General features: G+C 40.2%; 1 protein-coding gene, 2 long non-coding RNA genes and 1 pseudogene across 4 annotated transcripts; 3 read left to right on the forward strand and 1 right to left on the reverse strand.

Annotated features, from left to right (window-relative positions):
- Positions 1-1,552: 1,552 nt before the first annotated feature.
- On the forward strand, positions 1,553-40,516 carry LOC309632883. Its single transcript, XR_014247108.1, has 3 exons — positions 1,553-2,648; positions 36,902-36,941; positions 40,472-40,516. It is a non-coding gene; the product is annotated as an uncharacterized lncRNA (long non-coding RNA).
- A 9-nt stretch (positions 40,517-40,525) lies between these two features.
- On the reverse strand, positions 40,526-98,101 carry LOC309632882. Its single transcript, XR_014247107.1, has 5 exons — positions 98,060-98,101; positions 97,469-97,553; positions 97,286-97,336; positions 42,964-43,033; positions 40,526-42,822 (listed from the first exon to the last, which is right to left on the reverse strand). It is a non-coding gene; the product is annotated as an uncharacterized lncRNA (long non-coding RNA).
- Positions 98,102-98,150: 49 nt separating this feature from the next.
- LOC309633822 (NUT family member 2G-like) lies at positions 98,151-107,100 on the forward strand (the record flags this gene model as incomplete). The annotated part of the gene is made up of 4 exons (XM_082403065.1): positions 98,151-98,379; positions 103,939-104,653; positions 105,607-105,735; positions 106,782-107,100. 4 exons carry the CDS (start codon positions 98,151-98,153, stop codon positions 107,098-107,100), a joined length of 1,392 nt encoding a protein of 463 aa, XP_082259191.1.
- A 321-nt stretch (positions 107,101-107,421) lies between these two features.
- LOC309633823 (NUT family member 2F pseudogene) lies at positions 107,422-109,529 on the forward strand (annotated as a pseudogene). The gene is made up of 3 exons: positions 107,422-107,703; positions 108,101-108,217; positions 108,739-109,529. The product of its transcript is annotated as an NUT family member 2F pseudogene (transcript).
- The last annotated feature ends 12,452 nt before the right edge of the window (positions 109,530-121,981 follow it).

The following is a 121,981-nucleotide window of genomic DNA, read 5'->3' on the forward strand; positions in this document are numbered from 1 at the left end:
TATATAATACCATAAATAAATGATCATATTCACCACTTTTTGAAATTACGATGGCTATCCTCAAGGGGAAATTGGAAGAGGTGGATTTCGAATTGCCAAAATATCTTGGCCTGTTTTTAGTTTCCTGAACAAGGTGCTGAGCTAGAGGAGCTCTGAAGTCCATTGCATCTCAAGGTTTTTAGTCTCCCTGACCAGAGAGCACAAGGGAAGCCAGCAGCCATTTCGGGGCTGATGGAGGTGTGCTGGGTTTACAGATGCCAAGCTGGCAAGCCCCAAGCTGGCTCCATGGGGTGAGCCTCTGCTCTCAGTTCATGCTGGAAGCCACCCCCAATTAGGACATAACCTGCACTGAGGTTAATTACTGAGGATATGGGTACCCTGTGGGTATTTTCAGAAATGCCGAAGTTCACACACTGTGGTTGTTTGACTGTAATGGCTAATAAACTTTAACAATGTTTTTGCAAGGAACTTTATGACGAACACCATACTAGGCTGATTGTATGGCATTGTTAATGGTGTCTTCATGAAATTTATTACATATATTTATTTACTCATGAACTATTAATAATTTATGGGACATCATATTTGCTTTCTAATCCTAGTGATATTGTTTCCTACCAGAACAAAAAATTAATTCTGTGTCAAAGAAGCCTTGGTTTGATTAGATTCTTATGGAAATACTCAATACTGATAATCCTCTAACAGATGTATTCTCACCAATTTTTCTTCTATTATGAAAAATTGTGTCACATGTTATATTTATATACAAAGTGTGTGTGTGTATAGAGACAGAGAGGTTGGATTTCAACTTTCAGAAGTGACCTAAATTTGTTTTTATTCTCATTTTGTATTATACAACTCTAAGCCATTATTAATATTTTACTTCATTTTAAAGTAAAAATAAAATGATGGTGTTGGTTTTGAGGCTTCAAGTTGTCTCAGGGATTGAGGCAGGAGGTAGATGGGTCCCAGGCTGAACAGTTTCTCCCCTGTGGACAGGAACTCCATAATAGCAGGAACCCCATAAAAGCAGGATGATGGAGGAGGTTGGGCCCTGCTCAGATAAGAGATAAAAGACCACATGTTCCTCATTCTTGAAGTCAAGGAGACCTTCTCGACTATACATGCACAGAAAGGCTCCATGGAGGTCAAAAAGGGAGGGGGGGGGCCACCCCATAGTAAGTGATGTCAACTACCTATAGGCCTCTTCACCAGAATCCAACTTGGCTAAGAGATGCGCACGCACACGTGGGAGGACCCTGAGATAAACCAAATACAGACTCAGAACCAGGCAAAGCAAGATGATTGGTCTAAGGAAACCCAGAAGAAATGCCCCATAAAAGTGATACAAACTACCACGAGGGTGCGACTCTCTCTCTGAGCCCACCTGTGTGTCCATCCACATGTACTGTACTCTTTTCCTCCTAATAAACACTTTACTTGTTTCACTACTTTCCGTCTCTATGTGGAAATTCATTTCCACACAGCTGATGGGCCAGGGACTTGTCCCTGGCCACTGGTCCCTGGCAGTTTGGTGGCTAGGATTCAGCGCTCTCACTGCCATTGCCCGACCTCAGTCTCTGCCTGGAAACCGAAATCCTGCTTCAAGCCGCTACAGGCCAAGGCCACCTGCGATCAGGATGATGCTGTTTTACCAAACAAACATTCTTTTCACGTTAACAGGTTTAAAAATTGCTCAATATCAAAGTATTTCTTCAAGTCATCCTTTAAGAAATTAGATTTCCCCACAAATGCAGAGCTTTGAATTCCAGCATATAATTTATTAAATTCTTTTTTCATACTTGAAATAATCACAAGAGTTGGTGGATGCCACATTTCTGAAGCCCTGACATTAAGGAACTAAGCTGAAAGGATATTTCCCAGGCTTAGGGTTTCAGGAAATTGCAGGTGGAGTAATGTCAACAATTCACAGGACTCTGATATAGATCACTAGTTTTCATTCTCCCAAATAGAAAAACTCGCCATGTGACCCTTCATTGGCTGCTCTAGTAAAGCAATTTGAATTTTGCTGACCTAAAGTAAGTGAACAGTTTATACAAGCTTTAAGTATTGGTCATTTGAAAGAATTCTCTTGTTTCTGAGTATCGTGCCTTTTATGTTTCTAATGATACTTGCTTGGAATTCCTAAAAAGTATAATTATTTTTACTTTGGAAAGTGCTGAAGTATAGAGTACAGTATAGGATAGATATGTGGTATGAGGTTTGTTATTTAATTTCCTTAATTTAGGGTTGTTAATAATTTTCCTGAATCAAACCATTTCATTTGTATACTGCCTTTGTCATGATTTTGGAAATGTACTCTATGTCTTATTGTCATTATTATTCATGAAATTCTTTAGGAATTTACATTCTTTCTTCGGTTGGGCTGTGCAAATGGGAAGCCACTTTTCTTCCTGCCATATACAAATTTATCCAGCCCACCATAGATATGTAAAACTGCATGAGATTTTTTCAAAGAGAAAAGTTAATACACATCTTTCTTTTTTTATTTCCACAATTACCTGAACCATAACCATTTTATTTTGAGGGATGATTAGTGTACTGAAGGAGAGTGATGATGACAACTGCTTTTCTTGCTGAACTTGAGAAGATAAAAAAAATAAAGAGGTGAAGAACAGGTTAGTGAGGTGAGATTATATTTTTATTTGTTATTTCCATGCTACTGAACCTCAGTATTAAAAATACTTCAGATTAAATATTATCTTCCTTATGATAGCAATTATACTGCCTTTGTGAATGTTTTACTATACCTTTAGAGCTATGAATCTGAGATTGTAAGTCTCCATGTCATGATAGGAGTTACTCATCTGTACTTTTGTCCAACTCTCCCATTTTTCTGCCATGTTGCCTATTTTTCAATAATTTGCAAGAGTTTTTTATATATTCTTTCAATGAGCTGTTTGATACTTACAGTGTAAACTGCTGATCACTTTTTTTGTGGTGGTTTATGATAAACAAAGTATTCCATTTTAAGTTCCTAAACATCAATATTCTCTTTAAAGCTTAGGGCTATTTATTCATTTTTTTGGTGACACATTACAATTTTATTTCATTTTCTTACTTTTAAAGTTGAGGTAAAATTCATACAACATTACATAAAATTCACACAAAACAAACCATTTTAAAGCAAACAATTCAGGGGCATTTAGTATTTTCACAATGTTGTGCAAACACTGTCTCTATCAAAACATTCATCACATATTCATCGCCCCAAAAGAAAACCCCATACTCACTGAGGAGTTACTCCCCACCTCCCTTATTGTTAGGGCTGAATAATATTCCATTGTACGTATACACCACAATTTGTTTATCCATTCATGTGTTGATGGACATTTGGGTTAACTTTCTGATTATTGTGAATAGTGCTGCTATGAACATTCAATAAGTTTTTGTGTAGACAGATGTTTTAAATAATCTTGGGTATACACATAAGAGTGGAATTGCAGGGTCATGTGGTAACTTCATGCTTTCCAAGTTGGCTGCACTATTCTACATTTCCACTACCAACGAATGAGGATTCCAATTTCTCCACATTTTTGCCAACACTCGATACTGTCTGCCTTTTTAATATATCCACCCATATAGGTGTAAAGTGCTATCACATTGGGTTTTTTTTTTAAACATCTTTATTGGAGTATAATTGCTTCAGAATGCTGTGTTAGTTTCTGCTTTATAACAAAGTGAATCAGCTATACATAAACATATATCCCCATATCTCCTCCCTCTTGCGTCTGCCTCCCACACTCCCTCTCCCACCCCTCTAGGTGGTCACAAAGCACTGAGCTGATCTCCCTGTGCTGTGCGGCTGCTTCCCACTAGCTATCTATTTTACATTTGGTAGTATATATAAGTCCATGCCACTCTCTGACTTCGTCCCAGCTTACCCTTCCCCCTCCCCTTGTCCTGAAGTCCATTCTCTACGTCTGCGTCTTTATGCCTGTCCTGCCTCTAGGTTCTTCAGAACCTTTTTTTTTTTTTTTTAGATTCCATATATATGTGTTAGCATACAGTATTTGTTTTTCTCTTTCTGACTTACTTCACTCTGTATGACAGACTCTAGGTACATCCACCTCACTACAAATAACTCAGTTTTGTCTCTTTTTATGGCTGAGTACTATTCCATTGTATATATGTGCCACATCTTTATCCATTCATCTGTCGATGAACACTTAGGTTGCTTCCATGTCCTGGCTATTGTAAATGGAGCTGCAATTAACATTGTGGTACATGACTCTTTTTGAATTATAGTTTTCTCAGGGTATATGCCCAGTAGTGGGATTGCTGAGTCATATGGTAGTTCTATTTTTAGTTTTTTAAGGAACCTCCATATTGTTTTCCATAGTGGCTGTATCAATTTACATTCCCACCAATAGTGCAAGAGGGTTCCTTTGTCTCCACACCCTCTCCAGCATTTATTGTTTGTAGATATTTTGATGATGGCCATTCTGACCAGTGTGAGGTGATACCTCATTGTAGTTTTGATTTGCATTTCTCTAATGATTAGTGATGTTGAGCATCCTTTCATGGCAATCTGTATATCTTCTTTGGAGAAATGTCTATTTAGGTCTTCTGCCCATTTTTGGATTGGGTTGTTTGTTTTTTTGTTATTGAGCTGCATGAGCTGCTTGTGTATTTTGGAGATTAATCCTTTGTCAGTTGCTTCATTTGCAAATATTTTCTCCCATTCTGAGGGTTGTCTTTTCGTCTTCTTTATGGTCTCCTTTGCTGTGCAAAAGTTTTTAAGTTTCATTAGGTCCCATTTGTTTATTTTGGTTTTTATTTCCATTTCTCTAGGAGGTGGGTCAAAAAGGATCTTGCTGTGATTTATGTCATAGAGTGTTCTGCCTATGTTTTCCTCTAAGAGTTTGATAGTGTCTGGCCTTACATTTAGGTCTTTAATCCATTTTGAGTTTATTTTTGTGTGTGGTGTTAGGGAGTGTTCTAATTTCATTCTTTTCCATGTAGCTGTCCATTTTTCCCAGCACCACTTATTGAAGAGGCTGTCTTTTCTCCATTGTATATTCTTGCCTCCTTTATCAAAAATAAGGTGACCATAGGTGTGTGGGTTTATCTCTGGGCTTTTTATCCTATTCCAATGATCTATATTTCTGTTTTTGTTCCAGTACCATACTGTCTTGATTACTGTAGCTTTGTAGTATAGTCTGAAGTCCAGGAGCCTGATTCCTCCAGCTCCGTTTTTCTTTCTCAAGATTGCTTTGGCTATTTGGGGTATTTTGTGTTTTTATACAAATTGTGAAATTTTTTGTTCTAGTTCTGTGAAAAATGCCATTGGTAGTTTGATAGGGATTGCTTTGCATCTGTAGATTGCTTTGGTTATTATAGTCATTTTCACAATGTTGATTCTTCCATTTCAAGAACATGGTATATCTCTCCATCTGTTTGTATCATCTTTAATCAGTGTCTTATAGTTTTCTGCATACAGGTCTTTTGTCTCCTTAGGTAGGTTTATTACTAGGTATTTTATTCTTTTTGTTGCAATGGTAAATGGGGATGTTTCCTTAATTTGTCTTTCAGATTTTTCATCATTAGTGTATAGGAATGCAAGAGATTTCTGTGCATTAATTTTGTATCCTGCTACTTTACCAAATTCATTGATTAGCTCTAGTAGTTTTCCGGTAGCATCTTTAGGGTTCTCTATGTATAGTATCATGTCATCTGCAAACAGTGACAGCTTTACTTCTTTTCCGATTTGGATTCTTTTGATTTCTTTTTCGTATCTGATTGCTGTGGCTAAATCTTCCAAAACTATGTTGAATAATAGTGGTGAGAGTGGACAACCTTGTCTTGTTCCTGATCTTAGAGGAAATGCTTTCAGTTTTTCACCATTGAGAATGATGTTGGCTGTGGGTTTGTCATATATGGCCTTTATTATGTTGAAGTCAGTTCCCTGTATGCCTACTTTCTGGAGGGTTTTTATCATAAATGGGTGTTGAATTTTGTCGAAAGCTTTTTCTGCATCTATTGAGGTGATCACATGGTTTTTCTCCTTCAATTTGTTAATATGGTTTATCACATTGATTGATTTGCATATACTGAAGAATCCTTGCATTCCTGGGATAAACCCCTCTTGATCATGCTGTATGATCCTTTTAATGTGCTGTTGGATTCTGTTTGCTAGTATTTTTTTTAAATAAATTTATTTATTTATTTTTGGATGCGTTGTCTTTGTTGCTGTGCTCAGGCTTTTCTCTAGTTGTGGCGAGGGGGTCGACTTTTCGCTGCGGTGCGCGGGCTTCTCAGTGTGGTGGCTTCTCTTGTTGTGGAGCACAGGCTGTAGGTGTGCAGGCTTCAGTAGTTGTGGCTCGCGGGCTCTAGAGTGCAGGCTCACTAGTTGTGGCACATGGGCTTAGTTGCTGTCCATCATGTGGGATCTTCCCGGACCAGGGCTCGAACCCACGTCTCCTGCACTGGCAGGCAGATTCTCAACCACTGTGCCACCATGGAAGCCCTGTTTGCTAGTATTTTGTTGAGGATTTTTGCATCTATGTTCATCAGTGTCATATTGGTTTTTAACTTTTTTATTTCCTTGGGACTTCCCTGGTGGCAGAGTGGTTAAGAATCTGCCTGCCAATGCAGGGGACACGGGTTCGAGCCCTGGTCTGGGAAGATCCCACATGCCACAGAGCAACTAAGCCTGTGCACCACAACTACTAAACCTGCACTCTGGAGCCTGGAAGCCACAACTACTGAGCCTGCGTGCCACAACTACTGAAGCCTGCGTGCCTAGAGCCTGTGCTCTGCAACGAGAAGCCACCACAATGAGAAGCCCGTGCACCTCAACGAAGTGTAGCCCCCGCTCGCCGCAACTAGAGAAAGCCTGCACACAGCAACAAAGACCCAATGCAGCCAAAAATAAATAAAGAAATAAATAAATAATATGTGAATAAAATTTGTATTTCCGTAATGTCTGCTGTTGTTGAGAATCTTTCCATGTGCTTATTCGCCATTTATATACCTTCTTTGGAGAAATGTCTACTCAGATCCTTAGCCCATTTTAAATTGGATTATTTATTTGTTATTGATTTGTAAGAGAGTTCTTTATATATTCCAGATACACATCTCTAAGATACAGGATTTGAAAAAAATTCCTATTGTGTGCATTTCCTTTTATCTTTCTTGATAGTGTCTTTTGAAACCCAAAGCTTTTACTTTTGTTTGATGAAGTACAATTTATCAATTTTTTTCTTTGGTTGCTTGTGCTTTAGTTGGCATATTTAAGAAAACATTGCCCAATCTGAAGATTTACATCTGTTTTCTCAAAGCTTTATAGTTTTACTTCTTACATTTATGCCTATGATCTATTAATTTGTGTGTATGCTGTGAGATAAGGGTCCAACTTCATTCTTTTGCATGTGGCTATTCAATTGTTCTTAGCACTATTTGCCCATTGAATTTTCTTGGCACCCTTGTTGAAAACCAATTGACCATAAATGTATGAATTTTTTCTGGACACTTAATTCTATTTCATTTATCTCTATGTCTATTCTTAGGCCAGTACCACAGAATCTTCATTACTGTAGCTTTATGGTATATTTTGAAATGTGGTAATGTGGAGTCCTCCAACTTTTTGGGTCCTTGAGACTGGCCCTTCCCCACTGAATGGTCTCAGCACTCTTGTCAAAAATCATTTGATCCTATATGTGAGGGTTTATTTCTGGGTTGTCTATTCTGTTCCATATATATATATATATATATATATATATATCTTTATGCCAGTACCACACTGGTTTTTTTTGTTTGTTTGTTTTTTAATTAATTAATTTATTTATGGCTGTGTTGGGTCTTCGTTACTGTGCAAGGGCTTTCTTCTAGTTGTGGCAAGCGGGGGCCACTCTTCATCGTGGTGTGCGGGCCTCTCACTATCGCGGCCTCTCTTGTTGCAGAGCACAGGCTCCAGACGCGCAGGCTCAGTAATCGTGGCTCACAGGCCCAGTTGCTCCGCGGCATGTGGGATCTTCCCAGACCAGGGCTCGAACCCGTGTCCCCTGCATTGGCAGGCAGATTCTCAACCACTGCGCCACCAGGGAAGCCCCACACTGTTTTGATTATTGTAACTTTTTAGTATATTTTGAAATCAGGGATGGTGATTTCTCTAGTTTTGGTCTTCTTTTTTCAAGATTTTTTTGGCTATTTGGGGTCCCTTGAGATTTCATATGAATTTTATTTCTGCAAAAACCTCTGTTGGGTTTTTGACAGGGATTGCATAAAATCTATAGATCTCTTTGGCAAGCATTTACCTATTACCAACATTAAATTTTTCAATTCATGAACATAGCATGTCTTTCCATTTATTTGTGTCTTCTTTAATTTCCTTCATCAATATTTTATAGTTTTCAGTGTACTAGTCCTTCACCTCCTTAATTAGGTTTATTTCTAAATATTTTACTATTTTTGGTGCTATTTATTGTAAGTGGAATTGTTTCTCAATTATCTTTCAAATTGTTCATTGTTAGTGTAGAGAAATCTGATTTTTGTGTTGATTTTTTATCCTGCAACTTCACTGAACTTATTTAATGGTTTCCTTTGCTGTGCAAAACTTTTAAGGTTAATTAGGTCCCATTTATTTCTTTTTGCTTTTATTTCCATTCCTCTAGGAGAGGGATCTAAAAAATTATTGCTGTGATTTATGTCAAAGAGTGTTCTGCCTATGTTTTCCTCTAGGACTTTTATAGTATCCAGTCTTATGTTTAGGTTTTTGATCTGTTTTGAGCTTATTTTTGTATATGGTGTTAGAGAATGTTCTAATTTCATTCTTTTACATGTAGCTGTCCAGTTTTCCCAGCACCTCTTGTTGAACAGACTGCCTTTTCTCCACTGTATATTCTTGCCTCCCATGTCATAGATTAATTGATCATAAGTGCATGGGTTTATTTCCGGGCTTTCTATCCTGTTCCATTGATCTATATGTCTGTTTTTTGTGCCAGTACCATACTGTTTTGATTGCTGTAGCTTTTCTGAAGTCAGGTAGTGTCATTCCTCCAGCTCTGTTCTTCTTTCTCAAGATTGCTTTGGCTATTCAGGATCTTTTGTGTTTCCATAGAAGTTAAAAATTTTTTTGTTCTCGTTGTGTGAAAAATGCCATTGGTAATGTGATAGGGATTGCATTGAGCCTGTAGATTTCCTTGGGTATTATGGTCATTTTAACAATATTGATTCTTCCAATCCAAGAACAGTAGATCTTTCCATTTGTTTGTGTCATCTTCAATTTCTTTCATCAGCATCTTATAGTTTTTGGAGTACAGGTCTTTTGCCTCCTTAGGTAGGTTTATTCCTAGGTATTTTATTCCTTTTTATGCAATAGTAAATGGGATTGTTTCCTTAATTTCTCTTTCTGGTATTTTATTGTTAGTGTATAGGAATGCAACAGATTTTTGTATATTAATTTTGTATCCAGCACTTTATCGCTGAGGTCTAGGAGTTTTCTGGCAGCATCTTTAGGATTTTTTATGTATAGCATCATGTCATCTGCAAACAGTGACAGTTTTACTTTTTCTTTTCCAATTTGGATTCCTTTTATTTCTTTTTCTTCTCTGATTGCTGCGACTAGGACTTCCAATACTATATTGAATAAAATTGGCGAGAGTGGGCATCCTTGTCTTGTTCCTGAACTTAGAGGGAATGCTTTCAGTTTTTCACTGTGAGTATGATGTTAGCTGTGGGTTTGTCATATATGACCTTTATTATGTTGAGGTATATTCCCTCTATGCCCACTTTCTGAAGAGTTTTTTTATCATAAATGGTTGTTGAATTTTGTCAATTTTTTTTCTGCATCTTTTGAGATGATCATATGGGTTTTATTCTTGAATTTGTTAATGTGGTGTATCACATTGATTGATTTGTGGATACTGAAAAATCTTTGAATCTCTGGGATAAATCCCACTTGATCATGATGTATCATTTTAATGTATTGCTGGAGTTGGTTTGCTAGTATTCCATTGAGGATTTTTGCATCTATGTTCATCAGTGATATGGGCTTGTAATTTTCTTTTTTTGTGATATCGTTGTCTGGTTTTGCAATCAGGGTGATGGTAGCCTCATAGAATGAGTTGGGAAGTGTTTCTTCCTCTGCAATTTTTTGGAATAGTTTCAGAAGGATATCTGTGAAGTCTTCTCTAAATGTTTGGTAGAATTCACCTGTGAAGCCATCTAGTCCTGAACTTTTGCTTGGTGGGAGTTTTTTAAATTACTGATTTAATTTTATTACTGGTGATTGCTCTGTTCATATTTTCTATTTCTTCCTGGTTCCGTCTTGGGAGATTGTACCTTTCTAAGAATGTGTCCATTTCTTCTAGGTTGTCCATTTTATTGGCATATATTGAATAGTTGCCTGTAGTAGTGTCTTATGGTCCTTTGTACTTCTGTGTGTTTTTCATTTCTAATTTTAAGGATTTGGGCCCTCTCCCTTTTTTGTCCTGATAGGTCTGGCTAAAGATTTGTCAGTTTGTTTAACTCTTCAAAGAACCAGTTTTAGTTTTATTAATCTTTTCTATTGTTTTTTAAGTCTCATTTATATCTGCTCTGACCTTTATGATTTCTTTCTTTGTACTAACTTTGGGTTTTGTTTGTTCTTTCTCTAGTTGCTTTAGTTGTAACATAAGGTTGTTTATTTGACATTTTTCTTGTTTCCTGTGGTAAGTTTGTATCACTATAAGCTTCCCTCTTAGAACTGCTTTTTTGTGTCCCGTAGGTTTTGGATCATCATGTTTTCATTTTCATTTGTCTCTAGGTATTTTTTGACTTCCTCTTTGATTTCTTCAGTGATCCATTGGTTGTTTATTAGCATGTCATTTAGCCTTCACATGTTTGTGTTTTTTGCAGTTTTTTTGCTTATAGTTGATTTCTAGCCTCATAGTGTTGTGGTCAGTAAAGATGCTTGATATGATTTCAGTTTTCTTAAATTTACCAAGGCTTGCTCGGTGGCCCAGCATGTGATCTATCCTGGAAAATGTTTCATGTGCACTTGAAAAAGGCTGCTGCTTTTGGATGGAATGCTCTATAAATATCAGTTAAGTCTATGTGGTCTCATGTGTCAGTTTCCTTTAGTACATTCACAATATTGTGCAACCAGTACCTATAAGTTCCAAAACATTTTCATCACCTCAAAAAACACCACATACCCACTGCACAGTCACTTCCATTCTCCCCTATTCTAACTCCTCATAACCATCCGTCTTCTGTGTCTATATGTTTACCTATGGCTATTTCATATAAATGGAATTGTAAACTACATCATCTTTTGTGTATGACTTCTTTCATTTAGCATAGCTTTTATTTTTATATATTTATTTATTTTGTTTATTTTTATTTTTGGCTGCATTGGGTCTTTGTTGTTGTGCATGGGCTTTTCTCTAGTTGTGGCGAGTGGGGGCTACTCTTCGTTGCAATGCACGGGCTTCTCATTGTGGTGGCTTCTCTTGTTGTGGAGCATGGGCTCTAGGCATGCGGGCTTCAGTAGTTGTGGTGCACAGGCTTAGTTGCATCCATGGCATGTGGGATCTTCCTGCACCAGGGCTCAAACCCGTGTCCCTGCATCGGCAGGTGGATTCTTAACCACTGCACCACCAGGGAAGGCCCTAGCTACCTTTTAAATATTCACCCACATTGTAGCATTTATGAGTACTTCATTCCTTTTTGTGGCTGAATAACATTTCATTGTATGTATATATTACAATTTGTTTATCCACTTATCTGTTGATGGACATTTGGGTTGTTTCCATCTTTTGGCTATTATAAATAATACTGCTGTAAAGATCTGTGCTCAGGTTTTGGTTTGAACCCCTGTCTACAATTAGTTTGAGTCTATAGTTAGGAATGGAATTGCTGGGTTGTATGGAGTTCTGTTTTTAACTTTTCAAGGAACTGTCAAACTGTTTTTACGCAATGACTGAACCATTTTATACTGCCTACAGCAATGTACAAAGGTTCCAATTTCTGCACATCCTTACCAACACTTGTTATTTTTTTCTTTCTTTTTTTAAAAATTTTAGCCATCCTAGTGGGTGTGAAGTGGTATCTCATTGTGGTTTTGATTTTCATTTTCCTAATGACTAATGATGTTGAACAGTTTAAATGTTGGAGAAATGTCTATTCAAGTCTTTTGCCCATTTTTTAATAGAGTTGCTTTTTGTTGTTGAGTTATGAAAGTTATTTATATATTCCGGATACCAAACATTTATCAGGTATGTGATTGGCAAATATTTTCTTCTATTCTATAAGGTTATCTTTTCACCTTTTGATAATCTCATTTGGTGCACAAAAGTTTTTAATTTTGATGAAGTTCAATTTTTTCATCCTCAATAATATTAACAGCTAATTTCTCATCAGAAACCATGGAGGCCAGATGCAGTAGTATTGCAGGAAAATGGGGCATAAGAGGATGGTCATGTCTCAGGTCTCAGGTGAGTTCCTGGGATGGACTGCCAAGAAAGGGTCCCTGGCTTCACGCAGGAAACAATTCAAGAGCAAGCCATAGTAAAGTGAAAGTGAGTTTATCTAAAGTGATACACCTTCAACAGACAGAACGCAGGCCATCTAAGAAAGTGAGAGTGGCCCCGAGGTATGGGGTTGTTAGTTTTATGGGCTGGGTAATTTCATAGACTAACAAGTGGGAGGATTATTCCAACTGTTTTGGGGAAGAGGCAGGGATTTCCATGACATGGGCCACTGCCCACTTTTTGGCCTTTTATGGTCAGCCTTGGAACTGTCATGGCACCTGTGGGTGTGTCACTTAGCATGCTAATGTATTACAATGAGCATATAATGAGGCTCAAGGTCTACTGGAAGTTGAACCTTCTGCCATCTTGGACCTAATCAGTTCTAACCATGTTTTGTCGTATCCCATTCTTCTCAAGGGCTATGTCATTCTTTTAATGGTTGTGCCCTGCCTCCTTCCATCTTGTCTCAGTATGAGGATATATTCAAGTGCTGAGAGGAAAAAAAGCTTGTCAAATGAAGTATTCTATATCCAACAAAACTATTCTTCAAAAATGAAGAAAAATTAACATATTTTGAGCTATACAAAAACAAAGAATTCATTGGTAACAGACCTACCTCACTAAAGGGGTGACATTAGCAAAAATGTCAGAGTAGATAGTTCCAGGGGCCTACCCCTCAATAGAAACACTGAAAAATCGAGTAAAAATGATAAGAATCAACTTAGTTAGAATTGTTGAAAACAGAGGTTCATAGCAACCAAGAGAAGGCTGAATCAAGAAAAGGTCACCTTTAAAATGGTAGGAAAGCATTGCAACCTTTTTACTTGTACTTGACCTACACCCTTCATCAGCTTGGCAGTGGTCTTGAGAAAAGAAGCTTTCATTTCCAGCATGGGACCCTGGTCCCTGGTTCTAGAGGGAGCAGAGAAGCCCTTATTTGCAAAGAATAGTGTTTGTCTGCTTTGACCTGTCTTGTATACTACCTGAAAGACTGATAGAAGGTGCCTGTCTGTTTCATCTAATTTGGAATTCTCTCAGGCCAAAAAATTGGCTACACAGATGGCATTCCTCAGAAACATTGTAAGGCAAATGAACAAACTTCTTCAGCCCAGGGCAAAGGATTACAGTTGAGGAAAATAATAAATATGCAAAAGCCTGGGAAGAAAAGCTAGGGAAAGACTTCCTTTGGGAAATTAGGGCTTTCAAAAGTGCCTGTGTATAGTGGGTAATTTGGAAAGACATGCATATAACCTAGGCATGACACATGCTCAGAAAAGACCTGAGAAGATTCTGAGCTTTCATCTCTGGCTGATCTCTAGGCTCAGCACAAACAGGAAGTGAAGGTGAAGGCAGAGTTGTAATTGGCCTGGCTATGCAATAAAGGAGTGCCTAAACACAGAATCAATCTGAGAAAACTGGGAGAAGTTTTTATTTTCCTTTTTTTATTCTTAGGCATTAGGGGACTTTTAGCTTCCTAGCAACTTTTCAAACCCTTATGAACATCTCATTACCCAGTTTTTCCTTTTACACTATTTGGCTGGTCTATTGTTTGCCCCCACTATTATTCACTGCCTCAGGTCACTGCAAATGTAAACAATTGCCTGTAGTTGTTCTTGACAAACACCCCCAAAGAAGGCTTTTCACACTGAGCTCTAAGGTCAAATAAAGTTAGTCCTCAAAGCAGGGTTTCCAGGGAACCACTGGTCAGATCAAGTCATGATAATTCTCTGGTAATGGAGCTTTGAAAAATCTCCAAACTTGTTCTGATCCTTCCAGTGGCTGGCAGGCTGCTGGTTTTCACTGTGATTGGGGGCTGTTAGTTTTCAAAGCTACCATGGATCTGGAGAGTGGAGGATGGAACTCGTGCAAGTTAAAACACAACAAAACAAACTTGAAAGTTTTTGCACAGCAAAGGAAAACATAAAGGGAACAAAAAGACAAGCTATGGACTGGGAGAAAATATTTGCAAATGATGAGACTGACAAGGGCTTAATTTCCAAAATACACAAACAGCTCCTACAAGTCAATAACAAAAAAACAAGCAACCCAATCAAAAACTGGGCAGAAGATCTAACTAGATATTTCTCCAAAGAAGACATACAGATGGCCAACAGGCACATGAAAAGATGCTCAACATCATTAATTATTAGAGCAATGCAAATCAAAACTACAATCACGTCACACCAGTCAGAATACCCATCATTAAAAAGTCTACCAATATAAATGCTGGAAAGGTTTTGAAGAAAAGGGAAACCTCCTACACTGCTGGTGGGAATGTAAATTGGTACAGCCACTATGTAAAACAATATGGAGGTTCCTTAAAATACTAAAAATAGAGTTACCATATGATCCAGCAATCCCATTCTTGGGCATATATACAGAGAAAACTGTAATTCAAAAAGATGCATGCACCTCAATGTTCATACCAGTACTATTTACAGTAGCCGAGACATGGGAGCGACCTAAATGTCCATCGACAGATGAATGGATAAAGATGTGGTATGTATGTATATGTACGTGTGTATATATATATATATATATATATATATATATATATATATATATATATATATATATATATGTATATATATATATATACATACATACATATACATACCTATAATGGAATATCACTCAGCCATAAAAAAGAGTGAAATAATACCATTTGCATCAACATGGATGGGCCTAGAGATGATCATACTAAGTGAAATAAGTCAGACAAGAGAAAGACAAATATCATATGCAATCACTTATATGTGTAGTCTAAAACATGATACAAATGAACTTATTTACAAAACAGAAATAGACTCACAGACATAGAAAACAAACTTATGGTTACCAAAGGTGAAAGTGGGGGGTGGGGAGGGATAAATTAGGAGTTTGGGATTAGCAGATACAAACTACTATATGTAAAATAGATAAATAACAAGGTCCTACTGTATAGCACAGGGAACTATATGCAATATCTTGTAATAAACTATAATGGAAAAGAAAAAAAATAAACTGTTGGAATGAAAAAAAGATAACAAAGTATTTTTACTGAGATTCAGTAATCTTCCTTGAATAGACAGTCCTTGGCTTTCTGCAGATCTTTGCTTAATTTCCAGAGTTCTGAGAAAACATGATTGTGACAAATTTGGGGGCCAGTTTTCTCTGTTATTTTATAGAAAAGGGAGTTTTCTGACATTCTTACTCTGCCATTTTCATTGATATCACTCATTCTCCTGTGTCCTTTCACTATGTTCCCATCAATAATCATTTCATTACTTTCTGGCACTATGGGATGTTCCAGCTCATTTTTTACTTGAACTCCCCCAGTATGGAATCAGCCACTATTCCAAGGAGGCTTTGTTCCTATTATTAAAACACACACACACAAAATATAAATTAGCTAAAGATACCCCTGTATATTGGTCCTTCAATAGTCTTTTTCAACATAGCAGGCTGACTTTTAGCTGAAAGTCCAGCAGCACCAAACTCAAATTTTTCCATATACAATTGCCTTAAATATAGCCAAAATAAGTTTACTTTCACCTTTTAGAGACTGCCTGCTTTGCATGCCCCATGAAACTGCACCCAACATTAGCTAGCCATAGATAAGCTGAATCCTGGGATATAAAAAGCCCCAAGCTGCTGCTGCTCTTTGGAGCTCTCGGAACCAGAGACTCTCCATCTTGCTGCTAAGCAACATCGCCTAAACACCTCTCTAATTTCTCTCTCCCCCACGAGTTTCCTTGCCCTCTTCCCCTTCTGGGTGCTGGTGGTGCTGTCTCTGGAAGGTCTCCTGTTGCGAGGGACTTTCTCTCTCGGGCAACCTCTCAAAGTAATGCCCAAGTAAAGCTTGCCATGTGCTACTGCCATCCCATGGTTTTGTCTTTTCCTTGATCACCACTCCCCCCACCAAACTTCGAACTCATAACAAGTGGCACTGAATACAAAAATTTGGTTATGATCAAGGAATTGGTATGGGGTCTACCCAGTCAGTAGGACAATCAATTGGCAATTTGATCCTGAATAGTCTTAAGTGGTTGGGACTCAAAATTTGGAATGCCTCTGCAACAATTTGGTTGGAATCACTCCTGTGTACTGCTCTCTACATTTTTCACAGTCTCCTCCTCTGTCTCATTAGCCTGGCCAAGAGGTAGCACCAGTATCTGAGTGCACCCACACTATTAGAACTGACTTTTGGGGTTAGAAACACTGAGTCATCCAGAGACAGATGGTTAGCCCATCTGCCTGGGTCCCCCACTGGGCAGGCAGGGGACACTGTAAGACCTATAGGCTTGGATAGAAAAAAGGGGAGGGATGCACCCCTCTGGACTGAGGGTGGGCTCCCCTAACCCTGGCCCCATCACAGTAGAAGCTTCCCATAGTGGGTTGGTAGTTTGGAGTACTCTGAGATAAGAGAATGTCTTCATCCCTGGTGACTGCTATGGCAGGTAAAGAAACTGATAAGGCAGAGGTGGAGGCTGGATGTCAGGTGGGGAGACACCTTTGCAAGCAGCTAGCATGCCTCTTCTCTTGTGATAATCTATCATGCTGTTATGGATGTTGTCATTCTAGCCCCTCCCCAGTGCTTGGGCTGAGCTGGCTAAAGCATTACTCAAAGAAGGACCAAAGTCAAGGAAGTTTATAGCCCAGCCCTTCCCAGGACCCTGAAGGAGATGGACACCTTGCTGAGCAGATGATCCAAACCACAAGATATGTGTTAGGGCTTGCTCACCGCTGCTTCTCACCCAGGCACTGCCTGGAGAGGAGGCAAGATCCCAAAGTCCCAGGGCAGACCCAATGGAGGGGAGGACCCTGGGGAGACTGACTGGAGCCCTGGAGAGGAAGATGCAGCACAGTGTCCTCCTGATAGTGACTGGGATAATTTACCCTCTGCTTTGTTGGTAATCACCTGCAAAGTAATACAGATAGAGAAGACAAAAGGGAAGGGCCAAGGGGGGGCCCTTCCCTTGTTTGAAGGAGGAGACACATTCACTCCCTTGTCCTGAGGCCCAGTCTCTCCTTTGAAAGACCCTGCCCAGGAACCAAATGAAAAAGGGCTTCCTGGCTGTCTAGAATGTATCTGGCGGGGAGCAAGATTCACCTAACAGGGGCTGCCATAGTATGGGATGTAAAATGGTATCCCAGTAAAGGATCCCACACAATTAGTGTGGAAGGTGGGAATGACCCCCAGAGGTGGCTTTGGACCCTGGTCCATATGTATTTTGTGGGTGTGGAGTTTCATGGCTTGTAAGGCCACCTGCCCTACGTTAGGCCTCATAACAGCCTGGCAGATTGTCAATGGAAAATGTTAGCTGAGGCCAAAGATCGCCTCTGCCAGTTGGGGACATTGGAGTGGGCCTGTCAGGCAACAGATGATGTGCATCATGATGACTTGGCAAGTTGACGGAGGCTGAATTGAGTCCTGAGTCCACCCAGTTGTTTCTCAGGGGTGCCCCCTCACAAATAAAAGTCCTCTTTACTGACAATGACGGTGAATGCTGAAACAATTCAAGAGGCCGTACCAGCCCTACACTTAATAGAAGCTCTTGAGAGACAAACTCAGAGTCAAGTTCCTGTTAATTCTACAGCAATATCCTGCCCGGCCTAAAACTTACACCAACAGTGAGGCTGCCCCCATTCTAGGCCAAACAAGCCACCTACAACCATACCTAAATATGAACCCCAAGATGACAAGAGATATTGTGTTGGAACCTAAGGGACAGGGGGTGCCAGTTTGGATGGTCTCTAGAAAATCAGTAAGCAGTTACAATACTAAGGTTAAGTTACAGTTGATGACAGGCATCACCTTTGGGGTCATCCCCACCTTCTGTGCCTAACCCTGATCTCTACCAGTGGCAGGGACCTACCCCACATAGGGATCCCACCATCATGGAAGCAGTCCCCTTCTGGCAAACAACCACCTACATTAACCGTGGTTTGGGCTCAGAAATGAACAATGCTGGTGGCTCTGTTGGACACAGATGCCCAAATCTCCCTAATCCCAGGAAGCACTCTTTCCCTAAAGGGACACCTCGAGGAGGTGACAGCCTTGGGAGGAGGATTGATAATGGTTAATTACCAACTTTATTAAAATTGGCCCAGTTTTGCTAAAAAGATGTTTCTATTCTTGTTTCCTCCAAGACGCCCTATTTTTCCATTATTAGAATACACCTCCCTCATGCTGACTTAAAAAAATGCACAACGTGAGAGTTGCGAGTTAAGTTTTATTTGGGGGAAAATGAGGACTGCAGCTCGGGAGACAGTGTTTCAGATAACTCTGAGAAACTGCTCCAAGGAGGCGAGGGGAGGAGCCAGGATAAATAGGAGTTTGGCAACAAAGGGCAGGTAGTCAGGAACATCAAAAGATTATTGTTAATTAAAGAAAACCAGATATCTCAAGTTAAGGAACTTAGCGCTTTTCTACATATGGGAAGATGCAAGAATCTGGGCTCACTGAAATCATTCCTTTGACATGCACCTCAGCTATCTGGGGCCAGTATCCTGTATTTTCACATCCTGAGTTTCCTCAGGGCTCATCGCAGGGAGTGGCTGCAGTCTGATGGCTGCTAGATGGCAGGTATTCTTTTCAGCCCTGAGTTTCCTCAGGGCTCACCGGCTCACATTGGAGGGTTGCAGTCTTTGATCACTGTGACATCCTTTGTTTATTGATATGGCAGGAAATATTCCGTTTATAAATATTCCATTCCATTTATAAATATTCCATTTATCACTCAGCAGCAGGTAACCTCAGGAAACAAGCCTAAGGCTTTTATGCTATTGGTTGGTATCATTCAGTGGGAACAAATTAATCTTCCCTACCAGTACAGGTGATAAATATGTCACAGTACTAGCTAGCTAAGGTAAGGCACTGAAGGATAAGGGGCTATCAGAGCTGACCTAGGTAAGAAGGGATATTGATTCCCACCATCTCACTTTTCAGTTACCTTGTATTTCCAGTGCTTAAAGCCACTACTGATGACTGGAGGTGAAGTATAGATTATAGAAAGTTGAACAAGGCTATTTTCTTTATTAGGGTACCTCTACCATCCTTGCCTTGATGGATGACATTCATAACAACATGGGTAAATTGTTTGGAATTATAGACTTGGGTAACATGATCTATTCAGTAAAAATTTTGCAGTCAACCACAGTTCACCTTCTCCTTTGAGGCTCAAGAATATACCTTTACCTGATTACCTATTGAGTTCTTAAATAGCCCTGCAATTACACAAGGGCTTTGCAGCCAGGGCTTGGATGCCTGCCCGACACTTCCATCAGAAACTCAGCTTTGGCGTTATATGGATGACATCCTCCTCATTGGACTTGCCCAAGACTATGTCTCATAGGCCAGTACAGCCATGAGTGAACAACTCACTGACGGGATGGACAAGTATCCCCCTAAAGTACAAGGCCCCTCCTAGTCTATTAAAATGTTAGGTTACATTTACAATTCAGAAGAGTGAACTATCCCCAATCCAGTAAGAGACAAGCTCCTAGCACTTTAATTTCTCACATTGCTAAAGGGATCCAACTAACATTTGGTAGGAACGTTCATTCTGGCACCAACGCATTATTTCCCCCAGTAGTCACTGTCCCCTGTCTTATCAAGTTACCTGTAAGTTTTTCACTTTTCAGTGATCAAAGCTGAAGTTCTTACTGGGGCAGAGAAAATTACCCTATGAACCAAGATTTCTGTTATGACCTGGGTAATGGTAAAAGCTCCCTGTAGAAGTGGATCTGAATCAGAAGTCTCCTTGTTAAAATGGAAATGGTATCTACAGCATTGGGCAGAACTCATACCTACTGTAGTGTTATGCTCTACGAGGAAACAGCCACATATCCTGCCACTCAGGTTAACTTGATGAAACTGCAGAAATGCCTCCACCCTTTGCCCAAGGGGGGCTAAAGGGAAGATGGTCAGCACTCTTAAAACAAGAAAACCAATAGTCATTCTTTACCAGTGGAGTGAACAGTGGGTTTAAGGGAGCCACACAATGGCAGCTGCAGCCTGTCTCCCCTATTCAAATACTCCGATTTCCATATATGCAATACTCCTAGCAATGGAGTATTCCCTTGATAAAAACTTTCTTAAGGTTTGTATTTTCACAGATATGTTCCTGGTTGGTGGCTAACAGGCTAAGTACTTGATTGGGACTTTGACAAAATCAGGGCTGGAAAATACAAGGCCAAGACATTTGGGGTAAAGAGATATGAGGGAAAAATAGCTACACTGGTTCCCATTCTACCAAGCTGGGTGCACCATATCCTGGCTCATACTAAGCAAGACATGTAAGAGGCATAATACAACAACAAAGCTGACAAACTAACCAATCCACCAAAACAGGAAGGAAAGTCCCAGAATTTTGTCCCTTCTACCAGTGGGCACGTGAGAGATCAGGGAATTTGGGCATCTGGGCATCATGGAGTGACAAAAATGGATTGTTAATAGATGAGCTGACCCAAAAGAGAGGCATCTACAAAAAGCCACTGGGTATTGTACCATATGCCAGAAATTTAGATACTGGGCCTACCACATCAGAGGAAAAGTTTGCAGAGAAGGGCCACATCAGAACTTGCAAATCAATTTCATTGTGCCTCTCTCAGCAGCAGCAGGGGCCACTGAATTTGCCTTAACAATGGTAGTTACCTACACAGGCCTTCTATTGCCTTACCCATGCAAGGCATCAACCTCTGCTAATGTCACTGAGGTGTAAACAAAGCAGCTTTTACAACCTTTCGGAGTGCCACAAGCTAAAAAGTCAGATCAAGCCTCCCACTTCACCATGAAGCAAATGCAATAATGAGCATTATGAAATGACATTACAAAATAACAGTGGTAGGTATCACATAAATACATAAAGGGCTTTTAAAACAAGGGCTGTTGAGAGAACTTGGAGGACAACTGTCTCCCAAGTGGTCAAAAAAGCTACCCATTCTCCTGATTACATTAAATCCACACTCCCTGATTACATTAAATTCATGGAATCTATAGCATAACTATACCATATTTAAATTCACAGCAACTGAGGGAACCACCAACAGAGACGCTGCAGCCTCTAATGGTGTATACACCTGCATCAGAAACAACACAATGACCAGTTTTCACAGATATGGTAGCTCTAACGTTGCTGCCCACAGCAAAGGAACATCCCGCTCAGTACCTGCACCGTTCCCTTCTCCCTCATAGAAAATACAGAGCCTGACCACTTCCCCCTTGATCCTGATAAGAGCCTGATGTGGACCACTGGCTCTGGGGCCATTCTCAGCCTGAGTTTGCTCATCGTCAGCGAGAGCCAAGCAAACTACCCACACCACTTGGATAGGCTGCCCACATACTTTGTGGAACCAACATGGACCTGATCCTGACACCCAGGAGGTGTAACTAATCACCCTCAGACTGGGTACTAGCACTTGGATGACACTCAGGGGACCATCACTATCCTATAGCTGGCTGCAGACAACCTCAGGCTTTAATCTCTACTCGATTGCTGTGTCCCTTCCTTACCTGAGAAGTTCCTATCCACACCCACTCCATGTCCTTGGCATTCACATCACAGAAAGAAACACAATATGGGTTAGACTGGGGGAACCACACCATTGGCTCTTTGGGTTGGTCAATCAGCACTGAGGCTGGCACTCCTCCTCCTATCTCTACTACCGCTGGCAATAGTCCTCTGGATAAGCTAGACTCTGTGATACCACTTGTGACTTATAGGTGCCTTCTAAGCCCTATAGACCAACTTTAACTTCAAATCAGATGAAACCCACTATTATTAACTAGTGCCATTAAAAAATAGATCAATGGCCATTACCTATCGAGTCTCATCTAAAAAATGCCCAGATATAGTGTGCACTCAAATTACAACCAGGATGCTCGGGATTGGTACAATCAAATGAAAAACTCTGTAATTCAGAGACTATACCAACGAACCTTATGGGATTATGGAGATAAAAGTATACCTCCTGCTAATCCCTGAGATGATGATGAATATAAACCCTGACAACAATGTATACCCTTACAGTTATTGGCCTCTCTTTCTTTTATTTTTTTCTTTGAAAGTGATAATTGCAAGGAGTGGTAAGATCAATAGACAGGTTTTTTTCAGGTGTTTTTTTAAAAAATTATTTATTTTTGGCTGTGTTGGGTCTTCGTTTCTGTGCGAGGGCCTTCTCCAGTTGCGGCAAGCGGGGGCCACTCCTCATCGTGGTGCGCGGGCCTCTCACTATCGTGGCCTCTCTTGTTGCGGAGCACAGGCTCCAGACACGCAGGCTCAGTAGTTGTGGCTCACGGGCCCAGTTGCTCCACGGCATGTGGGATCCTCCCAGACCAGGGCTCGAACCCGTGTTCCCTGCATTAGCAGGCAGAGTCTCAACCACTGCGTCACCAGGGAAGCCCTGGCCTCTCTTTCTATTCTTTACAATGATCTCTCTCCTTCGCCAGTATGAGCCTCATTTATTGAGGTGGAAAGAAATTGCGCTAACCAAGTGGCCATGGGCACGTTACCATGGACCTCTTCCCTGGATACTGATCAATATATTCAAGGAAGGCAATGTGTACAATATAATGTTACCTAAGCTAAGGCATGTCTAGGAAATTAGAAACTGGCTTGAGAATGCTCCATAACCTAACCTCCTCACATACCAACTGCAAATTTTATGTACCACTCAGTAGGGGTGGGCTCTACAATAATTGCAATACTGGCTGCCCACAGTGAATAATCATATCTCTTGGGTATTATAGCAGACAATTCTCATGAAAAGCATATTTGATCATATTGATAGAGAAATCTAACTGCTCTCTGCATGGGAGTTTCTCTAACCAACAATTTTCTATCCAACTACTTGCTTCAGCTATTACAGAATTTTCTAGACCTATCAAAACCACCATTAATAAGTACTTGGGAAATATTTGAGGGTAATTTCTGCCCAATGTTATTGTTCTGGGACCTTATTTTAGAAACCTACATAAAGGCATCCAATCAGAAGAGAAGAAGTAAAACTGTCTCTATTTGCAGATGACATGATATTATATTTAGAAAACCTTAAAGACTCCACCAAAACACTGTTAGAATAAACAAATTCAATAAAGTTGCAGGATACAAAATCATTATACAAAAATCATTGCATTTCCATACACTAATAATTAGCTATCAGAAAGAGAAATTAAGCGCTTCCCTGGTGGCGCAGTGGTTGAGAATCTGCCTGCCAATGCAGGGGACACGGGTTCAAGCCCTGGTCTGGGAAGATCCCATATGCCGTGGAGCAACTAGGCCCGTGAGCCACAACTACTGAGCCTGTGCGTCTGGAGCTTGTGCTCCGCAACAGGAGAGGCCGCGACAGTGAGAGGCCCGCGCACCACGATGAAGAGTGGCCCCCGCTCACTGCAACTAGAGAAAGTCTTCGCACAGAAACGAAGACTCAACACAGCCAAAAATAAATAAATAAATAAATAAATAAATAAATAAATAAATAAATAAATAAATAAATTTAAAAAAAAAAGAAAGAGAAATTAAGAAAACAATCCCATTTACAATTGCATCAAAAAGAATAAAATACCTAGGAATAAATTTATCCAAGAAGATGAAAGATCTGTACACTGAAAACTATAAGAAATTGATGAAAGACATTAAAGAAGACACAAATAAATGGGAGTGTATATCATACTCATGGATTGGAAGAATTAATATTGTTAAAATGTCCCTACTACCCAAAGAAATCTATAGATTCAGTGCAACACAATCAAAATCCAATGGTTTATTTTTTCACAGAAATAGAACAAACAATCCTAAAATTTATATGAAACCAAAAAGACTCTGAGTATCCAAAGCAATCTTGAGAAAAGAACAAAGGTAGAGGCTTTTCTGATTTCAAACTATAGTACAAAGCTCTAATAATCAAGACTGTATGATACTGGCAAAAAAATAGACACATGCACCAACTGAACAGAATAGAGAGCCTAGAAATAAACCCACACGTATATTGTCAGTTAACTGATGATAGAGGAATCAAGAATATACAATGGGATAATATAGTCTCTTCAGTAATGGTGTCAGGAAAACTGGACAGCCACAGGCAAAAGAATGAAGCTCGACCACACTATCTTACACCATACACAAAAATTAACTCAAAATGGATTAAAGACTTGACTATCAGACCTGAAACCATAAAAATCCTAGAAAAAAGCGTAGATGGGAGGTAACTTCCTTCACATAGCTCTTAGCAATGTTTTTGTGGATCTGAGTACAAAGGCAAGGGAACTAAAAGTAAAAATAAACAAATGGGACTACATCAAACTAAAAAGCTTCTGCACAGTAAAGGAAACCATCAACAAAATCAAAAGGCAACCTAAAAGATGGGAGAAAATACTTGCAAATCATATCTAAAAAGGGATTAATATTCAAAATACATAAAGAATACATACAACACTATGAAGTAATATGAAACAAGAACAAAATAAAAAATAATCTGATTTTTAAAATGGGCAGAGGACCTGAATACAGTTTTCCAAAGATTACATACAACTGTCCAACAGATATATGAAAAGGTGCTCAACATCATTAATCATCAGGAGAATGCAAATAAAAACCACAAAGAGATAGCACCTGACACCTGTTAGAATGGCTCTTCTCAAAAAGACAAGAAATAACAAATGTTGGTGAGGATGTGAAGAAAAAGGAAAACTTGTATACTGTTGATGGAAATGTAAATTGGTACAGCCTCTGTGGAAAAAAAGTATGAAGGTTCCTCAAAAAATTAAAAATAGAACTACCATATGATCCAGCAATCTCACTTCAGGGTATTTATCTGAAGGAAATGAAATCACTATATCAAAGAGATACCTGCATCCCCACGTTCATTGCAGCATTATTCACAATAGCCAGGACATGAAAACAACCTAAGTGTCTATTCATGGATGAATGGATAAAGAAAATGTGATATATATGTATATGTATGTATATGTGTGTATATATATATATATACACACACATACATACATACACACATACATACATATATATGAAGTATAATATAATATAAATATATGTATAATGGAATATTATTCAGCCATAAAAAAGAAGGAAATTCTGCTATTTGCGACAACATGGATGGACCTCAAGGGCATTATGCTAAATGAAATAAGTCAGAGAAAGACAAATGCTATATAATCTCAATTATATGTGGAATCTAAAACAAAATCAAAAATCAAAAAAACCCCAGAACTCATAGATAACAGGAAACAGATTCGTGGTTGCCTGAGGTGGGGGGTTGGGGTGGGAGTGGGGGAATTGGGTGAAGGTGGTCAAAAAGTACAAACTGGAAAGTTATAAGATAAATAAGCCCTAGAAATGTAATTTACTGCATGATGACTTAGCTAACAATATTGTATATTTGAAAGTTGTAAAGACAGTAGATCTTAGAAGTTCTCATCACAAGAAAAAGAATTGTAAACTATGTGTGGTGATGGATGTTAACTAAACTTATTGCGGTTATCATTTTGTAATATATACATATATCAAATCATTATGCTGTACACCTAAAGTGAATACAATATTATATGTCAATTATATCTCAATTTTTAAAAAACCTAAAAATCCCACCTTACAGAATATAGAAACAATAATGAAAAGACAAGTAGCAAAGCTAACCTGGGAGGAAATTTATTGGTGTAGTCACAACACCACCTCCCAAGGGGCCACTATGAAAGCTGTTCTAACGTCTGCCCTAGGAAGGTTTGGATACCATGGGGCAGAGGGTCCCACAGTGAAACACAGCAAACTTGTAATAAATAGGGATAGAATTGGGACAAATGTATAATACAATTGATGTCTGCTTTTAGAAATAATTTGGCCCACTTGGGAGGATCCCATATGTGAGTGCCCCATGGTTCAGGAACTAATTTGGTGCATGTCTAAATTAACTTTTTATCAGACTGCTGAGAGTATCTGTGAAACCTATCCCATGTCCATGGGCACACACTGATGCTACTTATTATGGCAGTCAGCAGGAAACTCAATCACTAATGCTCACCAATCTGAACGAGAAGGAATATACAATTGCCCACCAAACCAAATCTGCATACAGCCTTAGCCACGGCAATACATATGTATGCAGATCTAACTGCATGCTGGGTTAGATTCCTACAACCTGATTTGAGTACACAGCATAACGGCCAAACTCTCCTATAAACCTCACCCATCAAGATGAGCCTCTTCCCTTCACCATTAACATCCAACAACAGCATCAACATCCAACGAATTTATGTGAGGCTTGCCACATAAATGTGTAGACAGTGGTGGGCTAAGCACATAACCCATTAGTTGACCCAGGTGCTGAGTGTGAGGTAGAGAACATTCAAGTCTGTTCGACCATGACATTGTATGCTCCTATTCACACCACTTGGAATTGCACTAAGCTGTGCAAATATACCTTTCCTACAAACACAGAGCATATAGGCAGCAGAGGGAGGCTGGAGGACCTGAAAGAGAATCAAATAGTCTCCCCTATCACAAGCTTCCTCCCACCCAACACTGCAAAGTTTTCCCTGCACTTGAATTTGGCTGAAAATTCCAGTAGATTTTTACTCAGCAGCAGAACATCCCAAGTCCTTGTTTTCACAAGCCACACTAGCCACAGCTCTCCAATGACACAAACGAGCTCTGCTAATAGTCCCCCTGGCACTAATCACTCTAGGTTCACTAACTCTGGAAATAGAACAGCATATGTGTGGGACACTTCACAAAGAAACACAGATAGCCATGTCCAAGGAATTATCCACGGAAATGAAACAAATGGCCCAGGGATTAGAACTCTTGGCTGAATCTCAGTGTACTTTAGGGACCATGGCATTAGACAACTGCATAGCCCTAGATTATTTATTAGCTGTTAAAATGGGAGTGTGTTTGTGTCTGTGCACTTCCTCACATATCTTGCTGCATGTGAGTCATAACACTTACCACGTTTTAAAGATAGCCAGGGACATGTATCAAAGGAGTCATAATGTCACTCTATTAACTAAATTGATTGAACAAGTCAAAATCTTCTCCTTTTCTGATCTATTCTCCTGACTTCCGCCCACGAAGTGGGTCAACTGGCTGAAAATGGGCTTTGAAATGGGCTTTATGCCCTTGTAGGATTTGGGGCATTTAGAATGCTTTATTGCTGGCTGCAGACTCAGACATTACAAAGTTATACACAACTTAGATTATAAAACAACATGGAGCCAGGGGATATATTATTGTATAAATGAGCCAAAGATGTCCCTGTATATTGGTCCCTATGCTGTTTACTTTTTTTTTCTTTCTTTTTATTTATGTATTTATTTATTAATATTTTCTTTTTATCTATTTATTTATTTGGCTGCGTTGGGTCTTGAGTTGTTGCTGTGCGTGGGCTTTCTCTAGTTGCGGTGAGCGGGAGGCTACTCTTCGTTGCAGAGCACAGGCTCTAGGTGCTCAGGCTTCAGTAGTTGGGGCTCTTGGGCTCAGTAGTTGTGGCTCACAGGCTTAGTTGCTCCGCGGCATGTGGGATCTTCCCGGACCAGAGCTCGAAACCGTGTCCCCTGCATTGGCAGGCGGATTCTTAACCACTGTGCCACCAGGGAAGTCCCATGCTGTTTACTTCTTAACAGCAGGCTGAGACCTCTAGCTCAAAGAGTGATGGTATCAAACTCAAATTTTTACAAATTGAATTCCTTTTTTTTTTTGGCCGCGCCACCATGCATCTTGCGGTATCTTAGTTTCCCTACCAGGGATCTAACCTGGGCCCTCAGCAGTGAAAGTGCTGAGTCCTAACCAGGGAATGCCCCCAATTGCTTTAAATATAGTCCAAATAAGCTCATTCTTAGCTACTTATAGCCTGTCTTCTTCATAAAACCTGTGAAACTATACCCAACATGTGCTAGCCATAGATAAGACTAGTCTTGGGGCTGTAAAAGACCCCAAACTGCTGCTGTTCTTCAGAGCTCTTTGATCCAGAAACTCCCTGTTATGAGTTCAGTCGTGTCCCCCCAGATTTATATGTTGAAGTCCTAACCCTCAGCACCTCAGAATGTAACTATATTTGGAGATATGGTCTTCAGTGAGGTTATTAAAGTAAAATGAGCTCATTAGGGTAGACCTAATCCAATCTGACTGGTATCCTTACAAGAAGAGGAGATAAGGACACAAACACAGACCTGCACAGAGGAAAGCCCATGCGAGGACACAGGGAGATATCCATCTGCAAGCCAAGGAGAGAGGCCTCAGGAGAAACCAGCCTGCTGACACACCTGAACCTCCCACTCTCTAAAACTGAGAGAATGAACGTCTGTTGTTCGAGCCACCCGGCCTGTAGTGTTTTGCCACAGTAGCCCAAGCAAACGAGTACACGCCCATCTTGCTGCTGAGCAACATCACCTAGACACTTAAGCCCCCTCTCCAGTTCCCCTCTCACGCAGGAGTTCCTTTGCCCTGTTTCTCTTCTGGGTGGGGGTCCCATGCCACAGCCTCCAGCAGGCCTCCTGCTGTGAGGGACGTCCCTTCTCATGCAACCCATCAAGCACTGCCGCCCAGATAAAGCTCATTGTGTGCTACTGCTATCTTGTGGTCATGTCTTTTATCAGCCTCTAAATCTTTGAGTTTATCTCTATCTCTATCTATCTCTATCTCTGTATCAGCTTTTTTGGATACACGTGTATACATTTCTACTGCAGGTGGTTTAAATCTAGCTAAGCAGATCATTATACCTGAGATCCAAGAGTAATGACTCACTCTATGAGTGTTGAGATCGTCCATAAAGTCATTTCTCAGCCCAGAAGCTCCACTTGTTGCCTATTCCCAGTAATAGTAACCACAGCAATTGCATGTAATGAATGCTTACAATATATTAGATATTGTGCTAACAGATTTATATGTGATATCACAAGAAGACATCACAACAGTCTTCTGAGTCAAGTACTATTATTTCCACTGTACAATTAAAAAATCTAAGCAACTTAAGGTATACATGAAGGTATACATATATTAGCTAACTTGCCTAGTATTAAACAGCAATATCTGGCAGAACCCATGTCTGTTTGACTGCAGAGCCTAAACAAGTAATAAAGACATGGAACTTAATCCAAGGACTTTCAAGAAGTGAGTCGCATTTGGTCTGCAGTCACCCAGCAAATATATCATGAGAGACTGCTAAGAATATATATTTGAATAGCATGTATCTTTAAACATGAGATTGGTAGATTAGTCATGGCTAAACAGGAATATATATCCAAACCCATAAGTCACCTTGACATGCGTTCTGATTGCTGGATCCTTTCTTTGTCCTGTAAGCACATTTCAAAGTAGAACTATGGAGTTTTAGTTTCAAAGAATTTAAAGCTGGAAGGGGCCTTAGACATGATCTAGTCCAGTTCTCACATTATAGCTTTGCACAAACCAAGGCCTAGGAATGGAAATAGACTTGTCTAGTGACCCAGGATGTTAGTAGAAGAGCTAGACATAGAATCTGAGCTCCATTATATAGTAATAAAAATAATAATTATAACAAAATTAATTATAATACTAGCTATTACCATTTGGGGGTACCTGCAATATGCCCTGTACATATACTGTCTTATTTAATCCTTAAAGCAGTCTTTTGATATAGGTATTTTTATCTCTATCTTGATTAAAAGAAAAGAGTTTCTAAATCCAGGATCACACAGGTAATACATGATAAAACCTAGATCTGAATCAAGGTCCCTTATAGAATCAAGATTCTAAGGTTTTCCTACTATAACATTATTTTCAAACTAACTTTTGCCTCAAATGTTATTCATGCTATTAAAACTATAGGAAAATAATTGAAAATGACATCAATGAGAAAAGAACAGGATTAAGACAAATATGTATATTCCACCATCAATATCAGAAAGAGTTCTACAATGGCTAAGCTTTATTCTGATCTCAAGGAAAGTTTGAATGGAAATAATGTATGCACTGCATATTACCACTTCAAGTTGTAAAGATACGGAATCATCTGGAAATAACGACGACTTAGTGTCTCTTTTGTAGGAGATACCTGTTGATTCTCTTCTAGACATTCTATTTTTATCTTCAATTCTATAGTCTTTTTTCTTTTTTGACTTGTCCCAGTGGTTTTTAAATAATGCTTTCTTGGGTCACACAGAGATAACAGAAGGAGACACAGATGTGTTTTGTATTGAAACTTTTCCAGGAGCTCCTCATCTACAGTGGCACTGGTCACCAGAAGGACATTTGAGGAAAATAGCCAGTTGTCTTCTGAAGCTTTCCCCAAAATTTCCTCAAGGCTGCTTTCTCTTTATCGATCTCCCTGAACCAGATATTTAAAGCCTTCTGGAGTTTTTGAATGTGGAGCTTGGTCCTCTTCTCCTCTCCAAGGTTGTACACAAGGGCCTTCCGCAGGTATACAGGATCTCCTGTTTTTATGGTGCTCTTCTTCATTGTGTAACTCATTCCACCCATGTTCAAACTCTGGCAGAGGGGGTTCAAGCCAGGAGAGTGGGACTGCCTGTAAATGTCTCAGTAAAATGATTCTCCTGTGGTTTGGAATATTAGAACCATGGCACCATGGGAGCAGAGACTCACAGAATCTTGGAGCTGAATGGCATCAGAGATCCACTTAGCTCAAACCCTTATATTTATTGATAAGAAGAAGTTTTTAAGCTTGCATGTATTCTTAGTTTAGAAATAGGAATGAATATTTCAATAGACCAGAATGGCATCAGGATGACTGCTGCCATTCTGTGCTTACACTTATGTCTAATGGTAAGTGACTTTAGGTGCTCAAAATCAGGACCACAATGTTTATGGACAAAGAAAAAGAGAAAGTAGATTCAATAGTTCAGTTTAGTTTTTGAAGCTATTTGTCATTTCTTTACATATCCAGTTGAAGTTGCCAAATAATTGAGATTTTGTCATTTGTCTAGGTATTAGATTAGACTTAAGGATAAGAACTTCCTCATGAAGTGTCTACTTTTCATACAAGAGAGGACAGGAAACAGGAAAATATACACGTGTGCCAAAAAAACCCCACAGAAAATATAAACTAAAAACTAATGAGATGACGGAGATGGGAAGGGGCAAGTGGAAAGGATGGGGAAATGGGAATAGAGGAATAGGAATAGGAAGAGGGACACTGCTTTGAGTATAATGTTTAACTGTTCTTACAGTTAGAAATATGTTAATTTTTATGTGTTCAAAAATAATTAAAATAAAAAAGGATTAGGGTGTGGTACCCCACACTTTTTAATGTGTATTCTAGGATTGAGTAAGGAGTGAATATATTATGGATAATGAGACCCACGTTCTCTCTGTTGGAGAAAGAAACTACAAATAAAAGAAGAAGGCTATAATGTACTCTGTGGTGCTGGATTAGAATTAGAGAGAGCAGTATGAAATTATGGTTCTGTCAATCAGTGTGAATTTATGGTTCTATGAATCAGATGAATCCATGGTTCTGTGAATCAGTATGCATTCATGATTTGATGAATCAGATGAATCCATGGTTCTAAGAATCAGTATGAATTCATATGAAGAATGGCTCACTAGAAACTCTGGTCTCCAAACATGCCTTAGAGACTTGGGACTTTGTGACTCTCCCCAACGTGACTTGAGCCCCATTTACTCCTAGCCTCAAAATTCTGGAATTCGTAGATAACAGGTTTAATGTCCCCCTCTTTCGGTTTTAGCTATTATTTTCACCTAAGCCTCGATTATGTTATTTTATTCCTTTTAACCTCATTATGAGCAACACATATATAGTTCTTCCAGACCACTTTAGTCGGGAGCAGAAAACCTGAACAATGTGGAATGTTCCTAAGTAGCACATTTTTTTCCTAACAGGAGAATTTTACTAATTTTCTTTTTTAAATTGAGTTATAATTGGCTATTACATTATATTAGTTTCAGATGTACAACATAATGATTCCATATTTGTATATATTGTGAAATGATAACCACAATAAGTCTAGTTAATATCGATCCCCATACACAGTTACAATACTTTTTTCTTGTGATGAGGACTTTTAAGATCTACTCTCTTATCAACTTTCAAATATTCAATATAGTATTATCAACTATAGTCACCATGCTGTACATTACATCCCCATGATTTATTTATTTAATAACTGGAAGTTTGTACCTTCTGACCCCCTTCATCAATTTCACCCACCCAAAACCTCTGCCTCTGCCAACCATCAATCTGCTCTCTGTATTTATGAGCTCAGTTTTGTTGTTGTTGTTTTTTATGTCATTTTGTCCTGTTTTTAGATTCCACATATAAGTGACATTATATAGTATTTGTCTTTCTCTGACTTATTTCACTTAGCATAATGCCTTTAAGGTCCATCTAGTTGTCTCAAATGGCAGGATTTCCTTCATTTTTATGGCTGAATAATATTTCATTGTATATACATACCACATTTTCTTTATCCATCCATCTATTGATGGACACTTGTTTCCATGTCCTGGCAATTGTGAATAATGCTGCAATGAACATAGGGGTGCAGATATCTCTTTGAGATAGTGATTTAATTTTCTTTCAATAAATACCCTGAAGTAGGATTGCTGAATCATATGGTAGTTCTATTTTTAATTTTTTGAGGAACCTCCATATTGTTTTCTATAGTGGTTATACCAATTTACGTTCCCACCAACAGTGCATAAGGGTTCCCTTTTCTCCACATCCTTGCCAACACTTGTTACTTTAATTTTTTAATTAAAAAATTTTAAATTGAAGTATAATTGACTTACAACACTATGTTAGTTCCAGATGCACAACACAGTGATTCAATATTTCTATACATTACAAAATGATTACCAGGATAAATCTAGCTACTGTTTGTCACCATACAAAGATATTACAACATACTAACTATATTCCCCATGCTGTATGTTTCATCACCATGACTCATTTATTTCATAACTGAAAGTTTGTACCTCTTAATCTCCCTCACCTATTTCACTCAACCCCCCCACCACATCCCCTTCTGGCAACCACCTGTTTGTTCTCTGTATCTATAACTCTGTTTCTGTCTTCTGTTTGTTCATTTGTTTTATTTTTTAGATTCCACATATAAGTGTAATCATACAGTATGTCTTCCTCTGTCTGACTTATTTCACTTATTTTCACTTATTTCACCTATACCCTCTAGGTCCATCTATGTTGTCACAAATGGCAAGATTTCATTCTCTTTTTAATGGTGAGTAACATTCCATTGTGTATATATAACACATCTTCTTTATCTATTCATCTGTTGATGGACACTTTGGTTGTTCCCATATCTTGGCTATTATAAATAATGCAGCAATGAACATAGGGTGCGTATGTCTTTTTGAATTAATGCTTGTTTTCTTCAGAAAAATACCCAGAAGTGGAACTGCTGTATCATATGATAGTTCTATATTTAATTATTTTGAGGAACCTCCATACTGTTTTCCATAGTTGTTGTACCAATTTACATTCCCACCAACAGTGCACAAAGATTTCCTTTTCTCCACATTCTTCATAATAGCCATTCTTTTTTTTTTTTCCATAATAGCCATTCTAGTAGGTATGAGGTGATACCCTGTGGGCTTTTTTTTTTTTTTTTTGTATCTCCCTACTAATTAATGATACTAAGTACCTTTCATGTATCTGTTGGCTACTTGTATGCCTTCTTTGGAAAACTGTCAAAATGGAAAACTGTCTATTCAGGTATCTGCACATTTTTTAATCAGATTACTTCTTTTTTTGCTAGTTGTATGAGTTCCTTATATATTTTGGATATTAACTCCTTATCAGATAGATGGTTTGCAAATATTTTCTCCCATTGTGTAGGCTGCCTTTGCATTTTGTTGATTGTTTATTTGGCTGTGTAAAAGCTTTTTAGTTTGATGTAGTCCCACTTATTTATTTTTGTTTTTGTTGCCTTTGCTTTTGGTGTCAAATCCAAAAAATCATCGCCAAGACCAATGTCAAGGAGCTTACTGCCTATGTTTTTTCCTAGGAGTTGTTATGGTTTCAGGTCTTACTTCAAGTCTTTAATCCATTTTGAGTTAAACTTATGTATGGTGTAAGATAGCGGTCCAGTTTCATTTTTTGTTTTTTTTTTTGCATGAGGCTGTTCAGTTATCCAACACCATTTATTGAAGAGACTGTCCTTTCCCCATTGTATATGCTTATCTCCTTTGTCATAAATTAATTGACTACATATGGGTGGGTTTATTTCTGGGCTCTCTATTTTGTTCCATTGGTATAGGTATCTGTGTTGATGCCAGTACCATACTGTTTTGGTTACTATAGCTTTGTGATAAAGTTTGAAATCAGGACGGGTGAGTCCTCCAACTTTGTTCTTCTTCCTCAGGACTGCTTTGGCTATTCAGGGCCTTTTGTGGTTCCAAACAAATTTTAGGATTATTTTTTCTAATTATGTAAAAAATGCCATTGGAATTTTGAGAGGGCTGGCACTGAATCTATAAATGGCTTTGGGTAGCACAGAAATTTTAACAGTTTTATTCTTCCTTCCCATGAAAATAGGATCTCTTCACATTTATTTTGTGTCATCTTCAATTTCCTTTATCAATGTCATGTAATTTTCACTGCACAGAACTTTCACCCCCTTGGTAAATTTTGCCAAATTATTTCATTGTTTTTGATATTGTTGTAAAGAGGATTGTTTTCTTTGTAGCTTTTTCAGATATTTGGTTGCTTGGGTATAGAAACAAAGCTAATTTTTGTATGTTGATTTTGTATCCTGCAACTTTGTTTATTAGTTCTAACAAGCTTATTTGGTGGAGTCTTTAGGATTTTTCTATATACAAGATCATATCATGTACAAACAGAGACAATCTTACTTCTTCCTGTCCAATTTGGATGTCTTTTATTTCTTTTTCATGCTTAATTGCTCTGGTGAGGACTTCTAGTACTATGTTAAATAGGAATGATGAGAGTGGATGTCCTTGTCTTGTTCCCAATCTTAGAGGAAGAGCTTTTAAACTTTCACCATTGAGGATGATGTTAGCTGTGAGTTTTCATATATGATTTTTATTACTTCTATACTCAATTTGTGAAGAGTATTTTTTTTTAATCATGAAAAGATGTTGAATTTTCTCAAATGCTTTGTCTGTATCTATTGATATGGTCATTGACTTTATCTTTCATTCTAGTAAGGTGATGTATTACATTTATTCATTTGCATATGTTGAACCATCCTTGCATCCCAGGCATACATAAATCACACTTGATCATAGGGCATGATCCTTTTAATGTATTGTTGAATTTGATTTGCTATTTTATTTTGAGAATTTTTGTATCTATATTCATCAGGGAAATTGTCCTGTAGTTTTCTTTTCGTGTAGTATCTATGACTAGCTTTGGTATCAGGGTTATGGTGGGCTTGTAAAATGAGTTTGGGTTGTTCCCTCCACTTTAATTTTTTTGTAAGAGTTTGAGAAGTATTGGCATTAATTCTTTAAATTATTGGTAGAATTCACCAGGGGAATCTGGGCTTTTCTTTTGGAGAGGTTTTGGATTACTGATTTAATCTCCCTACTTGTTAATTGGTCTGTTCAGATTTTCTAAGTCTTCATCATTCATTCAAGATGCCTTCATCTTGGTTGGTTGTATGTTTCTAGGAATTTATTTCTTCTAGGTTATACAAAACACTGGCATATAATTATCCATAGTAATCTCTTTTGATCCTTTGATTTTCTGTGATATCTGTTCTGTGTTATCTGATTTTCTGTTTTATTGTGTTATAATGTCTCCTCTTTCGTTTCTAACTATTTGAGTCTTTTTCGTTTTCTTAGTCTAGCTAAAAGTTTGTCAATTTTATTTTTTTAAAAACATTTCTTAGTTTTACTGATCTTCCTATTGTTTTACTGGTCTATATGCCATTTATTTCTGCTCTGAACCTTGTTATGTCCTTCCTTTTGCTAACTTTAGATTTGGCTTGTTCTTCTTTTTGTAATTCCTTGAGCTGTAAAGTTGACATTTTTTTGTTTGAGAAGCAAGTATATTTCCTGCTGTTGGATGGAATGTTCTATATATGTCTATTAAGTCCATTTGGTCTAAAGTATAGACCATCAAATAAAGTATATTTCCTTACTGATTCTCTGTCTGGACAATCTATCCTTTGTTGAAAGTGGTGTATTGACACACTCTACTATAATTATATTGTCTATTTCTCCCTTCTGATCTGTATTATTTGCTTAATATATTTAAGTTGGGCGCATATATATTTGTGATTGTTATATCCTCTTGGTGAGTTGGCCTCTATCTTTATACAATGACCTTCTTTTTCTCTTGTTACAGCTTTTTTTCTTATTGAAGTATAGTTGATTTACAATAATGATTTACAATATTGTGTTAGTTTCAGGTGTACAGCAAAGTAATTTGGATATATATATATATATATATATATATATATTCTTTTATTTTATTATTTTCCATTATAGATTACTACAAGATATTGAATATAGTTCCCTGTGCTATACAGTAAGTCCTTGTTGTTTCTTGTTACAGCTTTTAAACTTTTCTTTGTCTCATGTTACAGTCTATTTTGTCTAATATAAGTATAGCTATCCTGCTTTCTTTTGTTTTCCATTTGCATGAAATATCTTTTTTCCATCTCTTCAATTTCAGTCTATATGTATCCTTGAAGCTGAAGTGATTCTCTTGTAGCAGCATATGTCTTTGATTGGATAATTTAATCCATTTACATTTAGAGTAATTTTGATGGATATGCCATTTTTTTAACATCTTTACTGAAGTATAATTGCTTTACAATGTTGTGTTAGTTTCTGCTGTACAACAAAGTGAATCAGCTATATATATATACATATATCCCCATATCCCCTCCTCCCTCTTGAGCCTCCCTCCCACCCTCCCTATCCCACCCCTCTGGGTGGTCACAAAGCATCGAGCTGATCTCCCTGTGCTATGCAGCAACTTTCCACTAGCCATCCATTTTACATTTAGTAGTGTATATATGTCAATGCTACTCTCTCACTTCATCCCAGCTTCTCCTCCCCACCCATGTCCTCAAGTCTGTTCTCTACATCTGCATCTTTATTCCTGCCCTGCCACTAGGTTTAGCAGTACCGTTTTATTAGATTCCATATATATGCATTAGCATATGGTATTTGTTTTTCTCCTTCTGACTTACTTCACTCTGTATGACAGACTCTAGGTCCATCCACCTCATTACAAATAACTCAATTTCGTTCCTTTTTACGGCTGAGTAATATTTCATTGTATATATGTGCCACATCTTCTTTCTTCATTCATCTGTCAATGGACATTTAGATGGCTTCGATGTCCTGGCTATTGTAAATAGTGCTGCAATGAACACTGTGGTACATGTGTCTTTTTGAATTATGGTTTTCTCAGGGTATATGCCCAGTAGTGGGATTGCTGGGTCATATGGTAGCTCTATTTTTAGTTTTTTAAGGAACCTCCATACTGTTCTCCATCGTGACTGTATCAATTTATATTCTCACCAACAGTGCAGGAGGATTCCCTTTTCTCCACACCCTCTCCAGCATTTATTGTTTCTAGGTTTTTTGGTGATGTCCATTCTGAATGGTGCGAAGTGATACCTCATTGTAGTTTTGATTTGCATTATCTCTAATGATTAGTGATGTTGAGCATCTTTTCATGTGTTTGTTGGTAATCTGTATGTCTCCTTTGGAGAAATGTCTATTTAGGTCTTCTGCCCATTTTTGGATTGGGTTGTTTGTTTTTTGATATTGAGCTGCATGAGCTGCTTGTATATTTTGGAGATTAATCCTTTGTCAGTTGCTTCATTTGCAAATATTTTCTCCCATTCTGAGGGTTGTCTGGGTATGCCATATTATTAACATTTTCTTGCTCTTTTGTAGTTCCCTTGTTCCTTTCTTCCTCTCTTGCTGTCTTCCTTTGTGAAATGATTTTCCATTATATATGCTGTGATTCTCTTTATCTTTTGTGTATCTACTGTAGGTGTTTGCTTTGCAGTTACAATGAGGCTTACACAAAACATCTTATAGATAAAAAGTTTATTTTGAGCTGATAAAAACTTAAGTTTGATCTCATAAAATCCTATCCTTTTACTTTTTCCTCTCTTATATTTTCAATGTCACAATTTACCTCTTTTTATATTGTTTGTTCATTAACAAATTATTATAGTGTTTTTACTAGAGTTGAAGTCATTAATATGCTACCATATTATAGTGTTAGAATGGCCTGAATTTGACTACATATTTATCTCTACCAGTGTGTTGTATATTTTCATATGTTTTCATGTGACTCACTAGCATCCTTTCATTTCAGCTTGAAGAACTCCTTTCAGCATTTCTTGTAAGGCAGATCTAGTGGTGATGAGTTTTCTCAGCTTTTGTGTGTTTGGGGAAGTCTTTATCTCCTTCATTTTTAAAGGACATCTTTGCTGGATAAAGTATTCTTTGTTGGCAGTTTTTTCTTTCTTCACTTTGAATTTATCATCTCACTCTCTCCTAGTCTGTTTCTGCTGAGAAATCTGATGATAGCCCTTTGGGTGTTCCCTTGTAGGTGATATGCTTCTTTTCTCTTGCTGCTTTTAAGATTCTCTCTAAATATAATCTAACCCAACCTACAAAATAAAACTGATGTTTTGACAGTTTTATTATAATGTGTCTTGGAGGAGATCTTTTTAGAGTCGAATTTCTTTGGGTACCTATGGGCTTCATGGACTTGGATGGCCAAATTTCTTCCCACATTTGGGAAGTTATCTACTATTATATCTTTAAATAAACTTTCTGCCCCCTTCTCACTCTTCTCCTCTGGGACTATAATAATTATTAGGTTACTTCTCTTGATGGTATCACAAAATACATGTAGGCTTTCTTCACTCTTTTTTATTCTATATTCGTTTTTTTTCTCCTCTGACTGGATAATTTCAATGGTCCTGTCTTCTACTTCGTATAATCCTCTGCTTGATCCATTCTGATGTTGATGCTCTATTGCATTTTTCATTTCATTCATTGCATTCTTCAGCTCCTTAATTTATTTTGATTCTTTTTATGATTTCTATCTCGTTTTCTTGATTTTTTGAATTGTCTTTTTGTGTTTTCTTGTAGCTCACTGAGCTTCCTTAAAAAGCTAATTTGAATTCTTTATGAACTAAATCACATATCTCCATGTCTTTGGGATTTGTTATTGGAAGATCATTGTGATCCTTTTGTGCCATCATGTTTCCTTGAGTTTTCATGTTCCTTGGAGACTTGTGTTGCTGTCTTCACATCTGAACTATCAGTCACTTCTTTTGGTCTTTGAGAAATGCCTTCCGTTAGCCCTGCTAGGGATTCTGTGGCTTCCTTAGACAATCTGTGGGTATGCTTCACACTTATTCCTTCTTGTGACATTATTAAGCTTGTATGCCTTCCCTCAATCCTGCAATGCACCAGGCTGGGCTTTTGCTTTCCCAAGAGCAGTGCTAAATGCTTAAGAGAGACCTGGGTCTCTCTCAGGTCTGCAGACTCAGGCTGGCTTTCTACATATGCAAAACCCTGTTCTCTAAACTGTTAGGAGACTGCACAGAGAGCCAACCAACGAGTGGAAGTGTGTGGGGGTGATGTGTGTGTAGCACTGTAAATACCCATGGGGCAATTGGGGTAATACATGGGTGAGTGGTCCAGCAGATTGTTGGTGGGTCTCCCAATGGAGTCTGTGGTGTGGTTAGTAGAATCCACATCCCTTTGATACCATCTGAGCCCTAGCTGATGTGCTACCTACTCACCACCCCCCCGTCACGCAGCTCATGACTCAGTTACTCTGGATGGGGCAAGAGAAATAATGTTCTTCTTTGGGAGCTTCCTGCACAGCAGGGTAAGCGGAGTGCTCACTTACACACCCTCACTCTCCCCCAAGGGAGAAATCATGGGCCAAGAAGGGCTCTCTCTTTGCCTTAAACTGTGATTCTTTGGAGGAGGGGGTGACACAGGTAAAGTCTTAATTGTTCCTCTTATCTTCCCCAATGTATTCAATCTTGGATTATTTTGCTCCAACAGTGTGCCAGAGCTTCTTCACTGGAAACCTGGATTCTCACAAAGACTTTTTTATTGTGGGTGATTATCTAAGCCACTGTTCTCCAGGGGCTCTTGGACCATGGCCAAGAGGAGCTGGAGCTGGAACACAGGCCACTTCAGGGTCCACAGCTGGACCAAGGTCTGTATGCCCATTACTGGATACACAAGTATGTGAGACTCCTCTCTGGCCACTTGTTGTTTGGTGCTGGATTCCACAGCTCCCACAAAAACACTTTTGTCTATGGACAGATGCCCAATTGTTATTGAGAGTGGGATAAGATGAGGGACAACTTATTCGACCTTCTTGTTGATGTCACTTCTTGTAGGCTGCTGTTAAAGAAAAAAAGTATTCTGATTTTTATTATAGATAGTAAGGAACTCCTTATTCAGGACTGTTGGAATGGACGTCAATATTATTTCAATAGGGGAAAGTGACTGGGATCATCTATGAACACAAAAAGGAAAAGTGGCGATTTATAGCCAAGGAGCAGGTTGAGGGGTCAGTGGGTAGAAATTACTGGGAAGGTGGAGTACTTTTTGCTAAACTAATCTAGCAGAATTTTTGATGAAGGGAGGCCAGAGTGATCAGACATCACTTGGAGGATGGTGGGGGAGGAAGAATTTGGTCATATATCAAGGGTGATCAAATATGGAGGATTCTGGCTAAACTGATTTGACAGGATTCTTGATAAAACTAGGCAATGCAAAGATGGACACAGAATCCCAAAGTCAGGACCTAGTTGAGAAGAGGGTTCAGAGGAGCCTGACTAAAGTTTGGTTAAAAAAGGAATCTTTGCAACTAGAGATTATCATAATAAGTGAAGTAAGTCAGAAAGGCAAATACCATATGATATCACTTATATGTGGAATCTAAAATATGACACAAATGAACCTATCTACAAAACAGAAATAGACTCACAGACATAGAGAACAGAATTGTGGTTGCTGAGGGGGAGGGGGTTGGGGGAGGGATGGAGTGGAAGGTTGGGGTTAGCAGATGTAAGCTATTATGTATAGAATGGATAAACAACAAGGTCCTACTGTATAGCACAGAGAACTATATTCAATATCCTATGATAAACCATAATGGAAAAGAATATAAAAAAGAATGTATATATATATATATATATATATGACTGAATCATTTTGCTGTACCACAGAAATTAATACAACATTGTAAATCAACTATACTTTAATAAAAAAAATAAAAATAAAGAAAAAAAGAAAAAAAAAGAATCTTTGTCACTGCTCAACTGAGTCTCCCCATTCTGTAAGAGATTGCATTGGCCTGTCCTTTTAGAGGGTGTCCCTGGCAAAGAGTCCAGGTGTCTGTCTCAGGTGCACTATAGGAACCCACTGGGTTCATCATGGGGTGCTCTCATGGAAGCCATGGCACACAAAAGAGCTTAAATTTTGCTTGAAGGCAAATTTTTCTGTTGTTGCTTAAGTTGCTTCTGTTGCATTTCATACTTCAATACAGTAGAGTATAAGGTATCCCATTGATGAAGACTGGTGGCTCAGTGTTTAATGAAAAAGGGAAAGGGTGTTAAAGAAAAAATAATATTCTAACTTTTAAACAAGAAAATTATTCATGACGCTTGTTAAAGAAGGGTAAGACTTTATTCAAGGGGGACCATCACGATGGTTGTAGGGACCACTGCAATAGGGTCTTGAAGTGGCAGGTGGAGAGACTGGGCTTAATTTTGAATATAGCATGGGTAAGTAGGGATTTATACCCAAGGAGCAGCGTGTGGGTCAGTGGATGGAAAACTACTAAGAGGAACATCAGTGGTAAGGGGTTTCTGGCTAAGCTTACCTAACAGGATTCTTGCTAATGGCAGGCTTGGGTAATCAGACATCACCAGGAGAGTGGTGGAGAATGAGGAACCTAATTAGATATCCAGGGTGATCAGATATCAAGGCTGGGGGATTCTGGCCACACTGATGTGGCAAGATTCTTGCTAAAATCAGACAATGCAGATAGGAATATAGAAGAAAGCCTAGTTGGAAAGTTTAGGGGAGCCTAATAGAGTTTGGTCAAGGTAAGAAGCTTTGTCAAAGAGAAGGAGCACTTCATTCTCATTCCCCCTAAGATAGCTGAGGAGGTTTATCAACTGATTTGAAATTACAGATCTCCTGCTTGGAATCTCCTAAGTGCTGCTGCCCATTAGCATGCTAAAAGTCTCCTAATCAAAACCACACTGTCACAAAATCAGGATGCCACAACCACTGCTCTCTTGGAGGTGGACCCTGGGCCCTCTAAAGTTGACTGGGACACCCTAGAAAGGGAGGCCACCGCTTGCAGCAGGGGTCACTCAGGACCACTAGGACACCTAAAGAAAGAAAAAAAGGGAAAAATGGCTGGGGACAGAAAGGAGACCAAAATGAGAAGAAAAAAGATAGAAAAAATTCTACACACCTAAGGTACAAGCCATTCTAAAAATTTTTGTTTGTAAAAAAACAATAAATGTTACCTCAGTTTGGTTCCCTGGAATTGTCTTTGCGTCAGAGTTTTGTGAGCAGGATGTTTTCTTTAAAAAAGAACTGGGAAAAAAAAAAAAAGGGAGCATCATTGGGCTGAGTAGAAATCAGACTCAGGTTCCCAAACAGTTTCACTGGATCTAATGTGCAGTCATAGGGCTAAAAATTAATTCTTGATAGAATTGTCTTCAGGCTGATTTGTCCCTTGCTTGATTTGGCCACTGGATATGAAGCCTATCCAGGGAGAGATAAAAATTGGCAGGGCACTGTGTATAGCTAAAGCAACCCTAAGGGACCAGCAGCCAAAGCTGTCTTCCAACAGCACATCAGCAACCAGTAAAGTAGGTACTTTGCTGAGACAGGATCTAGGTTGCAGGTGCCAGTATTCTACAGAGTCCACCCCATACACCTTGAATCCTTTTTTTTTTAAATAGTTATGAATTACTCTTTATTTATTCATGGAAAGGTATTTTATTTTAAATATAACAGTGTATACATGTCAATCCCAAGCTTCCAATCTATCCCTCCCCCCCACCCTTCCCCCTGGTAACCATAAGTTCATTCTCTAAGTCTGTGAGTCTGTTTCTGTTCTGTAAATAAGTTCATTTTTGTCATTCTTTTAGATTCTGCAAATAAGCGATATTATATGATATTTGTCTTTCTCTGTCTTACTTAACTTAGTATGATAATCTCCAGTTCCATCCATTTTAATTTTCATCCTGAGGGTGGGAGAAAAATGTGCATGTTCAGGTTGTGGGAGTTGTGTGTGTGTGTGTTCAAGATAGTGTGTCTGTCTGTGTGCACACTTCAGGTTGGCAGTGTGTGAAAATGGGATTTGAGGGGCTATGTATACATTAAGGAAGCTTGAAATCTTTTGTTTGTGGTGGGGTTGAGGGTATGTATGAAGGTATATGTGAAGTTTCCTGTGGGTTATGTTGCAAGCTAGAGTTTGGGTGGTTTATGTGAATATTCAGACTGTAGGGAGAGTGCATGTGTATCTGAGGAGGGTGAGGCTATGTGAAATACATGTTGAATTCTGCTGGGATAGGGTATGTGTGAATTCATATCTTGTGAAGGTTTTATGCATGTATTTGAGAAGGCTAGGATGACATATATATGCATTTGGGGATGGGGATTGGTGTGTCTATGTGTATTTGGGTCATGTAAGGTTCTAGATGTGTGTATTTTTAACTATAGGGAGTTGGGGATGCATATTTTGGGAGTTTTGAGGGGATGTGGGTGTGTGTGTGTATTTTGGGGGCTGAATGGTTGTATCTATTCTGAGTCCAGCTGGGTGTGATAGGCATTTTTCCAGAGTATTAATATATTGTATGTTTATATGGGTGGAGTTTGGAGGTATGTGTGAATGTATGTGTGTGTGAGCATGTGTATGTGTGGAATGTAGTGTTTTCTATGCTTTGGTATGTGGGGTATGCTGGAGTATCCAATGTAACAAATAATTCAGTGACTTCCAACAACAAAGGTTTGTTTCTCATTTATGTTTCATATCCTCCATTGGTTAGTTTTAGATTGGTTTCCTGTCCTCTTCACCTTGGATCTAGATGGATGAAGCAGCCCCATCTGGAACAGCAACAGAGGGGAATGTGTCTTATCAGAAGTTATACATGGCATTTTCACTCACATTTTATTGGCCGGAGTAAGTTACATGGCTACACCTGAGTTCAACTGGGTGGTATGTATACTCTCTTAGACAGAAACACCACAGAAAGGGGCAGTACATATTCTTCTTAATGATACAGTCTACCACATTGTATCTGTTCAGAGCCTGTTCCTTTGCTGTGTGTGTATTTTGCTAAGGAGTATGAGGAAGCTAAGGGCAAATGTGTTTAGGTGTGTAAAGGCCAATGTATGATTAAGGCCACATTGTCACGTGTGGGTTGTTTCATAACAGATTTGTGGCTTCACATCTGGGGAGGTGAATGTTTGGGTTGAGTGTTGTTCAAGTGCTCTATATCCTTATTGAGCTTCTAACCATTACTGAAAGTGCAGTGTTGAAGTCTACTCACATTGTAGAGCTGTCTATTTCTCCCTTCAATTATGACAATGTTTGCTTCATATATATGGGAGCTTTGCTGTTTGTTGCACATATAATTGTAATATCTTCCTGTTGGATTGACTTTTATCATTATATAATGTCTTTCTTGCCTCTTTTTTATTTTTAATTTTTAATTTTAATTAATTAATTTATTTATTTATGGCTGTGTTGGGTCTTTGTTTCTTTGTGAGGGCTTTCTCTAGCTGTGGCAAGTGGGGGCCACTCTTCATTGCGGTGCGTGGGCCTCTCACTATCGCGGCCTCTCTTGTTGTGGAGCACAGGCTCCAGATGCGCAGGCTCAGTAATTGTGGCTCACGGGCCCAGATGCTCCACAGCATGTGGGATCTTCCCAGACCAGGGCTCGAACCCGTGTCCCCTGCATTGGCAGGCAGATTCTCAACCACTGTGCCACCAGGGAAGCCCCCTTCTTGTCTCTTGTTACAATTTTTTTTTAACTAAAGTCTATTTTGTCTGATATTAGTATAACCACCTCTGCTCTCTTTTGATATTTGCATGGAATATCTTTTTCCATCCTTTGAACCTATTTGTGTCTTTAGGTAGGTGAGTCTCTTGTAGAGAGCATGCAGTTATATCCTGTTTTGTTTTTTTAAATCCACTCTGCCAGTCTATGTCTTTTGATTGGAGAGTTTAACACATTTACATTTATAGTAATTAGTGTTGGTGAAGGACTTAACTGTTGCCATTTTATTTGTTGTCCTTAAGTCTTATAGAATATTTTGTCCCTTATTTCCTCCATTAATGCCTCCCCTTGTGTTCAGTTAATTTTTGTAGTAACACGTTTGGATTCTCTTCTCATTCCCTTTTGTGTATATTCTATAGATATTATCTTTGTGGTTAACATTGGGGATGTTATAACATTCTAAAGTTATAACTATTTAAAATTCATACCAAACCAATTTTGATCACATAAAAAAACTTTACTCCTTTACATCTCTGCCCCCTCTTTATTTTATTGATGTTGTAAGTTGCATCTTTATATACTGTGTACCTACTAACATATTTATAAATATATTTTATGCTTTTGTCTTTTAAATCCTGTAGAATAAAAAGTGAAGTTACAGGCTCAAATGACAAAGTAATGATCTTTATATTTGCCCATATATTTACCTTTATGGGAGAACTTTATATTTTCATATGGCTTCTAGTTATTGTCTAGAATCCTTTAATTTGATCTTGAATGACTTTAGAATTTTTTTTTAGGGCAGGCCTAGTGGTAATGTATTCCCTCAGGTTTTATCTGGAATGTCTTAATTTCTCCCTCATTTCTGAAGGATAGTTTTGCCAGATATAGAAATTTTGGTTCACAATTTTTCTTTCTGCATTTTATCAGCATTTTATTAAATATATAATCCCACTCCTATATGGACTGTGTAAGAATCCTGCCAAGAAATCTGCTAATATTCTATTGAGGATCCCTTGTATGTGCTGAGTCACTTTTCTCCTGCTGCTTTCAAGATTCTCTTGTTGCCTTTGTCTTTTGACAGTTTGATTATAAAGTGTCTCACTGTGAGTCCCTTTTTGTCCTACTTGGAGTTGGTTGAGCCTCTTGTATTTCTATATCCATGCATTTCCTCAAGTTTAGGAAGTTTGGGGTGATTATTTCTTCAAATAATCTCTCTGACCCTTTTTCTTTCTCTTGCTCTTCTCCTTTAAGATCCCCATAATGTATATATTAGTCTGTTTGATGGTATCCCATACATCCCTTAGACTCTGTTCACCTTTATTTTCTTATTTCTCAGATTCAATAATTTCAAGTGACCTGTATTCAAGTTCACTGATTCTTTCTTCTGCCTGTTGGCATCTGTTTTTGAACTCCTTTAGTGAGTTTTTCAATTCAGCTACTGAATTTTTAGATCCAGAATTTGGTTTTCTTTATAATTTCTCTTTGTCAATGTTCTCATTTTGTTTATATACTGTTCCCCTGATTTCCTTTAGTTCTTTATCCATGTTCTCCTTTTTGCTCTTTGAGAATATTTAAGACAGTTATTTTCAAGATTTTTCAGGGACAATTTGTGGATATTTATATTGTTTTCTTAAATGGGCCTGAAAGTATGTTGATATTAAAGGAAAAAAAGTTTGAAATCTAAGGAGAAAAAAGCTTATCTGTGGAAAATTCTCCCAAGTATTAGGTCATCAGATGTGTAAGTCTGTAAGCTACATATTTGGTTTGAATATCTTCCCAGTCAAAACAGAAGTTTTAACCTGTACTTATTAATGCAATAAACACACACACACACTTACTTTTTGAAAATCAGAATGCCTATGTTTGTAGGATAAAGACTTATGGCAGTACTACGGTGATTCCATTTGTGTATGAAGTCACACATTTTATAAGCCCAACATAATGGGCTCTATCTTAGGGTATCTGATATTTGCTATCATAATGAAGTCTAACAGTTTCATATAAAAGAACAGAAAATTGACCACTTATATGAAATTAGCTGAAATCCTGTAGCTAATAAATGAAATAATTTTGATAGGGTTTTTCTTAAATTTGACAACAATCCCCAAATTTTCCATAACATTACCACTAATGATTTGTGAAGCTAATGAATTTTCTATGCCACCTATAATAAACACAGTCAAGCATGACATCAGAATCTATTTTCTCTATAGAAAAAAAAAAACCCTGCAAACTTACTTTCAAATGAGAACCAATCAAAGAATAAGCAGCCATTGAAGTATAGAAAAATATATTACAGAATACACTAGACAATTAATATAAACATTATGGTATTTTATATACTTTGTGATATTTCTGTAGTTTTCAAAACTTTCTTAAATATGTAATTCATGAAAAGAGGAACCAAGATGGCACAGTAGAAGGACGTGCTCCCACTCCCTCTTGCGAGAACACCAGAATCACAACTAGCTGCTGGACAATCATTGACAGGAAGACACTGGAACTCACCAAAAAAGATACCCCACATCGAAAGACAAAGGAGAAGCCACAATGAGATGGTAGGAGGGGCGCAATCAGATTAAAATCAAGTCCGATAACTGGTGGGTGGGTGACTCACAGACTGGCGAACACTTATACCACAGAAGTCCGCCCACTGGAGGGAAGGTTCTGAGCCCCACGTCAGGCTTCCCAACCTGGGGGTCCGACAACGGGAGGAGGAATTCATAGAGAATCAGACTTTGAAACCTAGTGGGAATTGATTGCAGGACTTTGACAGGACTGGGGGAAACAGAGACCCCACTCTTGGAGGGCGCACACAGAATAGCGTGCGCATTGGGACCCAGGGGAAGGAGCAGTGACCCTGGGGGAGACTGAACCAGACCTACCTGCTAGTGTTGGAGGGTCTCCTGCAGGGGCGGGGGCTGGCTCTGTTTCACCGTGGGGACAAGGACACTGGCAGCGGAGGTTCTGGGAAGTACTCCTTGGTGTGAGCCCTCCCAGAGTCTGCCATTAGCCCCACCAAAGAGCCCAGGTAGGCTCCAGCGTTGGGTTGCCTCAGGCAAAACAACCAACAGGGAGGGAACCCAGCCCCACCCATCAACAGTCAAGTGGATTAAAGTTTTACGGAGCTCTGTCCACCACAGCAACAGTCAGCTCTACCCACCACCAGAGCCTCCCATCAAGCCTCTTAGATAGCCTCAACCACCAGAGGGCAGACAGCAGAAGCAAGAAAAACTATAATCCTGCAGCCTGTGGAACAAAAACCAGATTCACAGAAAGACAGACAAGATGAAAAGGCAGAGGGCTACATACCAGATGAAGGAACAAGATAAAACCCCAGAAAAACAACTAAATGAAGTGGAGATAGGCAACCTTCAGGAAAAAGAATTCAGTATAATGATAGTGAAGATGATCCAGGACCTCGGAAAAAGAATGGAGGCAAAGATCGAGAAGATGCAAGAAATGTTTAACAAAGACCTAGAAGAATTAAAGAACAAACAAACAGATATGAACAATACAATAACTGAAATGAAAACTACACTAGAAGGAATCAATAGCAGAATAACGGAGGCAGAAGAATGGATAAGTGACCTGGAAGACAGAATGGTGGAATTCACTGCTGTGGAACAGACTAAAGAAAAAAGAATGAAAAGAAATGAAGACAGCCTAAGAGACCTCTGGGACAACATTAAACGCAACAACATTTGCATTATAGGGGTCCCAGAAGGAGAAGAGAGAGAGAAAGGACCAGAGAAAATATTTGAAGAGATTATAATCGAAAACTTCCCTAACATGGGAAAGGAAATAGCCACCCAAGTTCAGGAAGCACAGAGAGTCCCATACAGGATAAACCCAAGGAGAAACACGCCGAGACACACAGTAATCAAATTGGCAAAAATTAAAGACAAAGAAAAATTATTGAAAGCAGCAAGGGAAAAATGACAAATAACATACAAGGGAACTCCCATAAGGTTAACAGCTGATTTCTCAGCAGAAACTCTACAAGCCAGAAGGGAGTGTCATGATATACTTAAAATGATGAAAGGGAAGAACCTACAACCAAGATTACTCTACCCAGCAAGGATCTCATTTAGATTTGATGGAGAAATCAAAACCTTTACAGACAAGCAAAAGCTAAGAGAATTCAGCACCACCAAACCAGCTCTACAACAAATGCTAAAGGAACTTCTCTAAGTGGGAAATACAAGAGAAGAAAAGGACCTACAAAAACAAACCCAAAACAATTAAGTAAATGGTCATAGGAACATACATATCGATAATTGCCTTAAACGTGAATGGATTAAATGCTCCAGCCAAAAGACACAGGCTTGCTGAATGGAAACAAAGACAAGACCCATATATATGCTGTCTACAAGAGACCCACTTCAGACCTAGGGACACATACAGACTGAAAGTGAGGGGATGGAAAAAGATATTCCATGCAAATGGAAATCAAAAGAAAGCTGGAGTAGCTATACTCATATCAGATAAAATAGACTTTAAAATAAAGAATATTACAAGAGACAAGGAAGGACACTACATAATGATCAAGGGATCAATCCAAGAAGAAGATATAACAATTATAAATATATATGCACCCAACATAGGAGCACCACAATACATAAGGCAACTGCTAACAGCTATAAAAGAGGAAATCGACAGTAACACGATAATAGTCGCGGACTTTAACACCTCACTTACACCAATGGACAGATCATCCAAAGTGAAAATAAATAAGGAAACAGAAGCTTTAAATGACACAATAGACCAGATAGATTTAATTGATATTTATAGGACATTCCATCCAAAAACAGCAGATTACACGTTCTTCTCAAGCGCGCACGGAACATTCTCCAGGATAGATCACATCTTGGGGCACAAATCAAGCCTCAGTAAATTTAAGAAAATTGAAATCATATCAAGCATCTTTTCTGACCATAATGCTATGAGATTAGAAATCAATTACACGAAAAAAAACGTAAAAAACACAAACACATGGAGGCTAAACAATACGTTACTAAATAACCAAGAGATCACTGAAGAAATCAAAGAGGAAATCAAAAAATACCTAGAGATAAATGACAATGAACACACGATGATCCAAAACCTATGGGATGCAGCAAAAGCAGTTCTAAGAGGGAAGTTTATAGCTATACAAGCCTACCTAAAGAAACAAGAAAAATCTCAAGTAAACAATCTAACCTTACACCTAAAGGAACTAGAGAAAGAAGAACAAACAAAACCCAAAGTTAGCAGAAGGAAAGAAATCATAAAGATCAGAGCGGAAATAAATGAAATAGAAACAAAAAAAACAAGAGCAAAGATCAATAAAACTAAAAGCTGGTTCTTTGAGAAGATAAACAAAATTGATAAGCCATTAGCCAGACTCATCAAGAAAAAGAGGGAGAGGACTCAAATCAATAAAATTAGAAATGAAAAAGGAGAAGTTACAACAGACACTGCAGAAATACAAAGCATCCTAAGAGACTACTACAAGCAACTCTATGCCAATAAAATGGACAACCTGGAAGAAATGGACTAATTCTTAGAAAGGTATAACCTTCCAAGACTGAACCAGGAAGAAACAGAAAATATGAACAGACCAATCACAAGTCATGAAATTGAAACTGTGATTAAACATCTTCCAACAAACAAAAGTCCAGGACCAGATGGCTTCACAGGGAATTCTATCAAACATTTAGAGAAGAGTTAACACCTATCCTTCTCAAACTCTTCCAAAAAATTGCAGAGGAAGAAACACTCCCAAACTCATTCTATGGGGCCACCATCATCCTGATACCAAAACCAGACAAAGATACTACAAAAAAAGAAAATTACAGACCAATATCACTGATGAATATAGATGCAAAAATCCTCAACAAAATACTAGCAAACAGAATCCAACAACACATTAAAAGGATCATACACCACGATCAAGTGGGATTTATCCCAGGGATGCAAGGATTCTTCAATATACGCAAATCAATCAATGTGATACACCATATTAACAAATTGAAGAATAAAAACCATATGATCATCTCAATAGATGCAGAAAAAGCTTTTGAAAAAATTCAACACCCATTTATGATAAAAACTCTCCAGAAAGTGGGCATACAAGGAACCTACCTCAACATAATAATGGCCATATACGACAAACCCACAGCAAACATCATTCTCAATGGTGAAAAACTGGAAGCATGTCCTCTAAGATCAGGAACGAGACAAGGATGTCCACTCTCACCACTATTATTCAACATAGTTTTGGAAGTCCTAGCCACAGTAATCAGAGAAGAAAAAGAAATAAAAGGAATACAAATTGTAAAAGAATAAGTAAAACTGTCACTGTTTGCAGATGACATGATACCATACATAGAGAACCCTAAAAATGACACCAGAAAATTACTAGAGCTAATCAATGAATTTGGTAAAGTTGCAGGATACAAAATTAATGCACAGAAATCTCTTGCATTCCTATACAATAATGATGAAAAATCTGAAAGAGAAATGAAGGAAACACTCCTATTTACCACTGCAACAAAAAGAATAAAATACCTAGGAATAAACCTACCTAGGGAGGCAAAAGACCTGTATGCAGAAAACTATAAGACACTGATGAAAGAAATTAAAGATGATACCAACAGATGGAGAGATATACCATGTTCTTGGATTGGAAGAATCAATATTGTGAAAATGACTATACTACCCAAAGCAATCTACAGATTCAATGCAATCCTTATCAAATTACCAATGGCATTTTTTACGGAGCTAGAACAAATCATCTTAAAATTTGTATGGAGACACAAAAGACCCTGAATAGCCAAAGCAGTCTTGAGGGAAAAAAACGGAGCTGGAGGAATCAGACTCCCTGACTTCAGAATATACTACAAAGCTACAGTAATCAAGACAATATGGTACTGGCACAAAAACAGAAACATAGATCAATGGAACAAGATAGAAAGCCCAGAGATAAACCCACGCACCTATGGTCAACTAATCTATGACAAAGGAGGCAAAGATATACAATGGAGAAAACACAGTCTCTTCAAGGAGTGGTGCTGGGAAAACTGGACAGCTACATGTAAAAGAATGAAATTAGAACACTCCCTAACACCATACACAAAAATAAACTCAAAATGGATTTGAGACCTAAATGTAAGACCGGACACTATAAAACTCTTAGAGGAAAACATAGGAAGAACACTCTTTGACATCAATCACAGCAAGATCTTTTTTGATCCACCTCCTAGAGTAATGGAAATAAAAACAAAAATAAACAAATGGGCCCTAATGAAACTTCAAAGCTTTTGCACAGCAAAGGAAACCATAAACAAGACGAAAAGACAACCTTCAGAATGGGAGAAAATATTTGCAAACGAATCAACAGACAAAGGATTAATCTCCAAAATATATAAACAGCTCATTCAGCTCAATATTAAATAAACAAACAACCCAATCCAAAAATGGGCAGAAGACCTAAATAGACATTTCTCCAAAGAAGACATACAGATGGCCAAGAAGCACATGAAAAGCTGCTCAACATCACTAATTATTAGAGAAATGCAAATGAAAACTACAATGAGGTATCACCTCACACCAGTCAGAATGGGCATCATCAGAAAATCTACAAACAACAAATGCTGGAGAGGGTGTGGAGAAAAGGGAACCCTCTTGCACTGTTGGTGGGAATGTAAATTGATACAGCCACTATGGAGAACAGTATGGAGGTTCCTTAAGAATCTAAAAATAGATTTACCATATGATCCAGCAATCCCACTACTGGGCATATACCCAGAGAAAACCATAATTCAAAAAGACACATGCACCCCAATGTTCATTGCAGCACTATTTAGAATAGTCAGGTCATGGAAGCAACCTAAATGCCCATCGACAGACAAATGGTTAAAGAAGTTGTGGTACATATATACAATGGAATATTACTCAGCCATAAAAAGGAACGAAATTGAGTCATTTGCTGAGCCGTGGATAGATCTAGAGACTGTCATACAGAGTGAAGTAAGTCAGAAAGAGAAAAACAAATATATTAATGCATGTATGTGGAACCTAGAAAAATGGTACAGATGAGCCAGTTTGCAGGGTAGAAGTTGAGACACAGATGTAGAGAACGGACATATGGACACCAAGGGGGGAAAACTACTGTGGGGTGCGGATGGTGGTGTGCTGAATTGGGCGATTGGGATTGACATGTATACACTGATGTGTATAAAATTGAAGACTAATAAGAATATGCAGTATAAAACAAACAAAGAAAACAACTAATACTAAACTTTCATTGGGTTATTTGTATGGAAATATGTTAATATAAATGTTTCAGACATTACATGAAATTTCAAAAAAAATATGTAATTCATTGTGATTTATTTTCTTGTTATAGACATTCATAAGCAGAGGTAATTTTGTACCTATTTTGTTTTCTTTTATTTAAAGGGTTTCCCTTAAAACTCTGTAAGCATCAAGGCCTATAGAGTTTTGGACATCACTGACATGTTCCCTGGACTAAGTTAGTTTACCTGTGTAATCCTAGTCCGAGGAGGAGGTGGGTTTCTCAGAGAAACAAACATGCAATACCCATCACTGCCATGGGAACATGAACTCACTGAAGATTAGGAGAGTGGCAATAGCTCCTGGCCTGCAGTAGCATATATTTACTAAGACTTTCTACTGTTTAAATGAATTAGCTACTGCTGTGTAATAAAGTACTACAAACACTTGATGGCCAAAGCAACAACCACTTATTTAGCTCCTGAGTGGCTCTGTTGATCTGGGCCAGGTCCAGCTAATTTTGGATAGGCTGCTGGTGCTTCTGCATCAGCCATCCAGTGGGCCAAAAGTTGGCTGGTTTAGGATGGTCTCAGCTGTGATGACTCATCTCCACTCATCTTCCAGGTAGTCAGTCTCTCATCCTCTAGGAGGCTAGCCGGAGTGTTCATATGGTAGTTGGGTAGGTTCCAGGAGAGAGAACAAATCACATGGGGCTTCTTGAGACCTGGATTCAGAACTGACCATCACTCTTCTGTTGCATTCTGTCAGCCTAAGCAAGCAGATGTCTCTCCTTTCCCTAAAGCAGTTAAGGAACACCCTGGTAAAGGAGACCCAGCATCTTTGACACATTTGATGGTGACCCTTTGCTATTGGCCTGAATTGACAGTGGGAGATACTACCATGGCAATACCAATGAGGATGTAGAGATTCCAGAATGGCAGAAACCAAGAGGCAGCACTTAATTATCAGTGGGAAGGTGGATATAATTACATAATACAGCAGTGCAAGAGTGGTTACCAAGTACCTTGACCTTTGGATTGTATAACAGTGGCTACTTTGTCATAGTGTCCCTAGGGGCAAGGTAAATGTAGAGCACACTAGCATTTCTTTAATTGCATGATACTGGCTCCTCCCCTAGTACACAGAATTCGTGTCAGTTCACAGACACACAAACCAATCAATGAGGGGACTGTTGACTGTTTTTCCTATCTGAAGAAAAACATGGTAATACCAGTGTGTGCGTGTGTGTGTGTGTATTGTCCTATTTCCCAAAGGTTGTTGAAGTTATTATTCAGAGTAACTGTGGGGATGGGGAATATGAAGACTCTTCAAAGCCTCCATAAACCCAATCTGTGAATAGCCCCAGCTCCACAATGTATAAGTGGGATAGATGTGGGAATAGATGCTGCAGAATCCTCACACTGATCTTCAAACTTGTAAAGTAAGAGCTATTTCAATAGAAAGAGCCAAGTGGAAACCCTGGAAACTGACATTTTAGCCAAAACAACAACTCAGAAAGAATAATGCACTTCAGGAGGATTTACTGAGATTAATGCCAGAAGAGTCATAAAAGATGTAGTGGTAGTAGTCTCCATCATATTCCTTTTCCATTTATGACCCTTGCAAAACCAGAAGAATCATAATGGATAACAGTAGTCTGCTATAACAAAGTATGGTAGTCTCAATTTATAACTTCTATGCTGAGTGTTGAATCGTTGCTAAAAGACATCTACCAAATTCAGACACTTAGTATGTGGTGTTGACCTGGTGATCACATTACTTTCCATTCTCATTAATGAAGAGGCTGGGCTTCCCTGGTAGCGCAGTGGTTAAGAATTCGCCTGCCAATGCAGGGGACACGGGTTCGAGCCCTGGTCCGGGAAGATCCCACATACTGCGGAGCAACTAAACCCGTGTGCCACAGCTACTGAGCCCGCATGCTGCAACTATTGAAGCCCACGCGCCTAGAGCCCATGCTCCGCAACAAAGAGAAGCCATCACAGTGAGAAGCCCATGCACTGCAACGAAGAGGAGCCCCCGCTCACCGCAACTAGAGAAAGCCTGCGTGCAGCAATGAAGACCCAATGCAGCCAAAAATAAATAAATAAATAAATAAATAAATAAATAAATGTATTTATTTTTAAAAAAAGAGGCTCATGAGCAGTTGGCTTTTTCATGGGAAAACAGAAGTATACATTCATTGTCTTGCCAGGGGCCCATGTTAACATTCTTGCTCTTTGTCACATATAGTTCACAGGGACCTTGACTTTATGCAGAAATACCACAACAGTCCACAATAATATCAAAATCTTGATTGGACCTGGTGAACAAGAGTGACAAACAACTCAGATGACCTAGTAATTTACATTTGAGTTTAGCTGATCAGTAGGGCTGACTTAGGCTGACTCTGTCTCTCAGCTGAGGTCACTGCTTCTCTCAAGGCAACCTTCTGCACATGAATTTCACCTTCTGTGTTCCAGCAACCCTCAGTGCTCCTCCTCACTTTGGTCTTGGAGTTAGCAATAGCTCCACAGGTACAAGTTCTGGGTGTATCACTATCTCTTGTTTGTTTCCCTACCTCCTGCTCACACATTTAAAAGTTCCTGTATTAAATCCTCATAAGTTGCCTGAAGTATCCCATCTGTACTCTGCTAGGACCTTGGTGGGACATGTCCCAGTGGTTGGAAATTCTCAGGAGAGAATATTTTCTCAATTCACCTATAAGGGATGACAGCTTTCCATGTATGGAAAGTCTATGTATGTCTCTGTCTTGGCCTCCCAATTTCACATAGGTCTCAATGTTTGTACTGTGTCTTTTTGTACTGCAGTCTTTTAAAGTTCAGCTGTGGGGTTCTAAAGTAAAATGCTTTAGTGTTTGCTTATTTTCATGGATTCATAATCACAGGTGACTTTGATTACTTGCAGTAATTAACTCTGAAGGATTCAGAGGATTTTCCTCTCAAACCAGCCCCAGTCTGAATTCAAAATACTAACCTCCCTCCCCCATATACTCTCATATTCCTTAGATTGAAATTCTATTATGGTATGTTTGTTTGCTACCTTTATCTCCATCTAATTAATACTCTGCCCAGGATTAGAGCAAATGTTTCTTACTACTCTTACTCCACAATGCCAGCTGAAGTGTCTTTTTCTGATCCATAGAAGGCAGTTTTTTCCTAATACAGTTAACATAATTATTCTGGGCTTGCCAATCAAAATCTACTACACCTAGAATGATGAGACAAAATTTACTTCATTTTTTACCATAACACATTTTCAAAGAGTACATCACCAGAAAATTGTGTCCAGTTTTTTCTTGACATAGCACACTCTATGCTCACATCATCATGTCTGGCTTTGGATATGTAGCTGCAGACAGAAGGGACATCATCACCAATGGGGAAACAGGCATGCAGCTGGTTCTATTACCAAACATATAAAGCAAAGGTTGGACAGAGATATAGCTAACGTTGGAAAAACCTGACAAGCCTATGCTTAATTGGCTCACTCTTGGATTTGGATTTGAATACATGAATTATCTGAGAGGGTATCACTGCATTTTTAATCTCAGGAGGGACTGAGATAATAAAGGCACCCAAGTTATAACTCTGCCCGGAGTCTTGAGTTCTGTCTGATTTGAAAGGTTCTCTGGTTCATCAATTATGAAAGAGAATTTTCACCAAAAATGGCTTTCTGTTTGTGTCAAGGCTATTCAGAGAATGTTATAATTATCTATTTTCCAAAACTACTCAATTGACAGATAAGTGGAACAACTAAAACCGAACTATTTTTGTTATCCAAGATTGTTTTTCATTTTTAAATTTGTATATTTTCCTAAATATTTATAACTAAGGTATAGAGTATAACACAAGAAAATTATTTTTTTAATCCCTTAAAAATATACATTAACAGGTATCTAGGACCCAAACAAAAATGTAGGCCAAATATACACAATTGTGGAATTTTAAGCAATATTTAAGGAACAGCAGTTAGATGCTAATTACACTTCATAAAGTCAGGCTGATCAAATATGCCTTCCTTGGGTCTCATGGATGTACAGGCCTAACATTAGGTCTGTTGTATTATTTTAAAACATTTCCCCTTGGCGCTTTAACATTAACGAGGTATGATCACAGCACTTCTCAGTATGATACACTGGCCCTGAAGGTAAGTGACAGACCTGCCAACTGCTGACTGCCAACTGGCAAGTGGTGGTGAGAGCTAGAGTGTGAATCCTGGCTCTAGCACTCACTTGCTGAGTGACTTCAGACAAATGATTTCCATCTGAGGCTCAGTTAAAATATTAAATATGTACTTTATTTCTTGTAGAACTTTTGAATGACTAGTATGGTACTAAGCTAGGTGCTGGGGTTCCACACGAAAGTCTCAGTTTTGTCTTTATGAGGCTTGTGGTAAAGGAGAAAGAAACAAATAATCACAAACACACATAATTACAATATGTGATTGGTTCTATAAAGGCAAAACATAGCATGCTATGTGAGACCATAACAAGGACAGTGAATTATAATTGTGGGTGCCATGGAGAAAGTCTTCTAAGAAAGTCATAACTAAGCTACAGCATGAAGAATAAGGAAAAGTGAGACCAGCACAGTGGTCAGGAGCAGTAGTCCAAGCAGGGACCAGAGATGTGAAGGGTCTGATGGGAACATCATGTTCTTGAAGGAACTGGAGGGAGGTCAGTGTGACTGAAGCACAGGCGAAGATACCAAAGAACAAGGCTGTAGACATTGGCTGGGCCTCATCAGCCATTATAAGGATTTTTAAAGAATCTTAAATGCAAAGGAGATCCTTCTTGGGCTTTTAAGCAAGGGTGTGAAATGATTTGAATTGCACTTTAAAAACCTCACTCTGGGCCCTACAGAAAGGATAGATGGCAATGGAAAAGGAAGGACTTTGGGAAAGACAGTAAAGAGCTTGGGAAAGCAGTGTAACTCCAGGTGAGAAGTGATGACTGAGAATTTTTCAGACTGTATGAAAATACATGAATCCTTGAGAAAGAGCACAAAAATTATCAAAAATGTGAAATAAAAATTGTACATCTTTTAAGATTCAGAGCACCAAAGGCAAAGGAGAATTTTTAAAAATAGAAGAAAGCATATGAGTAGTAATCAATTGCATTCTTATATACAGCAAAAAAACTAAACAGATTTTTAAAAAGATAATATTTATAATGACAAATACTATCAATATATTAATTATATACACGATACAGAATAAATTTAATAAAACTTGTGAAAAAATAAACAAAACTTCAGTGAGACATGTTAAATAAAAATTAGATAACTGTTAATTATATATATGTATGTATGTATATATATATATAATTAACATATAATATGTATGTGTGTATATATATATATATATATATATATAACTATGGATGGGAAGAAAATGTCATAAAGATGTCAACTCCCAAATATAACCATATATGCAATGCAATTTCAATAAAAATAATGACAAGGATTTTTATGAAAATTCCAAAGCACATATTAAATTTCTTATGAAAGATAAAGAAGCCAAACATAGCCAAGACAGTTTTGAAGAAGAGCAAGGCAAAATTCAGTGTAGAAGGGGCATGTTTTAAAGTTTAATAAGTTTTGATAGGCAATAATGTAGCAAAGATAGGGGTGAGATAAGAGAAGAGAATAAAAAATACGCAACATAATCACAATCATATGGAAATTTGATATATGACTAAGGTGACACTGAAGATAATTTGGCGAAAGAATGGATATGCTAGAGTCAAGACGGCATACTAGGAGGACACGGAATTCACGTCTCCTCACAACCAGGGTACCTACCAGGCACCAGTGGGGGACCACAGACACCTAAAGGGAAGGGAGGAACCCCCAACGACCGAGTAGGACACGGGGAATGGGGGGAGTGAAGGGGGAGAAGTGGAGGCGGGACAGGACTGGCACCCCTGAGGGGTGGCTCGGGGAGGGGAAGGGATCCCATGCCCGAAGGGGGAAATTGGGGAACCATTGGGAGGGCAGAGGATCAAAAGGGAGTATGGCCAGGTTTCCCCTGCCCACTTGGACCCCCAGGAACCTGTTGGCATCCTGGGCCTGATCCTCTGCCCACCTAGACCCCCTCCAGCCACGCAGGCCCTGAGGGAGTGGGAGGGAGGGAAGGGGGAGAAAAAGTAAAGGCTGGAGCTCCAGGACTGGCACTCTGAGTGGTGGCTGTAGTTTCTACACCCAGCGGGACCCACCTACAGTTAGGGGTCCAGCGGTGACAGGGGAGACCGTAGGGGAGGGGCACAAAGGAACGGAAGGGAATGCAGCCAGTGCTTTCCCTGTCCACTTAGGCACCAGGAACCCTGTTGGGTTCCCAGGCCTAATGCTATACCCTCAGAGCCTCCCTCCTGCCACGCAGAGCACAAGCCCCACCCCTACATCCCCACCCAGGGCCCTACTTCTACACTTGGAGAACCCCTCCAACGAGCTGGGCCTAAACCCCACACACACACTCTCACTCAAGGACCTACCTCCAAACTCCGGAACACCACACTCCAGAGGCCCTCTCACCTTCTGTGCAGGTCCTAAGCAGAGGCCCGGCCCCATGCTTGAAGGTCGCCCCACCTAGGCCCCATCCAATGCTCAAACATAACCCCCCCACCTGCCTAGGTCCTGCCCCACCAAAAACCACACCCCTGCCTAACTTCCACCCCTGCTTAAACTCCGCCCCCATAGCCAAGGCTTTTTTTTTTCCCCCCTCTTTTAGATTGGGGTCCTATTTTACCTTGTTGATTCATTGTTGATTCTTTTATATTTTTATTTTTCCTAATACATCTTTTATTTTTGTAATTTTATTTTATTCTTTATACTTTGTTAGTGTTCTCTCCTTTTGGCTTGCCACGCCCCCCCCCCTTTTTTTTTCTTTTTTCTGTTGTGGTTTTATTTTACCTTGTTGCAGTTGTTTCAAATGTAGTTTTATTTTTCCTAATATATTTTTTATCTTTCTAATTTTATTTTGTTTTTTATTCTTTGATATTGTACTGCTCTTTTTTTTCTTTTTTTCTTCTTTTTTTTTTCCCTCACCATGAAGCTTGCAGAATCTTGATTTCCAGGCTGGAGGTGAGGCTCAAGCTCCTGAGGTGGGAGCTCTGAGTCCAAACTGCTGGACTAACAGAGAACCTCAGACCCCAGAGAATATCAATTGGGGTGAGGCCTCCCAGAGGTCCTCATCTCAGGACCAAGACCCAGCTCTATCCAACTGTCTGTAAACTCTAGTGCTGGACAGCTCAGGCCAAACAACCAGTAAGACAGGAATACAGCATCACCCCCCCCCAAAAAAAAAGAAATGACAAAAAAATTTGTTACAGACAAAGGAGCAAGGTAAAAACTTACAAGACCAAATAAGTGAAGATGAAGTAGGCAACCTACCTGAAAAAGAATTCAGAGTAATGACAGTAAACATGATCCAAAATCTCGGAAAAAGAATGGAGAAAATAAAAGAAACATTTAACAAGGATCTAGAAGAACTAAAGAGCAAACAAATAGTGATGACCAACACAATCACTGAAGTTAAAAATACTCTAGTAGGAATCAATAACAGAATAACTGAGGCAGAAGAATGGATAAGTGAGCTGGAAGATAAAATGGTGGAAATAACTGCCAGGGAGCAGAATAAAGAAAACAGAATGAAAAGAATTGAGGAGAGTCTCAGAGACCTCTGGGACAACAATAAACGCACCAACATTCGAATGATAGGGGTCCCAGAAGAAGAAGAGAAAAAGAAAGGGTCTGAGAAAATATTTGAAGAGATTATAGTTATAGAAAACTTCCCTAACATGGGAAAGGAAATAGTCAATCAAGTCCAGGAAGCACAGAGAGTACCATACAGGATAAACCCAAAGAGAAACCCACCAAGACACATATTAGTCAAATTATCAAAAATTATTTTCAAAGAAGAAATATGAAAAGCAGCAAGGGAAAAGCAACAAATAACATACAAGGGAATCCCCATAAAGTTAACAGCTGATCTTCCAGCAAAAACTCTGCAAGCCAGAAGGGAGTGGCAGGACATATTTAAAGTGATGAAAGGGAAAAACCTACAACCAAGATTACTCTACCTAGTGAGGATCTCATTTCAATTCGATAGAGAAATTAAAACCTTTACAGATAAGCAAAAGTTAAGAGAATTCAGCATCACCAAACCAGCTTTACAACAAATGCTAAAGGAACTTCTCTAGGCAAGAAAAACACAAGAGAAGGAAAAGACCTACAAAAAAAACCCCGAAACAATTAAGAAAATGGTCATAGGAACATACATATCGATAATTACTTCAAATGTAAATGGATTCAATGCTCCAACCAAAAGACACAGACTGGCTGAATGGATACAAAAACAAGACCTGTACATATGCTGTCTACAAGAGACCCACTTCAGACCTAGGAACACATACAGACTGAAAGTGAGGGGATGGAAAAAGATATTCCATGCAAATGGAAATCATAAGAAAGCTGGGGGCTTCCCTGGTGGGTCAGCGGTTAAGAATCCACCTGCCAACGCAGGGGACACAGATTCGATCCCTAGGCCGGGAAGATCCCACATGCCACAGAGCAACTAAGCCTGTGCGCCACAACTACTGAGCCTGCACTCTAGAGCCCATGAGTCACAACTACTGAGCTCACGTGCTACAACTACTGAAGCCCACACACCTAGAGGCCGTGCTCCGCAACAAGAGAAGCCACTGCAATGAGAAGCCTGTGCACCACAAGGAAGAGTAGCCCATGCTCGCTGCAAATAGAAAAAGCCTCTGCACAGCAAGGAAGACCTAAAGCAGCCAAAAATAAATAAACTAATTTTTTAAAAAAAGAATATTTGACATTGTAACATTTAAAATATTTAGGGCTTCCCTGGTGGCACAGTGGCTAAGAATCCACCTGGCAATGCAGGGAAAACAGGTTCAAGCCCTGGGCCGGGAAGATCTCACATGCCACGGAGCAACTAAGGCTGTGTGCCACAACTACTTAGCCTGCACGCTAGAGCCCGTGAGCCACATCTACTGAAGCCCACGTGCCTAGAGCCTGTGCTCTACAACAAGAGAAGCCACCGCAATGAGAAGTCCGAGCACTGCAATGAAGAGTAGCCCCCGCTCGCCACAACTAGAGAAAGCCCACGCACAGCAACAGAGACCCAACTCAGCCAAAAATAGGAAAATAAATTAATTAATTTAAAAATATAATATTTTTTAAAAAAGCAAGCTAGAGTAGCAATTCTCATATCACACAAAATAGACTTTAAAATAAAGACTATTACATGAGACAAAGAAGGACACTACATAATGATCAATGGATCAATCCAAGAAGAAGATATAACAATTGTAAATATTTATGCACCCAATATAGGAGCACCTCAATACATAAGGCAAATGGTAACAGCCATAAAAGTGGAAAACATCAGGAACACAATCATAGTAGGGAACTTTAACACCCCACTTTCACAAAAGGACAGGTCATCCAAAATTAAAATAAATAAGGAAATACAAGCTTTAAAGGATACATTAAACAAGATGGACTTAATAGATATTTATAGGGCATTCCATCCAAAACCAAGCAAATACACTTCTCAAGTGCTCATGGAAAATTCTCCAGGATAGACCATATTTGGGTGACATATCAAGCCTTGGTAAATTTGAGAAAATTGAAATCTTATCAAGTATCTTTTCTAATCACAATGCCATGAGACTAGACACCAATTACAGGAAAAAAATTATAAAAAAATACAAACACAAGGAAGCTAAACAATACACTACTTAATAACCAAGAGATCACTGAAGAAATCAAAGAGGAAATCAAAAAATACCTAGAAACAAATGACAATGAAAACACGACGGGCCAAAACCTATGGGATGCAGCAAAAGCCGATCTAAGAGGGAAGTTTATAGCAATACAATCCTACCTCAAGAAACAAGAAACATCTCAAATAAACAATGAAACCTTACAACTAAAGCAATTAGAGAAAGAAGAACAAAAAAACCCCAAAGTTAGCAGAAGGAAAGAAATCATAGAGATCAAATCAGAAATAAATGAAAAAGAAATGAAGGAAACGATAGCAAAGATCAATAAAACTAAAAGCTGGTTCTTTGAGAAGATAAACAAAGTTGATAAACCATTAGCCAGACTCATCACGAAAAAAAAGGGAGAAGACTCAAATCAATAGAATTAGAAATGAAAAAGGAGAAGTAACAACTGACACTACAGAAACACAAAGGATCATGAGAGATTACTACAAGCAACTATATGCCAATAAAATGGACATGCTGGAAGAAATGGACAAATTCTTAGAAAAGCACATCCTTCCAAGACTGAACCAGGAAGAAATAGAAAATATAAACAGACCAATCACAAGCACTGAAATTGAGACTGTGATTAAAAATCTTCCAACAAACAAAAGCCCAGGACCAGACGGCTTCACAGGTAAATTCTATCAAACATTTACAGAAGAGCTAACACCTATCCTTCTCAAACTCTTCCAAAATATAGCAGAGGGAGGAACACTCCCAAACTCATTCTACGAGGCCACTATCACCCTGATACCAAAACCAGACAAAGATGTCACAAAGAAAGAAAACTACAGGCCAATATCTCTGATGAACATAGATGCAAAAATCCTCAACAAACTACCAGCAAACAGAATCCAATAGCACATTAAAAGGAACATACACCATGATCAAGTGGGGTTTATCCCAGGAATGCAAGGATTCTTCAATATATGCAAATCAATCAATGTGATACACCATATTGGCAAAACTGAAGGATAAAAACCATATGATAATCTCACTAGATGCAGAAAAAGCTTTTAACAAAATTCAACACCCATTTATGATAAAAACCCTCCAAAAAATAAGCATAAAGGGAACCTACCTCAACATAATAAAGGACATATATGACAAACCCAAAGCCAACATCATTATCAATGGTGAAAAACTGAAACCATTTCCTCTAAGATCAGGAACAAGGCAAGGTTGCCCACTCTCACCACTATTATTCAACATAGTTTTGGAACTTTAAGCGACAGCAATGAGAGAAGAAAAAGAAATAAAAGGAATCCAAATCGGAAAAAGAAGTAAAACTGTCACTGTTTGCGGATAACATGATACTATACATAGAGAATCCTAAAGATGCCACCAGAAAACTACCAGAGCTAATCAATGAATTTGGTAAAGTAACAGGATACAAAATTAATGCACAGAAATTTTCTGCATTCCTATACACTAATAATGAAAAATCTGAAAGAGAAATTAAGGAAACACTCCCATTTACCATTGTAACAAAAAGAATAAAATACCTAGGAATAAACCTACCTAAGGAGACAAAAGACCTGTACGCAGAAAACTATAAGACACCGATGAAAGAAATTAAAGATGATACAAACAGATGGAGAGATATACCATGTTCTTGGATTGGAAGAATCAACATTGTGAAAATGACTCTACTACCCCAAGCAATCTACAGGTTCAATGCAGTCCCTATTAAACAACCAATGGCATTTTTCACAGAACTAGAACAAAAAATTCCACAATTTCTATGGAAACAGAAAAGACCCCAAAGAGCCAAAACAATCTTCAGAAAGAAAAACGGAGCTGGAGGAATCAGGCTCCCAGACCTCAGACTATACTACAAAGCTACAGTAATCAAGACAGTATGCAACTGGCACAGAAACAGAAATAAAGATCAATGGAACAGGATAGAAAGCCCAGAGATAAACCCACGCACATACGGTCACCTTATCTTTGATAAAGGAGGCAAGATTATACAATGGAGAAAAGACAGCCTCTTTAATAAGTGTTGCTGGGAAAACTGGACAGCTAGATGTAAAAGAATGAAATTGGAACACTTCCTAACACCATACACAAAAATAAACTCAAGATGGATTAAAGACCTAAATGTAAGGCCAGACACCATCAAACTCTTAGAGGAAAACATAGGCAGAACACTCTATGACATATATCACAGCAAAAGAAATGGAAATGAAAACAGAAATAAACAAATGAGACCTAATGAAACTTAAAAGCTTTTGCACAGCAAAGGAAAGCATAAATAAGACGAAAAGGCAACCCTCGGAATGGGACAAGATACTTGCAAATGAAGCAACTGACAAAGGATTAATCTCCAAAATATACAAGCAGCTCATGCAGCTCAATATCAAAAAAAACAAACAACCCAATGTAAAAATGGGGTGAGCACCTGAATAGACATTTCTCCAAAGAAGATATACAGATTGGCAACAAACACATGAAAAGATGCTCAACATCACTAATCATTAGAGAAATGCAAATCAAAACTACAATGAGGTATCACCTCACACAGGTTAGAATGGCCATCATCAAAATATCTACAAACAATAAATGATGGAGAGGGTGTGGAGGAAAGGGAACCCTTTTGCACTGTTGGTGGGAATGTAAATTGGTGCAGCCACTATAGAGAACAGTATGGACGTTTCTTTAAAAACTAAAAATAGGGGCTTCCCTGGTGGCGCAGTGGTCGAGAATCTGCCTGCCAATGCAGGGGACACGGGTTCGAGCCCTGGTCTGGGAAGATCCCACATGCCGCGGAGCAACTAGGCCCGTGAGCCACAACTACTGAGCCTGCGCGTCTGGAGCCTGTGCTCCTCAACAAGAGAGGCCACGACAGTGAGAGGCCCGTGCATCGCGATGAAGAGTGGCCCCTGCTTGCCGCAACTAGAGAAAGCCCTTGCACAGAAACGAAGACCCAACACAGCCAAAAAAAATAATAAATAAAAAATAAAATTTTTTAAAAATTAAAAAAAAATTAAAACAAAAATGTACCCTTATATCCTTTAAAAAAAAAAAAACTAAAAATAGAACTACCATATGACCCAGCAATCCCACTACTGGGCATATACCGTGTGAAAACCATAATTCAAAAAGAGTCATGTACCACAATGTTCACTGCAGCACTATTTACAATAGCCAGGACATGGAAGCAACCTAAGTGTCCATCGACAGATGAATGGATAAAGAAGATGTGACACATATACACAATGGAATATTGCTCAGCCATAAAAAGAAACGAAATTGAGTTATAGTGAGGTGGATGGACCTAGAGTCTGTCATACAGAGTGGAGTAAGTCTGAAAAAGAAAAACAAATACTGTATGGTAACACATATATATGGAATCTAAAAAAAAAAATATGGTTCTGATGAACCTAGGGGCAGGACCGGAATAAAGACACAGACATAGAAAATGGACTTGAGGACATGGGGAGGGGGAAGGGTAAGCTGGGACAAAGTTAGAGAGTAGCATTGACATATATATACTACCAAATGTAAAATAGATAGCTAGTGGGAAGCAGCTGCATGGCACAGGGAGATCAGCTTGGTTCTTTGCGACCACCTAGAGTAGTGGGATAAGGAGGGTGGGAGGGAGTCGTAAGAGGGAAGGGACATGGGGATATGCGTATGCATATAGCTGATTCACTTTGTTACACAGCAGAAATTAACAAAACACTGTAAAGTAATTATACTCCAATAAAAAGTTTAAAAAAAAAAAGAATGGATATGCTATATTTGGAATTATGTCTTCCTGATGAATTGATCCTTTTTTGTTTAATAAGGTTTTTTTAAAATAAATTTATTATTATTATTTTTTTAAATTTTTGGCTGTGTTGGGTCTTCGTTGATGTGTGTGGGCCTTCTCTAGTTGTGGTGAGTGGGGGCTACTCTTTGTTGTGGGGCACAGGCTTCTCATTGTGGTGGCTTCTCTTATTGCGGAGCACTGGCTCTAGGCACGTGGGCTTCAGTTGTTTTGGCACACAGGCTCAGCAGTTGTGGCCCGTGGGCTCTAGAGCGCAGGCTCAGTAATTGCAGCACACAGGCATAGTTGCTGCACGGCATGTGGGATCTTCCCAGACCAGGGCTCAATCCCATGTCCCCTGCACTGGCAGGTGGATTCTTAACCACTGCTCCACCAGAGAATTCCCTGTATTGATCCTTTTCTCATTTGAATTATATCTGTTTTTTTATAATACTCCTTAACTGGAGATTACTTTTTCTAATAAACCACTATAATTTTCTAAGGAAAAAAAAAAAGAATGGATATGTTAGGGGTTTTAAACACTGGCTATGCATTTAATTCAACTGGGGAGTTTATAAAATAATTTCCCGGCCTCAGCTCAAAATCACAGACCTTGAAATAGGGAAAAGACTGAAGGTTTATGTTATATGAAAAATTTAATGCAGTTATTCAGCCAAAGAGACGATTTTCAAAAGTGAACACAGAGGCCAAGGGTTCAACTTCTAAGAATGGTGAAGTAACAGGTAATTTTAAACAATAAACACACTGAAAATGACTAAAAAATGATACAGAATATTTTTTTTTCAGAATATTTTAAAATCTGTTGTGAAGGAGAAGAATGTTCTAGAGGTATATTCCAAGAGCCTAACTTTTTTTTTTACCTGTAGAAAAAAAAGAATTTACCAATTCTATAAATGGCAGCAAAAAAACCTGAGGAGAAACCTGAGGAACTGATATATTAATGGAACTAACATATAAAAACTGATGTGAAAATCCTCACAAAGGAGAAGGCCCTTGTAAACCATGGAATGGCTATACACCATGGGTTAGGATAAGTGGAAAACAACCCAGCTTACACAGAGATTAAAACCCAGCTTTTAATCATCTCAATCTCTTATTGGACTAAGAAGATTGGAGGTTACTAGTGCCTGAGTATCCTTCCAGAATCAACTATAAATCCAAATTCCCTATTCAACTTTCCAAAACCAATTTCTAGTATTCAAACAAAAATAACCAGATATAAGAAAAGACAATATCCAAATAACCCAAAACAAACAAAAAGACCTTTGAAACAAAATCAGAGATACAGATAATGAAATAACTATGCATGTATATAAAGTAAATGTCCTTAATATTATTTGAATAATTAAAATGTAAGATTGTAATATTCCATTGTATATATGTACCACATCTTCTTTTACCCATTCCTCTGTCTATGGACATTTAGGTTGATTCCATGTCTTGGCTATTGTAAACAGTGCTTCAGTGAACATTTGGGTGCACATATCCTTTTGGACCATATTTTTCTCTGGATATATATACAATGGAATATTACTCAGTCATTAAAAAGAATGAAATAATGTCATTTGCAGCAACATGGAAGGACCTAGAGATTGTCATATTGAGTGAAGTAAGTCAGATAGAGAACGAGAAATATCGTATGATATCCCTTATATGCGGAATCTAAAAAGAAACGATACAGATGAACTTACTTACAAAACAGAAACAGACTCACTAACTTAGAGAACGAACTTATGGTTACCAGGGTGGAAGGGTGGGGGAAAGGGATAATTAAGTAGTTTGGGATTGACATGTACACACTGCTATATTTAAAACAGATAACCAACAGGGACATACTGTATAGCACAGGGAACTCTGCTCAATGTTATGTAGCAGCCTGGATGGGAGGGGATTTTTGGAGGAGAATGGATACATGTATATGTATGGCTGAGTCGCTTTGCTGTGCATCTGAAACTATCACAACATTGTTAATTGGCTATACTCCTATATAAAATAAAAAGTTTAAAAAAATCAATAAAATAAAATTTACATGAAAAAGTAAAAAAAAAAAGTAAGATTATAATCTAGGGCAGAGAATCCAGCAGAATTCCCAGGCTTGAAAAATATAACTTAAATTACAAACTCATTAAATGAGTTTCACTTCAGATTAGATACTGCCAAAGAGAGAATGAAGTGTTCTAGAACAGTGCCTCTCAAAGTTTGGGCAAATCACAGCAACATAAGCATCAGCAAAGAGCTAAAAAGAAGTGCACATTTTAAGGCCCCACCCCAGAAGTACTAATGGAGAATTATGAAGGTGGACCCAGGAATAAACTTTATCAAGATCTGGTGATGAAGAATTCTGGGAAGGCTTGGATGGGAAATTGTGCTTAACTTCAGTCAATTTCAGCTCTTAGCATAGTAGCAATTATCCATCCCCCACCCCCAGCCACATGGCAGGCAACTGTGCACATCTCCTGAAGCAGCTTGTACACAGCTTGTGGGAGTCAGGGTGGGAAAAAAGGATCCTATGCTCCAAATATTAGGGACCTGTGCTCTGATTTCTGATTGCTGCTTCTGATCACAGAGGTGCAGTCAAAGAAGTCAGTGGCCATTTTTGTTGTACCTACCGTAACTGTTACAAACCCCTCCCCCTCCAGCTAAAGTAACTTCCATGGGATATAAAGGGCCAGTACCTTTTCTTTCTCCCTCTTCATTTTTCTACTTTTCCCCTTTTAGGAGACATTAAGACACTCAAAAACAACTTCAAATATGGGGAAAACTAGAAATGCCCAGGAAAAGTTGCAGACTAAGAAAAGACCTGAGAAGAACTAAAGTTTACACCTCAGGCTGATCCTTGCCACAGAGACAGTCTATAACAATAAAATAAACAAACAAGACAATAACAAAAAAAGCAAACCATGGGGGAGGGAGAGAATCTGATATTCTGAGTTACAACCTCATTAGATTCAAATAGCCAGTATTCAATAAAAAATCAAAGAGCATACAAAGAGACAGGAAAGTATGGCTAATTCAAAGGAAAAAATACGTTAACAGAAACTGTCCCTGAAAATGACCTGATGGCAGACCTACTAGACTAAGACTTTTAAAAAACTGTCTTAAAGGTGTTCAAAGAACTAAAGGAAGACATGGGGAAAGTCAAGAAAATAACGTGTTAACAAAATGGAAACATAAATATAGAGAAATGAAACCTAAAAAGAGACCAAACACTAAATTCTGGAGCTGAAAAGTACAATAAATTAGATGAAAAATTCACTAGAGGGATTCAAAGGCAGATTTGAGTAGGCAGAAGAAAAAATCAGTGAAATTGAATATAAGACAATGGAAATTATTGAGGTTGAGGAACAGAAAGAAAAAAGATTTTAAAAAGCAAACAGACCCTAGGAATACCCTAGGAGACCCTAAGAGAACCCTAAGAGAACTATGGGACACCAACAGAAAGACCAACATACACATCATGCAAGCCCCAGAAGGAGAAGAGAGAAAAAGGGGCAGAGAGAATATGTGAAGAAATAGTGGCTGAAAACTTCCTAATTTGATGAAAGTCATGAATATAAACAGTCAAGAAATTCAATGAACTCCAAGAGACCCACAATGAAATAAAATAAGACCCCCATCAAGACACATTATAATCAAATATTTGGAAGACAAACACAAAGAGCAAATCATGAGGGGAGCAAGAGAGAAGTGAATACTAGGGATCACATACTAGGGATCCTCAACAAGATTAGTGGCAAATTTCTCATCAGAAACTTTGGAGTCCAGAAGACAGTGGGCTTGTATTTAAAGTGCTAAAAGAAAAAAAAAAAACCTGTCAATTCAGAATCCTAAATTCAGGCAGAATCCAATTTAGGCAAAACTGTCTTTGAATAGTGAGGGATAAATCAAGATTTTCCCAGATAAACAAAAGCTGAGTGAGTCTGTGACCATTAGATCTGCCTGAAAAAAATGCTCAAGGGAGTCTGCAAGGTGAAACAAAAGGACATTGGACAATAATTTGAAACCATATACAGAAATAAAGATATCTATAAAGGTAAATACATGGGCAATTATAAGAGCCAGTAGTATACTTTTTAAAAATTTCTTGGCTGTGTCACGCAGTATGTGGGATCTTAGTTCCCTGACCAGGGTTTGAACCTATGGCCCCTGCAGTGGAAGCATAGAGTATTAACCACTGGACTGCCAGGGAGGTCCCAAGAGCCAGTAGTTTTTTAACAATGGTCTATAACTGTATTTTTTGTTTGCTAAAAAAAACCCCAAAAAACAAAAATTAATATGTTTAAAAAAAGTTAACATAAAAGCTATTATTACTGTACCTTATTTTCTATATAACTCAGGAGACTAATGCATTTAAATCATTTGTTTGGGAGCACACAATGTATAAAGATGTAATTTTGTGATATCTACAACCAAAAGGGATGGGAATGGAGTTGTAAAGGAGCAGAGTTTTTATATGTTATTGAAGTTCAGCTGCTATAAATTCAAATTTGCATGTTATAACTTTATGATTAAATGTAATCCCCATGGCAACCACAAAGAAAATACCTACAGATTATAAACAAAAGAAAATTTACAAGGAATTTAAACATCTCACTGTGAGAAAACCCAACTAAACGCAAAAGAAGTCAGGAATGTAGTCAATGAGGAATGAAAAAGCTGTAGGGCATATAGAAAACATTAGTACAATTACAGAAGTAAGTCCCTGCTTACCAGTAATTACTTTAAAGGTAAATGGATTAAATTCTCCAATCAAAAGATAGAGATTGGCAGAAGAGATAAAAATACATTACCCACCTATATGCTGTCTACAAAAGACTCACTTGATATCCAAAAACACAAACAGTTTGAAAATAAAAGGATGGAAAATGATAGTCCATGCAAACAGTAACTAAAAGAATGCAGGAGTGGCTATACTTATATTAAACTAAATATACTGTAATCAAAAAAGTTTACAAGAAATAATGAAGGCTACTATATATTAATAAAGGCCCAATGCAGCAAGATGTAACAATTATAAACAATTATGCACCTAATGACAGACCATTGAAATACATGAAGCAAAAACTGACTGAATAGAAGGGAGAAACAGACAATTCTGCCGTAATAGTTGGCGATATTAATCCTGCTCTTAAATAAAGGATAGAACAGCCAGACAGAAGACAAGTAAGGAAATAGAGAACTTAACACAATAAACCATTTATATCTAATAGACATATACAGAACACTCCTTCCAACAACAACTGCACACACGTTTTTCTCAAGTGCACATAGGACATATGCCAGGGTAGACCATATGACAGGCAACAAATCAATTCTCAAGATTTTAAAAAGATAAGTATCGTACAAAATATCTTCTCTGACCACAATGGAATGAAGTTAGAAATCAATAACATAAAGAACACTGGAAAATTCACAAAACTGTGGACATTAAATAATACACTTTTAAGTAATCAGTGAATCAAAGAAGAAATCACAAGGAAATTAGAAAATACTTAGAGATAAATGAAAACAAAACACAACATACCAAAACCTATGGATGCAGCAAAAGTGGTGGTAAGAGGGAAATTTGTTAAATTAAAAAAGAAATTTCTTGAATCAACAATCTAACTTTACAACTTTAAGGAACTATAAAAAGAATGAACTAAATCCAAACCTAGCAGAAGGAAGGAAATACTAAAGATTAGAGCATAGGTAAATGAAATAGAGAATAGAAAAATGGAGATAATCAATGAAACCAAAAGTTGATTCTTTGCAAAACGTCAACAAAATTGACAAATCTTTAGCTAGATGGACTAAAAAATAGAAGACTCAGATTGCTAAAATCACAAGTGAAAGTGGGGACAATACTCCTAAATCTACAGAAATAAAAAGGATTACAAGAGAGAACTATGAACAATTTTATGTGAACCAATTGGATAACACACATAAAATGGACAAATCCCTAGAAAAACAAAACCTACCAAGACTACATCACACACAAAAAGAACAATCTGAAAAGGATCAGCCATGATGGTAGAGTATAAAGACTCTGAGTTCACCCACTCTCACAGGCACACCAAAATTTAAATTATTTACAGAACACCTATCAAAAAGACCAGAACCTACCAGAAAAGAGCTTCTACAAAGAAAGATATGAAGAAGGAACCACAACTAGGTGGGTAGAAGGGGTTAAGTGGTGGTATAGTCAAGACCCATACCCGTGGGTGGGTGACCCACAAACTGGAGAATAATTATAATTGAAGAGGTTATCTCCAAAGAGTGAGTGGTCTGAGCCCCACATCAGACTCCTCCACCCGGGGGTCCCAGAACATTTGGCTTTGAAGGCCAGCAGGACTTAACTTTGGGAGACCCAGAGGGCTGTGGGAAATAGAGACTCCATTACTAAAGGGCACACACAAAATCACATGCTACAAGATCCAAGGCAGAAGCAGTAATTTGAAAGGAGCCTGGGTCAGACCTACCTGCTGATCTTGGAGAGTCTCCTAGAGAGGCAGGAGGCAAGTGGAACTCACCCTGGGAATACAGACATTGACAGAAACTACTTTTGAGAGCTCATTCTACTACATGGACACCAGTACTGATAAGCACCATTATGGAATACTCCCTCTAGCTTATTAGCCTCAAGAACCAACCTCCAACTCCACCCCCTGCCCATCTAACAGCCTGTAGGCACCAGCACTGGGATGCCTCAGGCAAAGTATTAACTGGGCAGGACACAGCCCCACCCACCAGCAGACAGGCTGCTTTAAGAACCCCATAGCCCATAGCTACCCCTGGACATGGACCTGCCCTCCAGAGGGCCCAGAACCTGGCTTCCCACACAAGTGCACAGACACTAAACCTAGGACCCCCAATGCCCTGCAGTCAGAGACCCTGGGACCGAGCTGTGTGCACCAGAATGCAGGCAGCAGCCAGAGAATCTACAGCCCTGGCCGTCAGCAAGCCTGCTTTAGCTATGGAACCAACCTCACCCACCAGCAGGTGGACACTGACCCCACGGCAACTGTACTCCTGCAGCCTATGGACCCAGCTCACATACCAGCAGGCCTGCACCGGCCCTCAGACTGGCTGGGCCCCAGCTGCATCCAGCTTCCAGCCACCACAAGCTTCAGGACACCCCAAACCCTGAAATCAGCTGTGTCAGGAACCAGCTCAACCCACCAGCAGTCCAACACCAGCTCTGGGAACCCTGGGCCCTGCAGCCAAACTCCATGTCCCAGCATTAACCCTAGGACCTGGCTTCATCCATCAGAGGGTAAGCACAGGCTCAGGATCACCTGGACACTGACTCCACCCGCCAGGAAGCCAGCACTAGCCCTAGAATCCCCCAGGGTTCAGCAACTAGCTGCCTCATGACCTGGCCCTGCCAACCAGAAGCTGGCAGCCTCCACACAAGGTAGGGCTTGGCAACCAACCATACCGGGGGCCAGCCAAGCCTACTAGACTGCCCATTAGTAGTCAGCCCAACACAACAGAAGGACCTATGCAGCCCACATAGGCAGTAGCCCTAGAGCATATAGCTTTGGTGACCAGAGGGGAGCACACCGCTGGGATGCATAGGATGTCTCCTACAAAAGGCCACTTCTCCAAAGTTGGGAAATGTAACCAACTTAACAGATAAACAGAAATAAAAACAGGAAGTTAGGCAAAATGAGGTGACAGAGGAACATATTCCAAATGAAGGCACAAGATTAAAAACCCAGAAGAAAAACCAAGTGGAGAAAAGTAATCTACCCAAGAAAGAGTTCAAGATAACAATCGTAAAGATGATCGAAGAAGAGAAGAGAAAAAGGGATGAACAGAGTGAGAAGAAATAGACATTGTTAACAAAGAGAAAACATAAAGAACAATCAAAGAGAGATGAAGAATACAGTAACTAAAATGATAAATACACTAGAAGGAATCAGCAGTAGAATAAATGATACAGAGGAATGGATCAGTGAGCTGGAAGACAGAGTAGTGGAAATCACTGATGCTGAACAGAGAAACGAAAAAGGAGCAAAAAAAAATTAGATGGTCTAAGAGACCTCTAGAACAACATCAAATGTACCAGCATTCATATTATAGAGGTCCCAGATGGAGGAGAGAGAAAGGGGCAGAGAATGTATTTGAAGACATAACTGCTGAAAACTTCTCTAACCTGGGAAAGGAAACAGACTTTCAAGTCCAGGAATCAGAGTCCCAAACAGGATCAACCCAAAGAGGACCACACCAAGACAAATTGTAACTAAAATGGCAAAAAAATTAAGATAAAGAGAGAATATTAAAAGCAGCAAGGGAAAAGCAACGAGTTACATACAAGGAAACATTCATAAAGCTATCAGCTGACTTCAGCAGAAACTCTGCAGACCTCAAGGGGAGTGACATGATATATTTAAAGTGATGAAGGGAAAAACCTACAACCAAGAATACTCTACCCAGCAAGACTCTCATTCAGATTTGATGGAGAGATTAAAAAAGTTTTACAGACAAGCAAAACCTAAGAGTTCAGCACCACTAAACCAGCTTTACAAGAAATGTTTAAAGGATTTCTCTAAACAAAAAAGAAAAGGCGACACTAGAAACATGAAATTATGAAAGGCTAGACCAACAACAAGAACTTAAGGGATACACAAAAAATTAGATGTAAAATATGATGTCAAAAACAGTTATCGTGAGAAGAGGGTAAAAATGCAGAGTAATTTAAAAGTGTTTGAAATTAAGAGATCAACAAATTTTTAAAATCATTTATACATATAGAGTTCTATATACAAAACTTGTGGTAACCATAAAACAAAAATCTATAATTGACACATGCCCAGAAAAAGGAAAGGAATCAAAATAGAACACTAAAGACAGTCATCAGATAACATGAGCAGAGAGAAAATAAGAAAAAAAACAAAAAAGAACCACAAAACAACCCAAAACAATTAACAAAATGGCCATAAGTGCATACATATCAATAATTACTTTAAACATAAATGGACTAAATGCTTTAATCAAAATATATAGAGTAACTGAATGGATATAAAAACAATACCCACGTACATGCTACCTACAAGAAACTCACTTCAGATTTAAAGACACACAGACTGAAAATGAAAGGATGTAAAAAAGTATTCCAGGCCAATGGAAACCTAAAGAAAGATGGGCTAGCAATACTTATATCAGACAAAATAGACTTTAAATCAAAGATTGTTACAAGAGACAAAAAAGGACATTTCATAACGATCAAGGGAGCAATCCAAAAAGAATAACAATTGTAAAGATATATGCACCCAATATGAGACAATCTAATTAACTAAAGCAAGTATTAACAGATATAAAAGGAGAAATTGACAGTAATGCAATAATATTAGGGGACATTAACTCCTCACTTACATCAACAGATCATCCAAACAGAAAATCAGTATGAAAAACCAGGCCTCCAGGCCTTATATGACACATTAGACTAGATAGACTTAATGGATATATACAGAACATTCCAACCCAAAGCATCAGGATACACATCCTTTTCAAGTGCACATGGAACATTCTTCAGGGTAGATCACATGCTGGACCACAAAACAAGTCTTGGTACATTTAAGAAAATTGAAATCATATCAAGCGTCTTTTCACACCATAAGGCTATGGCACTAAAAATCAACTCTAAGAAAAAAACTGCAAAAAATGCAAACATGTGAAGGCTAAATGATATGCTACTAAACAACCAATGGATCACTGAACAAATCAAAGAAGAAAGTTTTAAAAACACCTGGAGACAAATGAAAACAAAAACACAACGATCCAAAATCAATGGGACACAGCAAAAGCACTTCTAAGAGGGAAGTTTAGAATGACACAAGCTTACCTTGGGAAACAAGAAAAATCTCAAATAAACAACCTAACCTTACACCTAAAGGAATCAGGACAAGAAGAACAAACAAAACCCAAATGTAGTAGAAGATCAAGGCAGAAATAAGTGGTATAGAAACTCATAAACAGAAAATGAAACTGAAAATGAAACAATGAAATTAATAAAACAGAAAACTAATAAAATGAAACAATGAAACTAATAAAACAGAAAATGAAACAGAAAATGAAACTAATAAAACAGAAAATGAAACAGAAAATGAAACAATGAAACTTAGAACCGGTTCTTTGAAAACATAAACAAAATGGATAAACCTTTACTCAAACTCATCAAGAAAGAGAGGGCACAAATCAATAAAATTAGAAATGAAAAAGAAGTTATAACCAACACCACAGAAATAAAAAGAATCTTAAGCAATTACTACAAATATGTATTTGTCCAATAAAATTAACAACCTAGAAGAAATAAACAAATTCCTAGAAATGTGTAATCTCCTTGAAAACATAAACAGACAAATTACCAGTAATGAAATTGAATCAGTAATTTTAAAACTCCCACAAACTAAAGTCCAGGAACAGATGGCTCACAGGAAAATTCTACCAAACATTTAGAGAAGAGTTAACACTTATTTTTCTCAAACTATTCCAAAACCTGAGGTGGAAGAAAGGCTTCCAAACTCATGTTAGGAAGCCAGCATCACCCTGATAACAAAACCGGAGAAGGATATCACAAAAAAAGAAAATTACAGGCCAATATCACTGATGAACATAGATGCAAAAATCCTTAATAAAATTTTAGCAAACCAAATCCAATGATACATTAAAAGGATAATACACCATGGCCAAGTGGAATTTATCCCAGGGATACAAGGATGGTTCAATATCTGAAAATAAATCAATATGATGCACCATATTAAAAAATTGAATAGTAAAAAACATATGGTTATCTCAGTTAATGCAGAAAAAGCTTTTGACAAAATTCAGCATCCATTTATGATTAAAACTTCAGAAAGTGAACTTAGAGGGAACACACCTCAACATAATACAGGCCATATATGACAAACCCACAGCTAACGTCATACTCAATGGTGAAAACCTGACAGCTTTTCCTCTAAGATCAGGAACAAGACAAAAACGCCCACTCTTGCCACTTTGATTCAACATAGTATTAGAAGATCTAGCCACAGCAATCAGAAAAAAGAAAGAAATAAAAGGAATCCAAATTGGAAAAGAAGAAGTAAACCTGTCACTGTTTGCAGATAACATGATAATATACATAGAAAATCCTAAAGGCATCATGAAAAAACTACTAGAGCTCATCAATGAATTCAGTAAAGTTGCAGAATACCAAATTAATATACAGAAATCTGTTGATATCTGTTGATATCAGAAAGGGAAATTAAGGAAACAATCCCATTTACAATCACATCAAAAACAAAAAAGTACCTAGAAATAAAACTACCTAAGTATGTAAAAGACCTGTGCTTGGAAAACTATGAGATACTAATGAAAGAAATAGAAGATGACACAAACAAATGGAAAGATATATCATGTTCATGGATTGGAAAAATTAATATTGTGACAATGACCATACTATCCAAGGCAATCTACAGATTCAATGCAATCCCTATCAAAGTAACAATGAAATTTTTCACAAAACTAGAACAAATAATTTAAAAATTTGTATGAAAACACAACAGACCTCTAAATAGCCAAAACAATCTTGAGAAAGAAGAACACAGCTGGAGTTATCACACTCCCTGACCTCTGAATATGCTATAAAGCTACAGTAATCAAAAGAGCATGGTACTGGCACAAAAACAGTCACAGAGATCAATGGAACAGAATAGGAAGCCCAGAAATAAATCCACATACTTGTGGTCAATTAATCAATGATAGAGGAGGCAAGAATATTTAATGGAGAAGAGACAGTCTCTTCAATAAGTGGCGCTTGTAAAACTAGACATCTACATATAAAAGAATGAAATCAGAACTTTTTCTCACACCATATACAATAAATTCAAAACAAATTAAATAATTAAACATAAGACTAGAGACCATAAAAATCCTAGAAGAAAACATAGGCAGAACACTCTTTGACATAAATAGTAGCAATAATTTTTTGCATATGTCTCCTAAGGCAACGGAAGTAAAAGCAAAAATAAACAAATTGGACCTAATTAAACTTAAAAGCATTTGCACAGCAAAGGAAATCATCGACAAAACAAAATGACAAAAAAAACAAAAATATAACATACTGAATGGGAGAAAATATTTGCAAATGATATGACTGATAAGCAGTTAATATCCATAATATATAAACAGCTTGTACAATACTAAAAAAACAAACAATCTGATTAAAAAATGGGCCAAAGACCTCAATAGACATTTTTCCAAAGAAGAAATACACATGGCCAATAGGTACATGAAAAGATACTCAAAATCACTAACCTTTAGAGAAATGTAATCAAAACCAGAATGACTTCCAATACTATGTTAAATAAAAGTGGTGAGAGTGGGTGGTTTTGTCTTGTTCCTGATCTTAGAGGAAATGTCTTCAGCTTTTCACCATTGAGTATGACGTTAGCTGTGGGTTTGTCATATATGGCCTTTATTATGTTGAGGTATGTTCCCTCTAAGTTCACTTTCTGGAGAGCTTTTATCATAAATGGATGTTGAATTTTGTCAAAAGCTTTTTCTGCATTAATTGAGAGGACCATATGTTTTTTCATCTTCAATTTGTTAATATGGTGTATCACATTGATTGATTTGTGGATATTGAAAAATCCTTGCATCCCTGGAATAAATCCCACTTGATCATGGTGTGTGAACCCTTTAATGTATTGTTGGATTCAGTTTGCTAATATTTTATTAAGGATTTTTGCGTCTATGTTCATCAGTGATATTTGCCTGTAATTTTCTTGTGATATCTTAGTCTGGTTTTGGCATCAGGGTGATGGTGGCCTCATAAAATGAGTTAGGAAGTCTTCTTTCCTCTGCAGGTTTTGGAATAGTTTGAGAAGGATGAGTGTTAAGTCTTCTCTAAATGTTTGGTAGAATCACCTGTGAAGCAATCTGTTCCTGGACTTTTGTTTGTTGGGAGTTTTAAAATTACTGATTCAATTTCACTACTGGTAATTTCTTCCTGGTTCAGTCTTGGGAGACTGTACATTCCTAAGAATTTGCATATTTCTTCTAGATTGTCCATTTTAATGTCCACTTTAATACTTGTTTGCAGTAGTTTCTTATGATCTTTTGTATTTCTCTGGCATCGGTTGTAACTTCTCCTTTTTCATTTCTGATTTTATTGATTTGGGCCCTCTTCCTTTTTTGTTGATGAGTCTGGCTAAAGTTTTATCAACGTTGTTTACCTCTTCAAAGTCCAGCTTTTAGCTTCATTGATGTTTTCTATATCACCTCACACCTGTCAGAACGGCTATCAGCAAAAAGAACACAAGTAACAAATGTTGGCGAGGATGTGGAATAAAGGGAACCCTTGTACACTGTTGGTAGGAATGTAAATTGGGGCAGCCACTGTGGAAGACAGTATGGCAGTTCCTCAAAAAATTAAAAATAGAGCTACCATATGATCCAGCAATTCCACTCCTGGGTATATATCCCAAGAAAAGGAAAACACTAATTTTAAAAGATAACATGCACCTCTATATTCATAGCTGCATTATTTACAATAGCCAAGATGTGGAAGCAACCTAAGTGTCCATCAACAGATGAATGGATAAAGAAAATATGGCATATGTATACAATGTAATATTATTCACCCATAGAAAAGACTGAAATCTTGCCATTTGCAACAACATGGATAGAGCTGGAGTGTATTATGAAGTAAGTGAAGTAAGTCAGACAGAGAAAAACAAATACTGTGTGTTATCACTGTTACATGGAATCTAAACATAAAACAAATGAATGAAAATAACAAAACAGAAATATATGCACAGATACAGAGAAGAAACTAGTGAAGAAACTAGTGATTACCTAATCACTAAGAAACTAGTGATTACCTACCTAGAGAGAAGGGGGGAGGGGCAAGATTAAGGTAGGGGATTAAGAGATACAAACTAATATGTATAAAATAAATAAGCTACAAGAATATTGCACAGCACAGGGAATATAGCCAATATTTTAAAATAACTATAAATGGAGTATAATCTGTAAATATGTTTAATAACTATGTTGTACACTTGAAACCAATATGATATTGTAAATCAACTATATCGCAACTAAAAACAAGAAGAAAAAAAAAACGGGGTGGTGGGGGTTCCCTGGCAGTCTAGTGGTTAGGATTTGGTGCTTTCACTGCCATGGCCTGGGTTCAGTCCCTGGTCAGGGAACTGAGATCCTGCAAGGCACGCAGCAAAGCCAAAAACAAACAAACAAAAAGGTATCTAGAGGTAAATTCATACACCTCTCCCCCAAAAAAGATACAGACAATCAGAACTGTAAGTAGTAAGGAGACTGAATCAATAATCAAAAATCTTCCAAAAAAGAAAAGCCCTGAACCTGATGGCTTCACTGGCAAATTATACCAAACATTTAAAGAAGAACACTAATCCTTCTCAAACTTTTCCAAATAATTGAAGAGGAGGAAACACATCCTAATTCATTCTGTGAGGCCAAAATAACCCTGATACTAAAGCAAGACAAACACTATAAGAAAACTACAGATCAATATCCTTTACAAACACTGGTGCAAAAATCCTCAAGAAAATACTAGTGAACAGAATTTAGCAAAAATTGGAAGAACTTTACCCCATGACCAATTGGGATTTATTCCTGGAATTCAAGGATGCTTCAACAAACAAAAATCAACCAATATGCCACATCAACAAAATGAAAGAAAAAACACACGAACATCTGAATGATGCAGAAAAGTCATTTAGCAAAATTCAACAGCCTTTCATGATTAAAACCCTCAACAAAATAGGAATAGAAAGAAAGTACCGCCACATAATAAAATCTATACATGAAAAACCCACAGCCATCGTAATTCTTAATGGTGAAAAACTGAAAGCGTTTCCTCTCAGATCAGGAACAAGGCCAGGATGCCCACTTTCACCACGTCTATTCAACATAGTACTGGAAGTTTTAGCCAGAGCAATTAGGCGAGAAAAAGAAATTAAAGGCTTCTAAATTGGAAAGGAAGAATTAAAATTATCTTTGTTTGCAATTAATATGATCTTATATCTAGAAAACCCTAAGATTCCACATCAAAAAAGTTAGAACTAATAAATGAATTCAGCAAAGTGGCAGGATATAAAGTCAACACACAAAAATCAGTTGCATTTCTATGGACAAGCAGTGAGCAATTTGAAAAAAAAAAATTTTTAAACCCATTTACAATAGCATCAAAAAGAATAAAATACTTAGGGATTAGTTTAACCACAAAAGTGAAAGATTTGCAAAATGAAAACTACAAAACATTGCTAAAAGAAATAAAAGAAGACATAAATAAATGGAAATACATCCCAGTTTCATGGATTGAAAGACTTAATATTGTTAAAATGTCACTATTACCCAAAGTTATCCACAGATTCAATGCAATACTTATCAATATCCCAAAGATATTTTTGCAAAAATAGAAAAAAACCTAGCCTAAAATTCATATGGAATTTCAAGGGACCTCAGACAGCCCCAAAAAATCTTGAAAAAAACAAAACTGGAGGGCTCACACTTCTTGGTTTCAAAACCTATTACAAAGCTACAGTAATCAAAACAATATAGTATTGGCATAAAGACAGACATATAGAGCAATGGAGTGGATTACAGAGACCAGAAATAAATACATATACAATCAAATGATTTTTGACAAGAATACCAAGACCATTTAATGGGTAAAGGGTAGTCTTTCCAACAAATGGTGCTGTTGAAAGTGGATATACACATACAAAAGAATGACATTTGATCCTTACCTAACACCATATACAGAATTGACTCAAAATGGATCAAGAACATAAATATAAGACCTAAAACAACAAAACTCTTAGAAGAAAACACAAGACAAAAGCTTCCTGATATTTGATTTGGTAATGACTTCTTAGAGAACAACGAGTACTGACAATGATGTGGTGAAATTGGCACCCTTGTGCACTGTCAGTGGGAATCTAAAATGGTACAGCTACAATGGAAAAAAGTATGGCGGTTCCTCAATAAATTAAAAGTAGAATTACCATATTACCTAGAAATTCCACTTCTGGGTATATACTAAAAACAAAGTAGGGTCTTGAAGAGATATTTGTACACACACATTCCTAGCAGCATTATTCATATTATTTAAAACATGGATGTAACTCAAGTGCCCATCAAATGAGGAATTAATAAGCAATATGTGGTATATACTTACAATGGAATATTTCGTTGTTTTATTCTAAAAACTTCCTTTTTAGGAAGGAAATTCTGTAATATGCTACAACATAGACAAACCTTGAATACATTATGTTAAGTGAAATAAACCAGTAACAAAAAGACAAAAACTGTATGAGTCCACTGATATGAGGCATTTACAGTAGTCAAAATCAAAAAGACAGAACATATAATGGTGGTTGCCAGAGGCTGGGGGAATGGAGAAGTTGAGTTGTTTAATAAGTATACAGTTTCAGATTTACAATGAAAAGAGTTATAAGGATGGATGGTGGAGATGGCTGCACAACAATGTGAATGTATTTAGTACCACTGAACTGAATGCTTACAAATTATTAATATGGTAAACTTTATGTTAGATATATATTTAACTCAATAAAAAAGAAAGGTTAAAAAAAAGAAAGGAAAAAAAAGAGACATCACTGAAAGCTAACATGAAACAAAGCTGTGTCTGGGTCCCAGTCTGCATCCCGTCTGGGTTTGCTGGCATCACAGAAACCCATCTGGGTACTTGGCAAGTTTGAGAACAGGATGTGGGCACCTGTAGGAAAGTTCAATGTGTTCATGACAAATGCTTCCCTGCCACTTGGAAGGGCACCACACATTGGGTATAATGAATTAAATGGTGCCCCCACTGAATATGTCCATGTTCTAATCCCTGGAACCTGTTAGTGTGACATTATTTTGGAAAAGGGTCTTCGCATATGTAATTATATCAAAAACTAATTTGCAATCATTCTAGATTATCCAGGTGGGCCCTAAATCTAATGACAAGTGTCCTTATAATAAGAGGAGAAGACACAGACAGAAAGGAGGAGAAAGACCATGTGAAAATGGAGGCAGAGATTGGAGTGTGCAGCCACAAGCCAAGGAATGCCAACAGCCATTCACTGAAGTTGGAAATTGCAAGGAAAGGAATCTTTTCTAGAGTCTCCAGAGAGATCGTGGCCCTGCAAACACCTTGATTTTGGACTTCTGGCCTCCAAAACTGTGAGAAAATAAATTTCTGCTCTTTTAAGCCAAAAAAGAAAGAAAGAATGGCTGATACCTTCCCAATCTGGGGAGAGAAGATTTGGACATACAAGTTCATGAAGCTAATAGGTCAACACCAAATATCAACCCAAAATGATCTTCTCTAAGACACACTATTAAAAAACTGTGTAAAATCAAAGACAAAGAGAGAATTTTTAAAACTGTCAAGAGAAAAACAAACCCTCACATAATAAAGGAACCCCCAATAAGGCTATCAGTGGATACTCAGTGGAAACCTTGCAAGCGAGGAGAGAGTGGGATGAAAAATTCAAAGCGCAGAAAGAGAAACACTGCCAAAGAAGTTTATCCAGCAAAGCTATCTTTCAGAAACGAAGAAGAGATGTTTGTTCTCAAACAAAAGCTGAGGGAGTTATTCTACACTAGACCTGCCTCACAAAAAATGCTGATAGGATTTCTTCAAGCTGAAAGGAAATGACGGTAATTACTAACATGAGAACATATGAAAATATAAAACATTCTGGTAAAGGTATGTATATAGACAAATTCAGAATACTGTAATATTGTAATACAGTGTTGTGTTAATCACTTTAGTATAAAGGTTAAAGGACAAAATTATTAAAAATGACAATAATATTAATTTGTAAAAATATACAATATACAAAGAGGTAAATTTTGACATGAAAAACATAAAATGTGGGGTCGGGGAGTAAAAGGGTAGCATTTTGGTATGCAATTGAAGTTAAGTTGTCATCAACTTAAAATAAACTGTTACATCTATGTTTTATGTAAGGTTCATGGTAACCACATAGCAAAAACCTACGATAGATACATAACAGTTAAAGAGAGAAGAATCAAAGCTTACATTACAGGAAATCATCAATTCACAAAGAAAGCAAGAGAGGAAGAAAGAACAATGGAATTACAAAAGAGTCAGAAAAATATTAATAAGATGGCATTAGTAAGTCCTTACCCATCAACAGTTATTTTAAATATAAATGGATTAAATTCTCCAGTCAAAAGACAGAGGAGCTGGATTTTTTAAAAAAAAAAGATCCAACTAAATGCTCCCTACAGAAAACTCACTTCAGATTCAAAAACACATACAGACTGAAAGTGAAGGGAAAAAAAAATATTTCCTGAAAATGCAAACAACATGAGACCATGGATAGCTATACTTATATCAGACAAACGACTTTACTTAATTCTTTTAACATTTTTATTGGAGTATAATTGCTTTATAATGATGTGGTAGTTTCTGCTGTATAACAAAGTGAATCAGCTATACATATACATACATCCCCATATCTCCACCCTCTTGCATCTCCCTCCCACCCTCCCTATCCCACCCCTCTAGATGGACACAAAGCACCGAGCTGATCTCTCTGTGCTATGTGCCTTCTTCCCACACCACTAGCTATCTATTTTACATTTGGTAGTGTATATATGTCCATGCCACTCTCTCACTTCTTCCCAGCTTACCCTTACCCCTCCCCATGTCCTCAAGTCCATTCTCTATGTCTGCATCTTTGACAAAGAGACTTTAACTCAAACACTGTAACAAGAGACAAAGAAGATCATTACATAATGATAAAGGGGTTGATTCACCAAGAGAATATAACAATCGTAAATTCATATGCACCCAATATTGGAGCACCCAAATATATTAACAGTGAAGAAGGCAGAAATAGACAACAATACAATAATAGTAGAAGACTTTACTATCCCACTTTTAACAATGAACAGACCATATAGACAGAAAATCAATAAGGAAACACTGGACTCAAACTATACCTCAGGCCAAATGGACCTAACAGACATATGCAGAATATTCCATCCAAGAGCAGTGGAATACATATTCTTCTCCAGTGCACATGGAACATTCTCCAGGATAGATCATATGCTAGCTCACAAAACAATTCTCAGCAAGTTTAAGAAGACTGAATTGATACCAAACAACTTTTCAAACCATGACGGTATGAAACTAGAAATCAATTAACAGTAGAAAAACTGAAAAACTCAGAAATATGTGGAAATTAAACAGCACACTCTTCAACAACCAGTGGGTCAAAGAAGAAATCAAAACAGAAATAAAATATCTTAAAACAAATGAAAATGGAAACACAACACACTAAAACTTATGGGAAGCAGCAAAAGCAGTTCTAACAGAAGTTTGTAACAATATATGACTATGTTAAGAAAAAATAAATATCTCAAATAAACAACCTAACTTCACACATCAAAAAATTTAAAGAAAAGAACAAACTACACCAAAAGTTAGCAGAGGAAAGGAAACAACAAAAATCAGAGCAGAATCAAATGAAATAGAGACCAGAAAAACAATAGAAAAAAATTGAACAGCACATTAAAAGGATCATACACCATGATCAAGTGGAATTTATCCCTGTGCTGCAAGGATGGTTCAACATATGCAAATCAATAATTGTGATACACCACACTAATAAAATGAAAGATAAAAATAATATAATCATCGCAATACATGGGGAAAGAACATTTGATGAAACAAAATACCCTTTCATGATAAAAAAAAAAAAAACTCTTCACAAATTGAGTATAGAATACGGGTCATATTCAACAATCCTACAGCTAAAATCACACTCAAGAGTGGAAAGGTGAAAGCTTTTCCTCTAAGATCAGAAACAAGAAAACAAAACAAGGGTACCCAGAGTGGCACCACACATATTCAACATGATACCAGAAGTCCCAACCAGAGAAGTCAGGCAAAAATAAGAAATAAAAGGCATGCAAATCAGAAAGAAAGGAGTAAATCTGTTTGCAGATTTATGATCTCATAGATAAAAAATCCTGAAGACTCCATCAAAAACTGTTAGCACTAATTTTTAAAATTCAGTAAAGTTCCAGGATACAAAAATCAACATCCAGATATCAATTGCATTTCTATACATTAGCAAACAAATATCTGAAAAAGAAATAAAGAAAACAATCTTATTTATAATAGCATCCAAAATAATTAAATACTTAGGAACAAATTTAACCAAGGAGGCAAAAGATCTGTACACTGCAACTATACGACTTTGATGAAAGAATTTGACAGACACAAATAAATGGAAAGATACCTCATGTTCATGGATCAGAAGAATTAACATTGTTAAAATATCCACATTACCCAAGGCCATCTACAGATTCAATGTCATTCCTATCAAAATTCCAAGGGCATTTTTCACAGAAATAGAAAAAACAATCCTAAAATTCAAATGGAACCACAAAGACCACGAAAAACCAAAGCAATCTTGACAAAGAATAAACAAAGCTGGAGTTACCACACTTCCTGTTTTCAAACCTTATTACAAAGTTATAGTAATCAAAAGAGTATGGCATAAAAACAGACACATAAAACAATGGAACAGAGTAGACAGCCCGGAAATAAACCCACACATATACAGTCAATTATTATTTGACAAGGGAGCCAAGCATACTCACTGGGGAAAGGATAGTCTCTTCAAATAATGGTGTTAGGAAAACTGGATGTCACGTGTAGAAGATGAAGCTGGACTCTTAACTTACACCACTCACAAAAATTACCTCAAAATAGATTAAAGACATAAACATAAGACCTGAAACTGTAAAACTCCTAGAAGAGAACATAGGGTAGAAGCTCCTTGACATTTGTCTTAGTGATATGACATCAAAAGCATAAACAACAAAACAAAAATTAAAAAATGGGACTACATCAAACTAAAAACCTTCTGTACAGCAAAGAAACAATTCACAAAATGAAAAGGCAACATATGGAATGAGAGTAATATTTGTAAACAAACTAATAAGGGGTTAATATCCAAAATACATAAGAAATTCATTTAACCCAACAGCAAAAAACCAAGCAATTCAATTTAAAAATGGACAGAAGATCTAAATAGACAGTTTTCCGAAGAACGCATATAAATGACCAACAGGTGTATGAAAAGATGCTCAACATCAATAATCATTAATGAAACACAAATCAAAACCACAATAAGATATCACTTCAAACCTATTAGAATGGCTATCATAAAAAAGACAAAAGATAAAAGTGGAGGAAAAGGAATGCTTGTACACTGTTGGTGGGAATGTAAATTGGTACAGCCATTATGCAAAACAGTATGCTCAAAAAATTAAAAAGAGAACTACCATATGATCCAGCAATCCCACTTCTGGATATATAGCCAAAGGAAATGGAATAAAATTACTATCTCAAAGAAATATCTGCGCTCCCATATTCACTGAAGCATTATTCACAATAGCCAAGATATGGAAACAACCTTAGTGTCCATCAACAGGAGAATGGTTAAAGAAGATGTGACAAATATATCTATATATATAGATATACACACAATGGAATATTATTTAGCCAAGAAAAAGAATGAAATCTTGACTTTTGAGCAACATGGATTGACCATGAGGGCATTATGCTAAGTGAAATAAATCAGAAAGACAAATACTGTGTGCTATCACTTATACATGGAATGTAAAAAAGCTGAAACTCACAGAAACAGAGTAGGATGGTAGTTGCCAAGGTCTAGGAATTGGGGGAAATGGGGAGATGTTGATCAAATGGTGGAAACTTCCAGTTATAAGATGAATAAGTTCTGGTCATCTAACGTACAGCATGGCGACTACAGTTAACTATAATGTATCATATACTTCAAAGTTGCTAAGAGAGTAGATCTCAAATGGCTTAACCACACACACACAAAGGTAACTGTGTGAAGGAATGGAAAAGTTAACTGACCATACTGTGGTAATCATTTTGCAATTATGTATGTGTAGCAAATCATCACATTGTATATCTTAAACTCACTCAATGTTATATGTTAATTATTTCTCCATGAAGATGGAAAACAAAACAAAACTGCAGTCCACCATTGTTCGCTTAGTTGATCAGACTGGCATCCCAACACAGTCTATTGGAGGAAGCCTCCCCTCACTCACTTTTGGGAGAAGCCTCTGCCTTGTATGTTAACTAGTTATTCTAGTCACTCCTAGAGTCACCAGCCTAAAAAGCAGGTATGTTGATCTCAGACAAAAAGAGACTGATGAGATGAATCTGTCCTGGCTAAGGTGCCAACTAGTGAATTATAGCCTTTTCAGACCTATACTATAGCACCTTTAAGTTACAGAAGGAGCTGAGAAGGACCTTAAGGACTACTCCTTCAAGATCCTATAACAATTTAAGTTGGAATACAGCATATGGTAGACACAGCACAAAGTGGCAGCAGCCAAAGTGCAAATGCACCAAGAACTAACAGTGCCTTCTTAGGCAGAACTTGCTGTGTGGTAAAATCAGTTAGAAAGCCAAGAGCAGCCCAGAGGTGGCCCCTCCATTGAACACTTGAGTCGTTCTGCTCACTGTGCCAACTGTTCTAAAATTATGTCCAGGATTTAATTCACGGAGGTGACCAAGTGATGATACAGAGAGGCCAATGCCTTTGAAACTCATTAGTTACATTTCCTGAAAGAAGGGGACATGCAACACCACACAGGGCTAGTGGGTAAGTACCAGGTTTGGTCAGGAGGCAGAAGGAGGAACAAGGAGAAAGCCTATGCCAGAGCGTTTATTGGAATTTTGACAGAAAATGTAAGGGAGGGCAGAGTAAACAATTTAGGATTGCTTAGTTTGAATAATTCTGGTGGGTTTTAGGCTATAGGTGTGGTCCCTAGTTGCCTGGTACCTGACCCTGGGACATTTTAGGTCAGGGGAAATATTGGCTTAGTGTGTAAGTTAGATAAATGGGGTAATTGGGGCTCTAGACCCCAGACTGGTTGGTTGATTTGCATATGAAAGACAAGCTCCCAGAGAGCCCTTTGCTAGCCCAGTGTGGGGCAGTCTCTCCCTGGCCAGACAGCTTTTTAAGGTGTCAAAACATCACAAAATACAGAAAATGAAAACTTGATTAATACACTGCTGCTGCTCTACATGGCCGTTTGTCCACCAGGCTCACTCATCTCAAGACCCATATGCCAGGACCACACAAATGCTGAAGGAGTGTGAATCTGCCTAGGTACAGACACCCTGAACCCATCTGCACGAAGAGGGGCCAGAAATCATCAACATTTATGGGGATTCTTTGGCCCTAGAGAATGGACCAACTCTAAAAATAGAGTTACCATGTGATCTTGCAATCCCACTCCTGGGCATATATCCAGAGAAAAGTCTAATTTGAAAAGATACATGCACTCCAATGTTCATAGTAGCACTATTAACAATACCAAGACATGGAAACAACGTAAGTGTCCATCAACAGATGAATGGATAAAGAAGATGTGCTATTTATATGCAATGGAATATTACTCAGTCATAAAAAGAGAATGAAATAATGCCATTTGCAGCAACATGGATGGACTGAGAGATTATCATACTAAGTGAAGTAAGTCAAACAGAGAAAGATAAATATCATTTGATATCACTTATATGTGGAATCTAAAAAAAAAGATACAAATGAACTTATTTATGAAACAGAAATAGATCCACAGACATAGAAAACAAACTTATGGAACCAAAAGGGAAAGGAGGGGAGGGATAAATTAGGAGTTCAGAATTAACATATACACACTACCATTTATATAATAGATAATCAACAAGGACCTACCATATAGCACAGGGAACTATACTCAATATTTTGTAATAACCTGTAAGGGAAAAGAATCTGAAAAGAATCACTTTGCTGTACACCTGAAACTAACACAACATTGTAAATCAACTATACTTCAATAAAAAAAATACAATGCTTCCTTTGGAATTTTCCTGAAGGTCAATGACCAGTTGGTATCTTTACTGTGCATTGGCAGGAGGTTATCTTAACCCATGAACTGATTATTTTGCTATCGATGAATAGAAAATTTAGTCCATACATAACAATTTTTTAAAAAGAGAATTTATTTTTTAAATATTTATTTATTTATTTGTTTGTTTGTTTGGCTGTGTCAGGTCTTAGTTGCTGTGTGCAGGATCATCGTTGCGGCACGCGGGATCTTTAGTTGTGGCATGCGAGAATCTTTTAGTTTCGGCATGTGGGATCTAGTTCCTTGACCAGAGATCGAACCTGGGCCCCCTGCATTGGGAGCGTAGAGTCTTAACCACTGGACCACCAGGGAAGTCCCAAGACAATTTATTTAAGAAACTGACAATTCGTCCTTATCGTTTTGAGTGCAATTTGAATCCACCCTCACTTCTAAATTCCACTGCCACTTACTTATTGTGAGTCACTTCACCAACCACAACAATTACTGTGATCCCCAATTCCACTTTTTCAATCTTGCAGTAGTGCCTCAGCTCAGCTTCTAAAACTGCCATTTTCTTGTTTAAAACCTTGCCTGGGAAACTGTCCAGCTACAGATTGTAATGGTGACCACCTGAATCTGAATCTCTTCAACCTTCCAAACCAGAAGATCAACAATGACAAGTAAAACAACACAAATAAAGAACACTAATAAAATTACTATTGGCCATACTTTAGATATACTAGGGTACAGAGAATACCACGAACTTCTAATTATTTACAAGTAGAGAAATGAAAAACAAATTTCAACAGGCTCTCACTGAGACAGGCCTGGGACCTGGGACCTTTTGCTGCAGTGCTGCAACGCTTGCACCTGGACAAACCTCTCCTCAAGCAAAAAAATACAAAGAAACTATAAGGGGCTAAAGATAACTGCATGCATGCGCAGTTGGGACAAATTATGTACAAAAGATACAAAAAGAACAAAAAACCTCCCTACTGTCATTTCTGAAGACCTAGGAGCAAAAAAACAGGGTGTCCGGAGCAAAAGCAGGGTACTGAGCACGCCCCCTGCACTCAACACCACCAGAGGGGTGGACAAAACACTTAAGCCACCCCTCTGGCCCAACCCCTGGACACCCCCTACGCTCACCCCATATAAAGAACCAGCTCACTTCCCCCCCACCAAGTGAGCAAGTGAGCAAGGGAACTGGTAACTTGTTCTGGCTCCCCACTGCTGCAGCAGGGGCCCCAATAAAGCCTTGCCTGAATTTCTTGTCTGGCCTCTAGTCAATTTCTGTTTATTGAGGAAGGCCAAGAACCCTGGTCGGTATCATCATGGCTGGTAAAAGTCTACAGGCATGAAGAATGAGGGAAGGCGAACTTAAGAGATTCTGTGAAAAAGAAAAGTGGAACAGAAGATGCAGATAAAGATAGACAAAATCACTTCCAGAAAGTGAGATTACAAGAGTAAGTGTCAAAATGTTAAACACAAGTTGAAGAATTGTCAATTTCTGGCATCAGCTATAAGAATTGGGCTTGAAAGTAAGCAGAACTCTAGGTATTAGCCTTTGGGAAGCATTGCTTCTGGGGGGAGAATCTGCCAAATGGAGAAGTGGTGGCAGTGAAAAGAAAGAAGGAAGAAAAAGGAAGAAGTAAAAGTTAAGGATCCTACAGAAACCAAAGACAAACATGTCACACCACCTCTCCTCTCTTTCTGCCACCATCCCAACCATTACCAACATAATCAAAAATTTTAAATGCATTTGAAAATACTGGTAAAAGAGGGCACTCTTACACCAGGAAAATTATCAACAAAAAGCCTAGGATTGAAAAAAAATTAACTCAATTCAACATAAAGTACTACAAAAAGTAAATAGAAAATTCAAATTAAAATATTTCCTGTGATAGATATTCTTTCCAAAAATTAGTAAGGGAGCAGAAGAATACTGTAACAAACTTCTAAATTGAATTAAATATTCATAAACAAGCAATTAGTTTTAAAACAATAAGTTTTTTAACATTGAATGCATGCATTGAATCAGCAATTTTAAAAACTAATGACAAAAAAGGACAAAACACACAAAAAATTCAATGAAAGTCAATCAAGTTCAGAAAACGAATTGAAGAAAAAGACAAATTCCACCAGGGAAGGAAGAACAAATTAGAGGGTGCCCAAGAGAGTACAGATTGGAATAAAATTTTAATAAGGGACTTTGAGGAAAGGCAGGAAGACAACCAAGAGAGTACATCTGAGATTTTTTTCAAAGAGTAAAAATGTTTAAGGAGAAAGTGGATGAAATGCCAGGCAGGCAAGAAAAAAAAATCTGATCTTTATATAATTAGAGTTACTAGAAATGAAAAAGAAACACAACAGAAATAAATATTGATATTTAAATCTGTAAGGCAAGAAAACTACCTGGAAATAAAAGATAACTTAAATTGACATGTTGAGAGGGCCTACCTTGTACCCGGGAAAATGATTCAAAAACAAATCACTTTGAGAAACATGTTAGTAAAACGACTCTAAGGAAAAAAATCATCAGGTCCTCTAAACAAAATAATCAAATTACCTATAATGAGAAGAATATTAGTCTAGCACCAGCCTCTCAAGAGCAGCATACAATGCAAAGCAACAGTGGAACAGCATTTTCAAAATATTCCATAGAACAAAAGTTACCCAAGGTTTTTATATTCAGCCAAGCTGCCTTTAACGTATCAAGTCTATAAGTAAACAGTTTCGACTGTGCAAGAACACAGGGACTATTGTGCAGGTGAGTCATTCATGAGGAATCTACTATAGGATGAGCTCATGTCAACAGCACACACTGAGGAAACCTTGGTAAATGATTGCTGGTGATTATTTAACATATTTAATTGTAAATCAAATACTAACACAAGAGTAGGGTAATGGGTGAGCGAATAGTGTTTAATTGTTACATGTTCCGAGTATGTGGAAAGAATTCCATTAAAAATGGGAGGAGAAGAGAGGGAGAAGAGTGAAATTTGAAAAAGGTAACTGACTGTTGTATATATGAGTGTCAGTGAGTACCATTTAAAACTGACAGACTAGATAGCAAAAGCTTTTTAAGAAAAAGGAAAATTAAGGGCACTGTAACAGGTATACATATAAAGAGTACTTAGAACAAAACAGAATCTAAAAACCTAATAAAATAATAAAAGGATATTTTGTTATATTTATTGTAAATAAAACATATCAATTATAGCATAAAATAATATGTCAGAATTGAAACAAAATGTACTTGTAACATTAAAAGTATATGGGCAAGGAAAAAAAAAAAAGACTGCACCAACTTGATCGACCAGGGTCAAGGCACAAATACCAAGGCCCACAGCCCCTGAATGCCCCACTCAAAATTCTCATAGAGTCTCCCATACACGTACGCACTGATGCCTGAATATTCTTACTTCACACACACACACACAGACACACACACACACACACACCAGTGATAAATGCTGATGAATGCTTAATAAAATGCTTTCCAAGGGCAGGTAGGAAAGCTTTGATTTATGGAGCTTCACAACTTACCTGGTGTAACTATTCTCAGCATGACTAATTTCAACCTGACGTCACAGAGCTGGGAAGAGATATGCACCATTGACTATACCAAGCTAGTACGAGCCAGTTCCAGCGCACCCCATCCCCTTTCATGTGAATATGTGCACACAGTCTGACTGCACCCTGAGTAACACCCTGAACTCTCACCCCAAATATACAAACAAAACCACACTACATATCTCCAGAACATATCTCAGAACATACAATCTTTCATATACACTAAATACACCCATACAACTGCTACCTGAAACCTGAATGTACATACAAAACACCTCTCACTACCTGATTTTTACACAAAACCACTCACCTTGAATGTGCTCAAATACCAACATATGCAACCAACACACTACCTGTATATTCACAACAAATAACCTGTAGACACATAGGCTCTCAAAAAACACCAAGTATACAGTTGTTTCATGAACCACCAAAAAAATACCCACACACAATCCCACAGTCCCAAAATACATATACTCCACAATTCCTGAACACACAACCTATACAGCCTCTCTGTTTCCAAATACATACACTGAAGCTCTCCCATATCTCAGAATACACACCCCATAAGCCCCATGAACCTAAAGACACACACACAGGCACAAAACAACCAAACTTACCAAATATATACAGGACCATCCCACGAACATTGAAAATACACATATAAGCAACTCCACCAAGTTCTTCAACCAGTACATTCCAAAGTGACACAAAGAGGATCCCTGAATACTTTAATACACACACAAAGCCCTTATGCACACTCTCATAAACTAACCATGAACATACACCCCTCATGCTCAGATACATACAAGATACAAAAACACCAACAATCCCTCAACTGTAGCTACTATACACTCATGACCTCCACACACTCATGGACACACACACCAGCAAATATTCCCAATCTCTAAATATATATATCCCCCCAAACACTATACATCATCCTTACATTTCCAGAATCCAACATTACCACCACAATCCCCAAACATTTCCAAACACAAAAATCCCAGCATTCCGGGAAACCACTGTGACCATTTCTGACAACCTCAAACCCTATGAATTCACCCATGCCCTGATGGATATACACACAAACCAGTACACACTCCTAAGACACATCTCCAGCATATCATATATAAATACACATAAAACCCCTTCCAAGTCCCAAATTACACATCTTAAACCTCCATACCCCTAAATACTTACTTAGAACCATATCATATACTTCCAGTACCAATAAATTCTCCCATTCTCCTGTATACACATAACTCCATTACTATATCAACACAAAAATACTCACTTCCAGATACAAATAACCCCCAATGAAAAATGTAAACACATACTCTAGTAAATATTCATCTAATCGGCTACGCTCCTTGAATACACACACAAACTCAACATACATGTTTCTCACCACAAGCCCCAAATATACCCCCAATTACTCAGCATACTACACATATGGAAATATACCAACCTATAACCAAAAATAAACATAAGGCTTCACACTATCTGCATATACATAATCCCACACTCCCAAATACTCACACTGAAATAACACCACCTGCTTCCAGAACACAGATTCATATAAACCCCACACCAAACAACACATTCATATGCACATATACATTATACCACCAGTCCCATAAAATAGTCTTAAACCTGCCCTCACACACCCCAAAACACACAATTCCTGAAAACCACCAAAAGAAACGCACATAATACAGCATGCCCTAAATATACAAATGATCCCTCTACATTTCAAAAATAGGCAAAACACATGACCCTACACCAAAAATAATAAACACAAGTACTTTTTCCAACTTTTCCACTATGTACATGCAGCTAACCCTTCAAAACCCACCATCAGACACGCATTTCTAACATGCTGGGAGAAAACACACAAATAAACGCACATTCCCAAAGTCTTACACTACAAATACATAACCCAAACAACTTGACTACATCTGAATTACATCTCAAACCCTCTACATAAACTCAAATACATCCACTCTCACAACAACACACTCATGTCTTCCACTTAACCCCAAATATCCACACAGACACCACCAACCCACAAATACAAATACACTACTCAGATTCTCACCAACTCCATAAATACACAAATAAACCTCACGCCAGGAATTCATGGAAACACATTCCCAATAGACTCCCAAATAATGATATACATAAAACCACCCACTGCCCATGAGGTCCTACAATCCCTGGAAGATCTACAAATACGCATATACAACATGACACTTCCAGATACACATAAACACCCACAACTCCCCAACTGCCAAAAACAAGGATGTAACTTCTTAATATCCTTAAATACGGACACTGAACTCCAACAAGCCACAAACGCACATATATGTAATTCACACTACAAACACACCCACACAGTACTTTCACAACCTCAGAATACAAACATAAACTACCTTAAGCCCCATACACACCTGCAGTGGTGTGTCATCAAGCAAAGCCTTAATAACCTGAATCAGCACTCCCTAAAGAAATGTGGAGATATATACCATACAATTAATTTTAAAGATATAATGGATGTGTGCACAGAATTTACAAATAACTTAAAATGTACACTATTCTTCACTGTAAATTCTATATACCGAATTGATTCTTACCTAATCCTTTCGTTGATTTTTGCTGAACTTTTGCATCACCAGCCAAACTATGCTTGCAATTCCGTCATGATCTGAGAGTATCAGACTACGAATAAATGCTTATTGTTAGATTCAGGAAACTTACTCCTCTCATTGACAAAAGAGTACAGTTTGAACATAAGTGTTGATTGATATTTTTATGTTAAAAAGTTACTAGTGAAGCTGTGAGGATGTTCGCTAGATCTTCACTCATATTCCAGTGACCTGAGCTACACCTTTGGAACCAGATGAGGGTTTTCAACTCGCAAGAACTCCCTCTAGCTTTTGTACTCTTCAGAACGCGCAGACTAGAACGGCACCTGTTTAATACCTCACACACACTATTTCCCCCCCGACTGTAGGCCCCGCAATCACTGAACCCTTCATGCAGCCGGCTCCCCAGTGGTGCCAATAACCCTGGGGTAAACCCCTCAAGGGAATCGAGCTCTATGGGGGCGTGAATCCACATTGTGGGGAGTCTCCTTACACGGACAAGGGCACAAATAACCCACAGGGTGAACACCAGCGCAGAGCGGTGACACCTGAGGGGTGAAAAGTCCCCGTACCCCTTACCTCAGGGTTCCTGGAATTGACTCTCGAGGCCGCCATGACAAGCCCCGCCCCCGCCGGACGGCCGTTGGGGCCCCACCCTCCGCGCTCGCGCATGCGCTCCTGTCTTCTGGAGCCGACTGCCACAACAGACGCCAGGAGCCATTGGAGGACGGCGGTCCGCGTGCCCGAGAGCCCCGCCTCAGTGGGCGTGCGCAGGCGTGCAGGCGAGGGGCGCGCGGGGATCTGTTCCAGGAGGTCTCTGCAGGAGAGGAGAGAAATGCAGGATCGGGCACGCTACGGAGCATCTCTGGCGACGCTCCTCGCCGGGAACCTTCGTGACGGTCTCTTCTTAAAACCAGCTCTTGTGAGATGTGCACTCCTGATTTTTATACTGCACACGTGAAACCCATGCACTTAGCTACAAATAGTTCTGGAGAGCTCCGCTCTAAGCACAGTAGCCTCAAATTGGGGCAAGTGCTTTCATGCCCTTTGGACTGCAGTTCCTTGGTTCTTCTTTATGCCTTTCAAAAAACAGTAGGTCCTTTTTCCTAGCAAGCCTGAAGTTTCCGTTAAAGAACAATTCTAGCAAAGAATTCAGACCTGGGAAACACTCTTAAGATACTGTCTCCTGACTCCGTTCCTAGAGTTTTTCCAAACGCATTTACTCTACTAGAATATTTTTTCTCAGTGTATTTAATACATGGAGGTTTTTCAATAAATGTTGATTCACAGGTGTTTGTACGGTTTTTTTTTTTTTTTTTTAAATAACTTTGAGAGAGAGTGGACAATCTGGGCCAATTTCAACACAGCAGGTAGTATGGGAACAATTTTACTTTCCCTCCCTCCTTTTTTGTAATCTCTTGCAGACTTTCAGTTGGCATTAAAAACAACAACAACAACAAAAATAGTAGCGGGATCAACTTACTGACCTGACTCTGTAATACTTCCCAAAGAAACTTCAATCATCAGATCCTCTTTCTGGTCAATTGCAAGATTAGAGCATTTCTCACTCAACAGGATGCCCCTGAAGACCCCTCACATCTAACAGCACTAAGCGCCTCCAAGTGCACAGACTTGAAAACTCCACAAGACACAAACATGGTATCTCTTCGTTTCTTTAATGTTTCGTGATTGAGTGGAAGATGAACTGTCTTCTGAGGCTTGGGATGCATGTCCAGAGTTGTTTTTTCTCAGTAGTCAATGCCTGCCCGCAGCCTCTGTGCAGGAATAGTCAGAGATCATGATCCAAAGGACTTTTAGATACTCCCTTCTGTGACTGCTCTTCCCAAATTACATTTGGGCTAATTTGATTATCTCTGTCCCTGGGGTGTAGGATTTTGAAGTATTACAAAAGTGATTGCAGAATTGGGACTGGCTAATTTTTGCACAGCGCAATTTTTGTATCAGTGGCCTTGAGAAGAGTCCTTCAAATACTGTATCAGAATTATGAGTGAGAATCTTGTAAATAATTGGTTGAATGACTGAACAAAGGGAGGAAGCAACAAGGAAGCCTGCCTTTCTCGAGTGCCTGGGTACAATATTTTGCCTCACCATCCCTCTAGTGTGAAGTTATTGGTTGACAATCATTTAAGTTTTCCTTCATTATAAAAGCTCCAGTACTGACCGATATTCCCAAATTGTTTATTTTTTTCAGTCCCCAAGAGGAGTTTCTTTAGATATAAAGTTCACCATGATGTTGCTTGAAATATTCTCACCTTATCTTCTCATCTTCTTTTGAGTCAATTTTTCGTGACAAGGGGCAAGGAACTTCTTAAGCACCAACAGGAGTCTCTTTCACACTGTGGAACAGTCCTTCTAAACCTCTGTTTCCTTCCAACACCCCACAATCAGTAGGAGTTGTACTGCTGCTACAGCAGTGAGTGAATCTCGTCTCCCAAGAGATTTGGTTGCCATCCTCTGAGGTTTTCAGCCTTCATCTACCTTGACAAGTTTCCTAACAGTCCTGTCCTCTCACAACACAAAACACAAATACTCTTTCATATCATTTTGATAGTGTTAAACTGACTGACATGGATTCTCAATATGAAAAAAATAATCAAACAAGTTTTTTAAAAGGAATGCTACCATGATTCCCGTGCAGATGGGACCATATGCAATGATGAGGCCTAGATTCTAAAGAGCAAGGGTAAGAAATGCAGACAGGAAATTAACAAACTTGTAAGCAGGGCTTGCAGGCTAGGATTTAGATGGAAGTGGGTTTGTCTGGATGGGGATTGGTAACTGGTAGATAAACTCTTGGCATTGTGTCAAAGTGCACATCCATTTCATGGGTAGTGGATTTTTAACACCTAGAAAAACCAGGGCACTAGGATGTTTAGTCCCTTTACCATAAGGAAAGAGAAAAAGATTTTCTGCCTTCTTGTTCCTTACTTCTGTCCTTACCCCTACTAAGCCAAGATATTCAGTGCTTATATGATGGCTCTTCCAAATCCATTTCATCCAAAGAGCCTGCAGATTTTATGTATGTTTACAGTTGTGTTTTCTGCTGGAGCCAATGTGCACACTTGAGTCTCTTTACTCCAAGTTCTCTTTCTCATAAAGATGAGTAACTAATAATAGCTTGGTATGTTTATACTTTTTTGGTAGTGTTGCCAGATAAAATACAGATTTCAAGTTAAATGTAAATTTCAGATAAACAGGGAAAGAATTTGCAGTAAAAGTATGTCCAAAATTTGCATGGGACACCGTTATACTAAAAACGAATTCATTGTTTATGTGAAATTCAAAAATCAAAATCAGTTAGGCATTTGTTATTTTTCTTTGCTAGATCGAGCCACCCTATTCTTTCAGGTACTTTGAAATGTAAGAGACTGTAGAAATTCTTGTTCTAGGAATCTAGTGCAGAAACAGAGGAGCCACGATACCCATACAATCATTGGAAATATCCTCAGATATATTAGAACGTATATGAAATTTCAACTAGAAAAAAAAATGAAGGCATTTTTAAAAATGAAAACAGATTGCCTTCGTTTTTAGTTGCATGGCGTATCCCTGGAAAGATTTTAATGAAACAGGTAACACTGGTTTCCTCCGGGAAAGAGGTGGGAGGAGGACTCGCCACTGCATATTCCATTTTGCACAATTTAATTTTGAACCATGAGACGGTGTTGCTCGCTTAAAATATTATACTAAAATCATTTAAAAGGTAAAAAACTAAATCTTTTACAACCATGGAATACTATGAGAAAGACATTTAGTGAATTCTGGTCTTGGACATGGGGGCTGCATGACGGTTTTTTGATGGACGGGGGCTTTCCAGCACAAAGGATCATTAGTAAGGCTGGTCCTGCTGGATGTTGGTTGGAGCACAAGGACCACTCCCTTAGGAGTGATGTACATACAGCAGTCAAAGACACTGGATCTGCTGAGACAATCCTAATTTCAAATACTCAGTTCCATGTGGCCATAAATACCCAAGTGTTTATCAGACTAACAGTTCTGAATTTTGTTCAGAAAGTCTAGTCTCTGTTGAAGTAAGTCAAGAGCCAGGTAGGAAGCAGAGTGTGTTGAGGGACACAAAACTAGGTTGATGGAAAAAGAAGTGAAAGGAAGGGACCGTCAAGTCCAACCTCGGTGCCGTGAATCAAAAAAACAGTTTATAAACTGCGTAAAGAGGCACACGCCAATTGTGTTGCCACTGTGTGAGGTGGAAGGAACTTCCGGTTCTTGCCTACCTGCCAGAGTCCTCGTGGAATGTCTCCCCACCCCCACCCTACCCAGACCCACGTGCCCTCTGCCCCTCCCCCACTGCAGAATGTTTCAGCCACATTCTACTGTTATGACTCAAACGTGCCCCTCCTTCAGTTGGATCCTGAGCGTCTGTTGAAGCAGGTCACTCTCTGGGTCCTGGTCTTGACTTTTCTCATTGAGGCTACCAGGCAGCAGTAGTCCGTGCCCAAGCCTGCAGGATGGCTTCAGAAGGAGGTAAGCCTATAGGCTGGGGGTGTGTTCTCAGAGACCCTGCCATCCCTCACATCCTTCGGGTTCACACGTGACACTTCACGGTGGGCACACAGTTGGACTGAAGTAGAGGGAGAAGAGAGCACTGGACACACGAGGACATTTCACCTGGGGAGACTGGGGAGCCTGAAGAAACCTGAGACTGCACTGGGGAGGAGGGGTCATTGGAGGTGGATCAAGAAGAATTGCCCTGGCTATGGAGAAAGGATGGCAGCAGGCAGGTTGATTCTTTCTAGAAGGGAGACAAGCCACTTTGAAACGTGTGTGTAAGGATGTGTGTGATGTCCTGGTGGTGACACAGGGAGGGTCATGAGGAAAGCCTAGACCTGTCTTGTGTTCCTGAGGCACCTGAAGCTTGCCTCACCATATCTTTCTAAGGGATTTGAACAGGAGCATACTGTATCTAAGGGGGCCGTGGGGAGAGATGGTCTTGGTGAGAAAACTGTTCAGTGGGGCTGTGTGTGGCCACACCTGCAGTGAAGTGTCCTCTCCGAGAGCTAGGCAGGAGGTTACTCTAACTGCCGCAGCCCACACCTCGTCCACTCCTCCCAGCCCAGAGCTCACTTCTCAGTTCAGGCAACTGTTGCTTTGGATTCAACAGGGGATGGGCAACCGTGTAACTTCAGCCAAAAGAGGGCTCAGGTTCCTGAGTTGCTCTGAATTGTTCTTCCTTTTGTGGAATCGCAGTACTTCAGACCTACTTCATCTCGTCCAGTATCTCATGGTGGACCCTCAGGCTGCCTTGAGAGGAAGAGTTTGTTCATATTTCCTGTCACTCCTTCATGGACAGGGGACAGATGTGGAGTGGGGTTGTTTCGGGCGGAATGTCTGTGAAGGCTGCTTCCTCTTTTAAAGGGGGAAGGAGTGTAGCCCAGGGGCAGGAAGACGATCTTCTGTGTTATTATCAAACGTCCTATGACACCTGTTCTGGTTAATTAGGTGCACCGTGGTGTGTACCTTGTTCTCCTGAACAGGGATGTGATCCAGACAACTTGATCGCCATGGCAACTGGCTTCTGCCTGCTTCTCAGATTGTCTTTCCGTTATTGGGAGCTGGAGGGGGAAGGACCACAGGCGGTCTGTACTCCCATGACCAATGTAACATGACAATTCCCTGGCCCTTGTTTAATCCTCTGCAGCCATCACTGGCTGTGAAATGACAGAATCTAAGGGACACGCACCTACTTCTCACACACCACTCCCCGCACCCCCGCCTCCTAGGAACAGAACTCCTGAGTGATGACAGTGACTCTGGGCACTGGGGAGGGGGTGGCAGGACCTGGCCCATGTTACGTGTCTGCTGTGGGTTGTTCTGAGATGCAGGTGCATTCTGGGCCAGTGTTATGGGTTTGTATCGGGATTCCATTAGAGAGATATTTTCCAGCATTTTGTTTTGTTTTGTGAGGCTAGGAAAGAAAGAGGGGATTTCTACTGAGCATCAGGAAAAGGAGGACTGAGGAGGAGGTGGGGCCCTAATATTTTACACAATACCTGTCCACAAAGGGCCTTTGGGTGCCTAGAACTTACCTTGGAGAAGGTCCCTACCTGCTAGTACGCCGGCTGAGGGGCATTTCTCACAGAGCGGATGTCCACACAGTTCCAGATCTTGGGAGACAGCCTGTGAGGCTTAGGTGCCAGGCGGTGCCTTAGGGAGGCTCTCCAAGTCAGTGCTTGCTGAGGCGATTTCTTCTCGGCAGACAGGGGTCAGGGACTTTGGTGGATGGGCGCGGGGTCACCAGTGGAATAATTCTCCACTGGAGGTCAGGGCATGAAAATCACTTGAAGACATTTGCACGCTGCACAGTTTCCCTTGTCCAAGTGTCCCTCACCTGTGGAGATTTACACTCTGATGCCACAGAAAGCCTCAGTCCCACTTGCCCATTCTCCTCCTCCATTCACTCCTTTCCTTTGCCTCAACAGCATGTCCAGTGCTGGGAACGGATGTGACCATGAACCCCGGTGCCTCCTTGTCTACTTTCACGGCAGTGCCCTTCCCTCCACCCATTCCTGGCGCCCAGCACCGGCCACCCTGGCAGCAGCACCTGCCACGTCCCATCACCCCAGCATTCCCTCCTGGCAGTAGCCTGCTGCTGCCAGCTTTCCCCAGGACGCCTTTGGTGGCTAATGGTGGCCGTGGCCCCAGTGGCCCTGGGGCTTGCAACCTCACTGTCCAAGTCAGGTCACAAGGGAGGCCAGTGGAGGCCCCCCAGACTCAGACCTTTGTCGTTACTCAGGCCCCCCTCAACTGGAGCGCTCCAGGGGCCCTCAGCAGGAGTGCTGCATGTCCTGCACCCGAATTCATAGCAACCCCTGTGATGGGGACCGTTGTGACTGCTCCAGCTGTTGGAGTTAGTCAGGCTGGCAAGGGAGGCTGGACCCCAGGCTTTCCTCCTCAAGCTCCACCACCAGCTGCCCAGCTGGCCCCTATCATTCGCCCAGTGAACTCTGGGCCATGGCCACATGGCACTTCCAGGGAGGGCCGCCTGGCCACCAACCAGCCCAACGCCTCGCAGGATGGCTCCTCTAACACCCAGAGAGAGTACAGTAACTTCCGACGTTGGCAGCGCTTCAAGCCCCTGGCCCGGAGACACTTTCACCTGAGTCCTGATGCAGAAGCTTTTTCCTGCTTTCTCATGTGAGTGAACGCTCAGGGGGTCCTGAGCTTATGGGAGCTTTTAGATAAAGAGGAACTGGGGATGGACTCGCACGTTAGCTTTCTAGGGCTACTGGAAGGAAGGTGTGAGGGCGATGTCCATGCTATGAGAGGGCACACTGTCGGTCACATGGGTGGGCCTACCAGTCCGTGACATCAAGACTGAAATGTGCCCTATCTCAACGGGCCCCACCACCCTGTGAGTCTGGCCAGCTTGCTCTTCCATGATTCTCATGGTAATCTGGACTGAAGACTTGCAGTCAGAGAGGGTCGTGGTGTAAGGTGAGGAGCCAAGGAGTGGATGCCGCACTCTCCTGTGGTGCCGTGTCCTTCATACAGGACTTGAGCGTACATGGCCAGGGGAGGTCACTTCAGAGGAGGGGGAGGAGCGCGGGGCCCAGGAGGGCGCTTTATGCATGCCTCCACTTCGTTGTGGAGAATTCCACGAGGAACAGGGTGATGGTAGAGCTCTCCTAAGGGCGTGGGCTCTCTCCCACTAGACTTGTGAGCCTGGCAGGCATTTCCATCCTAAACCTCCGGTCCCTCGTAAAAAGGGGACAATTACACTTCACTCAGAGGACTGTGCAGAAGACGCCTTGGGCTAATCTATGAAGTGTTAGCAGATTGCTTGGCACATGACACGCCTCATTGATGATAGTGATTTTTATTATGAAAATGCAGCCTTGAGGAGGAAAAGAGCTCCCCAAGGCACAATGTCCCAGCTCTAGCCTGGGAGTGGATGGTCATCCTTGAGTGAGTGTGAGGCGGTGACAGCAGTGGCCGGGAAGGCTTGTCTTTGCCCTCCCAGACACCCGCCTCTCACCCTCCTGTTGCTCAGTCATTCTGGGTTGAGTGATGTGTGGTCCACATGGGCGGGTGGGGTCAGGCAGGTGGGGGCTGGGCTGGGCCCGGAGACTGACCCCGAGGGCTTACAGCCCAGTGCTTCGATCCGTGGCCCGCCTGAATCCCAACATGCCGCTGGAGGAGGGACTGTGGAGGGCCGTGCAGGAATGGCGGCGCTTGAGCAACCTTGACCGGATGATCTACTACGAGAGGGCGGAAAAGTGAGTCAGCGTCCTGGGCCCAGGGGCTGCGTGGAGGGTGAGGCGAGTGGGTGAGGGCAGGGTCTGGCCGTGGGGGTGCTCATCAGAGAGGACAGAGGAGAAGGACTGTCACCCAGCACAGGGTCCCCGCAGCCCAGGGGCCCTACTGTCCCCCAGAAACCCATCCCTCACATTGAGAGTTTGAGACTTCTGTCCTTCCTCCACCAGGAGCTCTGCCTTCCCCTGATTTTGACCTACCCTTGCCTTGACATGAAGGTCTCAGGACGGGGCAGGGTGAAGCTGTGTGTCCAGTAGGGGTCCAACTCCGGCCATATGGGCTGGGCCGGGGAAAGAGCTCCACCCGCCAGCCTGCTGCTTCCTTAGTGGTGGGTGACTGGCGGCCACTAACATAGATTTGGAACCACCTCTCCTCATGAAAAGTGCCCTGTGTGGGTACCCTGGCATCCCTGAAGAGGCTGGGGAAGCCAGCTGTCGTCGGCCCAAGGGTCTCCGGCCCTTCCAGTGTTTGCTCCATGGTAATCCCCTTGGTTTAAGAAACAAAAGCAAACAAACGAGTGCCTCTCAGAGGAAAGGAAGGCCTCTCCTCTAAGCTCAGCATCCACATCGTCCAGCCTCTCCTGGGCCCTGTTTCCAGGTCTATGTTCCAGGAGTCTCAGTCCTAGCCCAGGGTCCTGGATTCGGGCAAGGACCCCTGTGGGGAACACATGCCTGTTCCAGCCTCTGGCTGTCAGCCCTTCATGTGGTTCTGGATGGGGACGGGGGCATGAGGAGGGTGCCCCCTGGGTCAGCCATGTGTCCCGTTGACCTGGTTCAATTCAGCGACCTGGGTCTATGCTGTTGAATGCCCTCCAGTGCTGGTGAGGCAGGAAGGGTCCCAGATCTTGTTATCACTTCCAGGAGCAGCTCTCTGCTGTGGACAGCACCTCACAGGGCCTTGACGGCCCCAAGGCACATCCTCTCCCAGTGCCTCATTCTTGGCTGCCTTTGTTGGGCTCCAGAACCCAGGCCTTTTTCTCAGGGTGGCCTGTGCCTCCGTCACCCCCCAGGTTCATGGAATTTGCGGCCGAGGAGGAGACGCACATTCAGCATTTGCAGTGGATGCAGTGCGCGCAGCACCTGCCTCCTCCAGCCCCACCGAAGCTGGATCCTCGGGGGCCCCCAGCCCCGAAAGTGCGCCTTCAGCCAGGCACCCAGCTTCCCACTGGAGCTGAAGGCACAGGTAACAGGGGCCTAGGCTTGGCCACCGTCCCCATGTGTATCCTTTTCTTTAAAGACAGGGGCATTGGTCTTTCAACCAAAACAGCCACCGAGGCGGGGGGTGGGGGGGTGGGGTCTCAGCTGCCCTTTGTCACTACGGGGTATTGACTTGGTCAGTTTTGTAACTCCTCTCACACCTCCCTGTCAAAGGACCCCACACCAAGTCTGCCTAAAAAGTGGGCTTGATGGGGAGACCCCTAGAAAATTGGAGGTTCCCCACTTCCTTACTTGTGACTCTCTTAGATGACCCCCTTACCTCCCCTCTCCAACTGTGCATGAGGCTTCAGATGGTCCTGACCCCTCCCACACCCACATCAACGTCCCCCAAACAATGCCCTCACCAACGTGCGCTCGGTGGTCAGGAGGTGGACCGGGAGTCCCTCACCTTCCTTCCCTTCCTCCTGCTCTGCCTCAGCCTGTGCTCCCAGGATGTGCGGCCCCAGGGCCCAGCCCTCGCACCCGAAGCCACAGAGATCCCAGTGGCCCCCGGAGCCCAAGGCGCCCAAGGAGATTCCCCCTGAGACTGTGAGGGAGTATGTGGACAGGATGGAGGCGCTGGTGGGGCACGTCCACTCAGCCACAGGCAAGTCACCTGCAGAATGTGGAAAGGACGGAAATGAGCTGAAGCAGGAAGAGGACGACACCTACTTGGACCCGTGTCTCTTGAGCTACACTGACGAGCTGCGTTCCCGGGAACACTCTGTCACCAAGGTAGGCTGGGCCTGGAGCCTGGGGTCTACAAGATGCCAGGGCATGGAACTCTCAGCACCCAAGATCTGAGTTCTGCTCAGGCCGATGGGACTTAAGCTCAGCTCCTTGTTCCTGAGCCTGGTGTTAGGGGAGGTTTACGCAGGTGTATGTGTGTATATGTTTGTGTCTGTGTGTATGCCTTTGTGTGTCTGTGTATGTGCATCTGTATATGTGCTCTTTTGTGTGTGACTGTGTATGTGCATGTGTGTGTGTGTGTGTGTGTGTGTGTGTGCTGACCATCTCCGCCTTGTGGAGGAGAGTGGGGGTGGGTCTCTGCTTTTCACTTTCCCTCCTGGTCTTCTTGTGTCACAGGCCACTCCTGGCCAAGGATGCTCACAGCCTCTTCTTTCTGTCCGAGGTGGAGGCAGTCATTCATCCTCGATTCCCGGCAGAATTGTTTTCCCCGGACCCACAGCTGGATGTCTTGGCCCTTGCTGAGGAGCTGAAGCAGGAGGAAGGACTCACCCCTGAAGAAGTGAGCCAGGGGAGGGAGAGGGACACTTAGGGAGCCAGGGGACTCCAGGGGAGGGGGGACCCCAGGTGATCCAGGGGACAGGGGAAACCAGGTGGCCCAGGGGAGCCAGAGGAGGGAGGGATCGCAGGTAGAACAGGGGAGACAAGGGACACCCAGGAAGACCAGGGCACGGAGGGACCCCAGTGAGCAGGGGAGAGGTAGGGCCCCAGAACAGGAGGCCCACATGGCTCTGTCCGTCCCTTCCCTGCCTCGGAGGCCTGGCATGGGGAAGGGCCCTCTCTGGGGTGGGTGCGGCGCAGGGTGATAGGAAGGAGAGGATGGGGAGCCGGGAGCGGAGGGAAGGTCACACAGCTGGGAATAAGGTGCAGGAGGATGGCAGGAATGCCACCGTGTCTGTATTTGGAGTCTAGTCCTGGGGTCACCCGTCCCCTCCTCCCTCCCAGGGCCATTGTCCCACTGCCCAGTGCTCCTCCTCTCACACGTGCGCGTGGAGCCGTCACAGTCCTCCTCCCTCCTACCAGCTGGTGCAGAAACGACTCCTGGCCTTGAAAGAGGACAAGGGTGGGCTGGCAGCCCCGAGCCACAGTGCACCCGGAATGGGCTCAAGTCCATCTGAGTCCCACGCCGGCCAAGGTGCCCAGAGGCACGACCAAGACCGCCATCGAGGGGTCAGTGATGAAGCCTGCCCACCAGAGAGTGATTTTGAGGCTCTTCATAGGCCCATCCGAGCAGACACTGGCCCGTTCGAGCCCAAAGTCTTTGTTCCCTGTCGAGGACGTCAGGAGGTCTCTCCATTCCTTGCCGGACGGCCCTCCCCTCCCCAGGGTCAAAGGCGCACTGGCCCTCTACTGGGACCCAGGGATGCGTCTGTTCTCAGAGAGGCGTCTCCTGTTCCGGAGGCCCGAGGGCCCAGGGACGCGTCCAGTGAGAACGAGGAGGCGCTCCCCAGCCTGGCCTCCCTCTTGGCCTCTCCGCAGAGCCTGCCGCCTTGCGGGCTGTCCCAGAGTCCTGCCCCTGCCTCAGGCCTGGCCTCCCCTGGAGGTTGGGGTCCCAGAGTGCTCCCCAGGCCCCCTCCCCTCAGAGAAGAGGCCCCAGCCCAGCTCCACCAGCTGCTCCCAAGTCGAGGAAGCGGGCTCTGTGTGGGCGCCCAGCCGCTGCTAAGAAGCTGCCCATCCCCGGGGCTGGCCACGGGGTCTCTGCGAGGCCAGCCTTGGCTCTGGGGCTGGCTCGCCCCTCACAGCCGAGAAAGAGAAAGCGTGAGCCGTTTGTCACAGGGAAGAGGAGGAAGAAGAGGAAGCACTGCAGCCAGTAGGGAACAGCCGGGCCGGCCCTCCAGGGCGAGCCCCCCAGGGCGGCCCCCAGGGGAGTCTAGGGGCTCCTCCTCACCCCAGAGCTGATCCTGGGATTGTGGGGGGTTAGGGAGGTGGGGGAGGTGGGTGTGGGCAGGACCTTTGGAGTGATGTATGAAAATTGTGAATAAAGATAGTTTTGGTGGGAAATGCTCTCAGGCCACTGTCATCTTCTTCGTGTTGAGCTGCTCCACAGAGAGCGATCCTGAGAGGAAGGAAGGGTGAGGGAGGTCACAGGAGCTATGGATCTACAGGTGGCCAAACCTTTCCTCCACATAGACAAGGACTCCTCAGGCTGCCCCTGGGAACGCATAGCTCTCACTTTCCCCAGGGACCCCCTCACCATCCGCTTCTCTAAAGCCTGCTTGGCTAGGGGCCTTCTGGGGCATCTGTAGCATCTTCTGCATCCCTGAACCGTCTGGGGAGGGAGAGCTGCTTTTGTGCCTCTCAGCCCTCTGGACACTAACCAGTTTCTAGGACGGAGCCTGGAGACGGCCCTTGTCTTTATGGAGCTGCTCTCTGCTTCCCTGAAGTGGCCAGGCGATGGCGCTGGGGTGACCCTCCGCTCATCCAGGGTTTCCTGTGTGGGTGGCCTGACCAGACAGGAAAAGTCTTGGCCATGGGGACAGGACTGTCTGCCTCGTCATAGCGGGAGCGTTCTCTAGTCCCACTGGGATTATTGCAATGTGGAGAGTGGTTGAGGCAGCTACCTCTTAATCCCAGTGAGGATGCAACGAGGGGAATGGGCGCGGGGAAATTCATGGGGCACCTGTTACAGGTGTGTCTAAGGGAAACGACAGTTGGGCCCCTTTGTGGAACTTGTGGGATTTCTGTGCAGCAGCATCTCTTTCAACTGAGGGAGGAGGACCCATCTGGCTGTGGCTGTGGGGACTGGCCTTAGGGGCCTAGGGGTGTGCAAAGACACCCCAGAACTACTGTCCCTTCCCTTTCCACCCATGGCTGGACATGTGTGTGTATTGGTATCCACACTGATTTGTATTCCCATAGAAAACAGTTCCTCCTGACAAACTATGACCGTGTTTCACAAGAACAGCTTGCTCACAGGGGCAGCAGGGGTGGGGGAGAGGTGTCTGCGGCCCCAGATCTGGGTGGGAGCTGGGATCCATGCTGAGGAGTGTGGAGGCCTCAGTCACCGTCCTGCGGTTGCTGGCAGAGACTTCGAATCATCAGAGCAGGGGAAATGACCCGCTCATAAGGGTGAGACGAGCAAACAATGAGGGGCAGGGAGCAGACCCCTGCTGTCTCCCTGAACTGCCCCCCCTCGCAGCCTGCTTAGCCCCCGTCATGGCCTGTGCTGGCCCACCTCTGAAGCCCCTTCCTCCTAATGCACTCAGATGCTCTGATCCTTTGTGGACCCGCCCTGGGCCTCACCCCCCCCTTCCCTGATGGCCAAAGCCTCTTCTCCCGGTTCTGAGTTCTGACTCCTTCCCCAGGACCCAGGCGGGGGTTGGGACAGCAGAGACTCCCTAATTCTCCCTCCTCCTCCCTGACATCTTGACAATCACCTTTGTATGTTTCTATGATTTTAACTACTGTAGATACTTCATGTGAGTGGCTATGATATGTCCTTTGATGAGTGGCTTATTTCACTTAGCATAATGTCTTAGAGGTTTATCCATGTTGTAGCATGAGACATGGTTTCCTTTTATTTCAAGGAAGGAAATATTTCCTTGTGTTTTTAGACCCGCATTATCCCTTCATCTGTTGATGGACATTTGGGTTTCTTCACGTCTTGGGTATTTTGGATAATGCTACGACGAATGTGGGTGTGCAAATATCTCTTTGAGATCCTGCTTTGAATTCTTTCGGATACATACCCAGAAGTGGGACTGCTGGATCACATGGTAGTTATAGTTTTAATTTTCTGAGGAAACTTCATATTGTTTTCCGTAAGGGTTGTCCCATTTTACACCTCTCACCAACAATGAGAAAGATAGCCACCATCAAGAAGTTGGTATATATCCATCTTATAAAAATGTTTATGCTTTTAGCAGAGCTGTAGATAATCAAAATTATGTATAATAACAATATTTTTGGTTATATATGGTGTCATGTAAATCATATTGCCTTTGGCTTCTTCTTTCAACATTCTTACTTTAAGAAAAATGGATATATTAGATGTTCTTTAATTTTTTAATTATTTATAATTTTGCATTGTATGCATACATTAAAAATAATTTATCAGTTCCCTTGTTGGTGAACTTTTATAAATTATAATGTGACAGGGTAATCAGTTCCAGAGGAAAAGTTTTTCCTTTCAGAACTTTGAGTATTTATTCCATCGAATATGGCTTTTGTTACTGTTTTTTTCAAATTATGCCATCAATACACCCTTTCATGGTGGGTGATCAGTTTCCTTGCTAATTGTTTTTTGGAAGACTGTCTGTTGTCTTTTGTGTTCTCCAGTTTCTTGACGTGTGATTAGTTTCAGGTTAAAAAAATGTATCCTCCATGTGATCTATTTTGCTTCATTCACTGATAATACACATTCTTCATCTCATCTAGAACATAATATTATCTTTTTCATATGTTACTTCTACTCATTCTCTCCTGTCTCTACTTCTAGAACCCTGGATATATGTGTATTAGACCATCTTATATATTCTCTGTGTCTTCATCAGCTTGGACGGCTATAACAAAATGCCATAGACCTGGTGGCTTGAAAAACAGACGGTAATTTCTTAACAGTTCTGAAGGTTGGAAGTCCAAGATCAAGGTGCCATATTCAGTTCCTGGTGAGAGCTCTCTTCCTCCTTTTCAGATGGTTGTCTTCTTACCGCGTCCTCACGTGGCAGAGAGAAAGAGGGATCTCTCGTGTGTCTTTCCTTTTAAGGGCACTAAACCCATTATGAAAGCTCCATTCCCATGCCCTAATTACCTCCCAAAGGCCCTATCCCCAAATACATTGAAGGGTAGGGCTTCAACATAAGAATTGGTGGGGGGGATATACGTCCATAGCATTCTGCCCCTGGTACCCAAAATTCGTGTCCTTATTGTATGCAAAATACATTCATTCTATCCAAACAGCCTCAAAAGCCTTAACTCATTCCAACATCAACTGCAAAATTTAAAGTCCAAAGTCTGATCTAAACACCATCTAAATCACATATGGGTGAGACTGGAGGTCCTATTCATCCTGAGGCAAAGTTCCTCTGTAGCTGTAAATCTGTGACCCAAACAAGTTAAGTGTTTCCAAATACGATGCTGGGACTGGCATAGAATAGACATCCCTACTCCAAAAGGCAGAAACAGGAAAGAAGGAAGGGGTGACAGTTTCCAAGCTAGTCCAAAGCCTAGCAAGGCCAATCCCATTAGATCTTAAGGAACGAGAATAACCCTCTTTAGTTTGATGCTTTGCCCTCCAGGCCCGCTGGGGTGGCAACATCATCCCCACAGCTCGGTGGGGCAGCCCCACTCCTTCAGCTTGGTGGGGTGCCACCCACACTGCAGCTCTCTGTAGGGCCCCCACCTACACCATGACTCTCTGTGAGGGCAACAATCTCACACTTTGAAACTGAGGCCCCCTGGGCCTGTGGTGGGATTGACAGACCCGATGACCTCGGAATCACCTTTGGGGTCCTTCTTCCCTTTTCGTCAAGAGGAGTACACATTCACAGCCAAATGGCTCTAGTCTCCCATTCTGTAGAATCCAAGAATTCTGACAGCCTTCCTCATTCTGCCTGGCTTTCTCTGTCCCCTTTAGTTCAAACTGGCAGTGTCCCTTCTCTACTCCTGGCCTCTGCTGAGATGACTAATTAAATTAATATCACACCTATGATCTCTTCTTCAAAGGGTTGCTCAGCTGCACCCTTAGAGTTTCTTCAGAACAAGCTTTCTCACTTTCAAATATGGATAGGCTGAGAAGTTTCCAAATCTCTAAGTTCTGATTTCTTTTTGCTTAACAATTTGGTCTTCAATTTATCTTTCTCCTGATGTGTTTTACTAGGAGCGGTGATGAGGAACCAAGCTACGTCTTCCAAACTTTGTTCAGAGATCTCCTCAGATGAATATTCAATTTCATCACTTACAAGGTCTACCTTCCCCAAAACGCTAGAACACAGTTCAGTCAAGTTCTTTGCCACTTTATAATAAGAATTGCCTCTCCTCCAATTTCTAATAATGTGTTCCTCATTTCTGTTGGAGACCTCACCAGAATAGCATCTAACGTCCATATTTCTATCTGTTCATGATTATTTCTGTATTCTCTACAAAGATGGAGACTTTCTCTCCAGTGTGCCTCTTTGCTTTCTGAGCCATCACCAGAATCACTTTTAATAGGTATAGGCTGAAAGGACTTTATGGCGATTTCAGCTCTTTTTTAGCATGCACTTCAAATCTCTTTCAGCCTTTACCTACTATCCAATTCCAAGGCCACTTCCACATATTTAGGTATTTGCTACTTCTTGGTACTAAAATATGTCTTAGCTCAAAGGGCTATAACAAACTACCACAGACTGGGTGGCTTAAACAAAAGACATATATTTCTCACAGTTCTGGAGGCTGCAAAGTCCAAAATCAAGCCACCAGCAGACTCTAGGTCCATAGATTTCTCATTCATAATTTCTGACCGTTTCTTTTCTGTGCTACATTTTAGCTAATTTTTCACATCTATCATCCGTGTCATCCACTTCCTCTTTATCAGTATCTGATCTAACTTTTTCCCACTCCCTTTGATATACAGATGTGTGATGTTTGTATGTTGAATTTCATCATCCACTATAAAATATTCAATTTCAATGGTCAAGATTTACTAACATAAATCATTTTTACTGTTGAAGACAGAACATTCTTAACTGGAACTGGCACTGTTAATACAAGTGTATGATAGTGAATACAAGCCCAACTAGTACAGTTTGGTGCTACTCCTTGATTTGGGTTAAGGTGCCAGCACTTCTGCCACCTTTGCTTTTGCACCATCAGTACCTATGTCAACACAATTGTTCCAGAGTAAATCATGAGATTAAAAAAGTTTCACCAACAGTTTGAATATTACAGCATCATGTTGTTTGTGATCAAGCGTGAAGATCGTCAATATTATCTAGTGCTAGTACTAGACAAATTCAAGGAAAACGGCAAACCCAGTCACTTTTTGTTTCCTTTTCCATGTGAAAAGCTGTAAGCAACATGTTTTTGCCCTTTAAAGGGCTCCTATGTCTCTGTTTAAAATATTCCATTCCTCTCTCTCTTTTTTCAAATTCATTAATTGACTTATTTGTTTTTAGCTGCGTTGGGTCTTCGTTGCTGTGCGCAGGCTTTCTCTAGTCGCGGTGAGCAGGCTTCTCATTGCGGTGGCTTCTCTTGTTGCGGAGCACGGGCTCTAGGCGCGCGGGCGTCAGTAGTCGTGGCACACGGGCTCAGTAGTCGTAGTTCGTGGGCTCTAGAGCGCAGGCTCAGTAATTGTGGAGCACGGGCTTAGTTGCTTGGCGGCATGTGGGATCTTCCCAGACCAGGGATCAAACCCATGTCCCCTGCATTGGCAGGCGGATTCCCAACCACTGCGCCACCAGGGAAGTCCCAATTCCTCTCTGTTTAAACATAAAGTGATTGGACTTAAAGCAGTGCTTAAAGTTTACCGGTACTATAATCCTTGTTCAAAATTGCTCTGTGGCATAAGCCACAATGCAGTGAATTGTTGACACCTCCAAATCCCAGGGAGGCCCCTGAGTGCTCTCTCAGGAGGAAACTGAGGTCAGGTTTATCTGATGGCCTGTGTGCTCTCTGTGCTTCTGGTGATATGTGGGGGCTTTCAGGTGAGTGCAGTGGGTAGACTCATGGACTCTTAGTCTTGGCTGGGGGAGACAGCACTGTCGGGTTTATGTTTCCACATTTGCCTCCTTTTGTGTTGCCTTTCTCCCAGTTGCATTTAGCCTGATGAGAGGGAAGGAGGAATGTCGGTAGCTGGGCAGGTGGTTCTCCAGGAGCAAATGTCAGGGACGGTTGTGTGGGCAAGATCCCTAGGCCCCGTCCTGGCAATCTTGCTGTGCACTGAGCAGTCCAGATGAATCGGGTCCTTGGCCAGAAGTCCATGAAACTTTTGGCAATCTGGGCAAAATTTGGGATCTGAGGATGGGCTCAGAAATTTCAGCAAGGATTTGGCGGTATCTTACCCTCGGGCTGTTTAAGAGCCCCTGGTTTTGAATGGCATGAAGCACCAGAGAGCCTTTGATCACATTCTATACAGCTGTCCTGTGTGTGGCCCTCCAGCAGCAAACCTTCTCTGCTGTGACCTCAGGGCAGGCCCCATCTCCCCCCCGCCCCGAGGCTCCTGCCCTGTGAAACATGAGGGTGTAACGCAGGCTGCTTGTCAGTGCTTGGCTCCTGGCTTGCCTGACGCAAAGGATGGAGTATCTGTTCACCTTGTGCGGGTGCCGTTCCCAGAATCAATGGGCTCACAGCCCAGACATTTATGCTGAGTCTGGGGGCAGCTGTGCCCTGAGAAGCCATGTCTTGTGACTTGGCCCAGGGAGCACCTCCTCAACAGACCCCACTTATCATATGGGCCTCCTGCTCTTGTGCCCTCTTGTTTTGTTCTGAGGCAGGTGGTTGTGATGGCCAGTACTGTGGGGTCTTGTGATCTCAGAGCAGACACTGGAGGCTGACTGACCCCACAGAGGTGGACAAGGATGTGGGCTCAGGCGATGGGTCCTTTCTTGGGTTTCTGCCTCTCCTCCCTGACTCCTGACCCTTGCTCTCAAAAGCTCACCTTTCTGTTGTAGTTGCCTCACCAGGGGGCAGTGACGGGCTTTGCCCCGCTGAACTATACCCTCGGGGTAGGTGGCCACAGCCTGGCTTGTCACACACTGGGGAAATCCTACACTGGGGAAGTCAGGATTGTGCCTTGCTGGGCTTGGAACCCAGGTAGAAAGGTAGATGGTGTGGGTCTGAGGGACTGATGCCCCAGCCCCAGGGCAGGTGACTTCTCCTGGGAGAGGTTGCCCATGGCCCCCTTTGGCCCCTCGACCCTGCAGAGGTGCTGATACACGCCCCCTGCAGGCCACAGCCTCTGTGCATAGGATCTGCCCCAGTATCACATGAGAAGCCGGGGCCAGGAGCCTCGCTCTCTCGGAGAGCAGCTGGTCATCCCACACTGAGGGGCGTCTTCTCGGACACGGGGCCCATAGCTGACCTGTAACTGACATATGGACTCTTCCCTGGGCTTTACCCCTGAATTTACTTCCATTCTTGTCTCCTGTCTCACGGGCCCTGCCTTTTCCCCCAGACACCGAGACCTCCAGGCTTGGGTGGAGTATGGCATGTTGTCAAGCTCAGTGGTGTCCACCTCACCAGCCCACTGGAATCAAGCCCCAGGGAGCCTTTCAGAGAGCAAGACCAAGGACTTTAAGAAGACTATGGTTAATGTTAAGGAGCATAGATTGTAAGATGAGGAATTTCACTAGTGTTTTTCAATCCGTAAGAAGAAGGAAATAGAAATTGCAGAATTGAAACTTGCACAGACATCAAGAAATAATAGTTTACAGGCCTCAAGAAATAATAGTTTAACAAATGCCCCATTCACAGAATCAAGGAAATGAGCACCATCCACAGGGTGTGCAAAGGAGGTGCCTAATCCCAGGAGCAGCATGGCCACGGCTCGGCTGAGAGCGAGGCATGTGCTGGGTAAGCTTTTGTATGTAATGTTTACCAAAGGGAACCTTGGCCAGTGATACCAGGGAAAGGTTATCATGGTGAAGGCCCACTCATCTCCACCACCCTCGACTTGAATCAAAGTATTGGCTGAAGAAACAGACTTGACAGAGACTTTGGCCACCTGGCCTGGGTTCTCCCTACAAAATGTCATGTTCCTCCAAGAACAGGGCAAGGAGTCACAGTTGTCCGAATCACAGACGGCATATCTTAACGGTACAGCTATTACAAAGTTGCACCTTTGTTTGAAGGGAATTGTTAAGTGGTGGGTAGGGAGTGATGTGTTCCAGGGAGGATTTGGGCCCTCTGGCTTGCAGGTGACCCTCTTATCAGACAGGGCAATTCTGCCAATAACTCATCACTGCCTTCATTCCTCAGGTGGTAGGGATACAAAGGGATTAAAAGGGGTGCGGGCAGAGGACAGCCCTCACTGACAGCACAGAGCCATCACCTACTGTCTCCTCAACTCCTCTGCCCATATAGCCACCGAGGGTGCCAGCTGCTTGCGTTCACAGCAGCTGTTGATAGCACACCATCATCCAAGGCGTTCTTGAGCACCAACTTTGCACTACTCAGCAGCATAATGGAGAAATCAAGGATGGTCCATGGAAATAGCTAAGGGTCTTGTTTTAGGGCCAACGAGCTTATTCTGCAATATGTGCTTCTTAGTTAATTGGGGTTCGAATGTCCTTTCTTGTATGAAATGATGTTGATAATGTTTGAAAAATAAAAGGTTGGCCACCCCATGAGAAACTATGCTTTTATCTGAGTGGGGTTGGGGAGCAAGAGGGAGTAATGAAAATTTTGGTTGTTGAAGTAGTGACAGGGCAGGGCTAACTTGTTCAAGACTGCCTCCCTGCAGGAGGAAGGCCGGCCTTCCTCAAGACTTCATGGACACTACCCATAGCCAGGGCTTACAGCTGTCTTAGCTGGTGACTCAGCCATGGGCCTACTGAGCAATACAGCTGCAACCGCAGCTTGGCTCAGCCCTGACCAGCAGGAGAGAGGCTGGGCCTCCCTCAGCCTGACTGCTCGTTCCATGGAGAGGGACTGGACCTGGGTCCTGTGTGTCCCAGTGCTGGTCCTAGTTCCTGCCCACACGGGACCTGGGCTTCCCTGATTCTGCAATATAAACACCAGAGCCCAAAGTTTGGGTCCCTCTCCTGGACCCTGGATCCCTACTGGATCCCTGTGTGCTGGCCCAGAACAAAGTGTGCAGTGGGGACCCACAAACTCCCCACTATTCCTGTGACTGTGAACTGCCCCTGATAAACATGGCTCCAGCAGCCAGGGTTACATATTTTTAGGGAACTCTCTTATGGTTACAAGTGCAAAAGACTGAGAACTACTATGTAAAACTAATATTTGAAAACTTCACTCCAGTGATATTTGAAGAACCTCTATAAAATAACTAAACAAACATAATCGCATTTTATTCCACTGTGTCCACAGTCTAAGCTTTAAATTGTATAAAAATGAGAACGAGAAGTAGAATGCCTCCAAACATTTGGAAATTAAGATGCACACTTCTAAATAATCCATGGTTAAAGAGGAATTTCAAGGAAAATTTTTAAGATAAATAGAACTGAGTGAAAATGAAAATACAACACATAAAATGTGGAAGGATCCAGAGAAAACATTATTAAGAGGGAAACGAATGGCACTAAATGCTTATAATAGAAAAGAGGGAAGGTCTCAGATCAATAATCTAAGCTTTCACACCCGGAAACGGGAAAAAAATTGCACAATAAAATCAACACATGAAGAAGGAAGCAAATAACAATACACTCTGATCAACTGGAGTCTATTCTCGGAACACAAGCTTGGTTTACTATTCAAAAATCATCAGCGTAATTTGCCATATTAATAGATTGAAGAAGAAACTCTACATGGCCACATCAATTAATGAAGAAAAAGCATTTGATGAACTTCAACACACATTCATGTCAGAAACTCTCAGGAATAGAAGGGCTCTACTTCAACCCACTAAAGAATATCTACAAAAAACCGACAGTGAACATCATACTTAATGGTGAGAGAATGAATGTTTTCCTCCTAAATTCAAAAGAAGGCCAGAATGTCCTCTTTCATCTCTCCTTTTCAACTTAGTACTGTAGGTACTAGCCAGTGCAGCATGGCAAGAAAAAGAAAGAAAGACACACAGATTAGAAAGGAAGAAATATTACTGTCCATACTCATGGATAGCATGACTGTCTGCATAGAAAATCCCAAGAAATCTCTAAGAAGCAATTAATAAGTGGCAATTACTTTAACAAAGTCTCAGGATACAAGATCAACACAAAAACATTAGTCATATTTCCAAATATTAACAATGAACAACTGGAAACCAAAACTAAAAACACAATGCCGGGGCTTCCCTGGTGGCGCAGTGGTTGAGAGTCTGCCTGCCAATGCAGGGGACACGGGTTTGAGCCCTGGTCTGGGAAGATCCCACATGCCGTGGAGCGACTAGGCCCGTGAGCCACAACTACTGAGCCTGTGCGTCTGGAGCCTGTGCTCTGCAACAAGAGAGGCCGCGACAGTGAGAGGCCCGCGCACCGCGATGAAGAGTGGTCCCCACTCGCCACAACTAGAGAAAGCCCTCGCACAGAGACGAAGACCCAACACAGACAAAAAGAAAAAAAGAAAAATTAAAAAAAACAACAACAACACAATGCCATACACAATGCTTCCAAAACATGAAATATTTGATTATAAATATTTTAATAGAGGATCTATATGATACAACCAAACAAGACCTAAATCAATGGAGAGACATATCGCATTCATGGATTGGAAGACTCAACATAATAAAAGGTTAACTTCCAACAGAATTTTTTTGTCAACATGGACAAGCTTATTCTAAAATGTATGAACAAAAGGTAAAGGCAAAGGAACCAGAATAAGTAAAACAATTTTGAGAAAGCAGAATATACTTAGAGGATATTAAGACCTACTGTAAAGCTATAAGTAAGACAGTGTGGTATTGGTGGAAGGATAGATACATAGTTCAATGAATAGGATAGAGAATACAGAAATAGACACATGCCAATACAACAAACTGGTTTTTTTTTACATAAGTTAAAAAGCGATATAAAAACCAAAATCTCTAGTCCTTACAATAACCCTAAAAGGAACACAAATCTGTTAAATGACTAAGCAAGACCATACAGTTAGTGGCAGCACCAGAATCAGAACACAGGTCTACCTACTCTTGCTATGACTGAGCCTCTTCCTCTACATCTCCTAAATGTCACTCTGAGTTGAAGAGGGGAAAGAAATGGGAGACCACCGTGATGCCACATCCCTGTGCTTTAACCAGTATGTTTCCTTTATATACTGGACCATCTAGTTCAGATTTTATTTGAAGCAAGTTTTGGCTTGCTTCAGTATGTATTTCATTTTCTATTTATCACCCTCTTTCATTCATGGCAGACAGGCTCTAGAGGTCCTGAGAATGTCTGAAACAAAGAATGCTATAAAACACCTTAGTAACTCTCGAAAATGCTAAGTGGACCCTGAATCAAAACTTCAAGTTTCAGAGAACTTACAGCCACTAACGATCTGCAAAACAAACAAATAAACAAACAAACAACCCCACACCCTAGCAACTCTCAACCTTGGATCAAACTACAATATGTTGGAAGAGGTATTACTGAAAAGAGCTTGAAAGGGCAGCCTAAAAGGCAGAGGGTACAGAACATGGGCCATGTCCCTGTAAAGGGGACATGGTTCATAATATTGTGAATCAAGGGGCTGGTTCACAATACTGGTTATGATGTTCAAAACTGTCAATCAAAGAGAGGTGCATTATTATATATTTGCTTGTTGCTATTGCTTTTCTGATTAGAAGATACAGAGTCACTTTAGGTAACTTCCATTTAATTTAATATTTACTTTCATTTTATATCCAGGTCACATTTTCTACATTAAAATATAATCATGCTGACTCCCCCCACCCCCTATACCCTCAGAGAAAAAAAAGTGAAGAACTTTACACAACTTGAAAGAAAGATGGAATGCACAGAGAAGTTGCTACTGCACCCAAGTAACAAAGAACACAGAGAGACCAAGCAGTAGACATGTCAGAAGTGCACAGAAGACAGCTCAGGGCTCGCAGCAGGAAGGAGGAGGAATCAAAAGACTAAAGCTTTTAAATGCTATCACTTGTGCCACAAGATTACCCTGAAAAGGCAGATAGGTCAGAAAGCAGGACCAAATAGGGGATTTTCCAAAGGCTGCTATCTAACAGAGTTTAAAATATCCATAGATTATATATATATATAAAAGATTCCATACACAGAAGAGCTTTCTCTTCCCCACCTTGCCTTTAGCATCCGGTCAACACTTTAGAAACTTAAAACCACTGTTAGCATGTCCGAATGTAGAACCGATATAAGTTTTTTCTTTCTTAAAAAATTGTATCCCAACTCTTTCCAACCAAGAATTCTATTAATTCTTTTCATTATGATTCCTCTGCATGGAAACCCAGTAAGGGATCATCAAGACAGGGCATCTCACTACTATCAGATCAATGCCAGTTGGGCAAAAGCTGCATGATTCTGTGTTACTCAGAGGGAGGGAGAACAGTAAGACACAGGAGTTGAAACTTATCCGCACCAAAGAGGAAAAGGAAACTCCTTTTCTAACCTATTCATTAAATAGGAAACAGCAGGTGGACAGGAAAAGCCGTCTGCAGACCCAGAGGCAGACCAAAATCTAAAAACAAGCACTCAGGAAAGCGTCTCGG

The sequence above is a fragment of the Balaenoptera borealis genome, assembly GCF_965194805.1.
Source record: "Balaenoptera borealis genome assembly, chromosome: 8".
NCBI classification, from domain to species: domain Eukaryota; kingdom Metazoa; phylum Chordata; class Mammalia; order Artiodactyla; family Balaenopteridae; genus Balaenoptera; species Balaenoptera borealis.